Raw genomic sequence first — 133582 nt, 5'->3', positions numbered from 1 at the left:
TGGGAAAAAGGGAGAACCCATATGTTGAGAGTCATTTCCCTCCTGTCCTTAGTAATTGGACTTGGGTCATCGGACTTGGCAGCAAGTACCTTTATATCTTGGTGCCCTTATTTCAGATTTTTAAAAATTGTTATACCATAACTTTCATTCTTCTTAGTTGACTAAAGGACTAAAGTTTCATGAAAATGAAACTGATAGAGATGAAATTGATTGTTTAATGATATTTTATTATATAGTTATACCACAGTTTATTCACTCATTTATAGCTGGTCTTTTCCAGTTTTTTAAACAATCTTTAATAGATGTGTTATAAGCATTCCTGTGAAGTTTTTTTTTTTTGTAAATACAGGTTTTCATTTTCTCCTAGATACCTAGAGATGAGATTGCTAGGTTACGTGGTTAATGTTCTCCTTTTATGTCCTTTTGTTTTGTTTCTCTAGCTAATATGTCAAGCACTATATTGGATAAATATGGAGAGAGTGAATGTCTTTGCCTTGTTTAGTGGAAATGCTGTTTTTCTCTGTTGAGCACAATCCTTGCTTTGGCCTTGTGTGTAATGACATTGTTACACTGAAGCATATTCGCTCCATCTCTTGTCTCTCCAAGAGTACAGTGTGAAGGGATGTTAGGTTTTGTCAAAGGCCTTTTCTACATCTAGTGGGATTACTATGCGCTTTCTGTCCTTGAGATCATTCATGTCTTTACATATGTTGAACCATTTGGGGATGAAGCTGACTTGAATGTGGTGGATAATAGCTTTTCAAACTGTTCTTGACTTTAGTTTCCCAGTATTTATTTTTTGAGATTTTCTGCATCTCTGCTCACAGGTAGATTATTATTATTTTCTTTTTGTGTGTCTTATCCAGTATAGACCAGTGTATCACTAAACTCCTAAAAGAATTTGAAAGAGTTTTTCCCTTTTCTATTTGATGAAGTAGTTTGAGAAGCATCTATTTTAGTTCTTTAGTATGGCAAAATCCTGTGGGGGAGTCCATTAGGTCCTAGGCTTTATAATTGGGAGAGTTCTTATTTCTATTTCAATCTCGTTGCTGTGATTAACTTGTTTTTAAAAATTAGTTTCTTTTTGTTTAACTTTGGTAGGTGATATGTGTTAAGAAATTCACCCATGGTCTCATCAGTTGATGGCACATGGCAGCTGAGAACCTTCTGTAACTCCAGAAGATCCAACACCCTCTCCTGGCCCCCTCAGGCACCAGCACACACACAGCGCTCATACGTATATGCAGGCTCATACACATCATACACATATACATATTTTTTTAAAAAAGAATGAAATTCATCTATTTCTTTTAGGTTTTCTAATTTGTTAGACTATATATTTTTAAAGTATTTCCCTACAGTCTTCTTGATTTCACTGGTATCTGTTGTAATGTCTCTCTCTTTTATCTCTAATTTTATAAACTTTTGTTTTCCTCTCTTTCTTTGGGTTAATTTGGTGAAAGTTTGTCAGCAATATTAATATTTTCAAAGAACTAACATCCCATTGGCTATTCTCTTTTTAATTTCTCGTTCATAAATTGCTGGTCTGATCTTAGAGAGTGGGGTGTCCCACTGGGTAAGTGGTCACTCACCTCTTGGTCCTCTCTGTGTAGTAGTAGGCTGTGTTTCAGAGTTCCACTGAGGTTGGGGGGTGATAGGAGGGTTTGGGGGCAGAGAGCAACTTGTAACTTGCAGGGTCCAGTGGATTGGATGGGGGGTTGAAGAAGCCTAACCGCAGGAAACTTGCCTGCTGGCTAGAGCAAGTCGGAGAGGGGGAGCCCAGGGTTTTGCCCTGGTATGAAGGGCCTAGAGAGTGGGATGTCCCACCCAGTGGGTGGTCACTCACCTCTTTGTTCTTTCTATGTAGTAGCAGGCTGTGTTTCAAGAGTTCCTGACAACATCACTCCTTTTTCTCCACCAGTGACAAGGTCACTCTTTTCTGTCTTCATAGTCATGTTCTCTTATAGAATTGTTGTGGTTCAAATCTAAACTATTCCCTCCAAACTCATGTTCTGGAACAATGAGGTCCCTGATTGATGACGCTGGGGCCCAGCTAGTACTTTACTAAGAGTGGGCCTTTGAAGGTTCTACCCACTACTAGCTCTGCCTACTTCCTGCCTGCTGTCCTGATGTGAGCTCCAATCACACACTCCCGGCTACCATGAATTCAGCCAAGCCTCCGTCACCACGATGGGTTCACCATGCCTTCCTCACCACAATGGACTAAAGCTTCTGAAGCCAGAAACAAAAAACACTTTCCTCCCTAAATCTGTTTTGTCGGCCATGTGTCGCAGCAAGGCCAGTGTAGCTAATATGGTAGCCATATTACACTTGGGATTGCATCCAGTCTGCCTAGGTCATCCGGGGTAATCGCCCCATCCCTAAGTCCTTAACCTAATTCTGTCTGTGGTCATTTAGCCTTATAAGGTTCTGGGGATTAGGACTTGGCTTGCCCTACCCCATGATGTAACAAGGAATCGGGAACACTGATGAGACGGGATGCCGAACACATTCATTACGTCTTGAAAAATGTCCTTTATAATCTGTATTTCTAAAAATCTTATCTTTTGCCATTTAAAATATTAATATTTGTACATCAAATATTTATATAAATTAATTCAGACTGATATTCTTTATAGAAAGTTCCAAAAATGAATTCAAAGGAACAAATCCAATTTATCATCTATCAGTTCTTTTCACATACAGCCTTATAAATAATCACTTGATATTGAAACACGAGTTTAGAAATTTAACCGTTTTGGCGCAGGGAAAAGCTTTCATTTAGAGTCATGGCCTCTAAATGTCACCAATCTTACTCAGATTAAAATTTCAAATACCTTACTAACTTATAGGTCCAACTTGTAACTTATATTACAGAATATGTATAAACATCTGCATTGACTGTCTGTAGGTCCATATAAAGTCATCGTTTTAGAAGAATTCAGATTAGACAGGAATGAGTTAACTAAGCCTGAATTCAGCAACAACCAATGTTAGGCTTAACAAGTGGAGTAAACTGACTGACATTTGCAACAATTCAGCATTAACTTGGACTTATGTAAAAATATTCAATTTTATCTGCCAGAAATTCTTGAAAATTCTTATAGGAAATGATAACTGACCCCTGTTACTATTTTTTGATGTTTTTTTTTTTTGTTTTGTTTTGTTTTAAATTGAGAGAATGTCTTGTCGGCCTGGTAAAACCATTGAGTAGAAAAAGGATTGTGGGATCATCATTCTTGTCCCCAATGTGGGCTACCATGCCATCACTTGGTGACATCAGATAATAAGAATGTCCACAAAATGGAGCTGTGTTTTGCTCTTGACAATAATGTGTAGCTTTTGTTCATATAAGTGCCTTTTAGGCTTTGTTGACATGTTAATAAATTACATTTTTAGTATTTCTTTTCTTTATAATTAGTTTCAGTATATGAACCGTGTATTGAATAAAAGTTGAAGGGCTAATAAACTCACTTCATTATAATTCTGTATACATCTTTTTATTATAAATTTCATATACATACTAGTTACTACTTGTTTCAGTTCCAAAGGCTGATGATTATAGCAAATAATTTTTTTGTTGTTGGTTTGGTTTGGTTTCTCTGTGTCACAGCCCTGGCTGTCCTGGAACTAACTCTGTAGACCAGGCTGGCCTTGAACTCACAGAGATCTACCTGCCTCTGCTGTCTGAGTGCTGGGGTTAAAGGTGACTGCCATCAGACCTGGCTGAAAATAAATTTCTTTAAATCATTTGAAAGGAATGAAAATTATTTGAGAAGATTTAAAACTTTCTTTAATGAATACTGTATAAGGAAATGAGCTTGGACCAAGCATCATATTTCTATGTATCCAACATTCATCCTGCTTTCCATGTGTATACATTTGTATGTGTAGGCAGAGAAATTCAGATTGCTAATGTCTTCACTGGCTGAACCTAACTAAATCTTGGAATTCAGCTATGTGCATCCTCTAAATGATATATTAGTAGTTTTCTCAAGAAATAGATCTCAAAATCGGGGAGGTGGTTCAGCAGATAAACGCACATACTTCTCTTGCAGAGGACTCGACTTCTGTGCCCAGCACTCATATAGCAGGCAGCTTAAAACCAACCAAGTATAGTTCTAGGGATCTGGTGCCCTCTTCTGGCCTCAGACATGGTGCACATCCATACACTCACAGAACACAATAAAAATAAATCTTTTAAAAAAAGAATTACAGCTTCCTTGCCTTTGAATATAACCCAACATTGAAAGTTTATGTTTTATTCTAAATAGTTTATTAAGAAACATATTTGAACCACCAAGTCCAGTCGGAATGGGACTGATGGAACAGGGGACCAAACCGGACTCTCTGAATGTGGCTGACGGTGGAGGAGGACTGAGAAACCAAGGACAATGGCAATGAACATGAACTCTACAGCATGGACGGGCTCACTGTGAGCCTTGTCAGTTTGGTTGCTCACCTTCCTGGACTTAGGGGGAGCTGGGAGGACCTTGGACTTAACATAGTGAAGGGAACCCTGATGGCTCTTTGTCTTTGGAGAGGGGTGGAGTGGGGGTATGGGTGGAAGAGGGGGGAGGGAAGGGGGAGGAGACGGAAATCTTGAATAAAAAAACGAGAAAAAAAAAAGAAAAGAAACATATTTGATTCTTCTTGATGTTAGTTCTAAATAAACCGTTTTTCAGGGCTTGGGGAGGTGGCCAAGTGTTAAGACATGAGTTCCGATCCCAGAGCCCATGTAGACACCCAGCAAGGTGGCATGTGCTTACAGTCCCAGTAACAGTGAGACTGGGAGAAAACACAGGGGGAGCTCTAGATCCCAGAAGCTCACTGGCCAGGTAGTCTAGCTTACCTGGTAATCTGTAGGCCAAGGAGTGATCCTGTCTTAGCCAAAAAGGTAAGGACTCTCATTCCAACTTGTCCTCTGAGCTCCACACATGCACCCACACCACACACCTACCCACCCCACACACATACACGCCTACACCACACACCTACCCACCCCACACACATACATGCCCGCACCACACACCTACACCCCCCCCACATACACGCCTGTACCACACACCTACACCCCCCACACATATACATGCTCCCCCCACGCCCGCACCACAAACCTACCCACCCCACATACATACATGCCCTCACCACACACACCTGCACTACACACCTATACATACACACACACACACACACACGCCTGTACCACACACCTACCCCACACACAATGCATGTCCGCACCACACACCTACCCATCCCACACACAAGCATCACACACAATAAATAAATAACTAGATAAATAGATAGATAAATTGTCTCTCAAAAGTAGAAAAGCTAAGTTTTTGAGACCTTTACATACGCAGTGTCTCTGAGCTTGTTTGAGATTGGTGTTGGACTTTGCAAACCCCCACACTTTACAATGCATCCTCTCCTGCCGGAGATCCCCATCCGTTCCCATGTCCTCAAATATGATTTCTGTGCTGTATGCAGATGCACTGTGAATTTATAGCACTTGGCAAAGCCTCTTCCCTGAGTTCTGGCCTGTTTCTCTAACACCTTACTGTATATCTCTTGGGTGCATGACTGACAGTTCAAACTTTATACGTCCAAAAGTTAATTTAGGTTCATACTATATGGAACCTACAGTTCTATGTGTTTAACATTCCTAATCCCAAATTGCTGGGAGATACCTTTTCGTTTTCACTTGCTCACTCACTATATAGCATCATGACTTTTGACTCTCTGGAAATATCTTCCTTCCTTCCTTCCTTCCCTTCCCTTCCTCCCTCCCTCCCTCCCTCCCTCCCTCCCTCCCTCCCTCCCTCCCTTTCTTCCCCCCTCTCTCCCCATACCTCCCCTCTGTTCCCAACCCCAAATCCACCTCTGTTTCTGTTTAGGAAAGGGCAGGTCTTCCATAAATAACAAAACATGGCATATCAGGTTGCAGTAAGACTAAGCACCTCCCCAGGCATTAATGCTGGGCAAGGTGACCCAGTATGAGGAGTAGGATCCCAAAAACCTGTACAAAAAACTTTAGAGACAGCCCCCTGTTTCCACTGTTAGGAGTCCCACAGAGGACCAAGCTACACAACTGCCACATATATGCAGAGCACCTAGGTCAGTCCCATGCAGGTTCCTGGTTGTCAGTTCAGTCTCTGTGAGCCCAGATTAGTTGATTCTGTGGGTTTTCTTGTGGTCTCCTTGGCCTCTCTGGCTCCTCCAATCCTTTCTCCCTCTCTTCTGCAGGATTACCCAACCTCCGCCTAATGTTTGGCTGTGGGTCTGTATCTGCCTCGAACAACTGCGGATGAAGTCTCTCTGATGACATTTGGGCTAGATACCAATCTATGAGTATAGCAGAATAACGTGAGGCATCATTACATTGACTTTTTCCCTCACCAGTCATGTTCCTTTTATCCTGGGTCTCCGGGTCATCCAGCCTGTGGTTCCTGGTGCTCCAGGCAGTATCTGAATGGGCTTATTCTCCTGGCATGGGTTTTAGGCTAGACCAGTCATTGGTTGGCCACTCCCTCAATCTCTAGGCCACCCTTAACCCTAGCACATTCCATGGGTAGGACAGACTGTAAGTCAAAAGTTGGTTTCCCACTCCCTCTGCTTGAAATCTTGCCTGGTCACAGGAGAAGGCCAGTTCATGCTACATATTCTCTATTGCTAGGAGTCTTAGCTGTAGACTTTCTTGTAGGTCATTCTTGTAGATTCCTGGGAGACTCCCTTGTGCCAGGTTTTAACCTGACCCTGAAAGTCACCCCCTTTTCAGTAGTCTCTTTTAGTATAGTCTTCCCCTCCACGCCCCCCCCCCCAACATAGTCGCTCATGTTACTACCCCACCCACCCGCAGTCCACTCCCGAAATCTCTTCTCTTTCTCCTTCCCAGGGAGATCCAGGTGCTCCCCCTCCACTTGAACCTTCTTGTTACCTAGTCTCTCTGGGTCTGTGGACCGCAGCATAGCTATCTTTATTTAACAACTAATATCCACTTTTGATTGAGTACATACCATATTTGTCATTCTGAGTCTGGGTTATCTCACTTAGGGTGATTTTTTTCTAGTTCCATCCATTTGCCTACAAATTTCCTGGTGTCCCTGATTTTAACAACTGAGTAATTCTCCATTGTGCTAATGTACCACATTTTCTTTATCTACTCCTTGGTTGAGGGGCATTTAGGTTTCCAGGTTCTAGTCATTATAAATAAAGCTGATATGAACATAGTTAAGTAAGTGTCCTTGTGGTATGACTGTGCATCCGTTGGGTATATGCTCAAGAGCTATGGTGTACCTGGGTCTTGTGGAAGATTTATTCCCAGTTTTCTGAGAAACCACATTATTGGTTTCCAAGTGTCTGTACAAGTTTGTACTCTTACCAGCAGTGGAGGAGTGTTCCCCTTGCTCCACATCTTCTCCAGCATGACCTGTCACTTGTGTTATTGATCTTAGTCAAGATTGCCTACTCTCTCCATACCTATTTAATATGCAGGGTATCTTATGTGCAACCCTGATGGGGTCATGCCCCAAGTGAGAACCACTGGCCTAAATGATTAATTAAAAAAACACACAAATAGCATGAAGACTAAGAGATATTTTTTTCCAAAAAATCGTGTTTTGTGATAATATATATTGTCATAGAAAATCTTGAAATCCATATAATTTGTTAAGATAACAAAATGACATAATATGCCTGAGTATAGTTACTGCTACATATCTTGGCTTATTTCCTTCTAGCACTCTGTGTGTGTGTGTGTGTGTGTGTGTGTGTGTGTGTGTGTGGGTGGGTGTCTGTACATGTTGCATAAACCCCTATTGCTGAATACAGCATGTATACACTTTGGACAGAGGACTCCTAAGAGTTGGTGCTTGTTCTGACCTAAAAGTCTCCTCCTGAGGACTAGTGTTCATGGTACCGGAAGTACCAGGCAGTGCTGTACTTGCTACCAAGAGAGGAAAGCAACCAATAATCCTAGCCAGCTGTGACGCCTATGAACCACAGCAATGACCACTTATGGCAAGATATTCCCAAGGTTTCAATAGTAACACTCATCTTGGTGATATCCAGCAGCTGTCTTAGATGTAAGGCCTGTTCAACTGTAGAGGAATAATACCTGGTACTGGAAACCTAACCGACTTCCTAGGGCTAGTGAGGTCATGGACTGTCACTTTATTAAACCTGCATAATGCTAACTGCATTCTAAATGTTTATCCTTACACCCACAGATAAATGTGTTGTGTGATATTTTGGTTGCTTTCTGATACTCCTGAGACTAACAATAAAGTTTGTTTTGAATCAGAGGATGGTGCTAGTTACTAGCTGATCAAAATTAGTAGTCAAAGAGGTTTTGGAGAACTGAGGTCAGATAGAAAAACAGCATAGTAGGGTGGGACTGAGAGTGGGTGTTTCCACCCCTTTTGGATGGAGGACCAACAGAGATAGGAGGTCATTGGTCACTTCTCTGCTGCTTCTCTGATCATTCAGGTTCTTAATCCTGATAGCTGATTTCTGAGTTTTTATTGATAAAGAATAATTAAATGCATCATCTGGTGTCCACCTAGGGGCATGAAATCACTAGACAGCCACTTGCCCCTAGCTTTGCAGTCCCTAGAAGTACCAACACTGGCTGACTTTTCCCTCTGAGCGAGTCTGGGATTTTCCTCTTGCTGTCTCTCTACAACAACCTCCAGCTGCTTCCCATTCCCTGCTCCGAACTCCACATGCGCCCGGGCTCCAAACACCACCAGAGCCCTCACTTCCTGCCACATATGCTTCTTTTGCCTGTTACCATGTCTACTTTTCAGGCAACTGGTTCCCTCTCTCCATGGATCTGGAACTCCTCCTCTGGGCCACTGCCACATTATTTAAGAAAAAGAAGTCTAAACAGTTTGGGTAGGTAATACAAATTAGGATAGAAATTGGGTACAAAACTTTGGACCCACCAAGATAGGATAGAAATTCACTGAACTTGCCGAATTCAAATAAACTGTACGTTATAAATATAATTCTTACCTGATAATTGTTTTATTGTATAGTTTTTCTGTGTCAGAATTAAAACCTTTTCTTTTTATTTAGATAAAAGACGGGAAATGTGTGATAATTTTACTGCATTAAGATGCTCCAGGGACTGACAATAAAGTTTGTTTCAAATCAGAGTGCAGAGCTAGTTACTAGCTGACCAAAATTAGCCATAGAGGTATTGGAGGACTGAGAACAGATAGAGAGACGAGAAGTAGTAGGTTGGGGCTGAGAGGGTCTTGGCCCCTTTCAGATGGAGGAATGACAGAGATAGGAGGTCACAGGTTGCTTCACTGCCGCTTCTCTGATGGTTCAAATTCTTACCCTGATAGCTGACTCCTGAGTTTTTTACTGATAAAGAATAATTAGATAAACACATCATACATGTAGCACTCAGCCTTCATCAAAGAAACTTCTCTTCGAAGCAGATGGTAACCGTTACAAAACAACAACAAAATCCCCACAACTGGTGAAAACTGTAGAGAACAACTCATCACAGACAATAGACACACCTGCAATACAGCTTCCGCACATAAGGCTCAGGGGACATGCAAGAGGAGGCAGAAAGTCTTCTGTGAGACTGTCCTCCAGCACAGACAGGGAAGCTACTCCTGTGATACTCAACAATATGGCTTTCTACACAAAACCTGAACAATGACCACACCAATAGACACACTAATATGGAAGGGGAATCTCTATCAGGTCCCGCTGTAGACAAAGGGTTGCAGGCAAGTGACCGCTAAGAGAGGGAGAATTAGGGGTTTCCAGAGGTGTGCCCTGCAAGACCCTCAAGCTACGGGAGTGGCCAGGCCCCTCCCTCTAGGACCTCCAACTGCCAACTTCCACTCAAAGAACATTCTAACTGCCCTATCTGCTGGACCCCCCTCCCCACCCTACAGAGTAAAAACCCTGTCTCTGGACATGAAATTCCACCAATCTCCACCCTGAAAAGCTTTATGCTGAAAAGTTCCACCCTTTCTCAATAAACTCTATATAAGCCTTGCCTTCTGTTCAGTTCTCCGCTGTTTCTTGCCCCAGCAGAGACAGCCACCCTCCTGTTTTTTCTCCTCCCAATACATTTCCTGAGTGAGGTTTGTTGTGCTGTATGACTTTGTGGTATTCTTTGGCTCCTGACTGCCACAATACCTTTCTATCCAAGCTGTAATACTTACAAGTCCCCCAGTTGGTTTTCCAATTATTACAGGTGGTTAGCTCTGAAATAATATACATACAAGTGGCACTAAATGACTCAGCAGATTATACACATATATTTCTTTGTTATTATTGCATATATATGTATACATGCACACACATATCTATATCTCATAAATTTGAGAAGGATTTGGGCTGAGTACATGGGAGGGTTTCAAGGAAAGGAAGGTGAGAAAGATGTAATTATATTTAAAACTTTTAATAGTATAAATATAAATTTTAAAAAGAAGTCCTCAGATCTTTTCTTCAAAAAGAAAATATCCAAGTAAAATAATTTATATACAATTTCATTTTTAAACTTATTTAAACTTATTTAGGGCCATACTATAAGTAATTCAGAATTAAAATTTTGTTGTTGTTGCTTACATCTTTACATCTTGGATTTTTATTGGAATAAAAAATATCAATATGAAATTATGATGAAAATCAATATGAAAATATGAATCAGGAAATGGATGAAAGTAGTATACTGTTAAGCATAAAGCATACTATATATAGAAAGATAACTTTTTCTATACTTTAGTGTTTAAAAACTCCATTATGTTTGAGTAGCAGAGATGCAGATTTCTGAGTGATACAAATCTCTCAGAAAATGAAATTTTTCCAGGTTTTAAATATTTGGGTAGGGTCTCTATGTAGCCTAGGCTGGCCTCAGAGTATATAACTCGTGAAGGCCACAAACACATTATCCTCATGCCTCAGCCTCTTAAATGCTTTGGTTACAGGCCTGTACCACCATGCTTATTTTCAGAGTTTCCCTTTATACCCATTTTCCATCACTGAGTCTGTGTTTCCTTGGGCTATGATTAAATTCTGTTAGCTTGGATGCCAAAGCATGGAGTAAGAATGTCTAGGTTTGATATCCACTCTCTGTGCAAGCACATAATCAGCCCACTTGCTTCTTGGGTCCATACTGCCAAGAAGCGTCTCATTTCTGTCTGCAGGGACCTTCACAGGCCAGGGCTTCTTTTCTTCCTCCAGTCCAATTAGTGTTATCCATATGTACATGGGTGCTAGGCTGACCTCTTGGGCGTGGGCAACCTATCAGAGCTATCCTAGAAGAAAACTGACCTTCCTGTCAGCAGCTGTCAACTGCCTATAGCTCTTCGACTAGGGGTGGGACGTTGAGCCCAGGGATTGGTGGGTTTTCATGCTCAGGGATTAGTGGGTTTTTACTCTCAGGAATTGGTAGGTTTTCATGCTCAGGAGTTGGTGGGTTTTCACGCTCAGGGATTGGTGTGTTTTCACACTCAGGGGTTGGTGGGTTTTCATGTTCAGGGATTGGGCTTGAACCTTTTACCCAACAATAAAGCATATGTCCCGTCTCCATAGTGTTGTTATACTTTAGCATTCCTTTTATGCCATGCAGCACTCTCTAAGCTGTCTGGAGTTGGGAGGTTTTGTTGACTCATGATGACAGGACATTCAAAGCTGTTTATGACTAGAGCTAGCAGTAGCTGAGGCTAATGAGGGTGAGTGCAGTTTGGGATACAGGGCACAGGTGGTTGGACTTTGAATAGCTACCCTGTGGCCTCTTCTTTTATTTACCTCTAACACTTGGCCTCCAGATAAGGGTTGGGCCTGGCCAAGACCATGGTTCTAATCTTTTTACATATGCGGACTGTAGGGCTGGGCCTGGCCAAGACCATGGTTCTAATCTTTTTACATATGCGGACTGTGGAACACAGCCAAATCTGGCAGACTCCTGACCTATAGAATTTTGAGGCAATAAATGGGTGTTTCCAATCACAAACACCACGTATGCGGTACCTTGTTATCAGCACCAGAAAAGTAATACTAAGGGATTACATAAGCAATTACCAATTAACTCACATCATGAACAGTAATAAATGGAGGCTGTGTTAAGCCAGTAAGTATTAGACCAATTTATTATGTAGTTGAAGATGAATGTTGTATATTGTAAGAGAAGTACAGAGCCATTCTTTTTTTTTCTTTTACATCCCAGTTAGAGTTTTCCTTCCCTCATCTCTTCCCAGCCACCTCCCCTCCCAAACCTGTTCCTGTCCCCCAATCCACTCTTCCATTTCTGTTCAGGAAAGGGCAGGTCTCCCATGGATATCAACAAAATATGACATATTAAGCTGCAATAAGACGACCCAGTATGAAGAGTAGAGTCCCAAAAGCCAGTAAAAGAGTTGGGGACAATCTCTGCTTCCACTGTTAGGAGTCCCACAAGTGGACCAAGCTACACAACTGTCATATATAAGCAGAGTGCCTAGGTCAGTCCCAGGCAGGCGCCCTGGTTGTCAGTTCAGTCTCTGTGAGCCCCTATGATCCCAGGATAGTTGATTCTGTGGGTTTTCTTGTGTGTCGTTGACCCCGCTGGCTCCTCCAATCCTTTCTCCCTCTCTTCTGCAGGATTCTCCAGCCTCCGCCTAATGTTTGGCTGTGGGTCTGCATCTGTTTCCATCAGCTGCTGGATGAAACCTCTCTGATGACAGCAGACTGTAGATTGGAGGATATCTGGCTAGAGGTTGGTTTCCCACTCTCTGCACTTGAAGTCTTGTCTGGTCACAGGAGAAGGCCGGTTCATGCTACATACTTGCTATTGCTTGGAGTCTTAGCTGGGGTCATCCTTGTAGATTCATGAGAGATTCCTTATGCCAGGTTCCTACCTGACCCCAAAACGCCTCCTCTGCAGTAGTCTCTTTCAGTACTCCCCCTACCCACCCACCCTGAACCCAACCTGATCTATGCAGAGCCATTCTTAAACAGAAGGCTTCATCATCCTTCCATAGAGAGTAAAGAAGGCTGGGAGGGTATGGGACCTGAGTTTGAGCCCACCACCACTTTCCACTATCCCACTTGTTGAGTACTTTTTATCAGTGCCAAGGTGAAAGCACTAATGCAAACTGTAATTTTTAAGTAGATATTACTAAGACTCAGTGGAGTCTATGCTATATTTTCATTTTTGAGGTAGGTAATTTCAATCACATTCACCATTCCACCCCCAATTTTCTCATCTATTCAATGGGTTTGTTCACACAATTTACAAAAACATATGACTATATAAACTCTGAACTCTTAGGAAAGCATCAGAAATTATGAGCAGCAGTCTAGGATTTAATGTTCACACATTTACCAATGAAGCTCATTGGCAATGATTGTATCAAACTATGCGATATGTACATATCCTTTGTATCCACTTATATGTCAACATTTGTTCTGAGGCAGGACTCACAAGGGCCCGCCAACCTCCCTGCTTGGCTAAGACACACCAATTAGCCACTATGAAAGCATGGAATACAGTAATTTATGGGCTAACGGTATGCTCTAGTCCTGGAACTGGGGAAGGGGAGCTGATAATTTTAGGCCTAATATGTTTTAGGTACAGCATGATGCCAGTATCAATGGATTATAAGGGATTGGACTGTATTGGGCTGGATCACTGCAAAGGTCTGTCTAGGTCGGTATATCCACGGTGTGCGCATGTGCCTAAGAATGTAGGTACACTCATTACCACAGCTTCACCAATTCTTGCAGAAATCCTTCCTGAAAGGTTTCGTGCTTAAGATGGCCACTCGCAAATGTTAACTCTCTGAAGGTTTTTGTTTCTCAGTACACCAAATGACACATTTGCCAAACAGAGACTCTCAGCAAACTGAAGGAGCTACTAGAGCCACAAGAAAAGAAAGCGTCCTACGGAATAAACCAATCCTCTGTGAGTGCTTTAGCCCTTCCCGTTGTCTCCACCACTGGGGTGTAGTCACAGGACATCTTCCGTCTGTACCAACGATTATCTAGGCTGTCCCAAAGTCTCCGTTTCCTCCTTGTCAAACCTGATGGGATGACGGGCAGGTAAATCCTAGTAAGACTCTGGATTGCTTAGACCCAATCTGAGTTGAACTTCTTCGTGGGGAGGAAGGATCTGATCATTATAATTTTCAGTTTTGAAAGCATAAGCAGGGAAAGACAGACCTCTTACTTTTGAAAGGTGTAGCAACTACACACAGCAAGTCAGTTCTTAGGATACCCATTATCACCAATAAAGTGGTGTGCTGCATAGCAAACATGTAAAAAGCAGAAAGCCTATTTAACTTTGGCGTTGTTCCTGCCCTTGCAGGAAAAAAAAAATAAGTCGGAGGATGGCATTTCTGTCCTTCAGACCCGCGTCCATACCTGGAACTCTTGCCCAATCACCGGCAACAGTATTGAGCTTCGTTCTTGCACTATGACCTGTTCCTACACTAAGCTCTGCCCCTCGACTAAAGAGCTAGTTTCTTTAAATAGACTTTTGGCTCAGGTGTCCATCTGGGAGACTCCGCCCCTCTCGACCCCGTGACCTGTCTCTCCCCCCCCATCCCCCCCCCCCAGGCTGCCGGACTTTAGCGACGTGGGCGGGCCCTGGGCGGTCGCTTCTAAGAGGAGAGCCTAGAGGACCCTGCACCCTCGCCTGCAGCAGCCACGACAGCAGCAACCGCAGTCGCTGTCGCCCCGTAGCCAACCGCCACCATGGTGAAGATCGTGACGGTGAAGACGAAGGCGTACCCGGACCAGAAGCCCGGTACGAGCGGGTTGCGGAAGCGGGTGAAAGTGTTCCAGAGCAACGCCAACTACGCGGAGAATTTCATCCAGAGCATCGTCTCCACCGTGGAGCCGGCGCTGAGGCAGGAGGCCACACTGGTGGTGGGCGGGGACGGCCGCTTCTACATGACCGAGGCCATCCAGCTGATCGTCCGCATCGCGGCCGCCAACGGGGTAAGGGAAGCGCAGGCCGAGCCGAGCGTGCGCGACGTGCGGGCTCCTCCGGGCCCACGCTTCCGTGCGCGCCTCTGTCCAGTCCCCGCCCCGCCCCGCCCCGCCCCGCGCACGCTCCCTTGACCTTGGCATTATTTCCCCCCCCACCCCCCACACACACACCAGTGCCTCCCCCAGCCTTATTCCCACCCCAGTTTCGCCGTGGCTCTGCTGGGAAAGGTGAACCCGCCTAGGCGCCCTACTATTCTGGTCTGGGACTGGGGCGTCTCCCGCTGGCTCCCGGCCCAGGGCTGGCCACCAGAGCGCTCACCCCTCTTGGGTGTCAGGCCAGTGATCTGGGTAGGCAGGTGCCAAAGCGCCCCCCGCCCCCCCAAGTTGGCTTGGGGAAGGTGCTTCTGTCCCTGCTCGGCCTGCTGCCTGGGAGCAGGCTTTTGAAAAGTCCAGTCTCTGCTGGGTAATTCACTGAACCTGTTCCACTAAGGGGGCTGGAGCTGAATTTTCATTAAAACAGAGACAATATACCCAAGGGCGCTCTTAGGCAAGCTGTCCTGTCGGGCCAGGAAATTAATGCAATGCAACGCCCCTGGTTCCGCCCACCCCCACCCCCTGTTAAGGTCTTAATTGGGGAAGTCCACTAGAGAGGTGAAGCTTCAATATTTTTTTCTATAAATCTGATGAATAAAAATGTGGGTTTGCAAAGTTGGAATTGGTTGTTGCCACAAGATAATTTCCAAGGCGTTTTAAGGAACATGTTTTTTTTTGTATATTTAAAATAATATTGTACTTGCAATCTGCTAAAGGGTTCATTCCCGTTAACAGTTACATCTGCTTATTTTAGCAGTACTTTGTTTTACTTTATTAACGTGTTTTAAACAGTCTTGCCTCTTGCCAAGCACCATGCCAACACTGCGCTGGTGTGTCTCAAGGATACTCTTGAAGCCCTGTAAGGAAGATGCTATTATGGGTGCTTTCAAGTCACTAATGAGAGTTCTGAAGCCTGGGCAACTTAAAGAATTTACCAAAATTTAGCCAGGCAGGTGGTGGCGCATGCCCTTAATCCCAGTACTCGGGAGGCAGAGGCAGGTGGATCTCTGTGAGTCGAGGCCAGCCTGGTTTGCAAGTGCTAGTTCCAGGACAGGCTCCAGAGCTACACAGAGAAACCCTGTCTTGGAAAAACAAAACAAAACAAAAACAATTTACCAGAACTTAGCCGTAGCTTTGAATCTGGCACAGACCTGCCAGCCCCAAGAACTTGAACGGCTTCTGAGAATTAAGGGATTCTTAAATTTTAGGACCTCCTTTTCCCTGTTGTCAAAGTCTAAACTGAGCTCTGTAGACTTTCCTGGATATGGGGCAGACATTTGCAAACAGTGAAAGAAGCCAGAATTTCTTTTTCTCTGCCCCTCAGACCACCGTGACTTTCCATGAGGGGAGAGAGAACGCTCAGCAGCTATGTGTGGAAGCTCCTCATCTCACCTGTGCTTGTAGGGTCTTCATCCAGTGCTTCCCTGGCCTGTGTCCTGCACGGAGAAGGGGTTGGGGGGGAGAAGGGGTATGCAGATGAGAGCCTTGTCCTTACGTTTAGGTCGAGTGGGAGTTTTAGGGTTCAAATGGATATCTGTCCCTATGGGAGCGCTGTGGGGTGGAAAGGAAATCAGTTATTAGACGTCATCACCCTTTAGCCATTGACTGGCCTGTTGCTCTTCTCTCTTTGGCCAGATTCTGAGTTCTGTCATCACTGAGTCTCACTGTCCGCTCAGCACCTTACTTCCTGCTAGCCTGTGACGCTTCCGCCTCTCCCCTGACAGGCTCCCTCAGAGCTGCTGGTGACTCTGGTAGCTCCTTCTGTGCAGCAGCTGTAGGACTTCACCTTTCACCTGCATTTGTCAACAGCCTCATGCCTGGTCTGATCACTTTGCTGATTCTACTCAGGATATTTGTCTCCGCTTGCCTGCTGTACTTATACCCTAGTGATTCCCTAGGTTCCCCTGTTTGCTGCTCTGATTTAATTAAATTCTTTACTCACCAGGGGTTTATGTGTGTTTGTTACTCTTCTGGCGTGATTCAGTTATGATCGTATCTTCAGAAAGCAACTGCTCCTTCCCCATAGATGCTGCTAGAATAGATTGATCCAATCCTGGTGAGATGACGTCTGCGTGTCATATGTTCCCACTGGAGAGTAAGCTTGAGACAGGATTCTATTTTACCTATAAGCCTTCCCTTGGTGTAATCAGGAGTATTGGTCCAGGACCCCTTCACTAACCAACTTCTATAAAAGGTTATGTCTCTAGGAAATAAATTGTTATGGTCCATTTTCAGTATGAGGTGCAGTTCGAGCTCATCAGAGAGTCACAGAGAAGCAGAAGGCACCGGGCCCCTCTCTGCTAGCTGGCCGCCTGTACCTGTGTGCATGAAAACTCTTGAGAACTGCAAAGTTGCAGGCAGTCTGTTACTTGACTGAGCCCATGATCAGAAAGGTCTGAAGCCCCGGAATATTCCCTAGGTAAGGCTTTGCATTCTGAACCAGTAGGGTAGGCAATTTCGGAAGGCAGCTGTGCTAGAAGAATATGAAGGTTGTACCTCTCTGGGGTACCAGCCTGTGGGAGAAAGAGGGCAAGAATATCTCATGATTGGGACTTTTTAACAGTCCCTGATTTGCACCAAACTAGCACACTAGCCATTTTTGCCTTTTCCTGATGCTTGCATCTCTGCCTGCAGAATGGTATATTAAAAACTGCTTCACCATCCCTCGTATCTTGAGTTTGTTATTGTATAGTGAGGCTCTTGTTTCTCACAGTGTTCCTTTATAATATCCATTCGTTTACCTTAAATCAGCTCTATATCATAAACCAAATATAGCATAGATATCATGCTGTTTGAGAATATGATATAGGTATTTTTATTTGTTTTACATTACTTTTTTAATGTTGATATGTGTGTGTATGTCACAGCAAGCATGTGGAAGTGGGAACAACTGGGATTTGATTCTCTCCTTTGTGGGTCTCGGGACTTGAACTTAGGTACTCATGCTTAGTAGCAAGTACTCTTTTTTTATTGTTTTTTATTGAGCTATATGTTTTTTTCCACTCCCCTCCATTCCTCTCCCCATCCCTTCTACCCTCTTCCATACTCCCCATACTCCCAATTTACTCAGGAGATCTTGTAGTTTTCTATTTCCAATATACATTGGATCCATGTGTGTCTCTCTTAGGGTTCTCATTGTTGTCTAGGTTCTCTGGGATTGTGAATTGTAGGCTGTTTTTTCTTTGCTTTATGTCTAAAAATTACTTATGAGTGAGTACATATGATATTTGTCTTTCTGGGTGTGAGTTACCTCATTCATTATGATGTTTTCTAGATCTATCCACTTGCCCACAAATTTCAAGATGTCATAATTTTTTTCTGCTGTGTAGTACTCCACTGTGCAAATGTACCACATTTTCTTTATCCATTCTTTGGTCAAGGAGCATTTAGGTTGTTTCCAGGTTCTGGCTATGACAAACAAAGCTGCTGTGAACATAGTTGAGCACATGTCCTTGTTGTACGATTGAGCATCCTTTGGGTATATACCCAAAAGTGGTATTGCTGGGTCTTGAGGAAGGTTGTTTCCTAATTTTCTGAGAAATCGCCACATTGATATTCAAAGGGGCTGTACCAGCTTGTACTCCCACCAGCAATGCAGGAGTGTTCCCTTTTCCCCACATCCTCTCCAGCATAAGTTGTCGTCAGTGTTTTTGATCTTGGCCATTCTTACAGATGTAAGATGGAATCTCAGAGTTTTTTTTTATTACAACAAGTACTCTTACTTACCCACTAAGGTATCTCACTGGCCTCTGTATTATATTTTATTACCCCCTTTTATTATTTTTGCTCTTTCTGAATAGTATTAGTCCTTGATTGATTGAACCCATGGGTGTGAAGCTGGTGACTAGAAAAATCAGACTGTACCTACAGTACCTGGGCCAAAGGTAGTATCTGGTGACTCCTTGTCTGGCTGCCTTGAATTGTGAATCACCAATGTAGTCAATGCTGCAGGCACAGCATCACATACAAAGCAGAAGCCTGAAAATGAATTTATTGTCTGCGGTTGAAGCAGGCTGGGTTAAGAACCTTTACATTGAGCGGTGAGTCCTTTTAGTGACTGGTACAACCTCTACCCAAATGGGCCTGAAATACATGGACCAGCGTGAGGGCTCCTACAGTCATCGATCATGTCAGCCAGGCTTTGAGAGCGCTCATGTCTCCTGTTTGAGTGTATGCGGGTGGGTGCGTGTGCATGTACAGGTGCACCTGTATATACTGTGTGCACATGTGCAGGCGCCCCTGCATGCATGTGCACATGAGCATGGGAACCAGAATGTTGTTCTTCATGCACCAGCTCCTTTTTTCCCCTCTTAAAGTAGGGGTCTCTCACTGTCCTGGACCTCTCTTAGTAAGCTAGGCTGGCTGGCCAGCAAGCCCCAGGAAGCGGTGCTCTATCTTTGCTGCAGGACTGACTTAGCGGGGAACCCTCTTTGAGGCACTTTTTAATATACCACCTGTGTAGAAAGTTTAATAATAATGTCCTGCTTCAAAAATTCTTATTTATCAGCCATTTTTGAGTGATTTCTCTGTTGCTTCTGATTTTGAATCAGCATTAAATGCCAGGTTGCAGTAGATGTTGTTTTCCACTGAGGGTACCTTGACTTTGGGAGAGATAGAACAGAAGAGATACCCATGTACGCACACAAGGCAGAATAAAAAAGAGAACATTCTGGATTTGAAATAAGTGAGCCCGAACTGTGTGTGTTCATGGATGCATGTGTCTCTGTGTGTATGTGCGTGTGTGTGTGTTCCTTCCTCTGGACACATGTGATACATGCATGTGGAGATGAGAGGACAGCCTCAGGTATTCTTTGGGCACATTCACCATCCAGCCTGTTTCCTGAAATAGCTTCTCTCTTTGGCTTGCAGTTTGCCAGGCCAGCATGGTTGGCTGGCAGGGAGCCCCAGGGTTCTTACCTGTTGCTGCCAGCACTTCCCAGTACTGGGATTACAAGCATACCCACCTGGAATTTATGTAGGGCGTGTCTGCAATTTGAACTCTGGTCCTGATGCTCCTACAGCAGCATTTTGTACCAACTAAGCTATTTCCTTAGTGCTGGGACTGAGGCCGCAGCCTGTGGACAGAGGATTTGCGCCCACCTCCCAAGAGAGGAGAGTGGCAGGAAGGAGTAGCTGTTAGAGGGAGGAGTAGCTGTTAGAGACTGATACTTAGTCATGAATGATCTTTGCTACACTTGTGTTTTTTGGTTTTGTGCTTTTTTTTTTTTCCCTTCAGTGCCAGGCATAGGTTCCAGGGCCTCACCCGAGTTAGTCAAGCACTATACCACTGAGTCGTGTCTCTAGCCCTGGTCACATAAGACTTTGTATTAAGTTGTTTGGGAATTTCCCTTTCTCAGTTTCACAAATGTTCTTCCTAAAGATAAATAGATGGTCTTCCCTGCTTCACTCAGACCTATTGCTGGAGAATTAAAGATTAAAAAGGAGGCTGGAGGGATGGCTCAGTGGTTAAGACCACTTGTTGCTGTTGAAGAGGGCCCAGGTCTGATTTGTAGCACCCACAAACGGCAATTCTAAAGGGCATGATGCCCTTTCCTGGCCTCTGTGGACACCAGGACTCAAATAGTGTGTCAGTATATGTACATGCAGACAAACACCATAATATAAAAAGGCAAAAAAAAAAAAAAGAAAAGAAAGGAAAAGAAAGCACTCTCCCCACTTTAAGGGAAAGCTTTTTTGTTTTTTAGTCTATAATCAAAATCGGATAGGGAAAAGTGACATTGTGTTGGGATGAGTGGCTCATCTGTTAAATATTGGCTCCCTGCTGTGTTCTATTTTTCATACTAGGGCCACAGCAGTGACTGGAATTGTCTCTTCCACAGAGCTCCGGGACTCTAGTTCAGGGAAATATAAGTGTCACATGAAGAGAGATACTTTGAAAAAAATAAATAAGCGCTGGCAAAGGAAGGAACATTGTAGGGAGTTGGGAAAGGCTCCCTGGTCGGCCCCACTGGAGCAGAGCTCTGCATAAGCCACACAGGGAGCCTGGCAGGTGTTTGCCCGGAGATTCCCGGGGAGAGGAGGGTGATGCCTACATGCTGAACATGTTTGTTCGTTTAACTTTAAATTTTGCTCCCAAGTAAGTGGTTGATTATAACTCCTCGAATGAGAGGTCCCAGGGTGTTGTGAATTTAAATACAGTTATGAGCGGCTCTGTACTGTAAATTTGCCCTGGGATGGAAATGGTGTGATCAGCAGATGAAATGCCCAACAGGTTTGCTCCCCATGGGCTCATAGTAGGAAACCTGTGGTCTGCTCAGCCGTTTGGGGGTCCCATAAACTGACAAAAGGATAACAACAAAACACAATGGTGGAGAGTTTTAGAAAACTATGAGAAGGCCATTACAGTTCTATGCCATCTTTGTAGGGGAAGAAGGAAGAAGGCACAAGGGGTCCCTGTTAGAAAACATGACTTGTAGGAAAAATAAAGTTCCCTTAAGGGAGCAGGATGGAGACGCAGAGTCTTGTGGTAGTGTGTTTCTCGGTAGGGTGCTCGGTTGTCCCTGGTTGTGGAGCTCGTGGGGAGGAAAATTTGAGCTTCACTTCTTTTTCTTTCTAGCAGGGGACTGAACTCCAGCTCTCGTACGTGCAGAGAGGGTGCAGGAAAGCGAAGCAGGGACGTTGGTACTGCCCTGTCCATTCTCCCCCAAATTCCCTGGAATATGTGGTCATACGCCCAGTCATTGCTAGCCAGTCAGTGACGTCAGAGCTGAGCTCATAGCTGGGAAGCCCCTTCCTCCTTTTTAAAAATCACTGGCTAGTGGGTTAAGGACCCATGAAGGATATCAGGTGGGGAATTCAGAGAAGGCTTTTCTCAACTGCTGTCTTCAGGACAGAAGTGAGCATAGAGGGTGTGTTAGTGAGGTTGCTATCGTGATGAAAGATCAGGACCACAGCAACTTCAGGAGGAAAGGGTTTATTTGACCTCTACTGCCACAGCACTGCTCAGCATGGAGGGACATCAAGAAAGAAACCCGGACAGGGCTGGAACCTGGAGGCAGGAGGAGTGCTGCTTACTGGCCTGCCTCCCATGCCTTGCTCAATCCGCTTTCTTGCAGTTACCAGGACTGCCAGCCCAGGGGTGTACCCACCCACAATGGTCTGGACCCTCCTCCATCAATCTCTAATTAAGATATGCCCTATGGGCATTTTCTCACTCAAAATTTCCTTCCCTCAGATGACTTTAGCTTGTGTTAGGTTTACATCAAACTGTCCAGCACAACTGGCCCCTTGTCAGCTTGACACACACGCCCATCACTCTTAAGTCACCCCCTTCCCTTTCTTGTTCATTCCCAGGACTACACATGAATATCAGCATCACAATACAAAACATTTTACAAACTCGAAAAGCCCCGAGTCTTTAAAAATTCAAACACTTTGAAATTCAGGCTTTATAAAAATCCAGCATCTCCTTGTAAAATCAAGTCTCTGTAAAATTCCAGTATCTCTTTAAAAGTTCAAAGTCTCCCAGCTGTGGGCTTCTGTAAAATCCAAATAAGTTTAACTTTCGTATTCCAAGAGGGAAGAACCAGGGCACAGTCACAGTCTGAACAAAGCAAAACCAAACTCCAACTATGTAAGTTAACTCAATGTCCAAATGTCTGGGATTCCCACAGGATCTTTCGGACTCTTCCAGAGATCTAGTGACATCACTCTGCAGCACACACAGCTTGTCTTCTAGGCTAAGGTGGGCTCTGCTTCATGCCTGCTGCTCTCCTTGGTAGTCATCCCGTGGTACCAGTGTCTCCTGCTGCAGCTGGGCTACACTTTCACTAATAGCCTTTCCTGGGCTCTCTCCAGGGTGCCAAGCCTTGACTTTTCTGCCTGACCCCTTTAGTCCTGGGACTTTCAACTGTTACTGAGGCTGCACCTTCAGCAATGGCCCATCCTGGCCTCTCATGGTGCCAAGCCTCAGCTTCTCTCCATGACCCTTTCATGCTTTCAAAACCAGTACCACCTGGGTGAGGCTTACGTATTACCAAGTTTGGCTGCCAGCATAAAGTACATCATCCACCACCACTAGAACACAGCTCTGTATGTTGACCCTGGGGAACCACTTCCTAGAAGATTTCACTGTGATTCTGGTCTCTTCTAATCATCACCAATTTCTCGGTTCCAGTTGACCAACATCGATTGTCCCACCAAAGCAGAGGTTCTGATATCTTGTTACTCAGTCTTATCTGAATCTTCAGCACCAGCTGGCCAGACCACAGGTGTTGCCTGTGCGTCAAGATGTAAGAGCTCTCGGCTACTTCTTGAGAACATGTCTGCCTGCATATGTTGCCTCTCTTCCTTCCACGACAGGAACTTAACCTCTGAACTGCAAGCGAGCCACCACAATTAGAATTTTATTATAAGGGTTGCCGTGGTCACAGTGTCTCTTCACAGCAGTGAAACCCTACCTAAGACACTCAGTCCACTTTCTTAGAGAACCCAGGACCACTGCGCCACAGGTGATACTACCCTCAGTGGGCTAGGTCCTCCTCCACCCACCACTAAGAGAATGCCCTGGAGGCTGGCCTACGGAAGGGAAGCATTTTCTTAATTTAGGTCCCCTCCTCTCAGATGACTTTAGCTTGTGTTAAGTAACATAAAACTAGCCAGTACAGAAGGGCAGCCCTGAGAGCTGACCTGAAATGGTATGAGAACTTGCTTCGACTGTCAACCTTCTAAACCACGTGCTTACTCAGTCTTCTTTATATTATATTCAGTTTAGACATTTCATTATACTAACAGAAATGGATCAGCATAATCTGCCTTGGTGTATTCCTTTTTTCTTTCTTTTATTTTTTGAGATTATAGTGTCATCACATAATTTCTCCCTTCCCTTTCCTACCTCCAGGACCTTCCATACCACTCCTCTCCCTCTCTCATATGCATGGCCTCTTTCTTCATTAATCACTGTTACATGCATACATATATATTCCTAAGTACATAAGTGCAACCAGCTCAGCCTGTGTAATGTTGCTTGTATATATGTGTTTAGTGCTGACCATTGGTATTGGATAACTGATTGGTGTGCTTGTTCCTGGGAAGACTTTCTCCCTCTCTAAGCATTCCTTAGTTGTCTGTAGTGCTTTGTACAGGGTAGAGGCCTCCTGCGCGTTCCCCATCCACTTCAGCATGTCTGTTGTTCTTGTTCTGCTCACGTTTAGGCAGTCATGTTGCGAGACTTTTGGGTGTAGCTTTAGACATTTCTAGGGGACACAATCCCACAGCAAACTCCCTGATCCTCTGGCCCTAACAATATTGCTGTGCCCCACTCCCCGTCCTGCCGCTTCTGCCATGATCTCTGAGCCTTAGGTACAGGAGTTGTGTTGAAGATACATCCATTGGGACTGGGCTAAACAGCTCTGCATTTTGGTTGGTTGTGTTTTTCTGCAATGGTCTCAATCTGTTGGAAGGAGACGTTTTCTTGATGAGTGAGATCTATAATTGGCAGTCTAGATCTGGAGAAGGCTGTCCCCGGTGCATGTCTTAAAAGGTGAGCCGTGGTGATGACACGTGGCTCACTTGTCCAGCTTCTTGGTGGCATTGGAACGGAGACTTTGGTCTTCTGATATTTCATACAGTTGATCTTTTCTATAAATAAGTTTGTCTCATGGGGCACAGCGGCACACACCTGTAATCTCAGCAGTCAGGAGATGAAGGCAAGAGGCCTGTAAGTTCAAGGCCAGCAAGGGCTGTAAAGCAGCAGCATGCTGTCTTTTAACAACAGCAGAAAAGTCAGACAACGAATAACTTCCTGTGGCAGAATCATAACCTCCCCACTTCCCAGCTCATGTCTCGGATTCTTCTAACCCATATGCCAGCAGTGGCAGCTGTCACTGGCCTGTGGTCTACTCCATGCTGGCAGAACAGTCTTGCCATGACCTAAAAAAAATGCAGATGGCACATATTTTAGATTCTGCTTGGGTCGGAGGTCTAATTCTTCGTATCCATCAGAATATAGGTTTGGCTGTTCTTACAGAATCTCAAAATACAGCATTTAGAGGTTTATAGTACTAGAACTTGTTTGTCATGGGTCAGAGCTGGGCAGTTCAGGGCTGTGTGTGGCTCTTTTGTGTAAAGGGATTCATTCATGATTCTTTTTCTTCTTGTCCAGCTGAATCTCGTTGTTGTTTTTTTTTTTTTTCTGTGTAGTCCTAGATGGTCAGCCCCCACCCCACCCTTGTTCCAGCCAGCAGGATGGAGTAAAGATTATGTAGAATATATCTACTAACATGCTCGTATCTACTAACTAAAGCAGCTGAGCCGCCCCAGGGAAGCTGGAAATTGCCAGTTGTGTTCTGGGTCTTATGTGATAGATGAAATACTGGGATTCATTGAACTAAATGAAGAGTAAAATTAATTTCGAAGATCAGCCAGCAGCTTACAGCCACCTCTGTGCCTTTCTTCCAGATCTGGTGGTGAGTGTCATTTAGTCATTGTCATTGGTTGTCAATCATCCCACCTGCTGCCTTAGGGAGGGGCCAGAGCACAAGCCTGCCTGTCCTGAGAGCTTTTCAGAATTAATTGTCTTATTGGGAAATAACTCACAGACCAGACAGCTTGCCCATTTAAGTATATACCATTCAATATTTAGGGGTGTGGGGTATTTTCCATGCTGGCCTCCCAACCCCAGGCTCAGGAGCGATCCTCGTGCTTCAGCCTCTCCAGTGGCCGGGATGTAGGCACACAGCACTGTGCCTGGTAATATTTTTTAGTTTATTCTCAGAATTGTGCAGCCAGCATCCCAATCAAGTCTTTGACCTTTAAAGCAATCTCACTAATTAGCAGTTAGTCACCCCTCCTGCCTGCGTCACCCTTAGGCAGTCGCCAGTTTCCTCTAGGTCTCTGCATATCTCTTTGTGGACCTGATGTCTAATGTGGTTACCAGGCGGGGGAAGCTACACTTACAAAGTAAAGTTCCAGGGGCTTCATGAGAGCAGAGACAAAGGTTTGTGTCGAGAGCAGTGCACTTAGTGTCTCTGTTAGTCAGCTTCTCATTGCTGTAACAAAGTGCTCGAGTTAGTAACTTAGAAAGCAAAAATGTTGATTTTGGCTCAAGGTTTTAGAGATTTCTCTCTGAGGCCAGGCAGGCTCACTGCTTACAGTTGTGGTAAGACAGCTTATGGCAGGGCACATGGTTCCTGTGGTAGAGCAAACCAACTTATATCACAGGACAGGAGATGCAGAAAGAAGGTGGAGTCCCACAGACTCCTGAGGGTATGCCCCCAGTGATGGAAAGACCTCTCTTCAGACTCTTCCCCTTGAAGGCTCTACTTCCCCTCCCCAGTACCACATTGGGGACCAAGCTTTTAGCACATGGGTTTTTTGGGACACTCAAGATCCAAACAGCAGCATGTAACCATGTGACGGTGTGCACTGTCCTGAACACTAGAGGCATTGTGGAGATGTCCTCATTCTCAAGGGCCTTTCTGATGAATGGGGTAGCATGATATGCTAAAGAGGTTACGGTCAGGGAAAGAGATGTCTATGGGAGTGCAGGGCCAGCCTGGGGCGTGGTACATTATGTGTCTGTAAGGGGAGTAAGGCTAGTGAAGGCTTGCTACAGGTGGGTGTGTTGCTCTATGTCAGTCACTTCCTGTCCAGAGGAGATGAGGGTTAGTTTCAGTGTCTCTCCAGGAGACTCCCCCCCCCCCCACTCCCTTTCGCATGAGCAATCAGATTTCTTTTTTAACAAACATGTTTGAGCTTCCACATCACAGTTAGTATTGTTCCCTGGCACATGGCCTCTCTGGGACTGCGCACTTGCTCCAGTCACGCGTCCAGTGCACAGAGCGTTTTGAAGTGCCTCTGTGGGAATTATTTTTCAGGCCACTGGTTTATGGGCCACCCAGGAAAAGCAGTCACGTTATTTTATAGTCAGGCTTCATTTTTCACTTAAAATGATGTAATGAGATTTGAACACCCACTTTATTCATTAGACATGGCTCCAGCCAATTTTTCGTCTCTTTCCAAAGTTCAAACCTATTCTCAACGGATGAAATTTGTTATGACTGAGGACTTTGAAAGAAAGTACCACAGACAGGAAAGACAGCTTCCCCTAAAAGAGCGAATGATCTTGCTGCTCCCTGAGGCCACCGAAGGAGCTGGCACTGAGATGAATATGCTCTGGCGGAGCTGTGGGAAGTGAGTTACCGTGTGGACCCTGCACACACTGCCTGTGGAGAGGATCCCAGGCGATAGCTCACGCTGAGGAGGACCCCGCTGTCCCACTCCTGCGTGCTCTGCCACAGAGACAGCACTCTTCTCTTACCTCATGTGATCTCTTCCACTCTGGTGAGTACACAGTGGGCTCTTGCAGCTGTGCACCTTGGGAAGGTTTGTTCACACATGACAAACAAATGACCAAATACCAAGACCGGAATTAAGAATAGAGTCCCATCAGATCTCTGTCCCAGAAACCCAAGTCTTAAGCCAGTGCCCACCTGATCCCTGGTAGCAAAGAGTCTGGGATAGAGAATTAGGCCAGCGTGACTGGGGAGGATAGGGAGAGAAGGCCTTTGATTTAGTAGTAATGAAACTGTTATATTCCAGGTCGCTATGGGCCCTTCCATGGCCCCATGAAATTTATTCTGTGGCTCAAGAGGAAAAACAATTTAAGGAGGATTTTAAATGAAGCAAATAGGAAGGAAGTGCAGAGAACTCTCAGATGGTACTGGGAGTAAGAGTGACCAGCTATGAAGGTTGAGCTTCCTCTGTAGATGGGGGTCACACTACATGGGTATCTCATCCTGTCTCCAGCCATAGGTATTAGATTTACGTGGCCAGGCAGCTGTCCCTGGTCCCTGTGAGGCTCAGCCATGGACCCCCTGGATTCGAGGGCTGAGCCCAGTGTGAGTGATGCCTCAAGGTGCATCTGTGCCGTGGTTGCCTGGCCCAGCCAGGCCAATGTCATCCTACAGATAGGAAGCTTCCAGGAGTGCGTCTAACATTGCTGTCAACCTCCTGGGACACACGGACCTGTTTATTTGACAAACATTGACACCTGTGTGCCAGTTACTGTGCAAGTTATCTGATGCAACCCAGATGGTAAGGCAGAATGCTCGTGGGAGAGGCGGCATATCCATGGGTAGTTAAAAACTATTCTGTAGGTTAGTTTCCTGTGATGACTGAGACAAATGGCCACAATCTGAAGGCTTAAGGAAAAAACTTCATCATCCATTTCCTGGATCCAGAAGCCTAAAATCAAGATGCTAGCAGCAGGGTAGTAGCGGGAGGACCCTTCTGTGACGTTTTCCTCTTTGGGTGGCCCAGCAGTCTCCACATGTGTCTAGTCGCTGCTTCTGACTTCCCCAGGCCACCTCCGTTAGCCCGTCTTCTCTCCCACCCCGCTTTCTATGGTGGGGATTCAACTCTAGGCGTGACGTGTGCGGTCTGCCACTGTGCCACATCCATCTTTGGTCATAGGATGCTTGTCATTGGATTTAGGGCCCACCTAGGTAATCCAGGATGCTCTCAAGATCCATCCCAGGTTCTAAGTGAAGAGTTCTGGGGGTAGGAGAGACCACCATTTAATCTACAGTTAGCCTGGGATGGGAGGCAAGCGCTGCCCTATTTGAGCATACCCAAGGTTCCAGGGCTTCATCCTGCACAGTTTCCCTATGGACGGCCTTTGCCATAATGCCAAAGAGAGGACAGGCCACTGGGGGCACTCTGCTTTGCACAAAGAAATAGTTCATAGGGCGAGGTGGAGTTGACTTTGGCGTACGCCGTGGTTTTCAGTTAATTTGAAATGTCACGCGCTCTGCTTAGTGTCCCTAGAACTCAGCATCCCCATGTGTGCACAGGGGTAAGCTCTGATATCTGACAAAGAGGATTATGGGAACTGAACGGATTAATAAGTACATAAGTGTTTGAGTTACATGGTTGTCCTTGAGATAGCACTTTTTGATTCAGGCAAGTCATCCCATGGGTGATTCACTCCTGCCCCAAGCAGACCTCTCAGCGCCCACGTGATAACGCCTCGGATGAGCTGAAGGGTGACTATAACAGTACAGACTTAGGGCATCCCGAGTACATGGTGATCTTTATCATCGTTACTTCCTCCAGACTGAGGAAGAGGCTCACGGGTAAAGGCGCTTGCCAACAAGCTGTGTGACCTGAGTTTGGTCCCTGGCACTCACAGGGTGGAAGGAGAGGGTTGATTCCTGCAAGTTGTCCTCTGAGTGCCACACTCTTGAAAGGGCCACACATGCACACATGTAGATCCAAGCACTCACACACTCTAATAAAATTTTATAAATTTAGATCTTCTTTTTTTTTTTAAACTTAGGATTTTATTGTAGCATGACTTCAGAGTCAGAAAAAACCCAGTTTTGATTCCCAGAATACTACTTATTATCTGATCTTTTGTTTGGGGCAAGTTACTTGAAAAATCATTTTTTCTTGTGTGAGGAGGGGAGGTGCTGAGGATCAAACCCAACTTTGCATACTGGACAAGCACACAACAATTCAACTATAGCCCTAGCCCTTTGAATTTCCCTTTGCTTATTTTTGAAATAAATATGTCATAGCATGAGTTTAGGGCTAAGATGATGTGTAGGCAAATTGCCCACACAAGGCTCACACAGTCATAAGTGGATTGGCCATTGGGGGTAGGGTCAGCATTCCATAGGAAAGGGCAGACACTTTATACCTGATAAAATTCCCACCCATCGACACCGTCTACCGCCTTCCCAGCTTTGCTTCTCTTGGCAGATTTGCCAGTGACCTACCACCATGCTCCATACCGTTAGCCTTTCTATTTCAGAGCCCCAGTGTTTTCTCATGTACAGCACTTCATGCACAGGCTGTCAGGGTGGGAGGGGAGCCTACTCTGAATAACCAGGTTTTCAGTATGTCCTTGGTCTGACACTCAGCTGTCTCGTCTCAGAAGTTCACCGCCGGCAACCCCAAAGTAAGCAGAATTGTCCTGAGTGGCAGTGTCTGGGCTTGCATTGCAGCTCTGTGCAGTAGGACTTGAGCAGGAACTGGTCAGATGGGTCCTCTTGTTCCTGGGACCTCTCTCGAACAGTGTGGGAGGGGAGTTTTCTGTCTTAAATATCCAGCATAGCCCCAATGCTTGATAACATGGGGTACTCAATTCTGTCCATGTTGCCATGAACAACAGAACATTTTTTCTTTTCTTTTCTTTTCCTTTTTTTAAATGATCGAATAATGGCCCAGTGTGTGTGTGTGTGTGTGTGTGTGTGTGTGTGTGTGTACGTGTGCAACAGTCTCCCTGTTGTTCATTCAAGTGGACTCAGTTGATGGTGGGTGAATGGTGGTGGCAATTAACATGAGATTGGCCGGGCCTTCTTGATCCCTCTTGATTTTTGTTACTGTATGGCCAGGCAGTGTGATAAGAACTCCGTATGCTTTTCCTTATTTTCTTGAGGAGAGCATCACTCCCTTACTGCCTAGAGATCCACCCTCCCGAAGGCATTTATAACAGCAGTGGGATAATTGGGTCGTGCTGTTGTCCTCATGTTTTGAGGAGCGTTGATAGTTATATCGTATGTAGTTATTCATGATGGCTGTAGAAATGTACACGCCCACCTACAGAGGGCAGCAGTTCCCTATCTCTGCAGCCTCCCCAGCATTTATGTCATACACAGGCCAACCTACAGCCCGGCCCAAGAATTGCTCCATGACTCTGAGGGAAGAAAGGTTTTAAGCGTTCTGGAGACATGGGTCAGCAAACCAGAAAGGCTGTTTCTAAGTGGGGCTAGTCACAGTATTTGTCCCGTGACTTTGAAGTTCCAATGGCTTGCTGTGGCTCTCTGGTTACTAACAGGTTCTGTGACATGGGACAGGTCTGTATGCCAGCTGATGCTTCAGTAGAGCAAGTCTGAGCTTGGGTTCATGGTCCAAATTAGTACTATAGAATGAGTTAAACTTGAGTACTTAGTTAAATTACATATAGTACAGGCACAAAAGCAAACTGCAAATAGATATACATACTTAGTTAAATTACATATTTTACAGATGCAAAATCACACTGCAAATAGATATACAATGTAGTTGTTTTTCCTACAGCCCTCTCTCTGAGACATGTATATATAAATATATAGATAAATATATATGCATATACTGTTTTTGAGACAGTCTTACTGTCTAGCCTTGGCTGGCCTGGAACTTGGTATGTAGTCCTTGAATTCATGACAGTCCCCCTGCCTCTGCCTACCAAGTGCTGGTATTTCAGGTATATACTGTCGTACCGGAATCTCTCTGACATTGTTGACAAATCTAGAGGGAAACTGTGTTTTCTGTGACTCTCTTTTTCTCTGATTTGATTTGGTGTCCTCTGCCCGGTTCACTGTTTTTCTGCCTCGCCTAGAAAAGAACCATGAAGGCCGCTTTGCCATTTCTGCCTGTGATCTCTGAAGCTCCACTAGGGAGCAGGGCAAGCTTCCTGTCTGAACCACACAGACCAACCAGTTGTCGTCCCCTCCCTACTGAAGTTTCTCATCTGTTCTCAGTTGTTACTATGCAAGTCTGGTTTGCTCTAGAAACCGCACATGCCAGTTCTCAGGCAGGGTGCCCTCTGCCGATGCCCGAACTGTCTGGGGTAGAGAGGAAGCAGTTTCATAGTTGTGGTTGTTCTGAGATGGGGAGACCATTTGAGTCTCTAGGAAGATGCACCGCAGACTCAGAGGGCATTGATGCTCTCATGTGGGGACTTCAGTCCCTCAGGAATTTGACTGCTCTGAGCAAACCTGTTCTGGGTACTGAGGTAAGATGCAGTGAGATGCATGTCCTCTCCTTATTTCTCACAAGAGAGGACACTTACCTTTAGATCCTGAGCCACCATCCAGGCTGACATTTAGTGATGAGGAGCAAGCACCCTGGGTCAGAGTAAAGGTAAACAGGATGAGGCTGGGGGAACCCCAGAGTGTCTTCACTCAGACTGCCCACCCTACCGCAGAAAGCTCAGCTGCTCCAGAATAGGATATGCCATTTGAAATTACTGCTAGCTTGTCATGTCAGTTTCCCAAGGTTTCCAGAACAAGGTATCCCACTTAGTTGCTTAAAACAACAGACACTCACCCTGGCAGTTTCAAAGGCTTGGAATTCTGAAATCCTAGTAGTGGCCCTAAGGGTATGCTGTTATTTCTTCTTCCTCCACCTTTCTTCCTCCTTCTCCGCCTCCTTCCAAACCTAGCTCCTCACATATGCTAGGCAGGCCCTCTTCACTCCCGTGGCATCCCCAGCCCATGCTTTAGAGGACCCAAGAGAAGACTCTGCCTTGCCCCCTCCTATGGCTTGGTGCTACAGCATAACTTCCGTTCTCTGCCGCTGTCCTGGGGTGTCTTTCTCTGTCTCCAAATCACCTCTCCTTATAAATATGCCAGCCACTGATTGGATTTAGTGCCTGACCTAATGCAATCAGACTTCAATCTCCTCATCTATAATGTGGGAGTAGTGAGAACACCCACACCATGGGATTGTTATTAAGTCTGCAGGAAGGGCCTGCTTGTACTATTAGTCACAGTGCTAAGCACTTCATGTGAGTTCATATGATTTCAACAGCTTAGGAGAAATAGATGTTGGGCTGCTGTGTAATAGGTGAGGAGCCAGATTGATTGCCTCAACGCTACTGAAGTACTAGAGCCTGTGAAGAATTAGGATTGGAGCCCCTTCCACTGCACTGGTTCTCAAAGTCCCCAAGCCTTATGCTCACTAATCTATTATATCCAAGAGAAGTCATTCAAGAATGCTGTCTTCTTCATTATTAACGTTGTTGTGGTGTTTTTTTTTTTTCCTGCCGCTGTGATGAGACACCATGACCAAGGCAGTTCTAGAATAAAGAGTTTATTGGGGACTTACAGTTTCACAGGGTGAGTCCGTTACCATCATGGTGGCAAGCTTGGCAGCAGGTAGGAAGGCGTGGCGCTGGAGCAGTAATTGAAGCTTACATTCTGATCCATGAGTTTTAGGCAGAGAAAGATAACTGGGAACGGCATAGACTTTTGAAACCTCAAAGCCCCCACCCCCAGTGGCACACCTCCTCCAGCAAGGCCACACCTCCTAATCCTTCCCTGATAGTTCTATTCTGGAGACCATATGAGCCTGTGGGGGTCATTCTCATTCAAACCATCACAGATGCTGCTGCCCCCTCCAGGAATTTGTCTGCTTTATGTTGAAACAATACCTCTTCGTAGCCCACGCTGGCCTCAAACTCAGGTAGCCCAGGCTGGTCAAGTTAATGGTGACTCCTCAGTGTCAGCGTCGTCATTGTCCCTGTTTTACAAACAAGAAGTGGAGGGCACAGACTATTCCCAGCCAGAAGAGGCAAAACCAGGCTTAGTCCCGGGCTGCTCTAACCCAGCAAAGACTGAGCTTGGTCCAAAGACTCCTTCTTCCTCTATGTCCCTCTCCCGTTTGCCTTCTCCTTCCTCCATGTTTGCTCCCCACCTCTGTGGGCCCCTCCCCCAGTGCATGGGCCAACAGAGAAGTTGAGTCTACGTTTATCCCCCAAACCATTGCTTCTCTTCTACCTGGCTCCCATCAGGAGATGAGTTAGAAGAGTGAGGTCAGGCCTTGATCCCTCTTGATTTTTGTTACTGTGTGGACAGGCAGTGTGATAAGAACTTTGTATGCTTTTCCTTATCTTCTTGAATTTCCTCAGGGGAGCTTCACTCCCTTACTGCCTAGAGATCTCCCCTGAAAGGCATTTTCCTTTCTTTGTGGCCACCTTTTTACAAAGCTGACTGTGTGTAAGCATGGGGCTGTCCCCGAGTAACACTTTCTTGCTTCATGTTAAAAGTCCTAGGTGTTCTTCCAAGTCTTGTGGGGCCTGGTGCAAGGGACCCTCCTAGTTGTAGACAAGGCAGCCCTTCTGGAGAGAACAATCCCAGCTCCCCATGCTACAGTGAATTTTGCCTGTTTTTTTCTGTTTCCCACCACAAGAGGGAAACACAAAACCATGAATGATCTGAAAATAAAGCAATTCTGTAACCAAACTTTGTGTGTGTGTGTGTGTGTGTGTGTGTGTGTGTGTGTGTGAGAGAGAGAGAGAGAGAGAGGGGGGGGGGTCTCTTATGTTTTAAATTCATAATAATTGTATATATATATCCTTATGGTCACAGTGTGGTGGTTTAATGCACACGTACAATGCTCCTTAACATTTATTGTTTCTTTGTGATGGAAACTTTGGAACTTGGCCTTCTTTCTATCACGGGACTTTAATACTTAACTCCAGGTAATACCCAGAATGTGCAAAGTCCTTCTGTCAATGCCACATGAATACTCGTAAGGTACTTAAATGAGAATTTCTTTGAAAATAACCAAAAAAGAAAATAAAAGATCTATATGAAACTTTATATGATCCCTATTAGTTGCTCCATGGTTGAATATTAATTATTTTTGATAAAAACAGTTATATTCTTCACATGTATGTTATTTAAAAAATAAATACCTTCCGGGTCAGTGGTGGGGCACACCTTTAATCCCAGCAACGTGGAGGCAGAGGCAGGCTGATCTCTGTAAATTCAAGGCCAGGTTGGTATACAGCGTGAGTTCCAGGATAGTCAGGAATAGTCAGAGATACACAGAGAAACCTCGTCTCGAAAAATAACCAAACCAGACAACAAAAAAGAAAATAAAGAATGTAAACTCGCGGTACATCTTTAATCAGAATGGCCTCCCTGCAGGGGCACTGTTGGCCGCCTTCTCCCTCCTGAGCACAAGTTGCTAGTGAGCATCTTTTACCTCAGCTTTTGACAGATCTCTCCTCTGCCAAAAAGTTCTCAAAGGAGAAGGGGAGAAAGTTGCTTCTCCCCCTCTTCCTGTTTCCTTGGAAGTGATGGAGTTAGACTCCTCAGACTAGCCAGCAGGTGCAGCATCACAGAGCCCCAGCAACACTGTGGGGAGATACAGGTGGTTGTTAGTGCCCAGTGAGATTCTGCTGAGCAGCCATGACAACCACACATATGGCAAATCACAGTGAAATCACAGGCACACTAAAAACTTCATTTAGCATTTCCCTCAGGCTGTGTGCGAAGGATGCATATGAACCAAGTGAGTTAACCTAGACTGGACTCTATCCCTAAGACATTTCTTTTCACGCAAATATTCCAGAATTCAGAGAAATCTGATATCCAAAACTCTTCTGGTCTATAGAATTTGGGATAAGAGCTACTCAACATGTACTGTAAATTTGATTTATTATCTTTATACAAGGTACACTTTGAAATTCTGTACTTAATTCTGAATGTGTGTTTTAATGTAGGGCCTGGAAATGTAACTTAGTGTCCAGTGCTTGCCTGCATTCTCAGGCCATGAATCCGATCCCCACCACACACTCCCCCACCCACGGTCCATCCTCCTATTCGGAGCAACCAGGAGTTACTTTTCTAGTTGAATGAGGGTGATGTTGTGAGCTGGACATAGTGTGTGTTGGCCAGGCATCTGGATGCGGAGTCTTCCTGGTCCAGAATGCCAATGCCATCTCTCAGCATTTATTCCCCTGCACAGTTCAGAGGTACGGCTTACCCATTTTCTGTCCCCCCACCCTTTTTGATTCTTTTCTGATTTCCCCTCCACATATCAAGGCCACAGTGCTTCGAGTTAGTAATTTTTAGCTTAAATTTAGTCATTCTTACCTTAGAGTTAGTAATTTTTAGTGCCAGGTTAGTAATTTTTGAGTATCGTTGTGTATCACCTGGCTATCAGAAATCAGTTCTACTGATTTGTTCATGATATGATGGGTCTTGCTCCTCTAGTTCCTTAAGCTCTTCATCTCTCTTAGTTAGGGTTTCTGTTGCTGTGAGAAGACACCATGACCACAGCAACTGTTATAAAGAAAAACATTTAATTGGGGCTGGTATACAGTTCAGAGGTTTAGCCCATTATTGTCATGATGGGAAGCATGGTGTCACTTAGGCAGACATGGTCCTGGCTAGGTAGCTGAGAGTTCTACGTTTGGATCCATAGACAGCAGGAGAGCAAGTGAGCCACTGGGTCTGGCTTGAGCCTCTGAAACCTCAGAGCCCACACAAAGAGACACACTTCCTCCAACAAGGCCACATCCACTCTGACAAGGCCACACCTCCCAATAGTGCCACTCCCTATGAACCTATGGGGACCATTTTCATCCAAACACCACAGCATCTCTGATTAAAGGGCTAACTGGCCCTGATTAGGATCCTTTAAATCACAGTTCTAGAGTCCAGTGCCTGAGGGCGTGAGTGGGTCAGCTCTGCACCCCTGCTCATCATGAATGAGTCCTCTGGGCAGGGTAGGGTAGTTCTCAGAGAAGAGAGAGAATGAATAGACAGCCATGGAGAAGGTGTCAGGAGGAAAGCTGCTTAGGAAATCTTTCTGTTGAGGACAGAAACCCCTAGACTCTGGCTGGCACAGGGACTCAAAGTTGAAGGCCAGCCCGGGGTCAGTGCTTAGCAGATTATAGCCACAAGGACCTTCAAAGACACTCCGGCTAAGGAAGGAATGCTTTTTACCAGCCTTGCTTGGTGGGCTAGCCTTGGCTAGCTTTAATTCAATAGTCTTGGATAATCTCTTCTGGTTTATCTTTCTGAAAGCTCGTTATTGCACGGTTGCTAGCCGTCCCAAAGCATGCTGGTTCGTGTCCTTCCTGCCTTGATTCCTTGCAGTTCTCTGCTGCCTTCAAAAGCAGACCTTCCATGATTCATGTGACTCCATGTCTTGTTCCAGGGGTTTCCAGGCTCATCTTTGGCTCTGCCTCAGCCCTGTGAATGTTCTCCCAGGGTAGTGCGTTGGCCACCACACCATGAGTGCATCTTCCTGATGTGCCTTTTTTCCATCAAAGACCCACTCACCCATGTTTCTGTCCTCACCCCCACCCAGAATGTGAAAAAAAAAACAGCAATAGTATCATTGCATCATTTCCTAGTTGACAGGCTTGCATCAGCGTTCAGGAGAGTGGTGATCTTTGCTCTTGTAAGGGAGGCAGGTGTAAGGATCTCACTAACTGAGACTTGGAGCAGGAAGGGGCTAGCCATTTCTCACAGCTTCTTGGATGTTATGTACAGTACTGGTTGTTTTCATTATTACTACCCATTTCAATTAAGAGCTAGCTGCGTTTTGCAGGCTTGATTCAATTAAATTACCTGTTTCATGCCATTTAGAGTCATAGATTTGAGACCTGGTTGTGCCTGTATCCTAATCCTGTGCACTTCATATACTGCAATGCTGAGCCTGGGTTGGCTGGTGAAATGAATGGGCTTTTCCCACCACTGTGGACCAACACTCTGGGCTCTTAGTGGTATGCATTTTGGATCATGGCAAGAGTAGACAGCTATGGGCCAGTAGTTGGGTACACCATGCTACTTTTAGCTGAATGAGTATTTAGCTGAATGAGCCTTCCTAGGCTTTGCACCTGAGTCAGGGTTAACACTTCTGTGACATTTTCTAAAGCTGAATTCTGTGTATGGGAGAAACATGAACCCAGTGCTTGTATGAGGCATAGATATAGCAGTTAGCTGTCCAGTAAGGATGTGTTAATGGAAAGAAAGAGGAGGGGAAAGAGGGGGAAAGGGAGGTAGGAGAGAGAGAGAGAGAGAGAGAGAGAGAGAGAGAGAGAGAGAGAGAGAGAGGAGAGAGAGACAGACAGAGAGATTTCTAGCTTACTGTTGAGAAAGGAATCTGAATTTTTGGGAGGCCAGGAGTGAAGGGGTTCATAACTCTGCCCATTGTAAAATTGATTGGGCCCAAGACCAGTATGAAAGTTCCTTGTCTGAAGGGAGCAATCCTTAAATCCCCCATATGGTCTAAATGTAATCTGTGTCATTGTGAAGGAGTACTGGCAATGCAGGCGAATTCATTAGGCCAAATTGGGTTCGCTCTGCTCGACAGTAGCGTTTCTGAAGATGAAGTTCAACCTTTGCTGGAGAGCTAAAACAGATGAGTTTCCTAATAGCTGCTCCACTTAGGCCGGGCGGCTCAGGAAGCTTAATATTTTTAATGCCTCTTCCTTTTTATCCCACTTCACAGTCCGTCTAGCATTGCTGCTTCTGGTAATGTTTTTATATGAGGTTGAGTTCTATGGTGTCCATAAAATTACGACTTGTTCGTCCTCTCTCCCTCCCTTCTTCCCTCCCTCTTCCTACTGTAGAAGCTTTCTGCAGTAAACATCTACCATGTGTTCCTCAGGTTTCCTTTTGCATATTGGTAGATACCACACTGGGCATGTGCAGGCTCCTAAACTTAGGCTTTTGTAATCCCAGCTTCAGAAAGCACTTCACTTCAAGTGGCCCAGCAGGAACTGAGAACATTCTGGAGTGTAATGTGCTAGATGGGCAGAGAGCCTAGGTGGGTATGCCCGTGTGCTCCTGAATGTGCCCCGGGACACCGAGATCTCATTAGGAGGGCTTCAGTGCCTTGGTGACTGCTCTGTTAGCCCAGTGAAGAAGTCCCTGGACTAATATTCCATAAATCTAACTCTCTGGTTGCATGTACCAAGACACATACGTTGGTCTAATCTGCAAGGCTATAGGAAATGAAGGGGAATTTGGCACAGAACTTAAAATAGATGAATTTTAAAAATCTACTTGTAATAAGTAAAAAAGAAAATTGTGGTATACAGGCACAAATAAAATAAGCTTGCTTGTAAAATTAAGTTCAAAGAATTTCATTTTTTTTAAACAGGAGACCTAAATAAGCTATTAAAAAGTGTTTGGGTTTTGGCTCTCTGGTTCTCAACCTAATACATGGGACTCATGTTCCACATCTCATGACTTCCTTTCTCTTTGCTGTCAGTTGGCAAGGCCAGCGTTATACCTTTACAGTTTGCCTCAGGGGTAATAACTCTCCAGCCCTGTGTCATAACTTAGTTAAAGGGATCTTCTTCGTTTATCTCTTCCACCAAATATCACACTGGTTCACTATATTGATGACCGTATACTGATTGGATGAAGTGAGCAAGAGGTAGCAGCCACTTTGGATTGTTGGTAACACATCTACACATCAGAGGATGGGAAATAAGTCCAACCAAAATTCAAGGGCCTTCCATGTCAGTGAACTCTCTAAGCACCCAGTGGTGTAAAGGTATGCAGAGGCCTTTCTCCTAAGGTGAAGGAAAAAGTTCCTGCAACGGCCCCTCCCACCACCGAGAAAGAAGCCTGTTTGGATTCTGGAGGCTGCACATTCCCCACTTGGGTGTGTTAGTCTGGCCCGTGTACCAAGTGACTTGGAAAGCAGCTAGCTCTGTGTGGGACCTGGAGCAGGCACAGGCTCGAGCTGGTCTGGGCTGTTGTGCAGACTGCCCTATCGTGTGAGCGTGTTGTCCAGCAGACCCAGTGGTACTTGAGGTGTCAGCGGCTGATGAGTGTGGCCTCGTTTCTTATGTGAGGGGGACCAGGCTGCTGTGCCAGGAGACTGCTTTTCAACCATGGGTCCGTTAGCTCTGCTGGTCCTGTCTGGACAATCCGCAGGGCACAGGACCACTCCTGCCCCCAGAGCTTGGCTGCTGCCACTCTCCAGTTGGCACACTAGCAGAAAAATGCATTGTTTTTCAAAGGTGGTGAAAAACCTTCTCACCCTCACTTCCAGATTCCTACCAGACTCCTCAGACATGCTGGCCAGTCCTGGTTTAGTCTTTTAACATCTTTAACAAGTTGAAAACTTTGATGATATAGCTTCTTAATTGGTAACTTCTGCTGACCCAGATAAGAAACGCACATGTATGTATTTAAATGGATTGTTAAGAAAAACTCTGGGGTCAGAGGAGATTAGGTACTAATTTTGTTCAGGTAAAATGTTCTAAAGCATTGTAGGTTTTTCAGGCAAAAGACAATTTGCTTCACTAAAAAATTTTTCTTGAGGGGGCTGGAGAGATGGCGTGGCAGTTAAGAGTGGGTACTGTTCTTCCAGAAGGCTTGAGTTTGGGTCCCATCACCACACCATGGTCACACTTCCCAGCTGCCTGGAATCCAGCTCCAGGGCATCCCTGGTCATCTGCTGACCTCTGTAGGTGCACCCAGACACACACATACACACATAAAGAAAAATCTAAAATTTAAAAGTGTTTTCTTGAGAGTAAAGTCTGTTTATACCAGGCATGGCATCATGTGCCTGTATCTCAGCAGTTGGGAGTTACAGGCCAGCAAGATTTCAAGTTCTAGGGTGGTAGATATGGCTTAGAGGTTAAGAACACTGGTTGCTCTTCCAGAGGTCCTGAGTTTAGTTCCCAGTAAACTCATGGTGGCTGGCAACCATCTACAGTGAGATCTGGTGCCCTCTTCTGGCATGCAGGCATACATGGAGGCAAAATACTATACGCATAATAAATAAAATCTTCTTTTAAAAAAAGATAAGCATGGGGCTGGAGAGATGGCTCAGAGGTTAAGAGCACTGACTGCTCTTCCAGAGGTCCTGAGTTCAATTCCCAGCAACCCACATGGTGGCTCACAACCATCTGTAATGAGATCTGGCGCCCTCTTCTGGCCTGCAGGCATACATGGAGGCTGAACACTGTGTACATAATAAATAAATCTTTAAAAAAAAAAAAAAAGATAAGCATGTGTCACTGTACCTGGCAAAAATAAATAAATAAATAAATTCCAGACCTGTGTGAGCTACATTCAAGTCTAGTCTGGACTACGGATTGAGACCCTATTTAAAATAATTAATCTTATTGTCCTAATACTTGTTTAATTGCTAGTAACTGGTCCAGCCTCATACACTTAGGAAAATACATATATCAACCCCTCATTGTTCTGGCCTTTGCAAGAATTTGGTGGGTCCTTGGAGTCATTTTTCAATAAATTTAAGGGAACAACCAAACTGTTGGCCAGTGGATACTCTTACTAAATTATTCTTACCACCAGTGCTGGAGATGACCCCTAGGCCTCCCACTTGCTGAAAAGCGCATTCCCACTACCACTACGCTGTTCTCCAGCCCTATTCGGTTAACTTCTTAGAGGCCAGTGAGCAAATGTGTTGGGTGCTTATTCCCTTCCACCTGGGGCTGCACATGGGAATGACATAATCCTGTGGGCAACAGGATGGCAGTGACACGAAGACACCAGCAGTAACTGAGACCCATCCCGCTCTTCCATTTTAAGCTTGACCTTTAATTTGCTCAGTGGCTCCAAGCAACTTTAGCTGCAGATGGCCCAGGGGCTCCAGCTCAAGGGGCAGCAGGAATAGAGAGAGCCACACCAAGTATCTTGTCCTAACCTGCGCTGAGGGACTGCAGTTATTCCATCCTACCCTTGGCTTCAAGAGTAGGCTGGCAGCTGTCTGGTGTCTGAAACCAAAATCTGCTGCAGTACTCCGGAGCGTCCTGCCCTAACGGGGAGGGGAGGCAAAAAATAATTGAAGGGTGTTCAGCTTCATTGTGTGGGCAGACGGATCTCCATCGAACGACTTTGAAGATCTGCTGTGTGGGGGGGTATGGGTGGGTGTGTGACCCATAACTTTTTCTCAGGAGACAGCTACCATAGGGGATTAACCAGGTTTTCTCACTGAGAGTGATGCTCAGGAAAATACTGTGTATTTTCTCGGAGGACACTGTGGCAGTCAAGTCGGATAGACAATTTGGGGGGCCGTCAGCTACTTTCTGGACACTTTCCCAGAGCCAAGTGGTGGATATGAAAGATGAGTGACTTTGAAGAATGGCTTTCTGGGACACACAGGAAGACAGAAGAGGGTCCCCTCCCGCTGCTGACTTTTGCCACAGCTCCTTACCATGACCAGAAGCCGGGAACAAGTGGATTACGGAAGACCACCTACTGCTTTGAGGCAAAGCCTTGCTACCTGGAGAATTTCATCCAGAGCATATTCTTTTCCATAGACCTAAAAGAGCGCCAGGGATCATCACTGGTGGTCGGTGGAGATGGGCGGTATTTTAATAAGTCAGCAATAGAAACAATAGTGCAGATGGCAGCTGCCAATGGGGTTGGTATACAATAAGTATCGCTTTGTCTCTGGCCTTCTAAGTAACTTTTCAATTCTGCAGAAATATTCAAATCCATAGAGGTGTGTATGATCTGTACCTCAGTTCTAACACCCACTTCGTTTCATTGTGACCTCCAAGAGCGAATGTTGTGAAAATACTCCAGAATTACAGCAGTGACCGGGGATCTGGGAATCAAGTCCAGAATTACAGCAGTAACCAGGGATCTGGGAATCAAGCTCATCTTCGTACGTGTTGTTCTTAGTTCGGTAGCTTGGAAGGTGCCTGGTGATTTGTAGACATGTAAGCTTTTGTGAGTGCTTGCTAGCTAGTCTCTAGAACTGCCCATGTCCAAGGAGAGCTGTCACGAATGGTGACACGAGGAGGGCTTACTGTGTGTTCAAAGGCTTCTTTGTTGGAGTTCAGTCATTTGTCGAACAGGAAAACAAAGGCATGGCATGCTGTTGTTTGTGGATCTTGGTAGTCATGTAAAAGTGCTCGGGGTGGGGATTTGGGGTGTGGATTGGAGGTTAGGTGTGAGCCTTCAGGGAGGACTGTTCCAGATGGTCTGCTTGTGATGACCTCAGACACAAAGAAGCCCTGTGTGAGGCTGGGTTTGTGCAGCAGGGTGGAGCTAACAGCTCCTGGACGACAGTGATGTCATAGGCTCTGCCAGAGTGCTGCATCGTGGGTACACATGGGCCAGGTGAAGCACAGTAGACGTAAAATGGTGAAAACCCTGGTCTTGGTAGTGGAGCAGCTCTCCTGCCCACTCCTACAGGAGGCATGTCAGGACATTGCTGTTTTGTTCTACAGATCCCTCTGGGGGCCCAAAACCAATTTGTGGGGGTAGGGGTAGGGAGGTGCTTTAAATGATACTTAGCTAAAATTTGGGGCACACATTCCTTTACTAGCTACAAACTTTGAAAGTTTGTTGTACTATTTTCTTGAAGAAATTCTGGCCCGAAGCACATACCACTTAGCACTGCGGTCAAATGTGTTGGGCATTCATTGTCAGACTGTTTTAACACTGTGCCAAGCAGGTATTGGCAAGAGCAAACAACAGAAGGCAAGCCACCAGAGTAAACATAGATGTGTTACCAACTACTCCACAGTGTGGGTTTCCTTTAACCCTCAGGTTCAGAGTCTGAATGCCTGTCATGTAAAAATTGCTGATAAAGAACTCAAATATGAAATTATTATGAAGCACACACATTTTTAAGATAAAATGTGACATGCCATAAATTTCATCTTTGAGGAGTGCTGCACAGGGAGTGGTATTAAAGATGCTTTAATCTTTTGAGAGGGACGAATGGAACATTATTTCTCCATATATCTAGGTTGTTGAGTGGATCTGGTACACTGTCCCCTTTGCTCTGATAGATTCGGCTTCATTAAAGTTTTTTTGTGTGGAGCTGAAAGATGGGTAAGAGGTGTTGGGGGTGTGTAATTCAGGCGGACCTACAGACTGTCTCTGATTGTCTGAAGGTTTGCTAAATAATACATTTCAGAGATAATAATTGATTAAATATGGTAACTGCCTATTTGTTAAGGCCATGGCAGCTTGAGCAATATTTTCAAGGACATTCCTTATTAAAAATAGCATTGCATTGAAAGCAGTCATGCTGGCTGAATCGCTTTAAAGACGTTTAGTGGACTGATAAAGTACGTCAGTCTGATAGAAACCATGAGACTCTAAAGACCTTGCTTAATTTTTTTTTTCTTTTTCTAACATAGCCCACATTCTGATGGCTTTAACATCTCCGGTTGTGGTAGGATGCAGGAAATCTAAAGGAAAGATAGTTATTACTGTGGATTTTAGCAGAAGACAGCATTGCTCACCATTGTTAATAGTCATCCCCCACCCTCACAACTGGTTTGTGGATGACTTTTTAGCATATGGAGCTAAATGGAGCCTGTCATCTTTCCCTTTCTGTGTACTGGTGTGTCTATATATTTTTCTCTATCTGGTGCATCTGTGAAGTATAGAAAGTAATTAGGCTTCATTAGCAAGTTTTTTGGTTCTCATTTGTCTACTTTTACTGGACATTTTAATGCACAAGGTGAGTTTTTGGTGGGCCCCATGTAGACTTTTGGTGTCTTATTTTCTCCCCAGAGCTTTGAACTTGGAGAAAGGTCAGAGGTTAAAAGAAGGCCTATGCTTGTAGCCAGCAGGACAAAGAAAACTGAGAGGGGGTATCTTCCTCCTCTTCCTCTTCCTCGTTTTTAATGAAACATGGTCATCAAGCTGTGTTTCCCCTTTACTGGGGAAGGTAGCATGCGACATTAGATTTATCATTTTAAGCATTTCCAGTGGCATTTATAATGCTGTGCTACCATCATTACCCATCACCAGAACTTTTTCATCATTCCAAACAGAAACTCCACGCTCATTACAGAGCCGCTCTCACACCTGCTTCCTCCAGCCACGGGGAGCTCCGGTGCTACCCTCTGCCTTACACTCACTAGATCCCTCGTGTAAGTAATGTCCAGTACTTGTCTTTTTGTGTCTGGCCTATTTCACTTAACATAACATTTCCAAGACTCGTCATGCCAGAACACGGGTCAGAATTTCATTCCCTCTTCCTCAAGTTTTAAAAAGAGTTCTAGCCAGACATGCTTGTCTAGTCCTGTAATCTCAGCACATGGGAGGCTACAGCAAATGATTGTGAGTTTGAGGCTAGACTGGGATGTATATAGCAAAATGCTGTCTCAAAATAGAAAATAAAAAATGAATATTGGTCCTACAGATGCTCTTCCAATCGCTTCCCAGTGTATAGATAGCAATGCCACCTCTGAATACAGTAATCAATTTTAAACAGCAATGTAATTGCAGTTAAAAGCATGACATCATCCACTGGCACAGCCATTTCAGTTGTGTGGTTTGGTAGAGTTAGCTGTATTCCATTGCATCTCTAGAATGTTCTCATCTTCGTCTGTGCCCACTGGGAGCTCCTTATTTCTTCACCTACCCCGCCCCCCCCCCCAGCCCCCGGCAGCCTCTGTTCTCCTTTCTGTTTCTGTGGTTTTGATGATTTGGATACGTCATATAAGTGGAATCATGCCTTCTCTCTCTGTCTGTGACATCCTCATGGCTCATCCATATTGTAATGTGACAGGAATTCCTTCTTTGTAATCTGCTTTGTCCCTACTTCTTCACTCCCCACCCACTCATTCACTGTGTAACACTCTTCAATCTGATTTCTATTTCAAGGCTGAATAATACTCCATTTTGTGCAGTGCACTGGGTATCTATTCTTCCTTCTCGTGCAGGATGTTTGGCTTCTTTTTCCTTTGGTTGTTGTGAGTGGTACTGCTACAAACACCGGTGTGTGAGCATCTGAGTCCTGCTTCCCAGTCTTCAGGGATGAATGCCTGGGGAGGGCGGGGTGGGGGATCGGGTACAGTAGGGATCTGTTTTTAGCAGAAGGACAGAGTTGTGTTTGAAGTTCAGGCGGATGAGCATCATGGTGGCATTCAGCCTGGTGGAGCCAGGAGGGGTTGATCGGAGGTGGAGTTGAGGGGTGGTTGCAGTGGCACAGGCATCTTTAAGGATGAGGGTCGGGCATTGCTTTCCCTAGTCAGGCCGAGGCAGTCCACAGGAGCCTGCTTTAGAGCCTTCAGCTGTCAAGAGAGAAACAGTCCTGGCTGACCACAGATCTCAACTTAAGAACTGGTAGAATGAAGGGTGGTTTGTGTGGTTTAGCTTACTCTTTGTCAGCCCTTCCTTCCAAACCAAATACGTAGAAAATCGAAGTGAAAGGTGGTGTGTTCACTGCAAAGAAACGATTTCAGATGACTCAATGACTCTTAGATCACGACTCCCAAGTTCCTCTTAGAGAAATCTAAAATTACCTGGTTTCTGGCTTTATTTCTAGAATAGTCACATGAAGAAATCCCTGGAGGGGCGAGATGTTCGCATCCCCCATTCCCTTTCCCCGACACAGCCAGCTTGCTATGTGACGTGCTCCCGTCGTTAGTCCAGCTACGGCTGTAGTTCTTTCCCATGAGTACTTATCAGAAGGAAGAGATGTTGGGATTGGGACAGCTTTGGGAGTGTCACCTGGGATGAACAAGTTCACTTTCAGGGACCAAAAGTTCCGTGGGATGCAGTAGTCATGCTGTCTACCGGCTCCTCCTAGTTAAATACATGAGAATCAATGGAGGTGAGGCAGAAGGGGTGCTCTCTGTATAGGAAGTTTGGTAATGGGGTGCATCATAAGGATGTCAAGTTTTGAGTGACATGTAAGTGCAGATGGGACTCACAAAGTTAAGGCTTCCTTACTTATTCTCCAGCGAATCCAGGTTTCTTGGGGGCATTTTCACATTAGAAATACATCTTCTGGACTAGAGAGATGGCTTAGTGCTTAAGAGTGTGTATCTCTCTTGCAGAGGACCCGTGATAGGTTCCCAGCACCCGTATTGGGCAACTCAGAGTAGCCTCCTAGCACCTCTGGGTTCTGTGTTTACCTGCATTTGTGTGCACACACTCCTACACAGGCATGCACACACACACATACATAATTAAAAATAAAATTTAAAAAAGAAAATGTATCTTCTACTACCAAGTCATCTCCACTATCAAAAAACAAATGCACCCTATGGAAAATTAAAAGACATTCCTGATCCTTTCTTCTTTCAGAACAGTGAAGAAATCAGGCACAAACTCCCCGTGTTCGAGGTATTTTTTTTTTCTTTTTTCTTTTTTTGGTTTTTCGAGACAGGGTTTCTCTGCAGCTTTTTTGGAGCCTGTCCTGGAACTAGCTCTTGTAGACCAGGCTGGCCTTGAACTCACAGAGATCCGCCTGCCTCTGCCTCCCGAGTGCTGGGATTAAAGGCGTGGGCCACCACCGCCCGGCTTCAAGGTATTTTTAATACAGCAGTTCTACCTCCCCCAGGGAAGTCACAGGAGCTGACCTGACATCTTTCCAACTTGGGACATGTTGAAACAGGCTTCATTTTAGCAAGGGAAGTTTCAAGAGCTGGGCTGATAACAACTATGTGGTGCAGGAAAGTGAGTTAGGAACAAGGCGGAAGTCCCCGTGTCCCTTCCCTGTAGATGGGCCTGACCAGTTCCCTCAGCAGCCATCATAGTCCTGTCGTAGGCTCAGGAGGTAATCAGTCTGTACCCTAACATGATGTATATTGAGGAATCCTATCTGAAAAAGCCAAGCATGCTTTGTAAGATGCTTTGTAAGATAAATTTGTAAGATGCATTTTGACATCGTGTATAATCTTTTTGCTTTTCAAAGGTCTTAATTGGAAAAGCCTTTTCTTAGGTTAGAATGCCTTTAACTAGGTAAGCCTGTGTTCTTTTTCTCATTGTAGACTGAAAATAGGGTGGAGTTGGATAAAAACGCAGGTTTTCTCACAATCCTTCAATTCATCCACACTGAGATTCTGACCTGGACAGACTATTACACATGCTCTGTGTTTTCTTCCCATACCCTTACCCCAGAACACTACTCCAAAGCTACAAAAAAGAATGAAAGAAAAAGAAATGGCTTTGTTCAATAGCTTTGGTCCTATCTCAGTAATGTGGTAGAGACATGCAATCTGCTGATGTTTTTTTGGTGTTTTTAAAAGAAAATATCTTTGCTGGTTCAACAGTGTTTTCATTGTCCATTTTGATCTTGCCCTGGCCTTTTTTGTGGTAGCTTTGGATTTATGTGTTCTGTATTTCTTCTCCTAGATTGGCCGTCTGGTTATTGGACAGAATGGCATCCTCTCCACTCCTGCTGTGTCCTGCATCATCCGAAAAATCAAAGCCATTGGTGGGATCATTCTGACGGCCAGCCACAATCCAGGAGGGCCCAACGGAGATTTTGGGATTAAGTTCAATATTTCTAATGGGGGTGAGTGTTCTGTCATTTTGAGGACAGTCAGACGTTCAGTTGGATAAGCTAGTACCCGAAATACTGGGCTCCGATTCTCACCTTAAGAAGGGGCTTTACTTCCCTTCAGAGATGGCAAAGTGCTTCTTAACTCTGCTGTGTCTTCCTTGTCCCAGAGGAACAATACAGGAATTGCAACTAAGATGGGATTTTCTTTTAGAAAATTCTAATTGCTATAAACTGACACATGCCTGCAATCCTAGCATATAGAAGACCGAGGCGGGAGAACTGTGATTTCAAGGCCAATATAAACTGTATAGTGAGGCTGTATCTCAAAATCTCCTGGAAAGAGAGTCCTGATGCTTTGTGATTCGGTGGAAGTGTGTTGGGGAAAGGAACTGCCGAGTGGCAGGCTGTGTTTTCACATAACTGCACATGATGACCTTTGCTTGCTGTGATTTTTTTCATCTGTAGGTCCTGCTCCAGAAGCAATCACTGACAAAATTTTCCAAATCAGCAAGACAATCGAAGAATATGCCATTTGTCCTGACTTGAAGGTAGACCTCAGTGTTCTGGGAAAGCAGCAGTTTGACCTGGAAAACAAGTTCAAGCCCTTCACAGGCAGGTTTACCTTCCTAGTCTCCTGCCCTTCCTCACAAGTGTGTTACTCTTCTCTCCCTACACATTCCTGTCTCCAGCTTGGGTAGTTTCGTTCTTGAGGTTTTGTGAAAATGGGTCTTCAGCTTTGGAAAATGGTGGGCCATGAACTTTGCATGGATTAAGTACTTGGCACGTCTGGAGTTTGGGGAGTGTAGAGAGCTGGGCCATTAGCTGTGTGAGTGGTGCGCTGTATGACTTTGGGTGATTCGTTTCCAACTCTCTGGGTCTCGGTTTCCATAACAGCCTTGACTAGAAGACCTGTCTGATTGATCTTGTCGTGCTTCTCCTATATTTGTTTTTGTGCATTGTTCCATTTTATTCTCATAGCCATCCTGTGGGCCAGCACTGTCCCTCAGACTGTCAGCAGAGAAAGAAGCAAAACAGAGAGGGATCAGGAAACAGGCTCGCACTTGTCAGTGAGCAGTAAAACTGCATTCAGACTCTGTCAATGGTGCTCAGGCCTGGCTTTTCAGTTTTTCCCCATTCTCTGACATTCAGTCGAATCAATCAGACCATGTGTTTGGGTTGCGTGAAACTCCCCAAAAAGGCAGCCATGGGTCACATTTTGTTGTTGAATGTTAAGGTATTGCAGTGATCTATGAAGTAAACTTATATAAGTTCATATTAAGAAGAGGATGAGAGGGTTACCTCTGTGGCCTGTATTTGACCTAGCTCAGCTTGTCCGTTTTCCCCTGGACAACTTTAGGGGGTGCACCAGGGGCTGACAGCTGCACCTCAATAAACACAAACAACTTTAGGGACTGCACCAGGGGCTGACAGTTGTACTGCAATAAGCACAAAGTGCCACCTGTTCTTAGGGTTTGGAAGCCACCACTAGAGAGGTCCATAGACTCCTCATGCATTGAAGATGCACAGAATTCCTGAGCAAAAGTAATTCTAGCTTTAGCCACTAGTAGTATGTGCAGGAAGTGGCTCATTGAGGGTTCGTCTTCTTTCTTTTGCTGAATCTTGGAGAATACAATTGAAAAGAGGACATTACCTTTTCTGTCATCCATGATGGCAAAATAAAAATGATTTGGGGGATGTGTAGGGATAGTGAGTGGCAACATAGCAGAGTTCATCTAGCCTCTGCTGGGAATTCAAGTATCCTACCCTAGCTGTTCAAGTTCTGACTTTCAAACCTTGAGTTTCCTTGCCTATAAAATCATATGAGTAACATTTATGTTCAAGGAAAATTGTTAGTGTGTATAAGATGACATTTAACAACGGTCACAGTTGCCCTTTTGAATGGTTACTGCAGGTTGATAGAAATATAGCTAGTTTGGAGTATAATATGTCTGGATATGTTTTGTTTTTCCTTTTAATCACAGTGGAGATTGTGGACTCGGTGGAGGCCTATGCCACAATGCTGAGAAACATCTTTGATTTCAACGCACTGAAGGAGCTACTGTCCGGTCCTAACCGACTGAAGATCCGCATAGACGCCATGCATGGAGGTACAGACTTGTGGATCTGCAAAGATGGGGGGTTACTCTCTGCTGTGTGTGGCTTGATGCCTTCACAACCCTCTTCTTAAGCCTCTGGTGGCCTAGACAGAGCTATTTCGCAACCATTTCAGACCCATATTTACACAGTTACAAATCTCATGGTGGGCGTGCAGGACAGTAGAGCTGCCCCTCCTGGTAAGCTGCTGTGAAGGTCAGTGTTTTCACAGGAAGCCCTGGCCTTTGAGTCCCATGCAGCTGTTGTGGATATTTCTCTGTCCCTCGGCAGGTCGCTTACATTCTTCTTATGCACCCACATACACCCTAAAGGGTCCATTTGCTTGCTTGCAAGTGCCCTGTGGGATATGTTCTAAGCCCCACCCCCACCCACCAGCGTCCGCATACTCCTTCTCTTAGCCGAGGGCAGGCGCAAGCTGAGGATTAACTTCAGCAGCAACAGCATGTGTAGCTCCTGCTTTCTTCCTCCGTGGGCTGTTTGACCGGGCCAGGAGGGACAGCCATGTCTATGAACCCACATATAGAACACGAAAATTCATGACTAGGTTTTCTGCCTATTCTGCAACAGTTCAAAACTGTAACGTATCTGAGTGGCAGGGGTGTGGAACCCACGCAGTTGTCTGTATGTCTGGGGAAGAGTGCCTGTGCCCGAGCCCTTTCATGGGTCTGTACAGAGCGTCCTGACACGCTGCAGACCTCCCTCAGAAAGTCTTCTTCTGCTGGGCTCCAGCCTTCTGTTGGGTCCTTGTTGCCCCACCCCTGGTTTTAACAGAACAAGTCTACTTCCTCCTGCATGAGAAAGGTTTGAAGTTGTCTGCACCATTCTTAGCCCCAAAGTGTGTTCATCCCCACCCTTCAACCTTCAAGTGCTTTAGTCAGTTTGATGTATTGACTATTCATATTCAAACTTTAATTTCTTACAGTTGTGGGGCCGTATGTAAAGAAGATCCTCTGTGAGGAGCTTGGTGCCCCCGCAAACTCTGCGGTGAACTGCGTTCCCCTGGAGGACTTTGGAGGCCACCACCCTGACCCCAACCTCACCTACGCTGCTGACCTTGTGGAGACCATGAAGTCAGGAGAGCATGATTTTGGGGCTGCCTTTGATGGTGATGGGGTGGGTATAAGTACATTTACGAATCCTCATGCAAGCTGGACCTTGTAGATGTTGGGGGGAAATGAACAGTTTCTGCCTGGGCCACGGGAGCCTGGTGAGTGGCTCTCTAGGGCCTTTTACTGTGCCAGAGGCCAAGGCCAATTAAGTGAAAGACCCCCTTGAGCAGAAACAAGAGTTTTAATGTAACCAGTGCATTTAATTTCAGACACTCAAATTTGCTGAGTAGGAGAGCTTAGGCCCAGTTAGGATGTAATGACTATGCTTCATAAGCTGTTGGAGTCCTAGACACTTGTCCTAAGGTGGGTGTCAGCCAGCCCCTGGTTAGTCATCTAGCCTCCAGAGAAGGTTTTCAGCGTGTAATATACCCATGCATTCATGCTAGCTGGATAGTGATATAATGATTATGTTAAAAGGATTACCATTTTACCCTTTCTTTTTTTGTGTGTATAATTGCTCCTTACCTTGGTGACCGTGTAAAAACAAAGATGATTATGTCTTAGGTGTGTCGTAGACAGCAAGTGCTCTGTTTATCGCGCTGAGTTTTTATTTTTGCTGCTTTACCAGCTACAAGCCACTGCTTCCTGAAAACTAGTTTCCCCCATATCAAGATTTAGGGAAATGAAAGGGGCTCCTGGCAGGTACCGAGTCACAGGGCATCTTCCAGTGCAGCGTGGGCTGGCGTTGGGCTGGCGTTCCCCCCACATTCTCGGGTGCTCAAGTGCAGCTGCTTATGAGGCACCTTGGAAGCAGCGAAGGTGGCAGCCTTTCTTGTTGGGTCCAGTATCAAATGAGGGGAGCCATGATTTAGCAGTCCTGCCTTGAAGAACTCGGCCTTTGTTCCTCAAAGGATGCCCAGTAGACCTGTCAAACCACGTCAGCAGCCAACATTTCCTCTTGTGTACATCCTTTCCCCTCCTCTGGGAGAGATGTGATTGGTTCCAGAGTTTGGAAAGGTCTAGGAGGTTAAAGTTAGTGGGCCCCTGGAGGGAGAACAGAGAGTTTAGCTCAAAGGGGGGGGGGTTGTGTTTGCACTTTAATTGAAACCAGTTTTAACTCTTGAGCACGGAGGTGCCTTTGGTCAAACAGCGCTGTGCAAATCCACTAACAGTCTAGTGTTTAAAGCCCAGTGTGAGGATAGGGTCCATTTTGAATTTTCTAGCACTCCGCAGATGATTATTTGCTTTTGTTTACCGTTTGATTAAAAGGTCTTACTTTGAGTCTCTCTTCTTCCAAAGGATCGGAACATGATTCTAGGCAAGCACGGGTTCTTTGTGAACCCCTCTGACTCTGTGGCCGTCATCGCTGCCAACATCTTCAGTATTCCGTATTTCCAGCAGACTGGGGTCCGTGGCTTTGCACGCAGCATGCCCACAAGTGGCGCCCTGGATCGGTAGGTCTCCGTTCTTGGGCCCGCCTGTCTCAGATCACACTGTTCTTCCTCTTGCTCTTTACTGCCTGGAGCATGCGTCCTCCCTCTTCGGCTTAGCCAGTGCTGCAGCGTCCTTCTTCAGGGAGGTGTTTTCAGGGTTAGCCCTCTTCTGAGCTCCCCCAGCATCCTCTACTCCTCCAGACCAGACTCACCACCCTGATTTCTGACAACTCCGTCTGTTTGATTGACTGTTCCACTAGCCTATCACTTCTACAGAGAAAGCACTGTTTTGTTTTGTTCAGAATCCTAGATTCTGCTTAACAGCGTGCCTACATAACATAGGGTATACACGCATTGTTTTTGTTTTTAAATGAGCAAGTAAGTGAATTTTAGTGAATACATGAATGCTTGGCACTGTCTTTGTATTCAAGGCATTATTCTTGAGCTGTGCAGGATCATTTTTGTTGAGCATTGTGCATATAAAACAACTAAAAATGAAAATAAATAACAAGCAGGGTGCTTTTAGAACATGTCAGGAGCTCAGAAAGTTTTTGCTAAATAACTGGTCAAGAGTGAATTAGTAAAAGGCCATGGCCGTGAACAAGAGGAGTGTATCGGTCTAGACACAATAGCAGCTAAGCTTAGGGGTGGTCCCTTGTTCAGGACAATAAATACTGTACATGTTTGAATAAGTCATTTCCTTAAATGCTGTTAATATTTAATGCTGTTAATAGCCCCCACTTTACTGGTAGACGTCAAAAAGTCAAGGAGGCTGTTAGACTCAGCCGGCTGGGAAGTGGCTAAGTTAGGATTTGAACGTAGAGCCTTGGCACCCAACTGCTAGGTGGTCACAGAATTACTGCTGGCTTCACTTCAGTTACTAAGGAAAGAATGATTAATGCCGGGACAGAAGGTGAGCTTCTGTGGGGTTCTTCATGTCCTCCATCCCTTGATCCTCCCTGGCACCCTAACTTCAGAAGTGAGGAGCTGAGAGTCAGGAGTTGCCCACCTCACTAGGACTCCACAGCTGATCCAGAGCAGCCCCCAAAGCCTGTGTTTCTGCCTCCAGACGCGACACTGGAGCTCAGAACTGCTTGGTGCCATCCTGTGGTGGCTCTGAAATGTCTTCTGTGTCTCTTCAGAAGTACTTTGATTAGAATTTTTGGAAAAATTGATAATGTGTATAGAATCAAATCTGAAATAAAAGTGTTCTCATGGTTCTCAGAATCATAGATTTGGTTTCCTTCCCTGTTAGAATCCAAATGCGAACCACCCAGCTTTGCTTGGAAGAAGGGGCCAGGCATCTTGGAATAGATACCTCACCGAGGCTGCATTAAAACTATCAGGCAGCTTCAGCTATGCAAACAGAAAGAGCTAAAAAGTCACTCCAAAGTTTTTCCCTCCTTCACAGTTTTCTCGGTGCGGGGAGTCTGTTGCAGGGCCTTGCGCTAGTCTAAAGCTACAGAGGAAGGAGTAAAAGGTTTGATGGAGAACAAGGCTGCATATCGTAGTGGGTGAGGCTGTTGGGAATGGAGACCCTGCAGCTGGGACGTCTGGTGATAAGGAGGAAGCACTGGCTGGAAGTTGAGAACAGACTGGGCCATCTGCCTGTGTGACTTGCTATGCACCCCCCTGTGAAATGCTGGCCCATCACTGTCAATAAGCCCATCAAGACACCATTCTGTGGCTCTTTAGGGGACGCTTGAAGATGTGTTTTGCACCCAGACACATGGGTTTAAATGCCTCAGCCCTGCTGTTCTACTCCTGCTAAGTATCACGGTGGGATCTGAACTCATCCTCTCTTCTCCCTCTTCTCCACCTTCCTCTGAGTCCATACAGAAGAGCCCCTTGTGCCAGGTTTTCTTTTCTGATTTTCCACCATATGTAGAATTCTGTCTAGCTCTAAGAAAAGTTAAATGGGACCCTTGGTTACACTGATGGCTGCTCATTTCTATCCTCACGTGGCTCTGCCCACAGTCCTGCTGTGATGTAACTTTGATTTCATGCCTTTGAAGGGTAGCAAACGCCACAAAGATCGCTTTGTATGAGACCCCAACTGGCTGGAAGTTTTTTGGGAACTTGATGGATGCAAGCAAACTGTCCCTTTGTGGAGAGGAGAGCTTCGGGACTGGTAAGTTGCGCTCACGCTAGCAGTTTCTCTCCCACAACCTCTGCCTCAGGGGAAAGTTTAGACTGTCTAGATCTTAGAATAGCAGCGGGAGCCAGCGAACCCTAAATCAAGACAGGGTTTATTTATGACAACCTGGTGAAGTGTACACATTGGAAAAACAGTGGGCACATTTGGACAGGAGGGCTGGCTTAGCTTTCAGAGGATCACAACTACCGAGACAGAAGTTTGAGGGCCTCCTTGGCAGCCTTGGTCTTTGAGTTTCTATGGATTAAACACTCGATAAACACAGTTTTCTTCCCTTAGTGGCCAAGGAAACCTTACAAATGTTTTCATTTCTAAGGAGAAATATGGTAGAACAAGTCAGTTTTTTTTGTTTTATTTTGTTTTTATGTAAGAAAAGGTTTTGGCATGTCATTAAATCTTTCCCTTTCATGGAGCCAAATTTTCTGTAGCAACAAATTACGATGGATCAGGCTTAACTCAAGGAGACCTTGAGGGTGAGACTTAAGTTGATGGGTGATAAAAATGTAAACATATAGCCTTGGCATGAGGGCCTAGGTGTGGACTATAGCCGGAGAAAGGGTGGCATGGAGTGGGGTCTGGTGATCTGAGATCCATTTCTGTGCTTTTTCTTCTCATCTCTGCCAGTCCAAACACAGACCCGAGCTCTGGCCTCCCCCATGACTTTCCCTACTGCCCTATTGCACCTGCGTCAGTTGCTCCTCTCCATACAGGCCTGTGCTCATTTCTAGACAGCCAGGTTGCAAGGCACTCAAAGAGTCCTACGTCTTAACATTCTCTCTGCCCAGCATTTTAAAGCAAAGGGGCTCATCTCTGTGATCCTTTATTACTGTCTGATTACCCTTTAGGAAAACAAAGGTCAAAACCAAGCATTCACTAAGCCTTGCAATAGAGTGCAATTCGTGCTGGCTAATAAGGACCAAATCCTGATCTCCTTTCCTCTGAACCTGGAGTTTGTGGTGGGCGGTATGAGCTGATAGACTCGAGGCAGCTTTTTCCGAGGTTCTAAGCAGTTCATTCCTCTTGGGAGAGCGACTGCTTCTTGACTACAGATTGACCTGATGGAATCGAGTACCAAGAAAGATAGTGAAGCAGGACGGCCGTGGCCCATGTCTTTGAGCCCAGCACTTGGGAGACAGAGACAAGAGGATGGCTGAGTTTGAATTTCAGTATAGCCAGGTCTACACCAAGGAACCCTGCCTGAAAAAAACCAAAACAGAATAAAACAGAAAAACAAACAGATAAACAAAAAAAGAAAGAAAAGGAAGGAAGGTGAATTTGATGGTTGAACAATGTCCCAAAGGACACTAGATTTTCCAGAATTCTGAGTCCTTAATAAAAGAATATAAGATGACTGCTTAGTTCTGTCCTTCTTCACAGAACGTGGGCTGTGCCACTTTGTTCTGTGAGCTACTGCATGCCTGCTGCCCGTGAGATAGTCCTCCCCGTGGGGTTCTCAGAGTCGGCCTGTCGGTCAAGGTGCAGCAGCAGCCGTCCTTCCAGTCCTCTCTTCCATTTCTATGCTCGAAACTGAGCCTTGGGCATGGGAGGCAAACGCTGCATCCTCCGCTCAGCTACACAGCGCTTCCAGGAAAGATAGCAACATCCCATGTCTGGAGATGTTGCAGGCAGACTGCCTAGGGGGACTAGGCTTAGACCCTGGTTGTATTTAACTCGGGCATACTGTTACCTGCATACTTGCCTCCTCACCGTGTCTCTGTGCTCTTCTGCAAGGATGGGAGACACACCTTGGTACTTGGAACATGCTGCCATTGATTCTGGCTTGTTGAATATATAAGGTGATGTTCATGTCCAATAACTTTCTGTCTCCCAACAGAGGCGCTCGGTAGAAAGCAAACCCAGTTCTCGAGCTGTCGTGAGGCTGTGCAGGAGACGTGCTAAGTGGAGAGCTGGGCGCTCCTAGGGAACAACCCTCAGGTGCTGGAGTGGGCTAGAGAAGGCTTTCTGGGGAGCCAGTCCTTTCCAGTTGACACACCGAAAGGGAAACAAGACAGGCCTGCACCACACAGCTAGGAACTGGCTATTCTTGGGCCAACCCTTCTTGAGAACTGCCCTGAGCCAACAGTGGCCACAGCTCATGGTCAGAAGTAGAGTATGGTTGTGGGAGATGGTAGCGATAGCACAGAGGGTCAAGAGTGCCGTCCTGGGTGAGCGTGTGGTGACGGCATTTACAGGAGCTGTTTGCCAGGCTACTGGGGATGCATGGAAATTTCTGAACAGAGAGACCTACATGTTCAGGGGAATGGGAAGAGAAAGAGAGAGACAGGCAGACAGACATGACACTGAGCCTTTCAGAGAAGTCCACGCTGCCATTTTCCAGCTGCCCCACCCCGTCATCAGGCAGAGGCAGTGCCAGGCCAGCTCCCAAGATGCCCATGCACTAGTAAATGTATCCAAATCCCCACACCGTTAACTCTTGGCTCCCGCAGCCGGGGCTGACATTTTTCTTACCTATGACCCAGGGCATGCCCTGACTGAGCCCAGTTTGTCCTTACCACAAGCTGCTGATTAAGCCAGAGCGCAGTGACAGGTGTTGCAAGGGCGGGAAGGGCGGGGTTCCCACAGGCTCCTGGGAACAAGAACGGAGACACTCAAAGAGAAGAAGCCCAGCACTAGCTTTCTCCCCCCACCCTTGGGTGACAGTGGCTTCTCTGCCTTATATTTAAGTGAGCCTGGATTCTTGTACCTTTAGGGTTGGGGGATGTTTCCACGACCTAGAGGAGAAAGCTTATTGGATTATATTTTTTTTCGTTTTTACCCACTATGCACAATGAAAGAAATTATGTTTTGAAAGCTTAATGTGGTGAATGGAAAACATTACTTTCCCCCTAAAAATTCTGGTTTTCTCCTTATTCCAAAGAGCATCACGCATTTGTATTATGAAACAGAGAAGTTTGTAAGGCTCCACTTGCTGGCCTGCAGGATGTCTCGCAGCTGTGGGAGAGGGCAGCTGTCTCTCCCTTTTCACAAATGACAAAGCAGAGGCTTTGAAAAAGTAAAGCCGCTGATTTAGACCCAGATGTCACCTGGAAACAGCAGCTCAAGTTGGCCTTTTCTGTCTCTTATTGAAAAGGACTTTCTGTTGCGCCACAGCTAAGAAAGGTTAGCAGCAGAGGGGCCATGCCATTCCTCACCATTGCTGCGCATCAGAACACTGAAGTCAGGAGTAGACTTTATCCAGCCTTCCTGAGGGCAGCCAGGTCACCTGAGTTCTCATCCATGCGAGGTCAATAAAGACAAGAGCCCGCAGAGCCCATGTGCAGACTGGAATGCACGCTGCTGTCGTGTGAGGCGGATGCTTTGTGTATGGTAGTGAGTGCACGATGCAGTTACTTCCAAATAGCCTAGTCAGAGTTGCTAAGACTTTTAGGCTTCATTTTCATTTTTCGTAAAGGAAAAAAAGCCCTAAGTTTCTTTTTAGAAGTGGAAACATATCCATGCTTTTAGTCTAGCACCCACCCCTGCACCTCCGAAAGGAAAAAAAAAGTTAATGTGCACTTTTAGTTTATTATTTATTTTAGTTAAAGGAGGCGCCAGGTGTGGTGGCACACACCTGCGGTTGTCAGAGCACTTGAGGGTGGAGGCAGGAGAGTTACAGGTTCCCGGCAGCGACACCCAAGGAGACCCTGCCTGTGAAACACTGATGGGTCCTAGAGAGATGTTCAGCAGCTAAGGGTACTCAACTGTTTCTGCAGAGGACTCGGGTTCAGTTCCCACCACCTATGCTGGGTGGCTCTCAACTTCCTGTAAGGCCAGTTCCAGGGTTTCTGATACCCTTTTCAGCCTCCACAGGCTTCTGCATGCTTACGGTGCACATAAACACACACGGGCTCACACACATACTCCTATAAATAAATAAAACTTAAGAAAACCCCACCAAAACAAAAAGGGAAGTCTGGGGTACACAGATAAATAATTCCAAGTGATCATGAATCTCTAGTGTATCGGGGAAACTGCCAGAATCCTCAGAATGAACTGTTCCAAAACATCTCATTTGTAAAAGCCATGAGAGGCAGAGAGCTGCTTATTCTTTAAAATAGCAGTAAAAGTCTGTAGGTAATGAAGTTATGTAAGTATTTCCAAATGTGTTAACTAAAGCCTTATAATGCACTGCCTATAATCTCTAGTCTTGCAGCATCTGGGTTTTGAGATGTCACTTCTTGTCCCGGTGGATTTTTGTCAACCTGACACAAACCTAGTCATACCTGGGAAAGGGAATCTTAACTGAGAAAATCTCCATTAGACTAGCCTTGAGGCAAGCTTGTAGGGACTTTTCCTTATTAATGATTGATGGAGATAGGCTCCGCCCACTGTGGGTGGTGCTACCTCTGGGCAGAGGGCCCTGGCTGTATACTAAAACAGATTGAGCAAGCCGTGGGATCAAGCCAGTAAGCAACATTCCTCCAAGACTTCTGCTCCAGTTCCTGCCTTGAATTCTTGCCCTAGCTTCCCTTCACTCTGGACTACAGCTGAGAACTGAAGTAAACCCCCATGTTGCTTTCGGTCATGGTGTTTATCTTCAATAGAAACCCTAACAAAAATAGTCTAAAAGAAGTATCCATCAAAGAGAAAAATGTTGGAAAGAAAATGTTTATTTTTTTAATGAAAAAGGGAAAGTGTTGGAGTGGATGAGTTAATTAACTTGCTCATTCGTGCACACATCCACAGTTAGTTCCTTGCTAAATTTAATATGCTATGCTGGTTATCAGAATTAATTACAACAATAACAAGTCTCTAAGAAGCACATGGTTAGTGGTGAACAACAGGAGGCGCTCAAGGAGCTCTAATACCTCAGAGGCCTTGCTTAGGTTCCTGTAGGAGAAGGAAAAGGGAACCCAGAACTGCTCCGAGAAGTTGGGAACTAGTCTCTAAGAGGAGAGGATATTTGGGCTGGGTCTAAAAGGATGAAGACAGGAAGGAAAGGCACTCCCAAACATGTCCACACAGTGGCCAGCGTCATTCCAGACTCTGAATCACCAAGGGAAACAAGACCAAGTGAAAAGGCAAGCAGGACAAGAAGACATGTAAAGAAGTCACAGTGTGGCAGTATGGGAAACACGATTCTAAAGACCACGTGGGATTCTTGGGAAACAGAAAATTGATTTACCGTGGTGTGTACTTTGTTTTGATTTTAAAAAAAGTTAAAATGATAAAAATGAAAATTTTGCCCCATGCAAAAGGAGATAATTTCTTAATTTTGGTGAGGATTTTAGCAAGAACCTCAGCAAAAAGCACGTTGTGTCCAGTCGCTAATCCGAACATTACTGGTTTAAAGAAAGATGTCCTAGAACAGGCTTGCCCGCTATTGGCTTCCCTTAAGAGTTTGATACTTTGTGCCACCCTGCTTCTCAGAAGGGTGGTACCAGTGTAATACAAGAGCATTGTAACAGAATCTCATTTCCCTTATAACCCTAACCCCAAGGTTCTAACTTAAATCTGTGGCTCTTTGTCTAGAAGTACCAGTTGCTCACCGTGGTTTCAATTTATCTTCTTGAAAATAATGTCAGCCTTTTTGTGATATTGATTAATTACAAAATAATCTGTTCTTTTGTGAATTACCTATTGTATCTTTGGTATACTTTTTAAATTTTGATCTTGCTTTTTTCTTATTAATAATTTTTTTCTATACTGAGTGTTGTTAACACCTGTTTTATAATTGTAAATATGTAGTCTTTAAAGTATATTAATAACCTTTAATTTTATTTATTTTATAGTGCTGTATAGAAATCGGCATTTTTCAAGTAGATAAATATGTCAGTTCTCTTTTTGAACAATATATTTACCTGTATTTATTATTCTCAAGAGTAACTTGAGATATTTTCTAGTATTTGAAGGTTTTCAGTCTTCCCCCACCTTTTCCCATTTTTTGAGACAAGGCCCCATATAGCTCAGGCTGGCTTTGAACTTCTGATCTTCTTGCCTCCACCTCTCCATTGTTGGGATGACATGTGTACACCATCATGTCTAGCAGAGTTTTAAACTTCTAGATTTGAACTGTTTTCTTTTTAAGGGGGAAACAAAGCCCTGAAGTTTCTTTATAGTAATGAGCCAGTTGTGTTAACATCATTAAAGGTCGTCCATTGTTTTACCATAGGCTCAAAGTGAGACTTTATTAGCTCGAGTCTCACCTGTATTTACATCGTTATCTGGGTGTTTTGGTTTTTTCTATGGTGCTGCAGGTTGTTTTCTTTACTGAAAATTTACGTAGCCATATTTTCCTATTATTTATTTAAGATTGACATGAGACTTTTCCTCCCACACTAATACTGTATAATTAATACACCAGGCTCTACCAAAGCATCCCACAGATGCTTATAGGCATCTCCCTCTGATGCCTGAGTTTCTTCCACTGTTTGTCAGTATTGTGCCACTTTATTGAACACGTGAATCTTTTAATGTCTTGGAGTCCTCAGGAGCTCCTTGACTGCTTTGGTACCTATATACCGCTGGGCGTGCTCTCAAGGCCTCTTGAAAACCCAGCTTTCTCATTGCCTTGCAGGTTCTGACCACATTCGCGAGAAAGATGGACTGTGGGCTGTCCTGGCCTGGCTCTCCATTCTGGCCACCCGCAAGCAGAGTGTGGAGGACATCCTCAAAGATCACTGGCAGAAGTTTGGTCGGAACTTCTTTACCAGGTCAGACACAGTCTGGATGGGTTCGAGGTATCACGGGGAAGTGGGCAGAGACAATTCTCAGGGACAGTATCTATCTTGTCTGCAATGATCCTGACACCCGAGTTCACCCAGCTTCTTTAACTGCGGACTTTGAAAATGATCTGATCAGGATGAAGATGAAGTCAGTTTTTAAGCCAACCATAAAAAACAAGGATTTTAAAAAATAGCTAGCTTAATCAAAAGAATAAGCATTATTTATAAGCATTTTAAATGTACCTGTCAGATAGGCAGGATAATAGAATAGCACTGGGTTTAGAGTCATAGGAATAGATTAATTTTATTTTATTTCTTTTCTGAGTTAGGAGGTCATTAGTTTTCTCATCTGTAGGAGGAGGAATATTGGTCTGGCTATTGAGAGGAGTAAATGAAGATGTAGTGTAAACTCTGGAAATGTGTCTCCTTCAACTCTGGAAACAATTAGTGCTCAGTTCAGATCAACTCTCTGACTCGTTAAATAGGACCCAGTGATCCTGGTCAGCATCTCACCTGTTGATCCAACCGATATTTACTCTCTATTTTTCTTTCTCCCAGGTACTGGTAAATCTGTAGGAAAACAATATTTCAGAACACTTACCAATTCTTCCTTACCATATATGCTTTTATTTTTAAGAAGTGTTCAGATATGAGGCGTGAGGCTGGAGGTGTAGCTGAAGAGTGAAGTATCCGTGTGGTCAGCATGCGGAAGGCTATGGGCTCTCCTTTTAGCGCCCCAAAATACATTTTTGCCAGTAGTGTTCTTCGTTATTTCTATTTGACCATCCCTTGATAAGTGTAAAAATTGAAAAATTATTTCCCTGAATCTCAATATTTTATGAGAAGGGATAATAGATAAAGCATTTATATGTAAGAAAATTTTGGATATATTTCATTGAGCCTCAGTTGGATTTCTTGTTTTATTTTTAGTGTTCTTTTTTTTAAAGCAGGGATTCACTCACTATGTTGCCCTGGCTGGCCCCAAACTCACAAAGATCTGGCTGCCTCTGCCTTACAAATGTTGGCATTAAAGGCGTGCACCACCATACCTGGCTCCCCACACCGCCCCTAGTGGTGTTTTTTATAAAATGGGTGCATTAGACTAGGTGTTTTAGAAGAAAAAAAAAGTATGTATATTCCACAACTGGTAGTCCATGGCCTTAAGAAATTCAGAAAAGAATTCAACCTTAAGCAACTTGAATTTGTTAGTCTTTCAAGAAGATTCTGATTAAATTACTATTTTGTTGAAAGCATAAATAAAAACTGCCATGTGGCTGGGCGGTGGTGGCACACACCTTTAATCCCAGCACTCAGGAGGCAGGGACAGGCCGATCTCTGTGAGTTCAAGGCCAGTCTAGTCTACAAGAGCTAGCTCCAGGATAGGCGCCAAAGCTACAGAGAAACCTTGTCTCAAAAACAAACAAACAAACAAAAAACCCAACCAAACAAAAACAAAACTGCCATGTGTTTATCATGAAGAAGTCCTAGGAACCAATCAGGACTGTCCTCTAGGAGCGAGAACGCCTGGTAATTCACAGTAGCAGCCATGAACTCTCTAAGCCCAGAGTTCCACAAAAACACCACCATGTTTGTTTTTACGTTCTTTGTGTCCCCCAAGTCATACAGACACCATGTAAATACTGCTTGACTAGCTATGTGGATGAGCAGTGACCAGAGTGGAGTCAGGTTGAGTGTTCAGGTCTTCACTGTTGATCTAAACACACCTCCACACTGGAAACGTTCAACTACAGTTTCACTGCTTACCAGATACCACTGCCAATCTGTCTGCAGAACCTGCACTTAGGACCTGTTCTGACCCCGCTCTACCCTCCATTCACTGAACACCGGTGCTAGTCAACTTCCACACCAGTGTTCAACGTGAGCCTTAAGACAGTTATTTAATCAGGCAACCCAGATTCTCAGAGTCAGGACAGCTGGCCCTTCTGTGAAGGTAGCTGCTAGCAGAAGTTGGAGGTGTAGCTTGCTCTGTCTGGTTACAAAGCCAGAATTCTTCCCATTCTAGCCTTCTGTGTTTGGAACTTAAAAATCTTCTCTCCGAAACACCCAAAGACCACAGGCACAAAGCACAGAAGCCTGGCTGTGATTTCTTGCTCTTTATCGTTTTAACTGGGGCAAGCGCCGGCTTCAGGTTGGAGGGGACTATTTTGTCTCAGCTACATAGACTGCCGGAGCAGTAAGTTGGCAATAATTCTCCAGTATTCCTCTTGTCTCAGGGGTATTATCTTGAACATCTTGTACTTTGTTTGCTGTAGCAAAGAAATGGATTCTGCCATCTTGAGCCTCTGTTTCAAAAGGAATTGTGCCATCACATTAAGAAAGCCTGCCAAGGTCTTTAACTTCACAAGAAAGAGGTTGAGAACAAGTCTTGAAAGAAAATAACAACCACAGAATTTCATTGTGACACAGCTGTTTTCTTTTCTTGACCCCTTATCATCCGCTGAAGGCATCCCTCTGCCAGGCTGAATTTAAAACAGAATACACTCCCCGCTGAAGAAGACTGGTGTTTGAAGCATAACTAGTTAGCGCCTACTTATCTGGTCTCTGATATTCTGGCCTTGCTCTAGGAAATTCCTGTGGGTTCTGGAACTCTGCTTAGCCACAGTCTTACAGCTTCAAACAGGCCCCAAACCAAGGGCAGGCCCAGCCTTCACCTCATAAGAGCGATAGGCATTTGGAGCAGAAGGGCCTGAGTCATGTGCTGGTTGACATAGAGTTCTCTGGAGGTCATAGAGCTGGTCACGTTCCCTCCTCAGGATGTAGGGATGCGGCAGTAATAGTGTCTCCTCAAAGCCCGTAGAGGAGTATCTTAGAGCCTCTTTCTGTAGAACGGTCGAACCAGGAGTTCTCTGGTTATTCAGACGGTCCTGCCCTTCCTTCTTCATCCCCAGCACCCACCCTCCCTGCTGACTGACGAGTTCACAGCTCTTGCCAGCTCCTGAAATTCACGTTCGATGGCTTGTATGTGGGGTGGGGGATGGGGTACACAAAGGATGACAGCGGTCTGCTTGCCTGGGATGCCCTAACGTCAGCCCAGGGGGTCTCAGCAACTTCACTTCTTCCAGGTATGACTACGAGGAGGTGGAAGCTGAGGGCGCCAGCAAGATGATGAAGGACCTGGAGGCCCTGATGCTGGACCGCTCCTTTGTGGGGAAGCAGTTCTCAGCAAACGATAAAGTCTACACTGTAGAGAAAGCTGATAATTTTGAGTACAGTGATCCAGTAGATGGAAGCGTTTCCAAGAATCAGGTAGGAACAGACTGTGAGTATGTGAGAGAGACCGGAGCATCGTCTCGGAAGCCTCAAGAGAAAAATGAGAAAGGCCCCTAGGTTTCCTTGGCAGACCCGTTTTGGGGGCCTTTTGATCTCACTTGACTTTCTGCCCAGTTACATGTGACTCTCCTACATTCTCATAGGGAGAAAAAGATTTTTTTTTTTTTAACCACAGTTCTTTGCAGCTCCCTGTACCTTCATGTTGGAACTCTGAGTCTGTATGTCGAGGGATTTTTGTAAGCCCTAAAATTATACACAAGATGCCATGTAGAATTATGGGAAAGTCTTAAAGATATAGAAAAAACTTACTGTAACCCTAGATATCAGTTTCTCTCCCTTCTGACGTGGTAGCAGTGTGATGTCATGAGTGACATTGTGTGCACTCCTCTTGCATGCTGTAGAGTCATGATAAGAATATGCCCCTCTAAAGAAGGCTTCCTGGTTAGGAGTTCCCACCGTTGTTATCTGTGGCCATCTGACAAGGCAATACATAGTAGGACAGCAAAGCTGAGGATCTCGCCTACCCTGGGTGGTGACAGATGGCTGGGGTTTCTCATGATGGGTGCCTAAGGCTCCAGGCTGGTCGCCCTTCTTGCTCCTCACAGTCATTCAGCACCCAGGATCTGCTCGCTTTTATGTCTGTTGCCTGTTGTCAAGGAATGAAGCCTGGGTATTCGGAAGCAGAGACCATGAAGGGGACGAAGGTGCTGTGGCACCATAACCTCCCTACTTGCTTTTCTGGAGGGATGCAGAGCCTTGGCTTGCTTCCTTACATGGCATCTGTCAGATTTGGGAGGAGATGGGTGTGGAGAGTCACTGGAAGCCCCCTGTAGAGAGTAGATGGTGGGTGGACACCGGAGCCAGCTTCAGTGCCCAGTTCTAGCAAGTGGCATAGCCTCATGCCCTTGCCATGACTGAGGACTCTGGATCAGTCTGGATGATGGTAACTTAGGTCTTGCAGTTAGCAGGAAGGAGGCCTGTAGAGGAGAGAGCGGTCCGGAGGTCAGCAGAGCTGCACGGGAGGTGTAGTGAAGCCTTAAAAGCGAGAGCAAAAGTTCAGAACACAGGGTCCCAACTCTGCAGGCACCTGGCCCACGAGGGAGGGGCAGGGCAGTGCATTGTGGGAAGCTGGAGCTGTGCTCTATGCCAAAGGAAGGAGACAGCGGTGCCATTTTGTAGGATTAGGAAACTAGAGCACATAGTGAGAAGACGGGGTAGGAGAGAAATAGGCCACAGTAAACATAGGGAGGAGGTTTTAGAAGCTACAGTTGAAGCTTGGGGTGAGGACAACCCTGGTTCGCTTCTAGAAAGTAAAACATGCTGAGTAGAGTGAATGTGCCCTCCCCGTTGACTAGCTGGAGGACACACTGTGCGTGTCCCGTCTGCTGTCCTCATAAAGAATCCAAGGAGTGGCACAGCTGGAACTGTGAAGTGACAAACACATGTCCTTCCTTCTGGTCAGTCTATGGCATCTTACAAATAGACACACATAGAGCGAAGGACCCTTAAGCAAACGTCTGACATAGCCTTTCTTCCTGTGCTGAAAAGGAGCTGTCTCGGAGCCCTCAGCTTCTCCCTAAGTAAGGCAGAAAGGTACTGGGAGGGAGGGAAGCAGAAAAAGGCCCTGCTCGTGCATGGACCTCACTTCGGGTTATCAGTCATCAAAGGACTGGCCACTGGATCATGCTGGGTTAGGATGAGCCCCGCTTCTCCTGTCCAGGGCACGTGGCCCTTTTCTGCGATTCCCTCGCAATGCTCTACAGAGCCCTTTCTCTAATCTGCCTGCAGTTTTCTCCAGAGCTTTGAGCCAAGTTCTGCCTCCAGCAGCTTGACTTATTTATTAAGCTTCAAGCTGAAATGACCAGTCCATGAATCACGGGGAAATGGGCAGGGGTGAGAGCAGCAGCACCAAGATAGCATCTCCCAGATGACCCTGGAGATGCTGCTCCTACATTAGTTAAGCCTCTCCGTCTGGACGCAACGAGAGGCTGACAGAAGGCAGACTCACAGGGCTCGATTGCTGCCATCTATCAAGCAGCTAATCCCCCAATGGATAAGGTTGGGTCTCCAAATGGACCCCTCCTGTCTGCCAGTCTGCAGTCTCCCTCCCAGCATATGCTTGGGGAAAAACCCTTTGCTTATCTTTTTCCAGGGCTTGCGGCTTATATTTGCAGATGGTTCTCGTATCATCTTCAGACTGAGTGGCACCGGGAGTGCAGGGGCCACCATTCGATTGTATATTGATAGTTATGAGAAGGATGCTGCCAAAATCCATCAGGATCCCCAGGTAATGCCTATGTCCTGCACCCTGATTTGTTATTTTGGTTCAAGGGAGTGATTGTGGTCTGCCGAGCCTGCGCCGTCACTGCCTGTTCTCAATGACCCATCAGGTCACCGGCTCTGCTAGCTTTCGTTTTGTCTCTTTTAGTGTGTTAGAACAAAATGACCAATAATAACCACAGTAATAATTACCTTTGTCTGAATATTTGCCGTTTACTACACCCACTGTGTAAATATATTCAGTTAACAATCTCATCCTCTCTGTCTCTGTCTCTCTCTTCTGTGTCTGTCTGTATCTCCCTCATGTCTCTCTCTCTCTCTCTCTCTCTCTCTCTCTCTCCCTCTCTCTCTCTCTCTCTCGTGTGTGTGTGTGTATCTGTCTCTTTCTCTCGTGTGTATGTATGTATCTGTCTGTCTCTGTCTCTCTCTCATGTGTGTGTGTATGTATGTATGTGTGTATCTCTGTCTCTCTCTTTCTCTCTTGTGTCTGTGTGTATCTGTCTCTTTCTCTCATGTGTATGTGTCTCTCTCTCTCTCTCTCTCTCTCTCTCTCTCTCTCTCTCGTGTGTGTGTGTGTGTATGAATGGTGTATGTAGTGATGTATGCCTATGTGTTCCTGAAAGCCAGAGGAAGACATCCAGTGCCCTGCTGTTACTTTTATTCCCCTAGACAGGGTCTCTCACTGAGCCTGAAGCTAGGCTGGCTACTGGCAAGTGCCCCTCCTCTCTCTGCCTTCTCCCCTCACAGCACTGGGGTTCAAAGTACATGCACAGCCATGCACAGCTTGTTTTGTGTGGGTTCCAGAGATTTAATTCATGTGGTGATACTTATATAGCAAGCACCCTTACCTGCCCCAGTTCCTATTCATTTAATTCTCAGATTATATAGATTATTATTCTCCCTTGTACTGATAAGGGCACCGAGACACAGAAAGGCCATAGGCGTGTGCTCTATTCAGTGGCAGTTACACGAGAATGGTTCTTTGCCTCAGTTGTTGCATGATGTCTGGCCTGTCTTTGATGCATCACTTTGCTTGGTGGGTCACCTGCCCTGATAAAGCATCTGCTGGTTCCAGCTTTGTCAGGGTCAGGGACAAGCAGGGACAGGCAATTTTATGTGTCTTGCTGGAAAAGTCTACGGGGTTGGGTGCCTGTGGAGTATGTAAGAATGAACAGGGGTCCCGGACTTCCAGAATAGTCACCAAACCGAGGAGGTGAGAGGAGAAATGGCGCACAGAGGAGGTCCCCAGGTGTGTTTCTTAGAGCACTCGCCTTGGCGGGTGCTCCTCAGCCAGAGCTTTAGATCCACAGAGTGTGGAGGGGATAAGGCACATTTGCTTTCTCGGTGTCCACAACTCATATTGTACCATAAAAGGCTCAAGACAATGTCCCCTGGAAGATGCTCATCTAAATGGCATCTGCTGAAGAATTCAGCAGACGTTTTCCAAATACATAAAAATGGCCAGGAGGTTTGTAAAACAGGGACCCTGTCACTGTTCATAAGGGAAATGCAAAGGAAAGCCAGAGTAAGTTAGCACCCCATGTCAGCAGACTGGCTGTTGACAAGAGGACCAGGGGTAAGTGTAATGCTGGGGAATAGGAAGCACACTGGTATGGCAATATCAGAAATGTGTGACCACCCCCCCCCCACACACACACACCCACACCACACACACACACACACACACACACACACACACAACAAACACATTACCAAGAACTTCTGTGCAATGAACAATCTATGCCCGGAGAAACTGGAGCCTTTGTGCTGGAGAGACGGCTGCCCTCCTAGTCAGTTGCTGTGCCACTGTGCTCATGGTTCCACGGTGGCTCTAGCTTCATTCCTAGGAACAGATGAAGACATAAAGGTGTGACCAAGTCACACAGGGCCAAGTTACCCCATCTTAGAAATATGAGAGCCCTGCCATTTGCAGCGACATGGTGATCTTGGAGAACATTATACTGAGCAAAACAGGACAGTCCCAGAGAGATAGAGGCCATATGGGCTTACTTATTTGCAGAAGCTAAAAAGAAGCAATTTAACTCATACACAGAGAAGGGTCATTAGCAGGGTCAGGAGATGTTAGTTAAAAGGTAGACACTTGCAGTTAGGCAAGATGCAGGAGAGAACTGAGTCATGGTGATCCTGTAGTTAGTAATGCTGTATTTAGTGCTTACATTTTTCTGAGAAAACATATTGCTGATGTCTTCACTACCACCATGGCATAAAAGGAGCTGTGAAGAGATTGGCTGTGGCAAGTGGTTCCACAGTAGTGATCACTTCACCACATTGCTCCTGTTGGGAGCTGGGAGTTCGGCCTGACGGCAGAGGGCTTGCCTAGCATTCATAAGCCTCATCATACTGCAGAGAGCCAAATTTTTAAAAATTACATTTGATACCTCAAATATAAACCAATTTTTGTGAAAAAGAAATGAAGTAATGTGTATCATATGTACTTTTGCACAAAGCCTCTTTTCTTCTAGTACCTGATAAAAGCTTGTAAAACTACAATTTGGAGACTCTAATATAGTGGGTTTGAGCATATAGGTTGTAGAGTTAGTAAGGTCTTATTTTAAGTTCTCTTCCTGACACTGAAGACCTGTGTTCCATGTTTTTGTGTCTTGGTTTCCTTGTATATAAAATGGCACAGTGATAACTTTAAATCATTGTAGGGATTTGGAAAGAGAGTGAATTTTAAATGCTTCCTCACTGGGGCTGGCACATGCGATCAGCTTTTAGGAAAGATGATGTCATGGCTAGAGAGATCTTCAGAGGTTAGGAGCACTTGCTGCTTTTGCAGAGGACACGGATTTGGTTCCAAGCACTCACATGATAGCTCAGAGCCATCTGTAACTCCACTTTCATGGAATCTGATTCTTCATTCTGCCCTCTGTGGACACTAGTCCTATGTGGTGCAGCTACATACATGAAAGCAAAACACCCATATTCAGAAAATAAAGAAATCTTTAAAACATTAAAAATTAAAAATCAAAAGCAGTTCAAGGCTGGTGAGGTGCTCAGCTGGTAAAGATACTGAATTTGAACCCCAGAAGCCACCTGGTGGAAGGAGAGGACTGGCTCCCCTAAGCTGTCTTCTCACCGGCCACATGTGCTGTTGTGGTATGCATCTGGCTCATGTAAGTGTGCGTATATGCACATATACACTAAAGATGTAAAACAGCGATCCATTTTCAGATTTTTTGACCCTAAATTTTTAATTGTAAAAAACCCCCACAGTCTATCATATTTTTAAAGTCTATGCAGAGCACATTTGCATTGTTCTCGGCAGAGGGGCAGAGCCTTTCAGTTTGCAGAGCTGAAGGTTGACTCTCCGTGGCAACCTGGTTTTCTGTCAGTCCTTGCAGCCAACCCTCTGCTGTTATGTCTGAATTTGACTACATACTTTGTGTGCAGTTATATTTGTTAAAAAGGAGCTGGAAAAACAAAAACAGAGCTACAAGAGCCTGCTTCTCTGTTTCTCTGTCACACTTTTTCCAGCAGCCAGGTTCCAGCTTCAGCAATCTCCACATCCGTGTGTGGTTTTAACTTCCCTAAAACCTGATCCAAGGGCCCTGGGGGCCACACCACAGGCCCTTAAGATAATCCAGAAAGAGAAAAGGGGAAGGTGGGAATGGTTAGCTCTCTCTTTATCTTCAAGTTAAAAGCCTGGTCTGTGCTAGGCAGAGGAATGAAAAAATATATTTCTTCTGAACCTAAATTCCCAGGGTGGGGAATCAACTGAAACGTTTGGGGCTCTCTCTGTGCCTGCAGACACCACCAGCCACCTGGGGAGTGTCTGCCTTTACTCTGCGGCTGCTGTGTTTAAGCCCCAAGGACAGTGGCATGTGATAGTCATAGCGGGTGGTGCTGGCTTTCCCCGTTAGCATGGTTTGATGGAGATGAAAGACAGGAATGGCAAGAAAATGCCCTGTTTAGGCTATTTATGTCCAATCACTGCACACCTTTGGTATGGTGTGGTGTCAGTTTCCTCTGTAAAACAGTCCGTTTAACTAGATGGAGTTTTCATTTGTCTGATATCAAGGATGATTCATTTCAACAGTGGGGTCCACCCCTGTTCCCCCCTTCCCCCCCCCCGTGAAAGCTGCTGTGAAGGAGGGGGTTGCATCTGACAGATGTGAGGATCAGCTCAGACGATGTAGAAGGACCCAGCTAAGAGAACGGTGTTTTAGGGGGACTCATGGCAGAGGGTTGGAGAGAAGTGGGTACCATGGCAAGAGATTTACAGCGTTAAGAGTCTCATGGACTTGATGGGATGAATGTGGGAGATGTGGGGAGGAAATACCCAGAATGCTTTGGTCGCTTCCTTTGCTGGGTAGACCTGGAGTTGGCTAACTGAAATAAGAAGTGCTGGAGCCAGGCTTGGGTTTGCCTTTAACTTAAAAGAGCTTTAGGGATCTTGGAGCCCTGGAGTAGGTGGTTGGAGTCATGGACCAGGGATCTGTTTACAAAAGTGATGGGGAAAGGTTCTTCCATTCGTGTTTCTCTCAGGTCATGCTGGCTCCCCTGATCTCCATTGCTCTGAAGGTGTCCCAGCTCCAGGAGAGGACAGGACGCACTGCCCCCACTGTCATCACCTAGAAAGATGGCCAGACGTGGTACGTCCCTCCACCCAGGACCCATCCACGCCACCGGTTGAAGAGCATGGACAGAAACAGTGTATTCGCCTGGGCTTTTTAGGACTTGATTTTTTACTTCCCACTTGATAAATAGCCAATTGTGAGGCATTGCCACCGTGTGGGGGAGAAGGATGGCAGGCCTGAGAGCTCACACTCACGTCTGTCCCTTCCCTTGCCCTGTTGAACTGCTGCTGTGTGGCCCTTGGTCTCCTAGCGTCAGCTACTGCTTACACCACCATGTAAAGGTTTGGAGGCTGAGGGTCAGCAGTAAGGCCATCTCCTGTCCGTAGGGTGTGCCCGTGAAATGATTTTGAGGTTCCTGCTCCACTGTGAAAGTCCCCATTTACTGTTTACATGTCATCCAACAGTGTACGGTTTCTGGTGCCTTCTCTCTAATCAGTTTTCCTCCGAGTGAGACATGCTTGTCTACAGATCTCTGCGTTGTTTTGCAGCATGGTCCCATCCGCACCGATATTTGGGACATTAAAGCAGAATGCACTTACTGTTTGTTGCCTGTTGCCTTCTTCACTCTTTAACTACAAAGAAATAAAACAGACTGTCTGCCTTGTTTCAGGAAGGGGGATTATATTTTGTTTGGGGGTAGTGGTTTATCTGATGAGGGGAGATATATACTGTTTTTATGTCCTAGCCAGAAAGACTTTATTTCTGGATAAGTTGACAATCCTTAGATTTAAGAGCTATAATTTTCAATCTCAACGGGGCAGCGACCTCGATACTTCCAGGGTTACCAAAGAAAGCTTGGTGCGGTGAACGACTTAGGGAAGAAGGTGATTTCCAGATCTGGTGGAGCTGGTGGAACAAAACCACGTGTATGCTTTGCGGCACTGGCTGCCCCAGGCCTGCTGAAGAGGCGAAGGAAGGCTCTCAGATCTGAGTAACCTCTGCACCTTGCTGTCCAGCCCACAAGGATAACAGCAGTCAAAAGGGCTGGCTTTGAAGCCAAATGACCTGGGTTTGACTCATACCTGAGCCCCTGGCTGACCTTTGGATGCCATTCCCCTCATCTTCAAAGTGGGGACACGAATAGTTCTAACTTTGGGGGTGCGGGGCTCATTAGATGCATAAACCTGTGCCGTCAATCTCTGAAATCTTGACTCCCCCAAGGTGGGTTGCCCCCCCCCCCCCCAGCAGCACACCCTCAGGGTTCGCCACTGCCCAGCATTACCCTTTCTTTACCAGACTACATCTAATAGCGCAGAAGGTGTGAAAACATTATTCTCCTTATTAAAGGTTGATAATGTGCGCCCAGGGTGTTAAGAGGCTTAGTGTAGCATTACAGTTCCCCCAAGAAACATCTGCACGTACTGGTCTGCTAGGAAATAAATACTGGCTAAGGGTCAGAGGAAAGAAACCATGTGCGACATGTATCACTGCCCTCAAACTGCCTATAAGATTCGCTGGGGGATCAGAGCCAGCACAGGTAGAATGCCGTGAGTTGGGAGGGCAATACCTGCTGTTGGCATTCATATTTTCCTCGTGTCTATTCTGTTGTAAATGTTGAGATGTGTGAGATGCCCTCTAACTAAGAAGTTATTATCCCCGTGTTAATCAGCTCAGCTGAAACCTAACAGATGTTTAAGCACCTTGCCTGGGGCTCTCGGCTCCCATAAGCAGGGGCTCATTTCTGACAGTGTGGTTTGTTGACTCTCCACAACTCTCTGTCTCGAGAATGAGCTGCAGCCACTCCCAGTATTGCAGCCCCTGGGGTAGTTGTAAAAATGTCCTGTTTGTCCCAGCCACAGTTCAGCTGCTTTTCCTGACTCCACTTGCAAGCTGAAAGCTGAGGAGAGAAAAGGGAGAGGGAGGTGGCTGGAGCCCCAGCTAGGTGGGTGGGACCAGGTCACCTTCTGTGGCTGCCTGCCGGAGGGTGGGAGTGGGGAGCCACAGCGAACCTGGAGGAGGAGTATGAGAGGCTGGCCTGCTGCAGCAGCCAACGCCCCATTTCCCCCCAACAGCTTCATTGTTGAGTCATGCTTGTTTTCTTTGGGGTGTGGCGAGAATTGCTGTGAGAAAATTGGGTCAGAATTGTTTGGGGCCCTGGCTTGGAAACTTCCCCTTCCCCTTATCTTGACTTATGGCTCTTCCTGGAGAAGCAGCTTCCTGCTCAGATGGTCCCCAGCACCCCAACTAGACCTGGCTTCCTACGCTGGGCCTCCTCCCCGAAGGAGGAGCAGAGGCCAAGCTCCCTGCAGCATTGTTTCCTTTGGTTCCTCTGCCTCCTCTGTTCCAGAGCCCACCCAGCTGCTCCCCAATGCATTTCAAGACCGATGAGACCAAAGCTAGCCTTGCTGTCCAGCAGCCCTCCAGAAAACGTGTTCCCCTGTGCAGGGGACACGCCCCTCACCACAGATCTGACCCTCACAGTAGAGTGGGTGGGATGAGAGAGAGTTCCCTGGTGGTCTCCGTGCACATCCTCTCCACATGGCAGGGCTTCCTGGCCTTCAGGCTTCACCCTCTGATGAACCCTGCTAGAGATCTCTTGAATGCTGAAGGACAAAGAACCCTTGACCTGCCTGCCTGCTTCTTCCCCTTTCTGCCTTCTGAGACACTTGCAGTTTCCTCTAAATGCCATGCTCCTACCTCTAGACCCTCCCGCCCACTCTGCTTGCCCCTCCCCAGCCGTGCCCTCCATCCCTGCCTGTTCTTCCTTGTGTCCCTAATTACGTGTGCTTTCCCTGTGAAGCTGTTTCCTGAGCCCACATTGTCGCTAACCGATGTTCTTTTCCTCTTCTGCCTAGAGCTCTGGGGCAGGCAGACTGTTCTGTGTCTTCTCTCATGGTCTACCTTCACGCCTGGTTCTTTTTTTTTTTTTTTAAATTTATTTATTTATTATGTATACAATATTCTGTCTGTGTATATGCCTACAGGCCAGAAGAGGGCACCAGACCCCATTACAGATGGTTGTGAGCCACCATGTGGTTGCTGGGAATTGAACTCAGGACCTTTGGAAGAGCAGGCAATGCTCTTAACCTCTGAGCCATCTCTCCAGCCCGCCTGGTTCTTCAAAAGCTGTTAGCACGTGTGTTTGCACTGGTTTCACGCATGGCATTTTCAGTATGCTGCGACTTTTCTGACGTGAGAAGTAGGAATGTCTTAACTTAGAGTTCCCAAGCAAGTGACCAACTTTCCTGGCTAACCAGTGTTAGAAATATTTTCTAACAGCGCCTCTCCGCTGGCTCAAAGAATTCCAATCAGACCAGATTAAACCAAATTAAATGCCCGTGTTTAATAGGCGATCCCGGGTGGCCTGGAGCAATGCAGGAAGAAGACAGTGGGAGCATGCACACAAACCGAAAACCACGTGTTCCTAAATACCCAGTGGGAGTGGTCCTGACCCTTCCCGGGGAGGGGTCAGCGCTTTGCAGGCTGGGAGTTGGAGTCCAAGCGCTTGGCGGGCGGGGGGTGGGGGGATGGGGGTGTGGGGGGGTGACACTTCCAACTCAATAATACAACCAAGAACTCAAGACTGAAAGTGAGAAAACATCCAGAGGAGGGGATCCTGGTAACAGATAGGAAACATACATCGGGATCCCTTAGACTAAGACTTAATTTGCTGAATGCAATGGTAAGCATCTGTAGTACCAGATACTCAAGAGGCTGAGGTAGAAGGATGTCTTTGAGTATAAGAGTTCAGGACCAGCCTGGGCAAGACAGCAAGATCTGCATTGAGAAAACAGGAATTGGGTTTGGGGCAAAAGAGTGAGAAAGGAGGAGGAAGAGAGGCAAGGGAGGTGGGGCAATTATTAAATATTACAAGTATTGTCGTTTATTGCTCTAAAAATTCGGGATAGATTTGCAGAAGAGTTCTTTCTATTGCTTAGGGAAACAAGTTATTTTCCCTCAAGGAATTACCAAAGCAGTTCCATGAAACCAGTTCATGGGGAGAAACCCAGACTGAAATAAGACAGGTACCTGACCCTGGGCCTCACATTTAAGGCTGAGGGTTCAGCCTTCTTGGTTCTCAGGACCAGAATGAGATGCTGACGTGTCCTTATACGAAAGAGTGATGTCAGTGTTTATGGCATAGCCTCTTGATAGCCGCCCACCCGCTGCCCTGGGTTTGGTTTTCATCTGATGCAAAAGTTCCACCTCAATCCATTAAGTTGGATTGGAGGGTGTGGGCTAATAGCTTTGCCGCGTCTCTATGAGTCACTTCTGCTCTCCAGATGACAGGAAGACCCATCAGAGGAGCTTTTGGGGTAATGTTAAAGAAAATCTCTGTCTCCACTGCTTTCCGGCTGACTCTATTCTACATCACGATAAATGAGCTACTCCTAGGCCAGAGAAAGAAATGGAAGCTTTGAGAGTCCCTGCCGTGTCAGTGCAGAAGGCCAGCTCACCTCCTTCACCCGCCCTAGGGCTGTGGGAGCTCTGTGTATAGCACTAACCATTGTTAGGTAGAAGAACATCCCCAATACACATTACTGATCTCCTTGTGCTCACAGAGTCTACGGGGCAGGAAGTCAGATGGGACACAGTGGAGATAGTTTGTATTTGCCTCAGTGGCTGCGACCTCACTAGAGAACCCTGGAGTAGCTGAGATACCTACACGGGCTGAATCCTCACACACTCCCATGTCTTCCATCACAGGAAGCTCAGTTGGGACCATGGGATCTTGTGAGCCTTCCTATGACTTCCCCATGTACCATGATGCTGGCTGCAGGAGAGAGGCAGGGAACAGGTTGAAATTCTATAGAATGTCTTTGACCAAAACCAGTTGTTCCAACAAGTCCTTTAGGCCAGCTCATGTTCAAGGGTAGGAAAGTCGCACTCTACCTCTTCTTAAGGGATTCCCAAGGACATACTGGAGGAAAATGTGTTTGATGGGCATCAATGTGGCTATCTTTGTAAAGTATCACTTGTTCTGTAGACCAGGCTGGCCTTGAACTCACAGAGATCCGCCTGCCTCTGCCTCCCAAGTGCTGGGATTACAGGTGTCTGCCACCACTGCCCAACCAAGTATCACATTCTTAAATTATACCTTCCCATTAATAATTCTGCCATTCTAGGCCCTGTGGGTATTAGAATGACTGTAATCTAGAAGTTGTTTTTCCCGAGACCATCCTGTTGCCAGTCTTCTTGCTAGGACATGTGCTGTAACATGCTCATAACAGATATAGCAAGTCACCTGCAATGCTACTTCTGGAAACCTTGGCTTGTATTCCAGAAGCCTCAATATGAGGTACCGGGCCAAAAAAAAAAAAATCCATTTAAGTGTAGTGGAGGTGTGAACAAAACAGCCATTTGCTGGGCAGGGGATGCAGCTCAGTTAATAGAACGCTTGGCTGACATGAACAAAGCCTTAGGTTCAGTCCCAAGCCCTGCACACAGGCGTGGTCCCTGCCCTGACATCATTGCTTCTGCAACTGCAGCAGTACCCTTGAAAACACTTTCATGTCACTAAGCCTCATAGCTATGCTGTGAAATCGGTGTCCAATAAACACAGCCTCTAGCCATCACATGATTTGTCCCAAATTATATGTTATTCATACTGATGACTTTTAACCTTAATGTAAGGCCTAAAACTCTGGATCTGTTAGAAAATTAAAGATACAGGCAGAGGCAAGAACTTTTAAAGTTGTTTTTAGGATTTATTTTTAAAAACTGTGTGCATGCACGCACATGTGTGTTTGTCCCTTGGAAGCCAGAGAAGCCAGATTCCCTGAGGCCGTGGTTGTGAACCCACTGTGGGTGCTGGGAGCCAAGGCCAGGTCCTATGGAAGAGCAGCGGACACTCTGAGTGTTGAACCAGGAGTGGTTGGACATTTAAGATGGTACGCCGGTCACTCCGGAAACGATGCCAACCATCAACAGACACTAAATTAAAGAGCTCCAGCGGCTAATGAACTGGCCCAGGGGGTGGTTAAAGGCAATTGCCACATAAGCCTGAGTTCAATTCACAGAACCTAAAGGTAAAGGAAGAAAATACTCTACCGAGTTGTCATCTGACCGCCACACGTGCGTCATGATACACACGCCCCCACCATCATAAATAATTAATAAAATAAAAATAAATTTAAAAACTTCTTTGCTAGCTATCATCTAACAGAGTTACTATCTAGACTATACAAAGAACTCAAAAACTAAGCAAGAAATAGGCTAATTATCTAAACAGGTGCTTCTCACAAGATGAGATACAAATGGCCAATAAATGCATGCAAGTGTTCAATTTGTGAGTCATCAGATCAACGCAGATCAAAACTACATTAATGTCTTCTCAGCCAAGTCAGAATGGCAGTCATTAAGAAGAGAAATGATACCAAATTCTGACAAGGATTTGAACGAAAGGGAACCCTTATATACTTCCTGAGAAGTGTAAACCAGTCTAGCACTGCGGAAGTCAGTATGGAGGGTTCTCGAAACAAACAAACAAACAAAAGTAGAGCATTGTGTCTAGGAGCATGACAGCACACAGGCAGCCATGACGCTGCAGAGGTAGCTGAGAGTTCAGGAGATACAGACAGCAGGAAGAGAAAGAGACACTGGGTATGGCTTAGACATTTGAAACCCCAAAGCCTGTGACACACTTTCTCCAACAAGGCCACTCTCTGGTGACCAAGCATTCAAATCTATAGGGGCCTTTATTAGTCAAACGACCACACCAAACAAACAGATAATCAAACTTATCTGTGGATTAAATAAGTTTATTTATTTAGTCCAGAAAGATAAATAGTATACGTATGTTTTTCTCTCATTTGTGGTTCTTAGGTTTTGTATAGGTAAGTGAGTCCTGTATATGCATATAAGACTTGAAAGTAGAAAAGAATTTTTTAGGGAAACAAAAGGGCCTAAGAGGGGGAGGATAAGGAAAAAAGAGAATGGAGCACGGGGCAATGTGCTTAAAGAACAATACACACGTATATAAAGATAAAGATGATGGTGACCCCTAGGAGCCTCTCAGTGACTGTCCATCCTTTAACCCTTACAACCCTGACGGTAAGTGTCGTTAGCCCATGGTACAGATGAGTAGATTACAGGAAACACCTCAAACATTTCCACCAGATGATAGAAGTGGGACTTGAAACCAGGTCGGCAAAACTCTCATTTCTGGAGCTTCGTTACTTCCTTTGGGAAATAAGATTTCATTCAGAGCCAGCTGCTCCCGACCGCAATCCATGGCTCACCAGACCAAAGCTGGCCTTGCACTATAGTATATTGGGTTTTCCATGATTTTAGCTTTTGTTACCTTGTGTGTATGAGTATTTTCTCAGCATGTATGTATGTGCATTGCGTGCATGCCTGGTGCCTGCAGAGGTCATAAAAAGGCATCAAACCCCTGTGAGTCACCCTGTGGGTGCTGGGAACCGAACCTGAGTCCTCTGCCAGGGCAGGCTGCACTTAATCGCTGAGCCATCTCTCCAGTCCTAAGATCCTATTTTTTAAATTGATGATTTGTTGCTTGCAGCTCATGGGTGGTACTGCCAGAGAAATTTACTTGACTGGTACTGGGGGAGAGGTCAAAGGCTAGTTTATAGAAGGTCAAGTTCAAGAATCCCAGGTCTTCAGCAGATAACTTGCATGGTGCCTGATTCATGGTAGATGGAAAGCCTTGGCTGTCTTCTGTTTGCATAAGCATCCTGAACCAGAACATTCCTGGATGCTCTCCCAGCCATTGTAACAACCAGTTCATCTCAAGGCCCCTAAGTTTATGTTCTTTTTCCCATGTTTTTAGTATAGGCAGGGTCTCTTTTCAGTCATATGAAAACTCTGTACTGGGGCAGATGGATCAATGAATAAATACCACACAAACATGAGACCTAAGTTAAGGTCCCTAGAACCTATGTAGAGTACTACACAGTATTACATGTCTAGAATTCCAAGGCTACTTTGATGAAAAGGGGGTGCTGTTCTGGGTGGTTATATGTCAGCTCGACAGAAGCTAGAGTCATCTGAAAGGAGGGCACCTCAGTTGAGTAAACACCTCCATAATATCCGACTGGGGAACATTTTCTTAATTAGTGGTTGATGGGGGAGTGCTCAGTCCACTGTGGGTGGTGTCACCCCTGGGCTGGTGGTCTCGGGTTCTCAAAAAAAAAAAAAAGCAGGTTGAGCAAGCCATGGTGAGCAAGCCAGGAAGCAGCATCCCTCTATGACCTCTGCACGAGCTCCTGCCTTCAGATTCCTGCTTGATTGAGTTCTTTCCCAGCTTCCCTTAGTGATGGATTATTACCTGGGTGAGGAAGTGAAATAAACCCTTTCCTCCCCAACTTGTTTGGCCATGGTGTTTCATAGCAACAGAAGCCCTAAGTGGACAGAAATGAATACTAAGATCATGGCGTATTGCTGTGGCAGACCTGACCATGGTCTTTTTTTGGAGAGGATTGTGGAAGGACTTTGGAACTTTGGACTACCAAAGCCACTGAGTGTTCAAAGCTTAGTCAACTGTTCTATGGGAGCCTGGAAGAAAAGAAGGTTGAGAGAAATGGAGATGACAGAGGCCTGGCTTGGGAAGCGTCAGAGGGAAGTTCAAGGTCACTTAAAGACTTTCAGGGCTGGTGCATATTTTGAGTTTAGAATGTGTGGTTCTGGTCAGTTGAGTCTGAAGAATCAGCTTGTGATGAACAGGAGACAAGAGCCACTGATGTGAAATCTTTGTTTTCCCGGGACACTTGATGCTGCTCAGCTGGAGCTAAGAAATTAGCACTGGTTAAGAAGAGCTCAGCATCACTGAGGTGAAACCTTCTAGGGCGTGTTTCTTGAAAGTTAGCACACAGAAGGTGTTCCAGAGGTGGCCATGGTTGAATCTTGTTCTGGAAGCTGAACTTGATAGTGTAAGAGTCGCCCATGTGCTGCTGGGGTTGTGAAAAGCTGCTGAGGGGCGACACCGTGAGAGGCCACTGGATAAGGTGCAGCCTCAGGAGCAGTTGAAGCCCCAGACTTAAAAGGGTCATGTAGAGAAGTTGAGGCTTAGTCCCATGAGGAGGGAGCCTAGGAGAAGCTATTGGTGAAAATGTAGCTTAGTTGCATCAGAAGACCCCAGCAGTTTGGAGATGCCAGTGCCATAGGGTTAGAGGCAGTGGTGAAGTGGAGCCAGTTGGAGCCTAGAAGATAAGCCATGCAAGCTGTAGAGGGTGAACCTCGAGACGTGACCCAAGCCCTTTGGAAGGGCCTAGAAGATAGAAAATGGATCCCAGATATTGGTCATTGAGCGATTTACACAGTTGGAGTTTGGTTTTGCTTTGCTTTGATTGTGACTATATCCTGACTCTTCCCTCTTGTACTAAGAAAGTATTTAACTTGTTTTTTAAATTTTAAATGATCCCACACTTGAGAGACTGAACTTTTAAAGAGATTTTAGAATTTTCCAAATACCTTAGATTTTGAAAAGAGACTGAATATTTTTAAAAGACTGGAATTTAAGTGTTGTTTAAATTTTTAAAGATTATAGGACTGTTAAAATTTGGAATGTTTATATTGTAGTGTTGTTATTCAAGGGTGATATTGGGGATGAACAAGAAAGGAAAGGCTATGGCTTAATAGTGATATGTTTACATGTGTTAAACCGACAAGGGGTCAATTGTGCTAGCTAGTTTTATGTCAACTTGACACAAGCTAGAATCATCTGAAAGGAAGGCATCTTAATTGAGAAAATGCCTCCATAAGATCCAGCTGAGGAGCATTTTCTTAATTAGTGATTGAAAGGGGAGGGCCCAGCCCATTTTGTGTGGTGTTACCCTTGGGCTGTTGGTTTTAGGTTCTGTAAGCCATGGGGAGGAAGCAAGTAAGCAGCCCCCATCCATGGCCTCTGCGTCAGCTCCTGTCTCCATGTTCCTGCTCTGCTTGGGTTCCTGTCCTAACTTCCCTCATGGATAGACTGTGATGTGGAAGTGGAAGTGAAATAAACCCTTTCTTCTCCAACTTGATTTTGGTTATGGCATTGCATACAATAACAATTGTAACCCTAATTAGGACAGAAATGAGGCAGAATCCTCAGAAGCTCATGGACCAGCTAGTATGGATATACACAGTCGCAAACATCAAGAAATCCCATCTCAAGCAAAGTAGAAGGTAAACACTGTCACCTGAGGTAGTCTCATCTCCACATGCATGCTGTGGCATGTGCACATTCACATTCACACACATAAAAACACATTCACGGAAAGAGAATAAATATTTCTGAACAATGAAGGACTAACTCCAGAATGTCTTTGGGGACACAGACATGCCCTCTGATGACAATGATCAGGAACTCTCAGTCTAATGTCCAGTATAATCCCTAATACAGATCCACTCATGGTGATCTTCTCCAAAAATGACCCCACCCCCACCACTCCACCCTACAAGAAGAGGATGTCCTGGTTTCCAGAGCGAGGCAGAAGGCAACTGTAGCCAGCCTTGGCCTGGTTCCCTTTCCAGCGTTGTGACCCTCTACAATGCAGTATTTGTCTCCTTCCACAGCTGCCCAGATCCACTTCCGTTTTCCATGGTGGCCTGATGCGACCTAATACTCCTCTCTTTAGGAAGACCAGACTCTCAGGAGCACCAGGTAAGAGGAGAATAAATTTGATTCATTTCTTTAGCTGTCAGCTAAAAACGAACATGTCCTCTGAATGGCCACTGCCCTCATCCTTCCTCTGAGATGGACTCCAGGGGAGAAAAGGTGTCCTGAGTTCTATTCCCAGGTCCCTCATTTCCTCATCGCTGAGAAGGGCTCCATGGATGTGCAGTTAGTACTCAGGTTCATATAGGCAGCATATATTCTTTATCGTAAGGGAGTTGAAGCCTGGCTCTGGCCTCCATTCCATTAGATATCAGGGGTGGTTTTTCTTAATTGAACACCGAATGGCTCTCATTTAAAGCACATGGCAATAAAGCCGGTACGATTGTTAGTCTCGTTTTAAATGAAAAGACAGAGGCACAGGTGCTTAGGCAACCTGCTCAGGATTACCTTGAGTTTATGTGACTGTGCCCTGCTCCATTTTTGAATCTGGGGTTCACGGAGCACAGGCTGGCCTGGAACTCACTGTGTAGTTGATGGTGACCTTGAATCCCAGGTGCTAGGACTTCAGGTGTGCACCTCCCTACCTGGTTGAATACACTGCTGTGGATCAAAGCTAGGGCTTTCTGCATGTTAAGCAATCACTCTATCAGCTGGGCTACAGCACCAGTCCATCAGGTCCCGATTCCAGTCTAATTCTCAGGTTTTTCAGGCGTTATTTGAAGCATGAATGAATAAGTGGCCAAGATCTTTTTCTGATCCCATAATCCTCTTCCATGCTTTGCCATCACCTATCCCATTCATATTTCCTTTGCCCACATCTCTTTCAAAGAACTTCAAGAGCTGTAATAATTAGTTCTAATGCCAGGTGTCATTCCAGGGATGCAGAGAAACCCCTATTACATATGGCTGGAAATGGTAGATTTTGAAATGTTACTTCAAGTTGCTATTGGGTCACAATGCTTTATTTTTTATGCTGGGGCATTTTTCTCTTGTAACATTTAGCTCATGAACAAAATGTTCCAGATAGTTAAGTCCTGACTTGCTTTCCCTTGGAAGGTAGAGCTTATGCCACAGAATGGGACAAGTCCTGATTAGTCTGGATATTTTCTGTCGGTTAGGTGACGTGTGTGATTTGACCAAACCTAAGCATATAAGCGTATATCTCATGTGCTTCAAGTGGATCTTATTTATAAAAATTTGGGAGGGGGCCGAAGGGGAGGGAATAAGGAGGGAGGGGAAGAAAGAAAAATGTATAGCTCAAAAGTCAATTAAAAAATTTGGTTTTATCTTCCAAGTATGAGCGTCTCCCGGTGCTATATGTGTGCTTGATGTACATGGAGGCCAGAAGAGGGCACTGATCCCCTACAACTTTGGATCCTCTAGAACTGTACTTACAGAAGGTTGTTTGTGAGCTGCCGTAGGGGTGCTGGGAACGGAACCCGGGTCCTCTGAAAAAGCAGCAAGTGCTCTTAACCTCTGGACCATCTCTCCAGCTGCAAAGCAGGTCTTGTTCTAGGCAGGGCCTGCTTGGGATTTGGAACAAGCTTGTAACACTGCAGGTTAAACCCTTACTATTAAACCAGGTGGCGGTGGCACACACCTTTATTTCCAGCACTTGGGAGGCAGAGGCAGGTGGATCTCTGTGAGTTCGAGGCCAGCCAGGTCTACAAGAGCTAGTTCCAGCACAGGCTCCAAAGCTGCAGAGAAACCCTGTCTTTAAAATTCAAAAATAAGATAAAAATTAAAAAAGCAAAGCCAAAACTTTACTAGTAAAGGTATCATGCTGCGTGAGTCTGCTCATGCTTTGCAAGATACCTCTTCAGCCTTCCATCCTTATTGTGCTGGAAAAGAAACTGAGGCACAGAGAGGTTCTGTGACTTGTAAGGTGGTTCTGACTGGCAGCAGGCAGCCTCCACAACTCCTTTTCAAAAGCAGAGATATGGAGAGAACTTGGGGACATGTGTACAGATGGCCCAACCAGAATTACACTGCCAAGGCCCAGGGATGAGCTCAGAGGCTAGCAGTGGTTGAAGAGAGACAGGCTCTGGGGTGAAGAGTAATAGACCCAAGGGCCCAGGAAGCACATCTCCACCACAGGGGAAGCACAGAAAGCTGTAAGGGCTCTGGGGCCTGATGCTGCATATCTGCTGGAGTGGGGTGCTAGCTCGGACAGATGTCTCGGGTGTGTGTAGAAAGGGGAAAGAGAGGGCAAGTGCTCAGAGACCAGAATGTGAATGAGGGTTTGGGTGGGGAGAGTCATGCCAGTCCCTGGGTACCCTCCTGTGCCAGCCCTACCACCCTGTCCACGCTGGTGCCTGTTCTTTCCACCCATCCCCAACGGCCTCCGGTCATCACTTACCTACCGACTGTGGTCCATGCCTTGACATGGATGGTTGTAGGAGTAAAGTCCCCCCACAGGAGTCCCCCCACAGTTTCAGCCCTTTTTCCAGGTTCCTTCTGCCCCTGGCCATGGCCCTGGGCTTTTAATTGAATTCCCTCCACCTTATTTTTTATTTTGCTATGGGGGAGGGGAGTATCAAATGAACAAGATCGCTTTCAAATGATAGTTTTTATAAGATGCTATAAACTTGTATCTTTTTACCATTAAAGTGCAGTGTGTGTTCCTTCGTGATATATTTAGATAAAAAGAATGGTGCTTTTCTATATTCCAAAAAACAAAAGGAGATAGAACCACGTATCACAGGATTCGTCTCCTTAAAGTGTGGGGTTCATAGATGTGTGCTGTATTCACGACGTTGTCAAGGGGGGCTCGCATCGCTCTTATCCAGTTCAGGACCATTTTCTTCACCCTGAGACACTCATGACGTCTCTTAGCAGTCACTCCCCCATCACCCGCCTCCTGGTGTCCACAAATCTACCTCTGTCTCTATGGGTTTGTCTAGGCTGCACATCTCATACAACTGGAGTCGTAGACATCTGACTTCTGGGCTTGTACAGCTCTTATTTTAACAAATCAAGGACCCTAGACTTTGGAGTCATTCAACATGAAGCAGGGCATTGGCCCTTGTCAACAGCACGTCCTTCACTGTGCATTATGAAGCAAATGCTCTTAAGACTAATGGGCAATGGTCTCAGCGTTGAATTCCTATCTATGGTGGCTGAGCCCACATTTCCAAGTTGTGTGCAATGGAAAGTTACAGGTTGCTCTGTCTGCAGTAGCAATGGAAGCCTTTGATGTGCTGAAGGCATCTATTAATCTCAATGCACCCCAGAGACTGCAGGCCAGTGTCAAAATGAGAGTAACTTGACCCACAATTGGAATTCCCTGTGCATGGCACTGGGTGAGGTCTGCACACTTGTATGTGCCATTCAAGGCCTGAGCCACCCTTCTGCAAGGCACACGGCTGTGTGATCTCCTGGGCTCGTAGAATCCTTTCTCACACCCTCGGGGGACCAGATGGGAAGGGCACCTGGCCTTGGTTATTATGTTGCTGGCCTTCAGGGTCCAAGGAGAGCACCCAATCCTGTCAATGGCTGCCAAGGCCCTGCCTTTGTCTGTCAGGAAGGCATGCTTAGTGACTTCCTCCTCGCTGCAGGGCAGGGTGCAGCTGCCAACCTGGCTACTTTGGGTTTCTGGGTCTGCTCAGGGATTTTTCTCTTTTCACAAACACTGCTGTGATGGATTTTTTTTTTTTTTTTTTTTTTTTTTTACTAAGTCGGCTAGCTGTTAGATTTTTCCCTCAGAACTCCATGCCAGCATTCCGTGGCACCAGTCTTGCCATCACAGGCCATGGTATGAAGTGGAACTGGGGCTCCGGGGAGCGGTGTTGCCATGGAGCATGTTCGTCATTTCAGGTGGGCAAGGGCCAGGACAGTCTTCCACAGGCAGGTGGCTCCACGGTCAACATTTGCCACACCCAGCCTGGTCAGCGGTGGACCAGCGTTGGGAGGAGCCTGGGTTCTACAAAGCTGTGCTACCTAAGATGTCACTCACCGGAATGAGGACCAAGTCAGCCTGCTCCTAGTTCTCTGCTCCTCTGTCTGGGTCACCTGAGAGAGATGCTGCCTACATCAGTTCATGGCAAGATGCAGGATCCCAGGGCTAGGCTGGACCCAAGGGAAGGAGACAGTTGCCATTAGCCAGAGGCCTCATAACTGAATGGGAATTTGAACTAGATCAAGTGAGAGGTAGAAGTTCAGAGCCCAAGAAATTATGTAAGCACAAGGGATAAACAGGAAGAGGCTTCTTAAAGGCCCACACAGGTTGGCAGGGGCCACAAAGGGGTTGGTGGCCAGTAAAAGTCCAAGTGGTATTAAAGGGGACCAGGGATGGTGGAAGGCTCAGGGAATGTTTCTGCGAGAAATTTTAGGATCTTTCTAGGACATTTGTGCTTGTTTCTCCAGGGACCTCTGAGACATGGGTAGTATAGATCCATGGCTAGAATTAATTGCAAGAGAAGTGAATTAAGCCCAACCCGTGGATAGATTCATGTTTATAAAGATGTTTCCCTACTCAAATCCCAGGCCAAGGCAGACACTCATCCCCATGACCTCTGCTTGGCAAAGGATGTGTTCTTTTATCCTGATCCGTTATTTCACTGTTGATGAAGGGCACTGTGGTATGTGGACTTTCAGTAGCAGGAGGAAGACTCTCAGATACATTATGGGATAAGACTTGCTGCCCTTTCCCACATGACAATTTAAGCATCTTGGTTATCGAAGGTTAGAAGAATTTGTCAAGGGAACTAGCTGTAGTGTCAGTCACACACAAAACCCTCCATTTTTCTGTTTCCTCCTTGTCTTTGGTCCATGAAGATGTCCCATATTTTCTTCTAAGTTCTACTGTGCTTAAAATGGCTTTCCAGTGGTTTACTGTATGTGTGTTGTGCTGGGGTCTTCAGATGCCCAGCGGGTGCTATTACTATAGTTTTTCTTTTCTTTTCTTTTTTTTTTTTTTTTTTTGAGCATTTCTATGTAATCCCTGGGCAGTTGGGAGATGGTTCCTTTTATCTAGAATCTGAAGTCCTCTCTGCTTCCATGCTTTCTCCCTCTCTTCCAGTCTTGCAATAGCCAGTGTGATCTTTTGTTTTGAAACAGGGTCTCAATATGAATTTGTAACACTTGTGGCCTGGAACGCAATCTGCATGCTAGCCTCAAACTCAAAGAATTCAGCCTGTCTCTGCCTCCTGATGCTGGATTTAAGGGTGTACACCACCACACCCACGTGGTGTTTTATTTGTTTGTTTTTTTGTTTCTAGGAAATCAGTCTTTGTTTTCTCCTTACATCAGCCTTCAAGCAGTATCCCAGCATTCTGGTTGTCACTGCTGTTTCTCAGGGACCTGGTATAGCACAGAGTTCCCAATTTCTCTTCTGCAGTCGGCACTCCTGTTTCTTGGTAGAGACTCCTCCCTGAGTCTTAAAATCCCAAGGCTATCATCCATAGGACTCACTTGTTCTTTCCTTCCCTCTCAATTCTTCTACTCTAGTTAGAGGGGTAGGAGCATGGCCCAGGTTAGAACACATGCCTTTTGAGCCACCACAAGTATCGGCTCATCAAGTATGTACGTGAATCAAACTATGCCGGACTTTGGCCTTGACTCTTTTCTTCCCATTTTGAAGACATCTTTTCTTTTTGGATCATATTTAGAATATAAAGATAGAAGCCTGGTAAGTCTCAGTGACTGTTTTCTTGCCAGATTGACAGAATCTGTTGATGCGAGAGACAATAAGTCCAGCTAAGAAATAGAGAAACAGGGATGGAGAGATGGCTCAGCAGTTAAGGTCACTTGCTGCTCTTGCAGAGGACCTGAGTTCTGTTCCTAGCCACCCACACAGGGCAGCTCACAACTACCTGTTGTAGAAGTTTCTGTCCCATCAACAGCTCCCAAGTAAACACACAGAAGCTTATATTAATTACAAATGCTTGGCAAATAGCTCAGGTTTATTACTAACTAACTCTTACATTTTAATTAACCCGTATTAGTTGTCTATGTTTTGCCACATGACTTGGTACCTTTTCTCAGTATGGCATGCCCATCTTGCTTCTCTCTGTGTCTGCTGGCAACTCTGAACTTCTTCCTCCCAGCATTCTCAGTTTGGTTCTCCTGTCTAACCTTATCTTGCCCAGCTATTGGCCAGTTAGCTTCTATATTAAACCAATCACAGCGACATGTATCCATACAGTGTAAAAGAATAATCAACAATTCTTGACTGAGTTTTCTGTCCTGCCCAGTTCCTGCAATTGTTAAGTCCCAAAGAAATCACACAGAGGTCTACATTAATCATAAACTGATTGGCCCATTAGCTCAGGCTTCTTATTAACTCTTACAACTTATATTAACCCATTATTTTTATCTATGTTAGCCACATGGCTCAGTACCTTTTTCAGTCAGGTGGTCATATCTTGCTTCTCCTGTGGTGGGGCAGGACTGCAGAGAGATGGGCTTTCCTCTTCCCAGAATGCTCCTGTTCTCATTGACCCACCTCTACTTCCTGAAGGTTGTCCCACCTATTCTTCCTGCCTGGCTACTGGCCAATCAGCATTTATTTAAAATATAATGAATACAGACCATTCTCCACACCAAACAACCTGTAACTCTAGGTCCAGGGGATCTGGTGCCTTTTGACCCCTGAAGGTATCTGTTCACACATGCACATGCATTTGCATAATTTAAAAAAATGCAGAAACCAACCAAGACATTTAATTAGTAGAAAAAGAGAATCTTGATGATACTACCTAAGCTCCTGGATTCAGCCTGGCTTGAAGTTTCAATACCAGAATTTATATAAATCAGCAAGTTAGCTTTTCAAGAAGATTTGATCAAGATAGGGCTAACATGGAGGGTGAGACCATGTGTGATCTGGTTATCATCAATTGTTTTTCATGCTTCTCAGTGACCATCCATACAAATATTCCTGCAGTTCCCGCACTGGGCCAGGTTCCTGGTATCAGAGCCTTCACGTGATCAGCTCTTTCGTGTGTCTGTATATTGGTCATGTTTTTAGGGAAGGCTTCTCAAGCTGTCTGCCTAGCCAGGGTCTCCCCCTCCCCCATGGAGAGTCCTACTTGAGCTTTTCTTCCCAACTGAGTCTGTCACAGTCATGAAGAACAAAGCCCTTCAAAGCGAGGTCGTTTCTTGTTTCTAGGCCCTCCTCTCCATCAGCTATCAGCTACATGAATTTAGAGACTGTTCATCTGGGAAGGGTTAAACTGTGTCTCATGCTGTAGCCCAAGCTGTCCTGGAACTCACTATATAGCCTAGGTTGGCCATGATCTTAAAGCTTTCTGAGTACTAGAACTACATGCATGAGACACTCTGCCCTGCTGAGAACCACTTATCTTATGCCCCACAATGTGTTTAGCATGTAGTAGCGCATCACAGAAAATAGGCATCCCGTTAATATTTGTTAGTTGCAAACAAAAAGCATGAATGTTCGACTTGAAAGTTTTTGGTTTCTTGAGCTTTGTTAGCCAGTGGATAAACACAGGTCATCCTGAGTCACAGTGCCACCGCAGGAATCTCCCTAAAGAAGGTGACAGCCTTATGCTGAATCTAGTCCTGGGCTTCTATGCTGACTTCTGTCTGCATACAGAGTGTCCCTTGCTCCCAGGAGATGGCAGCGTTGTATAGTCTCTGGTCTTCCTAGGCTTTTAAACACTTTTCGAGTTCTGGGAGCTATCAGGCTGGACTTTGTCCTCCAGGGCCCTGGAACGCAAGTGAGTACAGGCTGAAAGAACTGTGTGTGTTCAAAAGAGCAGAGTCTTTGTCCCAGGAATGGACGTGTGCGAATCCAAGACAAACAAATCCCTGATTGATCCATCTGCTTTTCCGTGTGGTTTGAGAACTCCGTCTATCTGAGGGTAGCTCAAAAGTGGCCCCTTAGCCTCTCCCGGAAGACAAGAGTCGGGCTGTGGAAGAGTCTCCCTGCTTGTAATTTCTCACCTGAGACCCTGAGGTTGCTACACAGTGAGAATAGACTGATCCAGTTACCCCCACAGACCCACATGCGGTCCTAGATCAGTCACTTATTATGTGACCAGGGATAAGATCCCCCCTCCCAACACGCACACACATATGCACACACATACAGTAACACTGCATGTTTCCCAGGTTTCTGATTAAGGCAACCATGTGAACGTGGCTGGAACATCACAAACATCCCCTTCCTCGCTCTCACTGCCCCTCCTCACCCTGCTACCACATGTATAAGGGTGAACGAGTGGGGAAAATCTCACAAGGTTTTCACGAGAAAATGTCGAAAGCCAACCTCTTCCTACCCAGCTCTTTCATCCCCAGTGTGACTGTAAAGTAGATCACCCAGGGCCTTTGGTCATTGGACTACGTCCAGTCAGGTAATCCATGTCACCAACCCATCCCACAAGGCGGTTCCCACTGCTCCCCAGGGTGGAGGCCAGGTGCTTCTGGGATCCTGGCTTCACCATGGCCCAGAGGCCTTGGCTCCTTTTCAGTGCGTTTCTGTCTTCTGTGGCAGAGCATCTGGCCTGTAGTGCTGGAAGCGTTTTGGCCTCGTGTTGGGCCCTTATCTCAGAGCTGTGTGAGCCCCATTCCTGCCATGTCAGGACCCATTAGAGAGCCCTCTGCTGAGGCTTTTGAAGGAATAATCTGCCTGTAGAGGGAAGGGACTGTGCCAAGCCAGGCCAGATGGAGTCAGTAATGAAGGCCCCAGATTAATCTTGCTTGTCTCTCCTTTCCCACACGAAGGCTCAACCCCAGTACTTGGCAGTCTCAAGACAAATTACACTTGTCAGCTTCAAAGTGTAAGCTCCCTTCCAAGCCAGATTGTTTGCACTTTTTCTTTCTCTCCCCTTGTCTCCTTCTCCTTCTCTCCTGAAATAAACACCAAAGGTTTTTATTCTTTAAAATGGGGTGCCTAGGGAAATGTGCTATTTTTCCATGGTTACAGTAGAGGCTTCCATTGGGTATTTACTGAGTGCTCGCTACATACATTCCACTTATTTCCAATGATATCCCTAATAGGCAATGGGTGCAACAGCCCCATTTTACAGATTAGGAAAGTGGGGTTCAGAGATCGAGGACATACAGCTAGTGAGTCGTGGAACCAAACTCAAACCTAAGCGTCCAATTCCAGCGACAGTATGAACACTGTCTTCTATCTTTGCAGTCAATCTCTCTGAAATCTTGACCTCCAGGGAAAACCTTATTCTGAAGCCAAGAATGCAGTCCCTACTCCTTTTCATTGAGAGTAATGGATAAGGATTTGGTTCCCAGAAATACATATGCTGAAGAAGACTCTAAAAACAGTCCCTTGATCATTGAGATATTTAGGAAGAAGATCCCACAGCTAAATATGTATTCCCCCATACACCTACAAGTCATGTGATCAGCGGACAGATCCTCAAAGTATAACCAGGTGTGGTGGTACATGGCCCAACCCCAGCACTGATGAGGCTGGGGTGGGAAGTTCATGAGTTTGAGATGCTTTCAGAACAGCCACAAAGGCTCCAATAAGGAAGTACTCCAATAAGGAAACTCTATCATACTCACGGTCCCCCAAAACCTTTGGCCAAGTTATGTTTCTCTAGACATACCCAGGAGCATCCACTGAAGGAGCCCTCATAACCAGTCTGAGAGTCTTGCCGTGCACAGAACTGTGTTTGGATTAACACAGCAGCAGAGTTCGGGAACCAATAAAATGCAGTCTGTGTGTGAGGTCACACCCCAGGTCACTGTACTCCTAAGTGACTAGGAGGAGCCTGGCTATCATCTAGAGCATAAATAAACTACGATCAGGAGACCAGCGAGCCCCTCAGGTAGACACGCATCTTCCGGATGCCCAGTTTCTGAACGGCATCAAGGTGGGCATTGTGTATGTGGTGGCTAAATTAGAAGGGCGGGACGTGCTTTTCCTTTGCTCAAACAGCTCCGGTCCCGCAACTGAGCACAAACATTGCAGAGAACAGGATGCCATAATGAACCTGTATACATGTCTACCTATACAGTTCCTGGCAATTCTTCATAAGAAGAGATTTACTTCTAGGCACTATCGTTGTTGCTTTCATTTTGTACGCCCTGGGGTTTCTACCACTGGGCTTCTACCTGGTAGCCTAACAATATCCAGGCATTTACAGTGAGCCAGACTTAGCAGCCACACTTCTCCCCACACCCCATCGTCCCTCCCTGGTCCTGCTTTCCACTTCTCACTAGTGTCTCCTGTTGGCTGAGTCCACGCAGACTCCTGTGGACAGAGGAGCCCAAGGAGCGTCTGTGAGGATGGCCACGGGATCTCAGAAATGGAGAAAGTGGGCCCTAGACTGTGCACGTAGTTGATGGTCCAAAGCATGGCCCCTTGTGAATGAGGGTAAGAGTGTTTCCCCCAGAAAGAACAGAAGATGGAGGTGAAGGTTTGAGGTCCTAGGCCTCAGGTTTGCATGAACACTGGCCTTTCCATGATTCTAGCATGTCAAATTAATATGTTGCAGCAGCATATGTGAGCCTGGCTGTGGGCAGACCCCAGTGCTCATCGAGACCCTCCTCCCCAATACAAACATAAATACCATCTCCCCATTACCTGTTCTTTCCCTGGTTTTCTCACTCTGATGGTTCCAGAGAAAAAAGTTTCTTTGATAATAAAAGGTAAAAGATTTATATGAATTCAAGAGAGAGTCGAACATAGCCTTAATCCCTTACAACCACTCCAGCATACTCTCTTTGAGGGGATCTGGGCCCCTCTTCTTTGGTTTTGGCCCAGGTCCTCTACTAGCTACAGAGGCTTTCATTACTCATTTCCCCAAAGGCCGGTGCAGGATGCTGCCAAAAGGAAGATCAAAGTCCAAGCGGGAAGATCTACACAACTCTTTTTTTTTTTTTTTTTTTTTTTTTTTTTTTTTTTTTTGTGGGGGATTTTTAAGTCCTGGGCTCACAGGGAGACCTAAGCATTCTAGTCATCCTAACCGGCAGGATGAAGCAATAAGCAGTTGCTGAATAGCTGCTGTGTGCTGGATGTTCTACTGAGAACTGTGTGGGATACACTGAGTCACTGGACAGCAGCTCGCCCCTCCTTTTTCCTAGGCAATCTTTTCTCAAAGGCCGCTGAGCCGTTTCCTTGCTTGCTTGCTTCCTTCTGCAGATACTTATGTGCCAGCTGGGGGATGCAATGGAGAACAGAGTAGGGCATGGTCTCTGCCCTTAAGGAACCTCAGCTTGGAAAGTGTTAGTCTGTTTTGTGTTGCCATAACAGAATATTGCAGATGGAATGCCATTTCTTTAAAAAAAAAATAAAGAATAGAAAGTCGTTTCTCGTACTTCGGTATTTGAAGGCCTTTATCATGTGTCAAGATATGACAGAGGGCAACGCAGGGCAAAAGATCATGTGGGAGCTGGCAGGAGCAAGGGAAGACTTAGCTCAGAGCATGAAGTCATAGACTCAGTCTTCAGCGAGGCTAGTTGGCCAGTGAATTCCCGGGATCTGCTTGTCTCTGCCCCGGCACCCAACATTGGGGTTACTGTTATGCACAAGTACGCCTGCTTTTCATGTGAATGTAGGGGTTTTGAATTTAGGTTTTTAATACTTGCAGAGCAAGCATTCCTACAGAACAAGCCACCTCCCTGGTCCCCTAGGGTCAGTATTTTATTATTACAGATGGCTGGAGTAGTCTGTACTTTCAAAGAGAAGTCAAGAGCAGTTCAAGAAGGGGGAAGCGGAGAGTTAGTAACCGAATGAGCCTGAGAAGTATGATGTGTGATTCACCCAGGGTCCTTTTCCGCACCGTCCCACCTCTGTTTCTAAACCTTCCCTTGATCTATTCTGTACACATCTCTATGAAGTCCTCGGCTCAGAAGTCAGCTGAACACTCAGTACTCACTCTCGGCAATTCTGTTTTTTCATCCCGAGTGGGTCGCTGACTCGGGATGAGTTCAGGGTGCTGGTGTCTCAGTGCTGTTCTCAGCAGGAACTTTTCTCTGGGTGCCCAGAACAGGACTGAACAGGCTCGGGATCTGGGAAGAAATGGGATGGAATTGGCATAAATCCAGAAAGAGATGAATCCAAAACCGCCAGGACCCCAGAATCTGAAAATGTGGTCCATTTTATAAGCAATTAAGTTTTTTTTAAAAGGTTCATTGGGACCCAGGACAGCCGGTGTCTTTATAAAAATAAAGGATATTTAGACATATTTGGAAGCTCTGTAAACCAGTAGCAGGTAGAGTACACTAGAGTACCCCGGGATTCACTACGGACCCTTGTTTCTCTCCAACTAGGTCCATTGTTCATTTCCGTTACTTTCAAGCCATTTTTAGATCAATAAATTTCAAGTTCCGGTCTGTAGCCACGGGCTCTCCCCAGAACTTCAACCTTCCAAACCCTGCTGCCGGTTTGTCACCAACAAAAGTGGCTTTTAGGCTTCGCAAACTCACGTGCCTTACACAGAAGTGCCCAACCTCTGAACTACCAGAATCATCTTAACTTTTTTTTTTTTTCACTAGAGTGGTGGTTAATTTTATGTCTCAACTTGACTGGGTCCTGGGGTGCCCGGAGAGCTGCTGAAACAGCAGCTTGTGTCTGCTTGTGAAGATGTCTCTGCATGAGATGAACATTTGAATCTGCAGACCAAGGAAAGCAAATTGCCTTTCCAAACACGATAGATGTCATCCAAGCTGTCAGACATCCTCGCAGAATGAAAGCAAGGCAGGGAAGGATCTTCTGTCTGTGTGTGCTCTGGGCCTTTGACTGGGGCTGCAGCTTACTCTTGCCTCCTTCTGCAGGATGGTGGCATTGGCCACCCTCAGTCTTCAGCTGCCGGCTACAACCTTGAACCTCTTAGCTATGTTACTTACGACCAAATTGCTTGGAATAAACCCATCTCCTTGCCTCTCCTAGGGCATATCTGTGCATTCTGTTTCTCCAGAGAACCCAGATTCACAAGCATTCCTCAGGCATAATTACTGGAGTTATCTTTCAATGCTTTCTATCCGAGACACCTGAGAATGCTTAATAGTTAACCATAGAAACCCAGGCTGAAAGTATTTTTCTCTTCTTTGAGCTCCCACAGCTCATGGTACCTCTCGCCAACACTGCAGCAGTGGCTCCTCTCTGGCCCCCTGGCTTCTCTTCCATCTGACTCAGAACAGTGACCTGCTCACATAGCCTTGGAGGCCATACTCCCTTCTCGCATTACTCTTTCTGCCCCCACCCCAACAACTGCTTTGGGGCTCATCGTCCTAATAAAATATGTTCATCCAGAGCTTTGTCCTGGTCTCTGCTTCCAGGGATACCCAAATCCCCATGGCTGCTTTCTGTTTCATGAATGATTAGGTCAGAGTAGAAGATTTCAGAACAACTTAAGAAGCATTGTCTGCTATATGCTTTGAAGATATTCAATGTATAGGCTGCTATAGCCTATATATTTATGTTTTGTTATGGTGTCCCATTTTTATCTTATAAAAATAAAAATCCAGGTTCTTGTTAATATTGACAAAATCTAATCCCCAAAAGAAAATAGAGTTTTCGTAGCTAAAATTTTCAAGGTAGTTTCTCTACCATGGGGTGCCTTTTTCTGGCAGGCTTTCTGTTTGATCTTGACCAAAACATCTCACCTCTTTTCTTCTCAAGTATAAACCCAAGGTGCTATATAGACATTTTCTGAGGTATAGTTCAGTACTGAGGTTTCGTTGGTCTGTATGCAATGGCAGGTTATATTTTGCAAGCCAAGTCCTTTATAGAGATGGGGACAAATTTCCTAGGATGTACTATTGCCTGCTAGTGGTCTGAGCTTCTGAGTCCCTCACTGCACTGGTCCCCCAAGCCCTTGTAAAGATTTTAGCAATGTGCTCCTGTGCTCCTGTGCTTTAATGTTAGTGTAAAATAAGAAATTATAATATAGTATAGACTGCAACATCCCCAGTGGATACTTGAAACTGTAGACAGTGTCAGCTCCAATATGTGAGCACGTGGCTGATGTGACAACCAAGACGTCTAGTAAGTGATTGACAGGTGGGTAGCTTATAAAACACGGATACACCAGCCAAAGGATTGATTCCTGTCTCTATAGTGCAGAATGGCATACCAATATAAACTTAGAAGGTGCCGATTTCTGAAAATTTCTGTTTAATATCTTTGGTCCATTGTTTGCCTGAGGAAACAGAGTCTAGAAGGTGAAACCGTGGCAAAGGACGCTACTGAAGTTTTTCTGGGTGAAGATTCTTCCGTTTCTAGGAGTCAAGTTACGCAAACCTGGATTTGCCCCGAGTTTGTTCTGATGTCATTTTACCCTGGCCAAAGCCTAGTGCCATTCTAGTACAATGATCGCAGGCTGGGTAGCTCACATGGAGAGGACCAATGAGTGTGTTCGTATTTCAAAGTAATTCCATCTTCTAACCCCTAGAGATGAAGTCTTTGTATTGCTGAGCCATCCTTTGTATCTGAGAATTCTTCTTTCTGGCTGACTTTGTGTTTACTTAGAGGTTTTAATTAATATGTTTTAGTCTAGATTATTGTTGACTCCCTGAAGTTAGTTTTAACACATGGTAGATCATACTTGTTGAATAAACTCTTAACTGCAAACGGCCTTGGATGAATCAACTCCACTGTCTACTCATTCTTAAAGTTACTTACTGTTTATTGTGTGACAGGCACTGGGTTAAGACATTCACGTTCCTCCACCCTTCTGGAGAACATTGTAAGGTGTTCTCCATGTCATACGGACAAAGGAACCAAGGCCCAGAGAGGCAAAGAAAAATGTTCCAGATCACACTGCTAGAAAATGGGCAAGTCAGCCTTTGACCACAAGCGCTACACAATTTTCCCTTTAGAGGCAAAGAAAAACGTCATGGCAGAATGTCTCCATAGCAGATATACTTGAAGCAAAATACATTTACAAAATGAAATGGACACACTACTTACAAGTCTTTACCCCTCTGATTAATGTTTTGTGACTGTCATACCGTATATACATTGGCACTGTCCCTCCGTCCATTTCTCCACTCACCCATTCATAACTTACCCATCTATCTGCGCATCCTCTTATTTTACCTGTTCATTCATATGTTCATCCATCCATTTATTAAATGGATGACTCTATTCTGCTATCCAGTTTTTCTGCCCACTCATCCACCTAACACACACATCCATCCTCCAGTCCTCCATGGATAGGACCTAGTCTAGGATTTGGACTTCATCCATTCCCATGACTTACGGCTTTTCTTCCTAACCATTTCTCACACTCAGAACAACGTCCCCCCTCTTTTACGTTCATACAGATTCTACTTTTTCCCCCCACACTGAGCTCAAATGCTTTGAAGTTTTTTTCCCTAATTGTATCATCCTAAAAAAATACAACCTGACTCTAGACTGGACGTTACATTAAGAACATAAGACTGAGAGGCCGAGGCAATTACTCAGTTGGGCAAGTGTTTGCCATTCAAGCATGGACCCGAGTTTGGGTCTCCAGAGCTGACATGAAACCTGGTGGCAGGGCACACTTGTAGTCTCAGCGCTTCAGAACCAGAGACAAGAGGATCTCTGGGATTCACTGCTGACAACTCTGGCAGAGCTGCTGAGAGCTCCAGGCTTAGTGGGAAACCCTGCCTCAAAAGTAAGGGGAAAAAAATCAGAACCCTACTTCTCTAAAAGCATCCTGAAACATACACACACGTAAAAGAATTTAAATGCACTTACCATATTAACAGGGGAGACAGGGGAGAATTATTAATTATTTAATGAGTTTAGAAACCATGTAAATCCTCAAATGGAGAGTTGTATCTGCCACACTCTTCTGTCTACGTTGGAATGTGCATGATCCCAGAGACCCCCTGGATGCCTGGTTAATAGTTGTTGGATCAAACATCTTCAGTGGTTTACCTACATCTCTCAGTTCTCAAGAAACAAAGGAGCCAGGAAGCTTTTCAGGAAATCTCTGAGGGCTCCGTGGAGTCTGGGGCTTGACGTGCTGGCTTAGTCTAAGGCTCCAGCAAGACTCTCCCTCTGGGTCCTGGGATTCTCTGCATCATTGGGGCTCTTGCCAGGTCATTTTGGCAGCAAAAATCTTCCACGCAGCATCTGGGGAAAGCAGTTGCAGAAATGACTGATTCTGTAGTCATCTGGGCCTAGATCTCTATCAGGGATTCTCTTTCTGGAGGACATGGGGGCAGATGATCAAACCCAGGACCTCAAGTATGTTGGGAAACTGTACTCTATAACACAGCTACTATCTGATCTCCATGAGGGTCTCTTGAAGCTACAACTAAGGATTCTGAAGGATGGGTCACCAGGCATGTAAGAAGTGCCTAGCCAGGGAACTGAGCAAGACATGGGGCTGAGACATTACTGAGCTCAAAATAATAGGTAATAGTCCTGCTGCTATCATAGGAAATAGCATGTATAGCTTGACAACCTGCCCGAGAACTGAGGGAATCACCATGAGAGCTGCCACTGGGCTATCAGTTATACGACTCGTCTGTTTTACCTAATCTATGTGCGGGGATGCTTCCCATCATTAGAAAAGAGGCAAGAGGCTTGGGATCTTTGCACACACCTGTAATCCCAGCCACTTGGGAGCCGAGGCAGGAAGATCCATAACTCTCAAGGCCTGTGTGGGTCTCAGAGTGTGTTTGAGGCTAGCCTGGTAACTTAGTAAGACCCTGTATAAGATTATATAAAAGATTATAGCAAAACAAAATCCTGAGGCTGTAACTCATGGGTGGAGCTCTTGCCTGGGATGCACAAGTCCCTGGACTCAATCTGCATCACCGCAAAAGGAAAGTGGGGTGGGTGGAAATGGGAACTGGAAATGAAAATGGAAAAGTAAGAATTTACGACAAAGAGATGCCAAAGCTGAAAGACTGAGAGCCCTGAGGACCAGTTCACCCTGCAGTGGAGAGCAAGACCTGGGAATGTGGGGGGGGGGGACACAGCACGTTCGGACCATGCAATGCTGCCAACCCTAGCAAAGTTCTCAACTATAGCAGGCAGTCAGTATTTTTCCACTAAATGAATGAGTCTACAGCCGCATCCACTTGGGAATGGCCACAGGAAGGATGGGTAGGTAACCAATCTGTGCCGTGTGCAACGGTAGGACACCCAAATGCAGATTCTGTGCTCTTGGCCTCTAGCTGTAACACAACTTGGACTCCAGTCTTGAGAATCCACTCTCAAAATGATGAATAAAGAACTAGAGAATTCCAGGACAAGTTGGAACTGGATAGGTAATAGAGATCCATAATATTTTTTATAACCACCTAGGAGATGCTATCAAGTTGACCCAAATAAAAAGCAGTCCTTCCTTTCCAAACTAAGCCATTTGTTGTATGAACCAGTTGTTCACCAAATTAGAGTTCGATACCAGAAGAAGTAAGGAGGGGATCAGGTGAGGAAAGAGCGCAGCAGTTTAAAAAAAAATAAAGAAGCGGCAAGTTCTGTGGGCTTCACACGCCATGCTGATAGAGTGTCTCAGTCGACCACAGTGGTTGGGTAACCTTGACTGGATTCTAAATCTAATTTCATCATTTACCTGCTGGTCTTAGACATTTGCTAAATTCTGGGTCTTAGTTCTCTCATTTCCACAGGGAGCTAAATTCCCTCTCACGGATGTGTGAGGAGGAACAAGATAAAAACATGGACATGATGACTTCTCATGTTGTCTGCTAAGGGCAAGGCTGGATACATGGCCAACTTCATCCTCCATCAAGGACTCCAGTCTGGGGACTCAGAATCCTTAGCATCTTGTACAATAAGTGGCACAAACGAGATTCAAAGGAAGCAATGTAGGATCAAATGGAATCGTTCCCTCACTGACATTCTCCCTTTCTACCCAGGGAGTACTGATGGTTGCTTCCAGAGTTGTGAGCTGTAGAACCTGAGAACAAACAAACTAGGAGCTGCACTGGGGCCATTTTACTTCTCTTGCCTGCATTCCAGCCACAGACAGTTTTAGGTAGTGGTAAAAAACCAAAACCAAACCACAACAAAAACTAGTTGGAGCCGGGCGGCGGTGGCGCACGCCTTTAATCCCAGCACTCGGGAGGCAGAGGCAGGCGGATCTCTGTGAGTTCGAGACCAGCCTGGTCTACAAGAGCTAGTTCCAGGACAGGCTCCAAAGCTACAGAGAAACCCTGTCTTGAAAAACCAAAAAAAAAAAAAAAAAAAAAAAAAAAAAAACTAGTTGGAATTAGAAGTCATTTTCCAAATGGAAATGCAATTTCTGTAGGTTGAAATAGTGACATATTAGTAATTTTATAGGTTCCTACCTCGCACTTATTGGCTTGATTTTCTTCATTGTGTGGATGGAACTGTGAGTTGAAAGGATGAGATAGCCTGGATCTCAGTGCCTTCTTGTTGGGAGCCGTGAGCCCCTAAACCCTGAATTGCTTGTAAACAACTTGTTTTCCTGTGCTCTGAGACAGCCTGCTGCTGCTCTGAGCACGAGACCCTCAGGAGTTCCTGATGGCAGGAGAATGGTTTCTGGTGGTTTTGGCTGGAGAATGGGAGAATGGCTATCAGTTAAGGATCACTGTGCTTTGGTACACAATAAAGGGAGCATTCTTGGGGCATTCCTGTTTCAAGGATGACCCATGTCTATGTCTGTGTGTCTTTGTGTGTTTAAATCTCCATCCCCTTGCCTGAGGCTCACGAATGGTCCTGTAGTGCAGGCGCTGCAATACAGGAGTAGTACCATAGTACATGTAGCACAGACGGTACAACTTCTCATTCTGGATTGTACTCAGGAATCTGTGGGGTCCTTGATAAAATGCATATAGCGGATTTGTGTGTTGGGGGGAGAATATAATTACTTTATCTGGAGCCCCCATGTAGTTCCTGGTGGTTAATGGACCAAACACTCTGAGCAGTTAATTTAGGTTTGGTTGACCCTGAAAGAGCTGCTGGGGTTGCCAGAGAAGTCAGATAAGGAGACTATCAAACAAGCATCTTGTGCTTTATTAAAAAGGGGACTTTTGGCTGGACATAGTGGCTCACATCTGTAATCCCTCTGAGAAGCTAAGGTGAAAGTCAGCAAGAGTTTGAGGCCAGTCAGGAAGACAGGATGAGACCCTGCCTAGAAAAACCAAACCAAACCAACCAACCAAACAAACAAACAAACTGAAACCAAGACAAAATAACCTAAACAATAAATAATGACAACTGATTTTCCTCTAGCCTAACTTTTCTTGGATGCCTACCATGTGCTAAGCATGTGCAAGGCTGCCTGTCAACCAGAAGACACCTCCAGTGTCTTTTCCTATTGCTCCTTCTCTTCCTCCTGCCCCTTCCCTTCGTCTCTCCCTCCCTCATGATCTTCCTCTCTTTCTCTTTCTTTTCTGACTTCTCTTTTTCTGCTGGTCAGTATTACATTTGTTGTTGTTGTTATTAAGGTACAGAAATCATCTTTGGGCTTATTAAGGCGAAGGGAGAATAAAGGAGAAGTCACAGACTCCAGGCAATCTGGCGGACAATGGACTAGAGGTGAGAACCCAGATGGCTCCACAAACTCTGGAGATGGCAGGCACTTCAAGCCCTGTACCCCATGGAGAGGGTGCTTGGACACCTCCTAGTTGCCTCCCAGTCCCCTCCCATGGTGCTGCGGATTGCTCTGGGGGCTCTTGCATGCTAAGCAAGCACTTTGCCACTGAGCTACACCCCTAGTTAAGGACACACCCTCCTGATGGAGACTTGACTACTCCAGCCAAGCCTTCCCCCCTGCCGTACTCCATAACCACCGCCATAAAAACATTTAATAACTCTCCACTTCCACAGGAGCCTAAGCCCGTGGCAAGGGTTTCAGGTGACTGATCTTGGATTTCATACTCGGTCTGTAGCTGCCAGGAGGCCAGCAGGAGGAGGCAAGGTTACCCACAGCAGGATCACCCCCCACCACCGCCCCGATAAAGTGTGGATTGTAGCTGGGTAGTCACAACTATGCACAGCTTAGTTTCCTTTCTTCAGCTTTCTAGAAAAAAGAAAAGAATTCTACTACCCTTCAATTACCGAGAACCTCAAAGAAAGAAATGAAAAGTATAGCCATTAGTTTGAAAGTCTGATGACCCGAATCTAAACAGTGCCAGGCATTTTATTCTGCTCAGTTCTAGGAGAAAGGCATACTTTGATTTGAAAATCTGTTATCAAGGGCGCTGAGGTATGTTCTGCCCCTCCCGCCTTTCCTCCATTCTATAGATAAAAATGTGGCGTCTTCTTCCGTCTGTTTGCACATGCCTGTGTTTGATGACCACTAATTGATCACCTGGTATGAGTCAAGACCTGTGACCTAAGACAGCAAACAAATATAAACAGTTCTGACTGAACGCCGTTGTGAAGCGTGATTATGACATATGCGAAAGTAAGCGCTCCAGTAGAGTTAATCTGAAGGGCTCTGAAACGGAGGGGAGCTTTTCTCTGCAGGGAGAGTTGTATCCGCCTCTGCTGGTCAAATTTAGTCTTCCAAGCAAAATGTTTTTAGCCTAAAAGCCCTGATGTTTTCAAAGCCAGAAAACCCTTACCCTTAACTTTAGAGAGTAAGTCACCTGCCATTGCTACCAGTAGAGGGCGACAATGTGATGTCCTACTGGTCCTTGGAGAGGGAAACACACAGGAAGTGTGCTTAAATTCCCTTATTTATGCCGGACCAGGAAAAATAAAGACAGACAATAAAAATCTTTCCCCCTTTCTCTTCTAGAAACCTGTTCCAAAGCTTTATGGTCTGTTCTCAGGTCCTTATACTTTATACTATAAAGAAATCAGGTCGGATGTAAAATCAGACTTGGGATTTCAGCAACTAACAAAAGTTTGGGACAACCAAAATTAAAAACAAACCAAAATCAAACCAAGGCAACCAACAACAAAAAGCATGCATCCGTGTTAAGATATGTGTCTTTGTAGAGTAGTTGTATCTGCAGTATTTGTAAGGCAACAACTTGGTGGTATTCTAGGAAATCAGGAGCCTTCAAAGAAAGCAATCCATACTCATGAGAAATAGAAATGTCATGGTTGCTTTGCGCACATGCTGATGAACTTAATGCTTTAGCTGAAGGATATACCTTATAAAGCATGGAAAGTAAATGAACTCTACACTGTGATCTGAGGCTGCTGACTCCTACAGACCTCTGTAGACTCAAGAAAGTACAAGAGCATCTTCAGAGTTGTTTGTGTAGCTGGTCCTTCAGCTAGTTGAAATACATAGGTTCCTGCATGCTTGTGGCTCTTGGAGATCTCCAAAGCATAGTCTCTGTCCACAGGAATTTGAAAACTACACAGAGAAGTTACAGAAGCTATTTATCAACAACAAAAGCAGCCGTGTGTGTCCTCAGAATGGGCAGGCTTGTGATGGATGACCGTCCAAGTGCTGGGATAGAGTAAGGGTTTCCCGATTGGCTGGCACCCTGGCTTTCCGATACTGTATGGTGAGCCCAGGCAAATCTTCCTCCTTACTGGGAACCCTGAGGTGCAAGCAATAGAATGCTGGGTTTGGTCCTGGGAGCAGCTTCAGATCCCTGTAGAAACTGGGCACATTCACTGCTTTGAGCCTCAGCTTTCCTATCAGTGCTGTGGAACACAGTGCTATCAGTGTATAGATTGTGGAAGATACTCTGTGCAGTCTTTGAAAAGTATTTAGTCCACTGTGGTTAGGCTCTTTGGCGATAGGGTTTCTCTATGTAGCACAGGCTAGTCTTAAACTCCTGATCCTTTTGGGATTGTGGATGAAAGCCACCATGGCCTGTCAGCTTCCTTTTTTTGTACGCTGGGAATAACCAAGGTCCTTGTTTCATATAGTTGCTGTAAAGACTCAGGGTAAGGAAGAAATGTAAATTGCAGAGCACAGCACTGCGAGTTAGAAGGGAATTGTTTCTTGCTAGAAATAGCAAGGGAGGCTTCCTGGAGCAAAGAGCCCCCAAAGGATGGACAGTTTACAGGAAGAACCCAGAATCAGGCATTTTCTTAGTGGTGGGATGGACAAGCAAGGCATGGTGCTTCAGCTCCAATCAGACCTTTATAATGGCCGCTAGACTCGGGGATGCTCACTCTGTTGCCACCCCACCCCAGAGGCTGTGAGAACAACGGTTTCCCCAAGCCTCTTGTTCCTCTGGGCCTTAGCGTTTGGGTCAGTCATGGAGGACAGGAATGGTTCATCATCAGAGGCTCCTTTGGTGCTAACATTCTTCATCTTAGCACAGCTTCTTCCACAGTGGATTAAAACAAGCACCCACATCTGTGTTCACCGGGTCCAGAGGCTTTTTAAATTTACACACGCCTCTCTCAGTGCTAACACAGGAGCCAGTTTCCTGCAAGTCATTTCATCCATTTTCCCTTCCATATGTTCATCCACAAAGTGTTTACTAGTACCTATTGTGTGCAAACTGTTGTTCTAGATGCCAGAATTTGCTTTCTGTTCACATCCCAGTCTGATGCCCTGATTTTAGTGGCTTTCCATTCTCGAGTGTTAACTCCAGGCCACACCCAGCATGCCCTTGCCTAGCTCTCTGCTTTTCTTCGTGTTGTTACCCATCTCTGTACCATCCTTGCCAGTGATCCAGGCTGACCAACAGCTAATGATTCAAATGCTCACAAAATTTTTTAAGCCTGCTACCAAACCTACCTTGGACCCCATCCCTCCTGATGCCAGCCCATGATTCCTTGCTCTGAGCTCAGGCAGCTATTACTGCAGCTGTCTCTATATTTCAGCTCATGTTTTCTGTGGCTTTCTCGCCTGCTGGATTTGCAATTGGGTGAGGCAGGCAGTGAACTGTAATCATCTTTGCAACCCCAGTCCCTAGCATACTGCTTGGCACCCGAGAGCCAATTAAGTCTCTGATGAATGAGTTTGTTGAGGCTTTGGAAGTGGGTCAGAACAGGGATGTGAATGGGAATGACGCTAATAGTGACTACCTTATATCACGTACTTCTCACACGTCACACATCTGTGATCTGTTTAGTTAAATCCTCACAGCAGACTGTGGGGCCAAGGAATTGAGGTTCCTGGGAGAGCGCCCCTGGAGTCAGAGGCCAGGCTTGGAATTCTAGCTACTTGAGCCCACCGTGGACTCCTGCGTTCTATTCCCGCAAGAAGGGACATGGCTAACAATACAAGTGGTAATAAAGGCTTCCTCTCTTTGCCAAGCTAAGCACTCTGAAATTGGACTGTATCTGCTTCAGAAAGCAAGGTATCTTTTCCAGTGTGAAAGGGGCATCCCCTGGACAAATACTGGTCTTGTCTAGCTCCATTTCTTGGCAGCTGCGTGCCTTGCACACGTTGCCTAGCTCTTCCTTTTGGCTTGAGTTCCTGTATGCAGTACGGAGTTAGGGTGCTCAGCTTCACAGGGTTCTTCCGAAGGAAGGCATGGTGATGCCAGGGGTATGCCTAGGGCTTGTTTCATGCGTGTATTCGTAAGTAGTAATAATGGTCCTATATACTAAAAAGGAGGATTTAGAGAAGAACAGCTGTCTTTAAAGAAGACAGCTGAGGCAGGAGGATCAAGATTTCATAAGCAAGCAAGCAAGCAGACAGAGTTGGGGGCAAACCTATTTTGAGGTAATAGAAAGACCCAGGAGCCAGATGACTTGGAGATATCGAGCTAACATGAATGAGAGGAGAGGTTGGTCACATGCTTCATGTGTGACCATTAGGCTGGAAGATGACTTTGGATTTGACAGAGATCACTGGGAACAAGAAAACCACGACAGCCCCTTGTGGGAGGAAAGAGATGCGGTAGGTTCAGGAGCCTATGAACAGCAGGAATAGTGACTTGGACATCTTCATAGAGCTTTAGGTGGTGAATGTTTCAGCCCCTCAAATCCATATACGGCTATCCTAATTATCAAGATGATGATGAGATTTGAAAGTGGAGCTTTTAAGAACTAACTGGGCCATAGGCATGGGCTTAGTGTCGTTATACAAGAAGCCAGAGAGACACATCATAGCCCCCGTAGCATGTGAGAACATAGTAAGAGGGCATTGTTTGTGGAAGACTTTTGGCCCTTACTGTTACCAAATCTGGATTTCCCAGTCTCCAAATACACGAGAAACAAATTTCTGTTGATGGCAATCAATTCAATTTATGGTATTTTTTTTTTAAATCAAGCTGAATCTTCTAAGACAGAGAGTCACAAACATAAGTTGCCTTAGAGGGATTCAAGATTAGCAAACCTTCTCAAATACATTATTTAAAGTGATAAGCCTTCTATTTCAAAGTCCAGGCCAATAGCGTGCTAGGGAAACACAGACTCCCCTACCCAGCTCAATTCCATATCTGTCTAGATACTCCTAGAATAATAGGAAAGATGGCTAGCCTCAACTATTCAACTCATGGAGGAGACTCTGATTTAAAGAGAGAAGAGTTAAATGCATGATGTTAGGTGCAAGAAAGTCAACAGAAAGCAGATGCAAAACGTATTAGGGGGATGCAAGATCCCAGGTGGAGGACTCATGCTAGTGAGTGGTGGGATGGAGAAACCAAGGGCGGAGAAAGCACAAACAAGTCAGAGAAGTCGCAGAAGGAAACTAAAGGTCCTCTGGGTGGCCTACCTGTCTTAGAACAGAAAGAGACAGGCCTGTTAACCATGCTGCGAGGAGTGGTTAATGGTTAATGAGTATCACTTATGCTCCATTGGCCAAACTTCAGTCACAGGGCCATTCCTAGGGACTGAAAATATCATCAAATTGTGTGCACTATCTTTCTGCATCTGTGGGGCTGAGCATGATGTCTAGGGTACAGCAGATGCTTGGTAAACTGGTATGAGTAAATTATTTTTACTGGTATCCTACTTGAGGTTCAAAGATTGCTTAGACCTAATGTCCCAGAGGTGAGCTTACTTAGAGCTGTTCTTAGAAATGCTGACACGCTGCAGGGACCTATTCATTTTCTCTATACCGCTATATGTATTCTCAATATGTGCTACCTGGGTTAAAGCCGAAAGTCCGTGCTTAGTGAACCTGGCAGAGTGATGCTGGCTTGCTTTCAGTGAGATAAAGATCAGGGTCTTTCTTCCAAAGCTCAGGGTTGTAGGAAGTCGAGCTTATTAGCCAACGAATACATTAACCAACTACAATCTCCAATCAAATATGAGATACCCAGTCCTGCATTCTGTGAACCAGAACTCCACTTGAGTTCTTTAGTCCCTTGCTGAACTAACTGGTATAGGATCAAGATGAATGGGCAGGTTACTGACTGAGCTAACTAGTCTCCAGATAATTGAAGGAGTTCCCAGTCAAACTAGTTAGTCACAAAGCACCACAGATTCAAGGGTGCCCTACTTACAGTGTAAAACTCGGGGGTTGGATTCATCTGTGTGATTTTTATAATGGTTCTTTTCATGAATAATGTGATCTTGGGAAGGAAAACTGGTGAGGTTGGTTCAGAAATTCCCTGAAGGGCAAACAAAGTGCTTCTTATCAAACTGGCAAAGCAAGCCAGGATGCATAGCATGACGGGAACCATATCGGGCAGGGAATGTTAGGGATATTTTTATAAACAACTCCAGAGCTATCAACAATGCAGGGCCAGGGCAGAGATTCCCATATATGCAGATGCTATTTCTTGAAGAACAGTGCTTATGAAAGGGAGTGGGTGCCAACGAGCCCAAGAAGGGCGAGGGAAGCCAGGCAGGCAGTTGTAAAATAAGTCAGTGCCGTGGCTAAAGTCTCTGACTCATTCAGGCTGGCTTCCCGAAACAGAGGCAGGCAGGGTGGCAGGGTGCTGGTTAGATGTGAAAAGTGTGATAGATTCTGGTGCCGAGAGACCTGCTAAGCATTAGAAGGCAGCTGGACCTGTAAGGATGAGAGCTTGGGTGGAGAGGAGATGGGTCTCAATCCAAAGGACCAGATCACTGGTACTGTACAGGAAAAAACCCCACCCTGACCTGAACCAAAAATCTATCTGGTTATCCCTACAGAGGATAATTTGCCTCAACTTCTGAACTCTGAACAGTATCCTCTCTCATGAGAAAATAACCCCTCTCAGAGCAATATTCCTACTATCTAGCAAGAAGTCAGGCCATGCAGGCAGCAGGTTGTAATCCTCCAATTGTTTCTCAATAGCCATGGTGGTTTGGGCAATTCCCTCAACTTCTCTGGGTTGAAGTTACCTCTTCTAAATGATGTAATTCCGTTTTGAGTATTGGCGAGGACTACTTAAGAATTTGTGCCACAAGCAGCAGGTACTTAATGAAAATGCTGCCTGCCATCTCCCATTGTGGGAATCAGATAAAGTCCTCCTACATGAATGGCATGTCTTCCCCTGGTCCAGTATGGATGTGGAGTGTGTTAAGAAAGTATCAAGCGCATCTTCCTTCTCCTAGACATTGGTATCATAGGCAGAAACTGTCAACCACAATTCTGTCTTCCTGGGTGACTACAACCTGAGACTGCTCCCCTACAAAGACCTGCCGCCAAGATCAAATACCTATTGTATTCAGTTGTTGTGCCTGTTGTGTGTAATACTGGTGCAGCATTTCTGAGCTGCTGCTGGGGCATCTCCATCCGGCCCCAAAGCCACCTGGTCCCTGCTCTTTTGTACATTTGTGTCCTTCCTTCATTTTCTGTTGCCCGAGTCAAGTCTATCCCAAAGCCCTGCATATCTCTGCTATCTACCCCTTCTCAGTGATCTTTGGAAATGAGTTACTCCTTCCCCTCGTGCCTGCTGTTCCACTTCTGCCAGGCCATGCTATGCACCTGCCCACTGGCTGCCTTGGCTCGCGTAGGCCTCTACTGGCTCTAGCCTGTCTAGCAGAAGTTCCTTCTTCTCCCAATCTTTGCTTAATACCAAGGCAAGGTAAGCTTATTCGTCTATGGATCTTGGAAAATCCAGGCAGATGAAGTGGTAGCATTAGATAACGGCTGAGCTCCCCAGCCAGACTTTATATAAGGAACCAAAAGCTGCTGGCGAATAAAGCAGCTCTGGCCAAGTTGTCCTGTCTTTCATATCCACAGAGAACAATGGGTCAGTTAGTGCCAAGTTCTGGAGATGAAATAGTCCAAAACAGTAACCTGACCTAAAGATGGGATCCAATCTGGACCAGATTATGTTTACAGAATCTGCATGAACTGGACTGGTGTGGAAGGGTGTATGCTCACAGTCAAACAGGCAACATCTCTTGCTCTTAGGTCAAGTTGGGGTAGGGTTTATTTTGCTAAAGTCTCAGCACATGTAAGGGTCCAGGTTTGAGTTTAGTACAAGGAAGGAGCTTTAGCTCCCCCTCATCCACTTCCCACGGTGCTCATACACTCCGCTTGTCCACCCTGGCTTTCCACCCCACACACTTCCAGTATCCCCAGCCGAAGCCTCTGTCCCACTCTTCCCTTGCTCCTTTCTCTCAATGCCTTCAGGATCCACTGTGTCAGAGGGGCTCTTTGTATAAAATCACGACATATCCCAGCACCCTCTAGTTCCTCTTTACGGTGACTTTTCTTTTTATTTTTCCATTCAAAAATTTACACTTCCTTCCCTCCTCCTATTCCCCTCCCGTTCCCCCATTCACCCTCCTCTCTTGCCCTCCCTGCTTAAGAGAGGGCAGGGAACCCTGCCCTGTGGGAAGTCCAAGGCCCTCCCCCCTACATCCAGGTCTAGGAAGCTGTGCATCCAAATAGACTAGGGTCCCAAAAAGCCAGTACATGCAGTGGAAACGAGTCCCAGTGCCTTTATCAATGGCTTCTCAGTCAGCCCCCATTGACAGCCACATTCAGAGAGTCCGTTTTGATCACATGCTTGTTCAGTCCCGGTCCAGCTGGATTTGGTGAGCTCCCATTAGATCAGTCACACCGTCTCAGTGGGTAGATGAACCCCTTGTGGTCCTGACTTCCTTGCTCGTCTTCTCCCTCCTTCTGCTCTTCAGCTGGACCTTGGGAGCTCAGTCCGTTGCTCTGATGAGGGTCTCTGTCTCTATCTTCATCCGTCACCAGACAAAGATTCTATGGTGATATTTGAGATAATTATCAGTGTGATAATGGGGCAAGGACAGTTCAGGCACCCTCTCCTCTGCTGACTTTTCTTTTTACAACTTATTATGAGTTCTACTATGTATTCTTTGTTTAGCCTCTGTCTGGCCCCACTGGAGGACAGGTTCTAAGAAGAGGGAAGTTCATCGTGCCCATTGCTTCTACCCACTCCACAGAACAGCCAGGCTCCTGGAAGGCTTTAGCAAATACTTGGTGGGCAGACATTAGACTCGGGCTTTCATTTGGTCTCTTGTTAATGTATAGAGACTCAACTTAGGAGCTGATCATTAATCACACTCTACAGAGGAGGAAGCTGAAGTTCAGAGAGGTTAAGTGACTTGCCCAGGTCACCAACTGGCTAGAGACAAGGTCATAAGCAAACCCCAGCTCGCTTGGCTAGCAGTAGGAAGCATGTGCTAGGAGCTGCTTTCGTCTTCTTATTTCTCCAGTCATTTCCCAAAGGGCAGCATGCTGTATCACCTGAGAGACAGCCCTTACATGGAGCTCTGACTCCATTTAACTTGATTGATTTTGCTCCTGGACTTGTCAGAAATCGGAATGTAGAGGTAATGGGCAGAGACTAGGGGTTTTAAGTACAGACTGCTTTTCAACTCAGTCAGCCTCGATGCTGAACTTTGTTTATTCCGGGCCTAATGCAGAAAATATATGCACTAAAAAACAAATTAAAAATAAACGATAAATGAATTAGAAACTGCCCGGGGATATCAGGAACTTATGTACCATGCTATGTGGCTTTTGAGTAAATATTTGCTTTGCAAGCCAAGGAGCAATCCGTATTTGCCTTGGCTGTCTCTGGCTGAAGGGCATATATGCTACTTCTGGGTCTGCATAGTCTTCAGGAAGTGTGCACACAAATCCGAGCACTCCAGAGACTCTGAGAGGAGGAGATAACTTGGGATTAGACAACTGGGCCTTTGGTTGAGTTCTGCTCCTTGGTTGTTGGGCAAAGTTGACAGCTTACTGCTCTTTCTGAGCCTCCTCAGTGGTCCTCACCATCCTCTTCCATCAAGCCCAAGAGGGTGCCAATAGCTTTGCAGTGAACGAATGGCTTGGATGCCAGACGGGTTGAGGAGAGTGCCAGCATTTCAGCCGTCTCTCCCTTCTCTCTGTTCCATGGAGCCAACTCCCTTGTTGTTTTTGCCCTCCCTTAGTCAGTTCTCTCCCAAGACTGTACTGTCTGAAAACTTTAGTTTTGTTCTTTGATCAGCAAAACCTGGCCTTGCGGAATGGTCAGCTTCATGGGGTGATGTGACAGGGACGAGGACTCAGGGACTTCTCCATCTGACATCCCGCCTTTGGAAACGAGAGGATGGAAAAAACATTCCCTGAATATGTCTATTAACTGACTTGTTCAGCTTCTTCCAGAGGGACTCAGCAGCCACAACTCTCAGCCTGACCCTCCTAAAACTTCTGGGCTGGTAATGGAGACATGGCCATGGGTCACCGTATGTTATTCTTTCATGACACAGTGATAAGGAGGCACATCTGCATGAGAGGCAACTCAGCCTTGAGGCTAATGCCAACCTTAGTTATTTTTTAATATTTTTATGTGTATGAGTGTTTTGTCTGTCTGTCTATATGCTTACTCCATATGTACAGTGCCTATGGAGGCCAGCATAGGATGCTGGGTCCATCTGCAGTTACAGCCCATAGAAGGTTGTGAATTGCCATGTTGGTGCTGGAAACCAAACTCTGGTCTTCTTCCAAGAGCGGCAAGTGCTCTTAACTGCTGAGCCAGTCTTCCAACCTCAGTTTTGAGGAGGAACATTCTGGCAAAAACTTCCCCCCAAAAATGGCATCTACAATTCAGACCTGAAATTGGTAGACCTGGAGTTACTTGAGCAAGCATGAGAAAGGGATCCCAGCTGAGGGGGAAATAAGGGTGACAGCGGAGCGCAGGGGGAGAGTGTGCAGCCATGGAGGCGGGGCGTGTGGAGACTGCCATAGGTCTCACCGAGGACCTTGTGAGCCACGTGTAAGCCCTTGGGTACTCACCTGAACTGGGAGCCCTTGGGTTCTGTCCCCAGGGCAGTGGTACCCACCTGAATTGAGGGGATCCCGTTCAGCTCTGTGTCTTAGGAAGGTTATTCCCATCGCCGTGTGCAGTCCACTCGGGCGGGAGACGAGGCTGAGAACCCAGAGCCCCGGTAGTGGCTTAGAGAAAGAATGATGCCGAAGAATTGTTTGCGTTTAAATGGCAGGCCTGGTGGCTGAAAGATCCAGAATGTGCTTTGCCTCCCATCCTTCCACAGACTTCTATTGCTCCTTTTCTCTGGGGAGTCAAGGCATTCTCAGACGAGATCCCAGGACACCGGAGTTTTGTCACCCTAGAACAATGGGATCCACCCTTCATTAAGGGAAAATCTCTCATCACGCCGCTTTGCCAGTCTGTGACACAAGTGTTGGAGCACATGAGGCCCAGGACCCTGTGAAAGAAGTGAGTGACTCCGAAGCCCCCCCTCGAGGGCTTGGGAACCGCTGCCCTGGAACGTGTGTTGAGAAGCCACAGAGACATCTGTCCCCGGAGCGCAGTGCATGGCTGCCTTCTCTGTAAACCGTGGGGTGCACAAACTCAGCTGGTTCTAATTGCACAGGGCATGCCATATTGTTGCCCGATGTAATGTCAATTTTTATTTATTTGTGTTTGTGAAAAGCGGGCCTGATTAGACCACTTAAAACTACACAGGCTAGTTAGAGCCAGGCTGGCGTTAGTGAGTTCAGCTGCCTTCCCTAAAGTCATCAGAGCTTCCAGCTCGGCCTCCCTCTGAGAATGTAAACTTGGGGCCTTATGCTATCATGATTTCTATTTCATCCTCTCTCTTCTAAACTACCATATAAAAAGCAGCCGCCAAGGGGTCTTTCTTTCTTCTTCTCCTTTTTTTTTTTTTTCCAATTTCATTTTGAGGCTTGGAAAATCACAAAATAAAAATAGCCCTGAGAGTGGAAAGTTTGGGGGAGTTTGTTTAGCTGTCTTTGAAATGTACTTTCTGGAGGAATAAGAACGTCCTAAGACCCTTCTTTGCATACTACTTTACTGCAGGCTTAATTTTTTATGGCGTTTTCTCCCGTTTGATGCTCATGGAGTCCCTGTGGGGCGTGAATGGCTACTATCTTCATCTCGCTACCTCAACACAATAGCCGGACTCTGGCTAAAACCACATGAGTTGCTATTGTCAAGATACCTATAAATCCTGAGCCCCAATACTGGAGCTCCCCTCCAACCTCTGTCTCCCCCAGAGTCCCTATCCAGGCCCAACTTCAGCTTCCCTTGCTAGGCCATCCCCAGGAAAGGAAGACATTCAGGCTGTGCCTGGACAACTGCAGGCTCAAAATGGTCACTCAGCACACTCTTCCCTCTCAGGAACACGCTATGTCATATAATAATTACATATAGGCACTCTGAACCCCACCACAGCCCGTCAGCTCCTTGAGGAGAGAGCCTTTGTCAGTCATCTATGTCCTCAGACCTTGGAACAGAAGTTGCTACTTAGTGAGTGTGACTCGGTACCTGTTTCCATAGAAACATTGCCGAGCAAGGAAACTGTGACTTAAAATAATCCCACCGTTTCATTCGATTTCCTGATTATAATAAGGAATCTACCACCAATGTCCTGGTTAAAAGCGGGCTGTTTAGAGAGTGGTGGAAGCCCTGTGATCATTGTTTACCTCATGGTTCCCCAAACTGTGTCTTCCAGAACGCCCTGAAGCATATCAGTGGGTGTTCCGGAAAAGTCACAAGTTCTGTGACGTATAAATTTGGGAGACACTGATTCAGTAAGTTCAACAACAACCAACCAACCAACCAAACAAACAAAAAACAGTTTTTAATTGTAAATGTCTTCAAAATATAGATTATCCTCCAGGTCTGGTTCCTTTCAAGATCTCCCCATCTGCATGAGTTTCAGGCGTGCCATACCATCTTCAATTGTTTAATGAGGAGCTTTCACACACACACACACACACACACACACACACACACACACACACACACACACACACACACACCCCTACACTCACTGAAAGAGATCTCATCTATACCACATTCTCAGACTGAGGCTTCATTTTCCCTCCTTCTCTTCGGCTTCGACGGTTTTGAGGAGCAGAGGATCCCTTCTTCTGAAGCCGATGAGTCAGAAAACACTGGAACCCAGCCAGCCACACCCCAACTTCAGGATCACTCTGTAGTTCACCCAAACTCCCGAGAGCCACTTGGGACTTGCCTAGACCTTGGCTTCAGCATGCTGGCTTCTTTCCTCAGTCAGTCCTGTTCTTCTGTGTCATAGTATTCTCTGTGGTTCAAACACACCAGCATCCTTTTGAGTCTGGCTCCCAGGAAATCGGACCCCATTCACGAGAGGTTCTTCAAGTATCTAAGGACATGAATGTTAACAGGAAAACTTGAAGCTGAATTTTGAGCTGGCAACAAGAATAACGGGTGGTAGGTAGCGTGTGGATGACGTCTGACGCAAGGCAGAAGTGCAGTACAGTATAGGGGGATACTGAGTTATACGAGAATACAGTGGAGCGGGTAATGGCATTGAGTGGGTATGGCTGAGAGTAGTAGCAGCTTTAGAGAAAAGGGATGGCAGACAGAGGCACCGCATTCAGCAGCATGCACAGCATGTACTAACCCTTATCTCCTCGAGTCTCAAGTGGGAAGAACTTAGAGAAATGCCCAGAACAAATTCAGAGAGAAGCAGAGTTTGCTGGACCCATGCAGAGCTATTTCAATAATGTTGACTGCAATTTGGTAGGAATGGAATCCTCCGCGGTGGAGGAGGACATCCTGGTGATGTTCTTGGCAATCTTTGGACTCTTCTGGCCTGCACCTGTAGTTCACCACGTCTAGTTAAAGGCTAATGCTTCCTATTCGGTTGCAGGTAATGCGGAGACCTTCGCCTTATAGAATGTCACATGATCTCCCCATTTCCTTATCCACCAGACAAGAAAACAATAGGATGGAATTTCAACACACTTTAGCCAGAGAAGTGTTCGGCCTGTCGAAGAAAGAAAAAGAACTATATGCCAGAGAAACGGTAGAACCTAAACAACATATGTCAACAGAGACTGGGAAAATCATGTGGAATGGGATCCTGAGATTACTCAATTAAGGGGATCAGACCTTAAATTTTGTTGCAAGGACATTGTCCCTGATGAGGCCTCTGAGAAATGCTATTCACGCGCCTCTAGAGTGACTCTCAGGAGGTTCGACAGGGAGGTAATCCTCAGCAAGTGTGGTTCCAGTGCCGCAGTTGGTATGGAGCCTGTCAGAGGGAGTTAGCAAACGCCTTACAGAAGCCTGACTACTGGAGCGAACAGCTAGGGAAGGTTGACGAAATCCACCAGAAGATGAGAAACCCACAGGGCAATCGCAACTAGCATCCCGCTGGCAGAAAGAATAGGAGATCCCTGGCCCAAAGGAAAGCCACCATCACTCAGAAGCTCGGGGTTGGCTGTCGTCGGTAGACTGGAGCCTGTGCTGGGAGACTGGGGTGATTCATGATGCCTGCGAGGATGGGGTATCCAAATCAGAGACCAGATATCAGTGGTCACCTGTGAGAAACACCAAAAGTACAACGAGCACAGTAAGTGACAGCACAGGAAAAGCCCAACTCTGCCGGAAGCTATGGAGATGGTAGGGTGTGGGGCATGAGAGAGGAGAAGCCAAGGAGTTTGGCAAGGAAACTTCCTTATCATGGCTCCCTGGTATTCGCCTAGAGAGCTTGGGCTGCACCGCCACACTTCTGCAGTCTGCATGTTGAGGAGCCCACACGCAGAGGGGAACCCCCCACAGCCTGTTGTCTACTCATTGCCAGCACCCAGTCCTTATCAGGAAGAGATGGTTTATATCTCATAATGGGGACACAAAGGGACATAGTTGGCACCCAAATGACTCCGTGTTTACTCTTTAGGTCCAATTTTAGAGGTAAATAGCTAAATGTAGCAGTCGTTTCTTAGAAGGGCAGAGTGACCCAGTGTTCTGCTCCCTCCGAGATTAGCCTCTGAATCAAGGAGTCAGGCAAGCAAAAAGATTACAAAAAGTAATCTATCAAAAGTCATTAAAAGACTTTATAGGATAGCCTTCCTGATTATTGGTCTACCAAGCAGAAAGCAAGAATAGTCCAGTTTAGGGACTGGAGAAATGGCTCAGTGGTTGAGAGCGCTTGTTCTTGCTCAGGACCTGAGTTTGATTCCCAGCACCACATGGCACTCAAAACCACCCATAACTCCATGGGGTCCCATGCCCTCTTCTGGCTTCTTCAGGCCTCAGGCACAAGCAGAATCACCATATATATATATAGTCTGCATATACTACTCTAGGCATATGTTGAGAGCATTCGATAGCCACCACAGAAATACTTGCACATCCTTGTTCACATCTCCTCTGTCACAATTGCGAGGAAATGACATCAACATAGATGCCTATTAACACATGGGTGTAGAGTGAAAATGTGGTACATGTACACAGCAGAATTGTGTGTGCGTGCACGCGTGCCTGCCTGCCTGCCTGCCTGCCTGTCTGTCTGTCTGTCTGTCTGTGCGAGTAGAAGCCAGATATCAACTTTGGGTGTCTTTCCTCATTTCCCCTCAGCTTATCTTTTGAGACACAGTTTCTCACTAAACCCAATATTTATTTACTTAGTCAGGGATCCTTCAGTGTCTATGCACCTTGCATTAGGTTCACAGATGCAGACAACCATGCCTCTTTTTTTTTTTTTTTTTAAATATGGGTGCTGGGGATCTGAATTCAGGCTCTCATGCTTGGGTGGTAGACACTTTACCTACTGAGTCAATTCCCTAGTCCCCACAATAGAATTTTTTTTCTCAGCCACAAAGAGAAATGGAAGTATAAACTTTGCAGGAAAATGAATCAAACAGGAAAGTATGATCTTACATGAGGTAAGCCAGGCTCAGAAAGATAAATACCACATATTTGTTTTCACATGTGGACCCTAATGTCTAATTTTTATATACGTATAATTGTGTGGAGGTGGGTGCGGGCAGAGGTCAGGAGAGTAGGAAGAAGCTCATGGGGGGTGCGCTTGAGAAAATGGGGGTGGAAAGGGTGATACAGAAGCGGACAGGGGGGACACTGGAATGGGGAGGGCAGGCAAGGACGCAGAGGAGAGGGCCAGGCCCTGCAAAGTTGACAGCTGCTAAAGATGTACGAGAAGGAGAAAAAGGAAAACTGTCACTTTGTACATTAAATAAAGTAAATTAAAGAACCAAAAATGGAAGAAAGTAAAAGGTGCTCATAAAGCACAAAAGCAACAAGTTATTAATCTACCGAAGTTTCTTCCTGGCATTGTTCACTTTTAGACCAAAGCGCTAAAAAATCACAAAAAGTACCCCGAATGCCGAGTTCTGGCCCCTCCCCCTCGCGGCTTTATTCCCCCTCCCTGCTTTGCGTCCTTGCACATCGTAGGTCTTCGCCCTTCTCTATGAAATCCTTATTTCCTGCACTTGGAACCAACTGCAGCATGAGAGCGCTGAGGATGGATTTTGCAGTGGGGCCTGGGGCGGAAACAGCAGCGAGAGCGGCCGCCTGTGACGTCTATTCCATGGGCCGCTCTGCCGGCCCATAGCTTTCTCACAAAATGAGATTTCATCCGGCAGTAAATAACTAAGGCTACAAAACTGTTCCGCCTCCTTGACCAGCAAGTCCAATTCTTGGAAACGCTCTTGTGAAATAACACTCAGCGAGAGAGGCAGGGTTCTGGTGGAAGACTCTCCAAATTGTGGAAGGCAACAGAAGGATCCGGTCCTAAGGGCAAGTGAAGAAACTGAGTCTGAAAGGGTTTCCTGCTCTGCTGGGAACCCTGTGCTCTCAAAGTCCCTGCCCCCTGCATGTGTAGCTCACAGCTGTGTCTAATAGAAAAGGACCAGAGAGTGGAGCAAAGGGATTAGGGTTTATTTCTAATTGTTTTACTAATGATAAACAGTTTAAATTTGGTAGAAAAAAGTGTAAAACATAGAGGAGAGATGCGTCAGCCGGTAAGAGTGCATTCTGCACCCTGGAGGACCTGCATGGGAGTGCGTTCTGCACCCTGGAGGACCTGCATGGGGTTCTCAGCAGCCACAGCAGGGATCTCACAACAGCCCACAATTCCAGAGAAGCCGATACCCTCTTCTAACTTCCTTTGGCGTGTGTATGTGCATACACACACACACACACACACACACACACAAAGTAATATTTTTTTTTTAAAAAAAAGGGGGAAATGCCCTGTTCCTGGAAGCTTAGCCCTGAGCACACACTGACACTAGGATCTCTGCAGTGGGGATGATCACACCTGAGCACACACTGATACTTGGATCTCTGCAGTGGAGGTGACTGCACCTGAGCACACACTGATACTGGGATCTCTGCAGTGGGGATGATCACACCTGAGCACACACTGATACTGGGATCTCTGCAGTGGGGGTGATCACACCTGAGCACACACTGATACTAGGATCTCTGCAGTGGAGGTGACTGCACCTGAGCACACACTGATACTAGGATCTCTGCAGTGGGGATGATCACACCTGAACACACACCGATACTAGGATCTCTGCAGTGGGGGTGATCACACCTGAGCACACACTGATACTAGGATCTCTGCAGTGGGGATGACTACACTAATTATCTCCTTGCTCATCACCTGAAGAACCCCAAGGGCTTATTTATCCTGTGTCTGCCCTCTTCCCTCCCTGCCTGCCTTGTACGGAAACTGCCCGTGACACAGTAAGCTACTGCTCCTGCCAGAAACATGAATATTTATTTTTGGTTTGTTTGTAGACAAAAACAAAGGCCGAGGATCAGGGTTTCTGTGGTTTGGATATAGTTGACAAATATGTCTCCCGAACGCTCGTGCACTGGAAGCCTGGTCACCACTGTGACAAAATGAAAAGGTAACCAGAGTGTTAAAAGGTGTGACCTGCCAGTAGGGTAGACACAGAACTGCCACTGTGAGGAGGCGATATTGAAGAGTGTGTTAGGTCTTTCTGGTGGGCTGATTTCCTAAGAGCGGTTTATTAGAAAACAGCCAGCCTTGTCCTCCTTCCTCTCCTGCTTTCCTTCTTACCACATGAGTTCTCTCATGCCTGCACCTGCTGTGTGACATTACCCACCACAGGATGACCTAGTCAGCAGCTCTGGTCAGTGAAGCACGATTAATAAAACCTCAGAGACTGGTATTGGGGTTCAGCGTGAAGGTCAGAAAAGCAAAACAGCCGTGTAAGGTCAGACTTGATGCCATTCTGTTTGAACTTTGCAACCATCAAATTGAAAATCAAGTACATGTCCTTCCCTTTTACATCATCTAGCACCGGCTATTTTATTAGAGCAACACAAGAATAGACTAAAACCCTGGCTAGCATGCTTATCAGAGGGTCCCAGTGAAAAGCCAGGAGCCTGCGCCATAGGCAAAGGAAGAATTTCTTTCCAATGTCACTGCCTCATGCAACATGGAGCATGCATGGGTATGGGAATAAGAGTGATTTGGTTTCCAGTCTTAGATCTCCACAGTTATAGGTAAGACCTAGTTTTAAAGGAACACACACACACACACACACACACACACACACACACCTTTTAAGTATTCTTAGAAGCCCTTAGAATGGCCTACTGACTTTGTTCATAAGTAGTAAAATTAAATTTGTGGCCAAGAAAATGCACCCATTTTTGTGCTGGGATGTTTCCATAGAGATGAAGGTCAGCCACTACTTGTGTGGGAATCCTTGGGTCTTCCTAGCTCACCGGCTATTCAGCAACCATAGCAACCCTTTTCCTTCCCCAGGGCTACCTGATCCTGTAGTATAGATGGCTAGCTTCTCCTTACTTGATCCTACTGGAGAAGCAATTGGATCGCAGGTATGGATTGACCTATGAATAGAAGTCGTAGACAAACTATGCACGCAGTCAATCCAGGTAAGAAATGGTGCCGTCTTCAGGTCCAGGTACAGTAGGCCAGGGCTATTTTGCCATCAGCAAAGCTGCTTCTGAATTGTCCTTTCTGGCTCTTCCCAGGATGAGGGGTTTTCCCTTCCTGACTTTAAAAGTAGTAGGGTGAGGGTGTTAGGGGACCGGAAGTGACGTGGTTTCTGAGATCCCCGCAGTCAGTAGATCTCCCTGCCTTGACTGATTGGAAGGAAGCAACAATAGTAAGAGCAGGAGCAGACATGGTCATTTAGAGAGTAAAGGCACAACCTGAGTGCAGGGTAGAAATTAAAAGGGGTGGCCCCTGTGTTCAGATCTCTGGGAGGCACCAGTAAACGCAATAACTTACAGTTATTAATAAGTTTAATAAACCAAGTAACTTAATAAGTTACATGGCTCTGGGCCAGGTAACTGACCTCTCCGATCGTGAATGTCTCATCTGAAGAATGGGGACAGTCCTTCTGGTGAAGTAGAGGCATAAACAATAGACTGACATGTCTGGAACGGTGAGACTTGTCCTGCCATTGTTGTGCATGGAGGTATTGCATGGTCCCCTCTCTCCCTTCGCTGGCAAAGGTGTCTGCTCATGAGTCAGTGGAAAATGGGGCAAGGCGTTGTCAAGGCTCTGGTTTAGATGACAGGCCTAAGTGAGAACCCACAGAATCAGGAGAAGACTTCCATCTTGGTTAAGAGGACCCAGTAGGCAGGTGGCCACCAAGGAAAGACAGCAGCCCTTTTTCTGTGTGCCCAGTCTCTCCACTGCCTGCCTAGCCTGACCTAACTGCACTCCTTATGCCTGTTCTGGGAGCGCCTGCTCCATTGATTCAGACTAATCTTACATGGGAAGTGAGGCATCCTGCTCTGTGTCTGATCTCCGGGGATGAGGAGTAGCTAGCACCACGTGACACCCCATCATGTTTTAGTAGTACACTGTCTCTCACTGGGCTGTTAGATGGAGTCATACTTATCCTGGTCCCTTGGGGCCTCGCCTGGTGCCGTGCCTGGCTCAGGCGAGACAATTTTGCACTTTGAAATGGTAAGCCAGGATTTGGGTGATGGGAGGGACTTCATTCTCCCCTTCTCTCTGCGTTTTCCTCTTCTGTTTCAAGCAAATGCGCTTTCCTGGATCAGGGCGGGTTAGGCTGTTTCGTAAGAGCCCACTCTAAAATCTCAGTGGCTTAGCTTAACAAAAGTTTATTTCTGACTCATGCAATGTCCCCTGTGGTTATGGGCAGCTCTCCAGGACAGCTGTTCTGCACACAGTGGCCTAGCAATCCAAGACTCCTTTGATTTGGTGGCTCCATCATCTCAATACAGGGCCAGGCAAGAGCCTGCAGGAGGCCCAGGCTCTTCGCCCAGCCCAGAGTGCATCTGGTGACTGCCTCTGTGGGCCCAGCTAGATCGAGGCATATGACTATTCTCTACCTTAAGACTATTAGGGAAAAAAATGGAAAAGAAAAAAGAAAAAAAAGCAAACAAAAAGAAAAAAGAAAAAGAATAAAAGGGGAAAGGTCGCACATGTCTGTGGACCAATCATGTTTATGAGGTCTCAAATGAAAAGGTAAGAGCCCAAGTTAAAAGTGAGAAATGACAACCACCCTGCCCCTGCCCATCAATGCCCGAGGCAGGTGGGAGCGCTGGTCCTGAGGTCACAGGAGTGGGAGAGCTGGCCCTGTTCCTTCATCAGCTGCTGCACTGGGGAGAGTGACACTAGACCTCACCTGGGCCACAGGGTAGAGCTGGCCTTGAAGCTGTAGGTATGGGAGAACCGACCCGGTGGAATTGAAAGCTGGAGAACTGCCCTGCTCCTCGCTCATGGCGGCAAGGGGTGAACTAGGCAGATCAATGCTGGAGAGCCCACCCTGGTAGCAAAGATATGGGAGAGCTGGCGGGCTGACCCAGTTCTAGAATCAGGGTTATGTGTCGGCCTACCCCAAAATCCACCCCATCTGTGATCTGCTGGAGCACTGGGTTGGGGGTTGGGGTGTATCAGTCCTCTGAACCCAGGGCTGCAGGATCTCCACGACATAGGGCAGCGATGGTGTGTTCAGGAAGAGTCCTAATGAGGACCCAGCAACAATAGTGTAGCAGAGACCAGGGGCCTTGAACCAGAACAATGAATCTTTTTTGATAAACTCCTGCATATAAAAATATATGGGTTTACTGCATGAAAAAAAAAGGTGAGACTACCAGTATCCAATTCCTGCATTTATTGGTCTCCCACTAAGTGCAAGACACGGAACATTTGTGAGACACATACCAGGTGTCAAGCATGGCTCTAGGGACCGAAATGCAGTAGGGAATTAAAACCCATCACTGGCAGCATGAATTTCTGTGCTCCTGAGAGATGGGCCATAAACAGCTATGCAAAGTGTCAAATGTTCCATGAAAGAAAATAGAGAAAAACAGAAAGCGAGCATGCGAGAGCCCCTGTTTTGAATACGGAGGTGAGAAAGACCTTTGAGATGTGTGCTACTGGCGTGGGTGAGAGGGAGGCAGTACCGTAAGCACCAAGAGGACTTAGGGCAAGGGCTAGGCTGATTAACTCGTTAAACAGTCTCTGTGGAGTTAGTGACACCAACATGAATAAAAACCAAACAGGAGCCCCCAGCTGTCTCCAGCACATGGGAGGAGAGAGATGTACAAACGCCTGTTCATTGGAAAAGTAGAGTCACCAAGGACACAGAAGAGAGAGCTGCTGTTTCCATCTTTACGGAGGTGAATTGAGGGGAGAAAGTGGAAGTTTTACGATGTGTTGTGTATCTTGTCTATTGCTACGCAACGCAAGAAACATGATTTAAAAATATGTCTTATTTCTCCCGACTCCAAGGAGTAGCCAGGCTCTGCCAACAGTTCTGAAACATTTATGCTGCCCAGGTCCTTCATGCAGTGAATTTAGTATGTGGTATGGCATGGGGGTGATATCTAGGCCGGCTGTCTCCTATGCCCTATTCCCCACTGGTGTGGCAGGGACATCTGGGGCTGTTTGTAACTGCTCCCTCTCTCCAGGAAAACTGGCTAGTCAAACTCAAATTTTCTCACAAGGTGTCTGGACCTCACGAGAGTGAAAATCAGCTTCAAAGCCGCACAAGGCCTGGAAGTCACTACTACAGTGTCTTTCCCGACTCAAAGGGAATTGAAAAACAGCCAAAATTCAGAGGAGACAGACCTGTATTCCTGTCTAGAGAGGGGGACCTGAGGAGTCCATGCTTTTAGATAATCTATGGCAAGTAGAAGCAGCAGAACCCAACATATGTGTCTGTCCCCACACTCTCTCTCCTCACAATGTATGCAGGACCCTTACTGCTGAGAGTCCACCTATCTGACTCATTCTGAAGCCTTGGGAATATTATCAGTATTAGGGTAAGAGATGATGTTGTACCCAGAGCCCAGACCCCCAAAGACCACCAAAAGACCAGATCCGATGCAAAAGCAAAGAGTCTTTTTTTTTTTAAAAAAAAAAAAATTATCATTCCAGCATGCTGGGGCTGACCATCCTACACAAAGGCAAAATGGCCACAACCCCAAGAGGGAGGTGGGGGCTTCTTTTAAATCTTACTGAGGGGACTGCCATTTTAGACACTCCCCTCAGACATTTTAGATATGATTGACATAAGCAATTGGAAATCATATTAGTACATTTTAATTGGCTAGGGCTAGTCAGGGATTAGTCAGGGGTTGGTTAGGGCTACAGTTTTCCATTTTGGGGCAGGCTGGGACAGTCCTGGGCCCTATTCCTGAGCTGCTGTGGAGGTTGGCTCAGGCCTGGCCTGGCCTAGTACTGCATGCACCAGGCCTCCTCCTTGCTGTTGGGAGTGTTGGAGATTGATTGTCCTTTATTCATGGCTTTTCCTCTCAGGAAACCGAAATTGAGGCCTGATCTCTGAGAAAAGACTGAGCAGCCTGTCACGGCATCTGCTCAGTCCTGTCAGTGGGACACACTTGCTGTCCACCACAGAGGAATAGTAACGGCCTGCACTGTCTGTGGCAAGACACTGCTGGCCTCATGGCTCCGCATCAGCCAATGAGCAAACAGAGGGTGGTAGAACTGTGGATGGCACTACCTGCTGTATTTTTGCGATAAGCTGGAAGTTTTAAATGCTGAAAGTACGGAAAAAATTGAAAATTGGGGCAGGAGAGATGGCCTACCAGGTAAGTGCCCTTGCTATCTTTTTAAATAAAAAGATAATAAAAAATAATTACAGTTTTTTTTTTGAGACAAAGTTTCTCTATATAACAGTCCTACCTGTCCTGGAACTTGTTTGTAGACCAGGCTGGCCTCGAACTCACAGAGATCTGCCTGCTTCTGCCTCCTGAGTGCCGGGCAAACCCTTACTGTTGTTGTTTGAAGACCTGAGTGCAGCTCCTAGTACCTACATAGAATGGCTCACAGGCACCTGTAACTCTAGTCCCAGGGCATCTGGTGCCCGCATCTGGCCCCTGCAGGTACCTGCCTGCATATGGTTCACATACAGAAAAGCAGGCACGCACAGATATACCTAAATAATGTTCTTAAAGTTAAGTAGAAAAATCATACTACATGGTAACACATTTAAAAAAGTTCTTGAGAGGAAGACTGGGGGAAGGCAAGCATGACTGTCCTAGAAAGAGGAATTCCCAGGGGCCTAGAGGAGAAGCAGGTGACATGGGCCTGTCAAGGGGTTCTGAAATAACCAACTTTGGTCTGAACTCAGGAAATCAGACTTGGTTTTAAGCCAGAATGAACTTGGCACTCACGTGCACCCGGGCCTGGGGAAATAGCCTAGCTGGGCTTAGAGGTTCAGCAGGTTGGAATGCAAGGCAATGTTATGCATTGGGCTCTGTGAGCTGAATTCCCCAGCAAAGCCCAGTGCTGGCAGTTGACCTGTTTCCATGGGGTTTGAATCCCCACATGTGCCGTAATGTGTGCAGATCAATTTTGTGCTAGAAACTACCAGGAGTGCAGAACTTAAAGTACCCTGGCATAAATGAGGGTTGCAAAATAGGATTGTGCTCCCAAGAACAGAGGCAAAAGAGAAGGAATTTGTGTTACCGCTTTGGTGATGTGGGGCAGCTGACTTAGCCAGGTTCCAAACCGTGGGGCCTGGAGGTTTCCTCTGAGCTTATGAGAACACTGGCTTCTGGTTCTTTAAAATGTTTTGTTTTTATTCCTTCAGCAAAGCAAATCCTGATGGAAAGGCAACAGTGTAAGTTTTTTCTCCAGTGTAGCAGTGCCAAGGTGAGACACACAATGCATCCAGAGAGTCGTGGCCTGGATGGTACCCATGGTGCACAGCGTCTTTCAACACCATCTGGGCTTTGACTTGAAACCAAATTTGGCTATTTCTAGGTTGGGTGACTTGCATGGCTCAAATCCATAAAGCAACATAATGACACCTACTTCTCAGAGTTATGAAGATAAATATTTTCAGTGTACTACTGGTAAAAGAATATCTGCAGAACTCTCAGCATTTCATAGGCATTAGTCAGTGGGAGCCGTCGAACTTCCCTTAGCTCAACTCAATCCATCTGCTCAGTAGCTTCAGAGGTCGGGTCCAGACTCCTGTCCCTGAAACTGGTGAAGAGATGCTTTGTGCTGTGGCTTCAGATCAGACTATCCACGAGGCCAAATCTGTGCCTGTTTTTTGGAACTCAGGGACTTTCCCTGGATAGCCCAGAAGAGCGTGGCTGAGAAGCTCTTGCCTCCTGTGTGATATTTTGGATGCTGGAGCCTGATAACTATTGCCATGCACTCTCCCTCTGGGTATTTCAAGCTCTTCCCATAAAGCTTCCTAGCCAGAACAAGCCTTTGGGAATACAAGGGATGGTCATGGATTAGAGGGTAGCTCATCACAGAGGAAGCCTTCCGGGTGGGGACTCCAAAGTGTATTTTGTCAGGAGATTCAGCTTCTATTTTTAAAGTAAAGTGATGTTTTAAGCCTGAAATATTTCTGTATCTCCATCTTTGGTGTTTGTCTAGTTTTTAGTTTGCTGTGAAACATTTTAGAACTGGCCCCCGTGTTTCTAGTGGCAGGATATTTGCAGCAAATTCCAAACTTGCAAGCCGTTCACTCACCAGTGGCAGGCAAACCCAGGGAGATGGATGGGGTTTCAGGCACAAACCAAGTGATTCTTGCAAACCAGGCAGGCCCAGCACAACTGCAGAAAACAAGAGATAGGGCTCAACCCGAGAGGAACATGTGTCCTGGGAATGCCACACCTCGGACCATGGCCCTTTCCTGTTCTCAGGCATGCCACTTCACCTTTGTGTATGTGATTGGTTTCTTGATTTTCTGTGAGCCAGCAAGCTGTTTTTAACAACGGCCATGCTGGCTGCTGTCACAAGCCTTGCAATGGTGTAAATGATCAAGCAGAGTTGCCCGTGTCCTGTTCATCAAATCCATCTATGCTTGTGTTTGCCACACTGCTCTCTTCCAAGCAGGGGAGCATAGAGACCCATGCTCAAAAGACCCTCTGCTTTCTGCCAGTTTAAGCAGGAAAGGAACACATCAGCTCTGACCCAGAAGTGGTACCCACACGCCAATCTGCATTCCATTAGTGACAAGAAGGTGCCTTGCCACACCAGTAGGCAAGCGGAAGGTGCCTTCCACAAATACCTCTCTGCTGTGGAGGGGGAATGTATAAAATAAAGGCAATAATAATCGCCATATAAAAGTTGTTAGGAAGTATAAAGGTGCATCCCATCCCAAGTTCCTTATACAGTGTCCGGCCAAGGAGAGAAACTCAACGTAGGCTTAACTGAGAGCCTGACGAGTGAGGCTCTTGCCAGTTGTTTCCCCGCAGGCTCCCACTGGTTGCTATGGCTACAGTTCGTGGTGCTTTTTAGATGGGAGTGTGTGCAGGGGTCACGGGAGGGGCTGAAGTTTTCCCAGCGACCCAATAAAGTAGCTGAGTGCAGGACTGCGTGCGGTTCTAGTACATGTACTGGCCTGTGTGAGCACAGGAGGGATGCATAATAAAGCAACACGGGGCAAATGAGTCTTGCTTAATGGCGGATGGGTGATTACACCATTGCCTCCAGGGAGTTGAACTGAGGGTGGCTACAGACCACCTCAGACCAGGTGGTCTGTAGACCAGGCCATAGACCAGAGCTGGGTTCCCCTGAACCCCCCAGAATCTCCTGAGTTTGTTTTCCTGGTTGTCAGGTGGGAAGGTCAGTGCAGGTCCCCTCGGACCGCGAGTGTGACAGGACTCTTCTGTGTAGCAGGCAGATGGCTTTTGGCTCCTGGGGTGACCTCAGCCATCAAATTGCCCACTTGAGTATTCAAGGCAATAAGTCTTGGTAGCAAAACATTGGCAACTGTGGTTGGGCTCAGGTTGGAAGTTGAAAGATGTGGTTTCCAAGCCTGAATGTGCCACTGACCTAACGGAGCTGAGCAGAGCAGAAGGAAAATGGGCCACACGGCTCCACAGCTCTGCCTCCAGCGATGGGTTGGAAAGAAGTCTTAAGCAATGTATTCAACCAACCCAAGACTCAGTTTCCTCCTCTGAAAAATGGGAAGCCATAGTCATGCCATCTTCCCCTCCACTCTCTTTGCTCAGATTTTGAAGGCAAATTAACACTATAACTTAGGTTTCTGTGTCTCAAGAACTCCCATATCTAAAATAAAGATTTCTACCTTCTGTGTTTATTGGGAGGATCACCCGGACTATTTATGTGAAGTGCTTAGATTCCTGCCAGGCCCGAGACAAACAACTGTGGGCAATAAGTAATAATAGGTACAATTACAATTATCATTGCTACCAAGATAACGAGTGTGGTGGTGTCTCACAGTTCTAAAGCCACAAATCGTAGGTGTCATTACGAGAGCCCCAGGCCTTCCCTTGCCCCAGCCGGTGAAGTTGCTCTAGCTCTATTTCCTGGTCTCTTTGTAACAGTGGGACACTTCTCAGACACAAGAGGAGTGCCGACTGAACTTGATGCTACTAGTTCCCATGGCCAAGAACTCAAGGCTCCCCTCTCATCCAGGTCTGTGCCCTGGTGTTTCTCCCCAGCCTGTTGAGGTCTGTGTTTTCTTTGGTAAACTAATCACGTTCACAGAGCATTTCTGCCATGTGCTAACACTGTCCCTGGTGGGTGGGGCTGGAGATGAAAGGACTTTGCTGTACAAGGGTGCAGACTGGAGTCGGAGTTGCTAGAACCCACTTCAGTGCTGTGATAGTTTGAATGTCATTGGCCCCCATCGTCCTATAATCTCATAGCGAGTGGCACTATTAGGAAGTATGGCTTTGGAGTGAATATGGCCTTGTTGGAGGAAGTATGTCACTGTGCAGGTGGACTTTGAGCTTTTATATACTCAGAATACTGCCCAGTGAGTCAGTTGACTTCCTGTTGCCTGCGAGATGTAGGACACTTGGCTCTTTCTGCAGCATCGTGACTGCTTGCACGCTGCCGTGCTCCCTGTCATGATGGACTGAACCTCTGAAACTGCAAGTGAACTAGCCTCAGTTAAAGGAGTTTTTTTTTTTTTATATATGAGTTTCATGGTCATGGTGTCTCTTCACAGCAATAATAAAAACCCTAACTAAAGACCTGTGTGCCAAGTGGCCCTATAATTTCAGCCTTGAAAGAAAGAGCAAACTGGTTAGAGAGACTAACAGTACCTGCAAACTCTGGATTAGATCGGCTCTGCCTCAATGAATAAAGTGGCAGGATGACTGAGGATGACTACTGACATGAACCTTGGGCCTCCACATGCCTATGTACACACACGTGTACCTCCGCACATACAAGACATGCATAGACACAAATGCTCAGCACACACACACACACACACACACACACACACACACACACACTAGAAGTTATGGTTAACAACAACAGTCCAGCTTTTTATTATCAACGCCCACAGTATCCTGTGTCTCTGTAGCGATCTAGAGTTGTCAAATGTCCCTCATGTCCAGTATTTTATTTAACTAGCACAACTATACCAGAAGTTGGGCGTTATTTTTCCCTTTTACACAAATAGGGGTACTTAGATTCAGAGAAGTCAATTGGTTTATTCACAAAGAAAGAGCTAGCCAATGAGAAGGCTGAGCTTCAGAGGCAGGCTGACTGATGTCAGGCTCTATTTTAGGGTCTTGTTGTTGTGAAAAGACACCGTGACCATGGCAATTATTATAAAGGAAAGCCTTTAATTGGGGCTGGCTAATAGTTCAGAGGTTTAGTCCATTGTTATCAGGGCTGGAAGCATGGTGGCGTGCAGGCAGACATGGTGCTTGAGATGTAGTTTAGAGTTCTATACCCAGATCCTCAGGCAGCAGGATGAGAGAGTGACATTGGGCCTCACTTGAGCATTTGAAACCTCAAAGCCTGCCCTCAGTGACACACTTCCTCCCAAAACGTCACACCTACTCTAAGAAGGCCACACCTCCTAATAGCACCAGTCCTTGTGAACCTATGGGGCCATTTTCATTCAAAACCACCTCAGGCTCTAAGCCTTCCTTTGTTGTATCTCTTGTTTCGTCTCTAATATTCTTAATTTGGGTCGTCTTTCTATTTCATCCGGCTGGTATGGGTAAGGGTTTGCCAATCTCTACTAGTTCTGTTTCTCAAAGAACTGTTCATCTTATCAATTATCTTTATATTTCTCTGTAATTGATTTCAGTTCTGATTTCATTTATTTCCACCTGTCAGTTAAAAAAATATCTTACATTTGTTTAGTGTATGCAAACATGTTTGCATGTGTGTGGAGGTCAGACAACAACCTGCGGGCGTCGGTTCTCTCTAAGGTAATGTCCAGCACTCGGGAGGCAGAGGCAGGCGGATCTCTGTGAGTTCGAGGCCAGCCTGGTCTACAAGAGCTAGTTCCAGGACAGGCTCTAAAAAAAGCTACAGAGAAACCCTGTCTCGAAAAACCAAAAAAAAAAAAAAAAAAAAAAAAAGGAAGTTTGCTTATAGAGGTAACAAAGAGAAGAATCTCATTTTATGACCCAATCTGTTAGTCTGACTTTTCACTGAGAAAAACGATCCATTTATATTGATAGTTATTGTTAAAAGACATGTTTATCACTTTTCCCCAACCACGTAAAGCAGCCCACATCCCAGAACACAAATGACCAGGAACAACTCATTGTGACACCTCCCTCATTACTTCCTATACCAAGGATGTCCCACGGGGCTTCTGGGATATCACTCAGAATTTAACATGAGTGTTTTTTCCTGCTACATTTCTGTTTTCTAAGGCTAGAAACACAAGATATTTATATCAATTTAGTAAAGATGAGTGAAAAGATTATGTTCACACAGTGATTGCTGCATCAGAGAAGAACAGTGTTCAACATGATGTCACTGCTTGGTAAAGAGTCCTTGTATGGACACACAGACTCTTGCAAGGACTTGAGAGTGGGAGACCCGCCTCTGTGTTATTGTTAGTAAGATGATTAGTAGTGATTTTGCAGTTTCTCTACTCTCCGGACTTCTGCATTGTAGCAATGACAGAATTAAAGTAATAGGTAATTATGACCATTAAGAAATTAGACTCAGAATTAGGTGGTCATTTTCATATATGACAGAGGCTCACCTGCCAGGTACAGTGTTCCAGTTCAGCCGAGGGAGCCTTTTTACATCTTATGGGCTGTCTATTTCTATCTTTACTCTGTCTTGTCAAAAGTTTAAATCTCTCTGCACCCTTTGTGATATACGTCTCCTTGCTCCCTGAATCAATTAGTGCTCCATCTAACTTGTGCTAAGATCCCAGAGAGGGAGGGTTTTGATAAAAGCTTTCGGATAGCTAACCATCTGGATACCTCAGCATTAACTGTTAATTCACAATTATTTCAATGTGACTTATGTTTTCCAAAAAAGTATTTTCTTTTGATTTTAAAACACCACATCGAAGGCTAGATAAGTTGGCTGTAATCAGCCTTTTTTACTGTGGACTGGCACCATCTTCAAGACTGACCGTTGTCCAACCAGGAACAGCTTAGACTGGTCTCCCAGGCCACCCTGTTCTTTCATGAGGAGTTGGTACTAAAATATTTACTCATTATCTTTAACCTCATAACCCTCCAGGCTAAAATAAAGCCTGCCTGCCAGAATGCGGCCGTTTGAGGATTAGGCCAGAAGAACTGGTCCCTGCACGATCAGGTGACAGGATTCAGAGCTGAGATACAATCTCTGTCACCCACTCCACGAGAGGGAAGGGACAGATGCTGTGCAGACGGCAAACACATCATTTAAAAAGAACGCCGCCCCTTTCTCAGTCACTCGGAAACCCCCTTCATTGCAGGGTCTGGTTGAAGCTCTTGCATTTCTGAGTAAGGATCAGGCCTGCAAATTCTTACTACAGGAAGCTTCTGGAGCTCATCCACACCAGCAGACTCTTAGCTGAGCAGCGGCCCCGGGGAAATGAATTTTATTTCTGGTTCTGACTCTGGTTTACGGATGACTCCCATTCCAGTCACTTTGCTTCTGAGGCCTGTTGCCTAAACGAGAGCAACAACCCTCCACTAACAGGGCTCTAGTGCAAAACGGAGGAGGAGACTAGGCAGGGAGAAGCCCCGTCTGTGCGAGCATTCCATCGACCGTTCCAATTCCCTTTCGCTGCAAAACATCGGACTGTTGGTGTCCTCTGTGATGGTCTCAGACGTCACTAAGTCACCAACCTGGGTTTATTGAGCCGCTGTACACTGACCACTTCCAACGGGTGAGCTCCAGCTCCACTCTGCCAGTTCCGGAGTTCCCTGTCCTGTTCTTCAAGAGTTCCTGTAGGACACTTGGGACGAGAAGGAGGCTGTACGCTCTCAGCAGCATGGGCCACGCCCTGTCACTTTCGAGTTGGTGATGGTAGTTGCATTTTGTTGTTTGGCTGTTTGTTTTAAGACATCCGCCTCCTGTTACACAGCTGGGGCATAAAATCAGGCTTAAGTTGTGGGACTTTCTGTTTACTTTGCACTCAGGAGTTTAACCGAGGTCAATGCCTTGGAGTCTGTAAAGAGAATTCTAGCAGTTTCTAGCTACTAAATCTTCTGGTGTATAAAGGAATTTAAAAAAAAAAAAAAAAACCCACCAAAAAACATTGACCTACGCAGTCTGGTTGTGTTCAGGATAAATTCATTTTTGTTTTGCATTGAAAATAATAACAACTGTCTAGATGTTTATGTTTTCATTTTGCACAGGCAGCCTTGACAATGCGAGGTTTTTTTGGTAGAAAAAAAGTAGAGAAATAAACATGGCAGCATCCACAGCTGCAGATCATTGATTTGGCCATTCGAGAAACAGAGAGAGAGAGAGAGAGAAGGAAAAATAAAAAAGGGAGGCCAGAATGGTGATTTGTCTTCTTGCTGGAGGACGGCTCCATGCCGGTTTTCCTAGCACGCTCCTCATGTTGCCGCTCCAAACGGCTCAGAGGTTTGGGACACGTTGGATTTGAAAATAGTGAGACTTTTCTAGGGGGAAAAGTCTCCCCACAGTTATTAACCCCTCATACTGTTGTGTGATGCACAGGAAAACAACAAAGGAAAAGATACTGACGAGAAGAGAGGGGGCTCCTTGGCTCCGGTGCAGCTCTCTCCCACCCTTCGGCACATCTCCCTGGGGGGAGGGGTGTTCTGGGCGTATGTTCCCTCCCTGTGTTTCGTAAAGATAATGATGGGGCGGGAATGCTTCACACCCTGATCTTTCACAAAATAGAGAACAGCATTTACTGGAGGCTTACTGGATGCCGGGTACCGTTGGCTGCTACTCAGGCTCTTTGTCAGCCTGACATTCCCATAGGTCCATGGGATCATTTATCCACCATTATCAACTACACAAACATGTGTTCGTCCCTTTCTGTCCCTTTGGCACCACATCGTGTGAAAACAGCTGGATGAATTTCCAGCCAGTATGAAAGGTATTTGAGGATGGCCTCATTTCAAATAAATGCTACATGGCATCCAAATGCCATCATGGGAAGGCTGGGCTGACAGGGAGAGCTTCCACTGTCTTGCAGAGATAGTGTTATGATGTCACAATCTAAGGATTCCATTAAGGTCAGACATTTATGTTTTGAAAATTCCGCTATAGTAAATCTTTGGGTGAGGAAGCTCCTTGGGTGCATTCTATTGCAAAACACCCATCATTTTGCCCCTTAATGAGTACGCATACATTATAGAGGATGGAAAGCCCCTTAAAGGCCTTAATTCAAGGCCAGGAAGGGTTCCTTCAAAAGACAAAAATGTAAAACGTCAGTGAGGATGAGAAAGACACTTGAGGTCCAGAGAAGAGATGCACAAAGAGATGTCTTATGCCAAACAGGACAACTGTCATTGACAGATTGACACATAAAATATGCCTTTGTTCCAACCAGCTGGACAACAATTGTGTACGCAATGACTTTTTCTAAAACAAAATTTAAGATTATTTTAGGGTCTGATTAGATCATTACAATGTAAAACACTCATTTTTTTTAAAGTTTCTGTTAAACTTATTGATTTCTTGTGTCCTGATAGCTTGACATTATGACAGCAATACTAAGTTAAAACCCTGCTAATAATCAAGAGGGTGGTAGATGCCCTGCTTAGCATCGTGTATGCTTTGTTGTTAGCCATCCTTACAGTGTTCCCATGAGGCTTTGCCTTCGGTATCCCTGGCTCATGAATCCAGGCAAACCCACTCCCGAGTGTGTTACTTACTATGCTTTGAAGATGAAGAAACCAAGACCCTGCAGGGTTAAATGACTTATCCAAAGCCCTCAGCTAAGAAGTGACAGAGTAGGAATTTGAGCCAGGTCCTGATTAGCCCTACATGCCGCTCAGTTTTCATTTGTTACATTACTATGGGCTAATGATGGCCACCATGGATGGGCACCTGCCTCCTCCACTCCTAAAGAGCTGACAGACACGGGGTAGGGCACAGACAGTTCGATGTCTAAAGGGCGAGCATTATCTTTATGGCAGAGAGCAGCCACATCTTCCTAGGGAAGGGGAAGTAAGTCTGTTTGCCAGAATGTC

At 45.8% G+C, this 133582-nt stretch overlaps 1 protein-coding gene across 1 annotated transcript; it reads left to right on the top strand.

Moving 5' to 3' along the window:
- The first annotated feature begins 14600 nt into the window (after positions 1–14600).
- Positions 14601–71891, top strand: Pgm1 (phosphoglucomutase 1). The gene is made up of 11 exons (XM_038333119.1): positions 14601–14952; positions 47613–47775; positions 48229–48375; positions 49746–49871; positions 50801–50991; positions 52227–52381; positions 54376–54491; positions 61033–61168; positions 64264–64447; positions 66624–66758; positions 71261–71891. Exons 1-11 carry the CDS (start codon positions 14707–14709, stop codon positions 71348–71350), a joined length of 1689 nt encoding a protein of 562 aa, XP_038189047.1. The 5' UTR covers positions 14601–14706; the 3' UTR covers positions 71351–71891.
- Positions 71892–133582: the final 61691 nt, after the last annotated feature.

The sequence above is a fragment of the Arvicola amphibius genome, chromosome 6 (assembly GCF_903992535.2).
Source record: "Arvicola amphibius chromosome 6, mArvAmp1.2, whole genome shotgun sequence".
NCBI lineage: Eukaryota > Metazoa > Chordata > Mammalia > Rodentia > Cricetidae > Arvicola > Arvicola amphibius.
Note: the sequence above shows the minus strand (reverse complement) of the source record. Positions and strands in the feature narration are given on the sequence as shown.

Excerpts from the sequence above, each read along its gene's own strand:
- Pgm1 (XM_038333119.1), top strand. The coding sequence starts at position 14,707 with ATGGTGAAGATCGTGACGGTGAAGACGAAGGCGTACCCGGACCAGAAG. Across the intron at positions 50,992-52,226 it reads CTGCCTTTGATGGTGATGGG|GATCGGAACATGATTCTAGG; the intron begins GTGGGTATAAGT and ends CTTCTTCCAAAG. Across the intron at positions 52,382-54,375 it reads ACAAGTGGCGCCCTGGATCG|GGTAGCAAACGCCACAAAGA; the intron begins GTAGGTCTCCGT and ends ATGCCTTTGAAG.